The following is a 144,179-nucleotide window of genomic DNA, read 5'->3' on the forward strand; positions in this document are numbered from 1 at the left end:
ATACGAAGAAGACCATTACAGTTTTACATCAGAGACTTCGTATATCTTCGAGTATCTCCTATCCGAGGTGTTCAAAGATTCGGTGTAAAAGGGAAACTTGCTCCTCGATACATCGGACCCTTTGAAATCCTTGAAATCTGTGGACCTGTAGCTTACCGTCTCCAACTTCCACCTCAATTAGCAGCCATTCATAACATCTTTCATGTATCCCAGCTCAGAAAGTGTATTAAGATCCCCACCGAGATCATCGATTCTCAAGCTATCGAAATCGAACCAGATCTGACCTATACGGAACATCCCATCAGAATCCTTGACACTAAAGAGAGAAGTACCAGGAGAGAGACCACCAAAATGTACAAGATTCAATGGAACCATCACACAGAGGAAGAAGCAACATGGGAAACCGAATCTTATCTCCAATACAACTTTCCCAAATTCTTCCAAACCAATCTTCAAGCTTGATCTTTCTGCTCCATTCTGCTTCGGAATCTCGGGACGAGATTCTTTTTAGGGGGGAAGGCTGTGACACTCAGGTAATTAGCTAGGTCATACCTTAGAATTTAAGTAAGCTTGTATGTTCAAAGTTTAGCAAAAATGCATTTTATGTATGTAATGCTATGGAAGAAGGGATGTTTATGCAATTAATATTAACCAAAGGTCCTTTTATGCAAAATGGATGGAGTTGAGGGAAAAGTTTAAAAGTATAAGGGTTATATTACAAAAAAATAGTATCTGTGGTTAAATTGCAAAAATATATGTGAAATTACCATAGGGTGTATGTGCAAAAGCAATTTTACTTAAGGATTTACATAAAATGTGAAATTATTACTAAGTCTAGTTTATTTCCAAAACTATTGCTCAAATGTAGATGAACCTTAAAGAGAAGTTGTAGAGTTTGGAAAACCATGCACTTTTGCTTTTTGGACCATCTTCATTTGAGCATTGGTTTAAAAGTTACAAGCCCTTTACAGTAAGGCCCCTGCCTTTCTCTGAAATTACAGATCAGTCCACAAATCAGTTCATCCCCTTCTTCCTCAGGCGCCTCTGTTCCCCCTGCTCTGCCTTCTCTGTTTCCTCTGTCGCCGGAGTTATGAGCCGCCCTGGCTCACCGCCGGCCATCTCCCCTGCCCTCCCCCATCCACGCGTTGCCTGCTGCTTGGCCACCGCTCTACCCCCCCCTTGCTGGCGCCCCGCCCGTGTGCCACGGGCCTGCATTGCTCGCCGGCGCCGCTTCTGCCGCCGCCGCAAATCCCGCGAGCAAGCCTTATCCCCTCCCCTCTCTTCTGCCCTACGGCACCAGTGGGCCGCCATCACCCCGTTTGACTATAAAAGAACCGCCCGGGGCACCTCGCGCGCGTACAGAACCTGCCGCTCCACCATTGTCGCCGCCGTGAGCTCGGGTTACCGTGGGATTCCCTCCTCCGTTCCTTTCCTCCCCAAATTGACCGCACTGTGAGCTTCCCCGAGCCTTACAGAACCTCCCCAGCCAGCCCTCTCCCTCCTTCGTTCGCCGGAATTACCCCGCCGCCGTGCGCCTCCGGCCGCCGGTCCTGTTCTCCGCGGGCAGCCCTCCTCCGACCGCCTTGACCCCCTCCAAGACCACCACTAGGTAGCCCGAAGTCCCCTCATGCTCCCCCTCTCTTTTCCCCTCACCGCCGGCGACATCCCCGGCCGGAATTTGGCCGGACATGTGCCTCCTCCCCGCCGGCCAAAGCCCCTGGACTTGATTGCTTGCTGCGTTTTCTTTTCAGGGGGTTAACTGTAAAATGCAGGGACTAGTTTGTAAGGAGTACTTGTTATTTCATGTGAGGGTCTTTTCTGTCTTGTAAAATTCATAACAATTCGCAGAAAAATCCTAAAATGGCAAAACTAGTTTTGTTAGAAACTAGATTTTAAACTCTATGACTTTTGTTAATAGAGTTTAGTTTGAAATAAAATATTTCTACCTGTGTTTCGAGTCTAAAGTTAAGGGGTAAAGATACATTCAACCTTGTTATTTCATGTTCCTTTGTTTTTCTAAAATGTAGTATGAATGTTCTATGATCTCTAACTAACCTTGTGTTCAGTTGCAAACTTAAACTTGATTTAAATTTAACTTCTTTTATTTGAACTCTCAAATTGGAAATATTAAATAAACCTATTATATAACCTTTTCTAAATTAACACCATTATTAGTCTCTAATGCGATATTTTATAATCAAAATTCTATAATCTTTTATTTAAAAGTTTTTAATTCAAATTTTGGTTCATTTCAAATTTAACGTAAATGTTTTAGTTCGTAGTACAATAAATTCTACCATCTCTTTATAAATAGTGTTTCAAATCTAAACCCTCTTTATTTTATGTATGTTTGTGTGAGTTATAATATTTGCAATGTGGATTTCCAAATTTAAATTTCACCTTATTAACTTATTGCATTTCATGTAGAATCAACGACACTCGACGATGGAGACTACGAACTGGTCCTAGGACAAGACCAAGGCTTTCCAGAAGATCCAGCACAAGTCGTCGAAGGACTAACTGAAGTTCCGAACCCGAGTTCGGAAATTTCTGACTCTCCTGCCCCTACCCCCACTCCAGAAGGCAAGCCCCGGACATGTTCCCCTACTTTATTTACACTGCAATCTATATCTATCTATATTGTATCTTGCATTAGGTCTAGGAATTGAGATGAAACCCTAGATGCATAAATTTTAGGAATCCAATGTAATGCTCCCAAGTCCTTATCGGATAGATGCTCCGCTAATAGGACCGGTAGAAGTCGAGTGATTTCCTGTCACTCGCGCGATATAGGAGTTGCATGTTTACATTTCTGCAGTCACTATAAGGATGACGGACAGGGTCATGTCTGTATCATAACCTGAAAGTTTACCCTGTCTGTTTCGTTAAAAGTTGATAAGGTCGATCTATGTGGTAGTGGTGGCTAAGTTTTTGAAAGTACTAGCCACATGCCGTGAAATATGGTAAGCGGTAAACCTAGTAACCAATCGGCCCGGTGAGTGGACATACCTCCCACCACTCGATCTTTATGTTATGTTCACACGCACCGACCTGTGGGAGTACGTTCTGCAAGGCAGACAGGAATACGGGTTTAGTAGTCGCGCTACAGACGTATGTCCTGCACACATAGGGTGTGCGTACGGTCCTGCAAGTCGCTTGTGGTGGCCTGTCCACGAGTCGGAAAGAAAGGCAAACGGTTGCTTCGGAACGATCATTGGATATTCCAAGCGTGTGTGTTAGGTTTACCTTGCAAGGTTAAATTCGATTCGAATCGTCCGCCTCTCACGAAGCTTGAGATTGCTTATCCCTTCTGCCACATTGAGTAAAAAGTGTAATTGTTGATGAGATAACCCTGATGGATGATAATCACTACCTTGCTTGCTTAATGTAGGTGCTAACCTAGAATAAATATTCAACTAGAATCTGAAAGCTAAAACCTGAAAGTAGTTATACTCTTTGTTGCTTTTCAGCTGAAAATAAACCCAGAGCCTTACAATTCCTTCATGAGTCTAGCTATGGGCTAAAGTATACCCAATCCCGGGTAAGCCTTGCTGAGTATTAGAATACTCAGCCTTGCCATTGTCTATTTCAGGTATATCCTACGAGAACCCCACGGACAACCTTGGGTGGCCAACGTCCGTTCCGTTTGGCTGGTCCGTGGAATGGGACCCGTCCCCGGCCGGCACTGACCCTCCGGAGTGACACCAGGCCCTGGGCTAGGCATGGTGTTTGCCGTCACGACGTTTGTAGCCGCGTAAAACTTTTTCTTCCGCTGTGAGTTGGACAAGCTGTTATGCTTGTCAGTTGAACTTGGTTATGTATAAGTTTACTCATCTTTGAAACTCGGTTGTAATAATGTATATATATATATGTTGTAAATTAAAAGTTGATGAGCTATTCTGTGATGTGAACTCGCCTTCGTGCGAGGTAAACCTGCTTCGATCCTGCTGAACCGTGGTTGTATCGGGCGGAGACCCGACAGACCAAAGGATTGTTCCGTTTGAAGTGCGTTAAGCTGACTGCAGTTGGTACGGCGGTCAATAGCGCACTTGAGCCGGAATAATTCGACCGGTTCTGCCACAGTTGTGCCAAATCATTAGCCTCCGAATTCCAAGCCCTAGGTATCCAGTAGAAATTTATGTACCTGAATTGGGCTATCAGCTCTTGGCATTGCACCCACAATGGAAAGAGTAGTTCACTTTCACACCTGTATTCCTCCGTGAGTTGAGATATCACCAATTTCAAATCCCGGAAAGAGTAGCTTCAGCTCCAGCCTCAAGAAGCAATTCCATACCTTTATGCACTGCCTCATACTCTGCAAGATTATTGGTGCAAGTGGTAGGCAATCTGATTGAGAAAGAATACATTGCCCCCCAAGGCGATACTAGCAGGATACCTATGCCACATCCATCTCCGCAAACTGATCCGTCGAAGTACGTAGCCCAAGCTTGTACAGCAAGCGCTGCTATGTTGGTATTGACCCGCTCAGCAATAAGATCCGCTAACGCTTGCCCTTTGACCGCCTTCGTGGGTTGATATCGGATATCGAACTCTAATAATGCAAACATCCATTTTCCCATTGGCCTTTCAACACAGGAGCCGATAGCATATGTTTTATAACATCCGATTTGTAGATAATAATTACCTCAGCCGATAATAGGATGTGACGAAGCTTGGTGCATGTAAAGAATAGGCAAAGGCACAATTTTTCGATATCTGGGTACCTTGTCTCTACGTCCAGCATCCTTCTGCTGAGGTAAAATACAACCCTCTCTTTGTTGTCATGCACTTGTATTATTACCGATGCGATGGAGGTGTCACCAACTGATAAGTACACATAAAATGGCCTATCTTGTTGGGGTGGAACCAGCACAGGCGGTTTTGATAAATACTCCTTAATCTCTTCAAATGCCTATTGCTGTTCTGCCCCCCAGCGAAATTCTTCATTGGTTTTGATTTTCACCAACTCCATAAAAGGCTCGATCCGCCCAGAAAGATTAGAAATAAACCTCCTGACAAAGTTGATCTTGCCGATAAGTTGCTGGAGCTCTTTCTTCGTAGTAGGTGGCACCATGGTGCGTGCGGCTTCCTGACTTTTTAGGCCAATCTCGATCCCTCTTTCATGAACCAAAAAACCCAAAAATTGTCCAGCCGACACGCCAAAAGCGCACTTCTTCGGGTTCATCCTAAGCCCGAACCTTCTAGTTCATTCCAGAACCTGCCGTAAGTCCTCCAGGTGCCCTTCAATCGACACGGACTTCACCACAACATCATCAATGTAAACTTCCACCAATTTACTGATCAAGTCATGGAAAATGTAATTCATGGCACACTGATACGTAGCGCCAACATTCTTCAAACCAAAGGTCATAACCACATACTCGAAGCTCCAGGTACTCTGAATGCAGTTTTGTGTATATCTTCAGTGGCCATAAAAATCTGATTATAACCAGCGTTACCATCCAGGAAACTCAAGATTTTGTGACCAGCAGCCGCATTGATCAACGTTTCTGCAACAGGCATTGGATACTCATCCTTCAGAGTAGCTCTGTTGAGGTCTCTGAAATCCACGCAGATCCATCATCGGCCATCCTTCTTCTGTACAGGTACAACACTTGAAATCCACTCGGCGTACCTGCACGGCCTGATGAATCCTACTTCTAACATTTTCTCCACCTCCTTTTTCACTTCGACCAGGACCTCGGCCTTCATCTGTCGTGCTCGCTGCTGGAATGGTCGAAAACCACTTTTGAGAGGGAGCCGATGCTCAACTATGCGCCTGTCCAACCCAGGCATCTCTGTATAATCCCAGGCGAAGCAATCGGCATATTCTGTTAATAAAGCTATCATCGGCTCTTGCAAACACGAGTGTAATTTCTTACTGACGAACGTTGGCCATGGCTTATCCCCAGGACCAATATCTATTTCTTCAAGCTCGTCAGCCGATGTGAACCCATATCCTAGTTTCCCATCATCTGTTAAGTCGACACTGTAGATGGAAAAAGAAGGTAAAAAGAATTTTGGCCGATCGTCGAGATCGGCCGCTCCATGTATTTCATTATCTTTCAAGTTTTTATAAAAAGAATAAGGCCGGCTGTCAAAGCGGGCCTTTCTGTAATGGCTATGACTATGTAAAGTACTTGACATCAAAAGTTTATACTTCATTTTTTGGGGCCGATTGCGGGAATCGGCCTCCACAAGTGCGTCAAAACAACTTGTTCCTTGTGACTCTTCTATTCTGTAAGGCCAATGGATAAGACCAGCCTCACCCCATTTTTTGTAGCTTCAATACGATCATAGCCTTCTAGACTCATCCCTGAGATCGGCTCTTGGTCTTCCGCATCCCAGATGCTTATAGCAGCATGTGAAATCTCAAGTGAATCATCTGCACGAACCACTTCTACCTCATCTCCATCCCACTGGATCAGATGCTGATGCATTGTGGAGGGAATGCAACAGTTGGTATGAATCCAATCCCTGCCAAGTAGGACGTTATATGTGCTCTTGCTGTTAACGATGAAGAAAGAGGTCGGGACGGTCTTATTTCTGATGGTTAGATCCACACCGAGGACGCCTTGAGCTTCTGAAGTCTGCCCGTTAAAGTCACTTAGTGTGACATTAGTCTTGATCAAATCTCCGGTGGACCGCCCCTTGCGGCGCAGAATTGAGTACGGCAAAATATTAACTACTGCTCCTGTATCCACCAGCATCTTATTAACGGGATGGCCGTTTATGTACCCCTTAAGATACAAAGCCTTCAAATGCTTGTAACTCTTAGCTTGCGGCTTTTCAAATATCACTGGCCGGGGTCCCAAATCAAGCTGGGCAACTGATGTTTCTTCATGGATTCGAGCGTGGAATTCTGTAGGGAGCACAAATACCATATGCGTATTAGCCGGTATCTTCACATCAGCTTTTGTCAACTTCAGCCACCATTCCTTTCTGAGAGGACGCGATTCCTTTTTCTGCACATGATGGACTTGTTCTGCTAGATCCGGGCGCGCTTTCCTTAATGACTCAAGATATCTAGCTTTGGCTTCTTCCAAGCTTCGCAACCGCTGAACTCTACGCTTCTGAGAACGATTGAGTCCATCAAGGCACCATCACGGTCGATGATACTTGTCTCCTTCTTCATCAAAGTCCATCCTTCTTTGTAGCGATCGAACTCGCTCTTGCTGAGTTGGAACACGTCCCAAACGCTGAAAAACTGAAATCCCCTCTACATCTGGTTTCCTGGATCCACATTCTGGGCAGTCTCTAATAGTAGGTAGTCGACTCATACCAGAATCCCAACAATACCTGAAAAACGGGCAATGCCAGTGATCGCGCGCATCTTCATGCTTCTTCAAATGTTTCCCAGTACGACGCTCATACTCTTCTTCCTCTGACTCTCGCCGGAGACGTTGCTGGTACTGGTACTCGTACTTCCTGAGAAAATCAGAAGAGGTCGGCCGCTGATTCCTGACGTGACTCACTTGTTCTTCTGTGACATGTCCCTTTTCTTATTTTTGGGGCCGATCGCTAGGATCAGACTCTTTCTTCTTTGCCTGGTGGCGTGACACTAACCCCGCCATGTTGATGCCGAGCGCAAAATCCAGCTACAGTCTTGCAGATCGGTCGTAACCCTCCACCATGTTTACACCAGGGAAGGGCTAGGTATCGACCTTCATAGCGGTTTGGCCCAAGATCAATCGGCCTTGCTCGATAGCCGATTGAATTTACCGATGGAGCTCCTTGCAGTCGCTTGTGCTGTGGGTGAAAGAGTCGTGCCACTTGCAATATGATCTTCCCTTCAACTCCTGCACCGTAGGAGGTTTATATCCTTCCAGGAACTTCAACTATTTCTCTTTTAACAACAGATCAACGATCTGTTCAACTTTGCCCACGTCGAAGTCAAATCCTTTCGCAGGCCCTGTTTGCTTCACCCATTTGTAGGACACGGAGTTTGCCCCCCGAGTCCATTCCGCGACTGCCACCTCTTGTTCCTCCCCGAAGTCTTCAGCTTCCTCTGCATCAACCACCGCCACTTGACGCTTGAACTTATCTTGATATAGCTCGGGATGGCGCTGCTTGTGCATTTTCACACTCGATTTATGTTCTTATAAATCGGGTGTGATAGACCCGATTTATAAGAACATAAATCGAGTGTGACATGCGTTGTCAGCTTCTCTGATGCGCCAAAGAGGTAAACTCCAACTGGAAAGCTAGATCTCTGATTGGCTTCAATAACCCCAAAGACGCCAACTCGACTGCCTCCTTTTCTGAAATCCGTGTTGAGTAGCATCAGTTCTTTACTTCCCTGAAGCGTCAGATAAATTCCGCCATGGTTTCCCCACGCTTCTGCCGCACTTGCGCTAAATCGGCAATTCCTGCTTCTGCAGCTTCCGAATGATACTGAATGTGGAACTGCTCCTCCAGCTGCTTCCAAGTATGGATAGAATCAGGGCCTAATGATGTGTACCACCCAAAGGCTGGCCCTGTAAGCGATTGCGAGAAAAATCTTACTCGCAAAGGATCCGATATCGAGATCATCCCTAGTTGCACCAAGTATCGGCTCACGTGCTCGATAGAGCTAGAGCCTTCCGCTCCACTGAACTTGGTGAACTCAGGAAGCCGATACTTAGGCGGAAAAGGAATTAGATCGTAATCACTTGGATACGGCTTAGTATAGCCGATCGCTCTCCTCTTTGGTACGATGCCAAACTGATCTTTTAGGATGGCACTGATCTGCTCCACCGTCTGTGATCCTAGGGCCGAGTGCACACTATCGTGACTCGGCCCGGTGGCATAGGCTGCCAGCCACGCTTGCTTGTTTGCATCTACTCCAGAAACCCCTCCAATTACCTTCTGTGCTGAATGTACCGGATTACTGCTATCCGGTATATAAGCACACATATAGCCATGCGGGATCTCCTTGGGTAGCTCACTGAAGAACTGGTGATCCATGGGATCACCTCCCACCTTATAAACCACATAAGCCGGAGAACCATGTGACTCCGCAGCCGCGAGCGCATAAGGCAGTGGTGGCCTAGTTTGAAATGGTGGTTCCCCTTTATGACTCCCCAACGTAGGTCCTGTTGGGGAGTGCTGATGCTTCATAATTTCTTGGACCACACGCAGGGCAACACGCTTGAAAGCATTAACCAAGCTCTCAGAATGTCGGTGCAACGAGTGGGCCACCGCATAGTTCACCTCTTGTCGTAGAGCTCTGGTACGGTCCTCCGATGGGGTGGACAGATCCACGCCATCCAAAGCGCCTTCGGGTCAAAACCCCTTCCACCTGACGCCGTGGTGACGGGTCCTTTCGAAATAGCTGATGAGGTCGGCTTCGAATTGAGTCTTATTCACATCATATCTCTGGTTATGTTCAACGGAGAGTTCCTCGTAGGTGATCGGTTCATCCCTTGCCATCTTGTCAACAGCAGCTGACGGAGTTGGAAAAGATGACGAAGTCGATGAGGATGATGAAGATGATGATGATGGTCCCACCGGGCGTGCCAGAATGTGTTGTCGGTCAAAACCCGCCAGCGAGCAGTGACAGGCAACACGAGGAGCCGGGAGGCTTCCGGGACTGCTGGTGGGCCCCGGTCCCTCGGTCAACAGCCCGAGATCCGGCACACACCCTGGCTTGGAGTCGGTAGGCGTTCCACCTGACCCTGTACCTGATCAGGAAGGTGTTATTTATTAGTTTTCTGCATGCACAGACACATGTAAACATTAGTCCGAGCCGTAATCGGCTCATTGGATGCTTCCTGGTATCAGCTGTAAGGAGCCGATTGTGTTCAATATCGGATTGGATCTATGAATAAAGCAAGTACTGACGATAACAGTACAAACTTCACTCTATAAGCATTAAGTTAATCCAATCTATTACAGTTAAAGCTATCACCACGTAATCGGAACATCCTACACATAATCGAGCCTAACAGGTACAAAAGAGCAATAAAACAACAACCTAGACAGAGGCCTAACAATCAACCCGAAAGCAGATTCCCGGAACAATCCCTCTCTAAGCTATTGCAAGATACCAATCATACTGCCGGAACTTTCAACTCGTTCGTAGGGCCTAACTACGCAGATATTAAACTAAATCTCTGATAATCAAAGACTAAACATGATAGATTGGATCTACTAAATGAAAACAGAGCAGGACGCTGCCCTCGCACTCGAATTCGGATACAAAAATAGCTGAACGCCTATAGATAACGAACAAGACATAATTAAAGCTTAGAAAGACTAATCGTTACTCTATATGCATTGAGATAACTAGTGCTACCCGCCATCAACTAAGCTTCAGAACGAGAAACACCAAAGTAAACAAGCAAGGGCGATACCGCCCTGATCACGCAAAGTGTGATCGGGGTTGCATGGCACTTACCTAAGAATACCCTTGAACAGGGGAGGCGATGCGCCGAGAGTTGTTGATGAATGATTCTGTCTTTATTGTTTACCCATGATACATATTTATAGTCCGTAGACTTTCTTTTCTTAACCAACCCTAACCAAACACGACACGAATCGTAACTATCTCTATCTAAACTATTTAACATACCTATCTAGATATACGGCCTTCCTGGGCTCAAAGCATCTGCACAAGGTCCGATTCGCAAGCCCATTATAGTTATCCTTCTATCTTGCTCCACGGCCCACTTCCAGCCTGTCTAAATTATGGCGATAACAGCACCTCACGGCCCGAACCTGTCTAAATCTTGTGTTCCTTGCACCTTCGAGTTCCTGATCTCAGCGTCTCCTCACCTAAACTTACCACCTCGGATATACCCCTCGGTGGGCAGCCGGTAAAAAACCGACACAGGCCGTCCCCAACTAGTGGCCAGGCCCGATGGCGGCCCAGTTTCCTAGCCTGCTATAGCTGCTGGCCCATTGCCCCCTCGGCCTATGAGCCATTGGCCCAGCCCACTAGCAGTTGGGGGGGGGCATATATACCTCACCGGCTCACCCTTCCTCAGCACTCGAAACCCTAGCCTCTGCTCTGGCTCCCTCCACTCACCTCCCCGACGCTTCGCCTTCTCGTCTCTCTCTCTCCGCTCTCCGCTCCCGTCCTGAAACCCTAGCTCTCTGGTGGCCGGCCGTGGCCACCGCCGGCCTCTCCTCCGCACCCTAACCGACTCCTCACCTCCAGTTCTCACCTCACTCTCTCCATTCCACTACTGCCACTAGATCTCAAGCGCACTCGTGTTCTAGATCTGGAGCTCTCATCCTCTCATCGACTTAGCAGGCGCCATGGTGCTCCATTGATCTGGTCTCGCAGATCTATTGCCGATCTATGAAGCCGTGTTGAACCATGGTGTGACATCTCAGGTATATGGGAGCCAGACATAGTGCATTGAGTGTAGGATGTGCTCTTGTATGCTATTTAAGGGCAAGAATTTTAGGGTGTTTTCTGTAATTTTAGAAAAATATAGGGCTGATTGTGCAAAATGTGTGTGAGGGTGGATAATTTTGAAATATAGGAAGGGCTGTTTTGCAATGATGCTTTTACTTTTAAACCACTGTAAAAAGTGAAAACAAACCAGGGAGCTTTTTGAAATGTAAAATTCAAATAGGTTTCAAAAGAAATTTGACTAGTTGTATGGTTTTTAAAATAACTTTGAAAACTCAACTCTCCTGAAGTTCAACCCTAAAGAAAAGTTGTAGAACTTTTTATTCTCTACACTTTTTGTTTTGGGAGCATTTTCGTTTGAGCTCTGGTTTAAAAGTTACTCAAGCTTTACAGTGGAGCCCCTGGTTTTTCAGTATTTGCAACCGGGTCCTGTCTTCCACCTCCAGCCTGCTCTGCTCTGCCCGTGAGCTGCTGCCGCCGCTTTAACTCCGGCGAGCTGCCCCGGCCGCCACCTGCCCCCGCGCCGCTCGCCAGTGCCACCTCCACCTCCAGCGCATCGCCCCCGCCGCTTGCCAGGCCCTGGTGGCCTTTTTCCCGAGCCGACACGCCATTCCCGAGCTTCCCGCGGCCGCCACGACGTCGCCGGCATCCAGCACTTGTTCGCCGCCCTCCAAAGCTTCCCCAGGTGCATAAATAGCTCCATGGCATCCTGCTCGATCTCCTTTACCACCTCCCTGAGCTCAATTCCACCCCGTCCCCCTTCTCCCGCGTGTCGCCGCCATCCGCCATTGCGCCGCCGTTCGGCCTCGCCGTCGGCAGCTCGATCCCGAGCCTCCCCTCCCCGACTTCTTGCTCCACCAGCACCACATCACCCTCCTAAAGCTCATAGTGCCGGCCATTTTCCATTTTCCCCACCAAAACGCCCTGCCCATGAGCACGCCGCCGTTCCTCCGCCGTCGCAGCTCGGCCTCGTCGCCGTCCCACTGTTCCGCCGTTCCCCAGCCCCTGCCAAGTAGAGCAACATCACCACATCAACCTCACGAAGCTCTCGAGGCACTTGTCGTCCACTCTCCGGCCCTCCGGCCACCGGAACGCCGCCACCGAGCTTCCAAGCTCCGCCGCCGCCTCTGTCACCGCCGTTCTGCCGCTACAGCTCCTCCCCAGCCCAACTTCGGCCACCCACGTGACCGCCGTAAGCCCCTGAGCATTTCCCCTCACTTTGCCCTCACCGCCGACGAGCTATCTCGCCGGAATTGGTCGCCGGTGATCTACCCCGAGAGGAAAACCGGCCAGGGACCTGATTGCTTTGGTTTAAAACTTTCCAGGGGCCTTTTTGTGAAGAATCAATACCTTTTTCCAATTCCATTTCAGCCAGCTTTGAAAATTCATAGGGAATTGTAGAAAAATCCAAAAATGGCAAAACCAGTTCTGTTGTGTTCATAAAAATGAGGTCTCCAACTTTTGTTACCAAAGTATAGTTTGAAATCAATTATTTTTGAAGTTATTTAAATGTTTTCAAAAAGGGATCTTTTATGTATAACTTGTGTAATTTAATTTATTTCCTGTAATTCTTGGCTACTAGTTAGCTTAAGGAGTGTTTAGTTTTGTGTGAAAAATTCAAAACCAGTACAATTTTGTAATTTGAGTAATTTCATTTTTGGTCAAATTAAGTTCAAATCAAGATAGGTTTAATTAAGTAAGTTTTTGATAAAATCATGCTTATATATCTTTATGTTAGAATCTTATGAACTTAATATGACTGCTAAAAATATTTGAAGAATTTTTATTCATATTTGAATTAAGTTTTAAATTTAAACTTTAAATTTGAATGTAATTCAAATTGCTTTAGGAAATATTAGCAAAAAATTAGGAAAAATTTATGGTAGGCCTATTTATTATTAATAAACCCACTTAGATAAAATTTGAGGTTACTTTCTATATAAGTTCAAATAACTAAGCTTTGGGTATAATTAATGCTAAATGTGTTTAAACCTATGATTAGGAATAACTTGCCTTAGTTTTGTGATACTTACTTAAGGACAAATACTTAGCTGCTTAATGAGTTTGTCAATTTGTTGCTGATACTGTGTGTGTGTTGATTTGTTGAATTACAACTTTATCGTGAAGGAAAGGCTTAACATGTTTGTCACTAAGCATCAATCCTTGCATATCATGTAGACTCGCCGATACTTGAAGACGGAAACTACGAGTTGATCTTGGAACCCGAACCCGGGACTGAGGAAGTGACTGAAGCCCCGAACCAAGGTTCGGAAGTTTTTAACTCGTCTGACCCTAGCTTTGCTTCCGAAGGCAAGCCCTGTGGCATAACCCAGTTTTCAAATTACGCACTTACTTATTATTTCAGTATTGTGCATTTAAGTTCTAGGAATTGCAATGAAACCCTAGATGCATGTATCCTAGGAACCTTTGTAATGCTTATCCCAAGTCCTATCGCATAGATGCCTTGCTAATAGGACTGGTAGAAGTCGAGTGATTTCCTGTCGCTCGCGCGATATAGGAGTTGATTGTTTATCAATTCTGTCAATCATTATAAGGATGACGGACGGGGTTATGGTTATGGTAGGAATGGTAACAGCATACCCCGTCTGTGTTGATGAAATTTGTTAAGGTCGGAAAGTGTGGTAGTGGTAGTCAAGTGTTTGAAAGTACTAGCCACATGCCGCAAAATATGGTACACGGTAAGCCTATTACCTGATTGGCCCGGCAAGTGGACTTACCCCACCACTCGACTTTGACTTTTGTTGCACGCACCGACGTGCGGGAATACGTTCTGCATAGCAAACGGGAGTATGGTCATACAGTCGCGCTGTAAGAATACGTCCCGCACAGTGATGTGCGTATGGTCCTGCAGTCGCTTGTGGTGGCCCTGTTCCACGATCCGGAATATGATGGGAACGGTTGCCCAGAAAATTGAAGTTTCCGAGCGTGTGAGTTAGGATCCCTTGCAAGGTATTGAAATTCGATTCAGAATCATCCGTTTCTCGCGGAGATTGAGACTACTTGACACTTTTGCCACACGGAGTAACAAGTGTAACATAAGGGATACAACTTGTTGTTTGATGAAGATCTACCTTGCTTGATTAGAAGTAATGCTCACCTAGAATGGATAAAACTACTAGAATTTGATGGCTAAAATATGAAAAGTTAGTTCATACTCTTTGTTGCTTTTCAGCAAAAGAAACTTAGAGCTTCCAACCAAGCATGGTCTAGTTTCTGGGACTTTTCCTAGAACCCGGTTAAGTCTTGCTGAGTATTATCATACTCAGTCTTGCTAGAACTGCTTTCAGGTATGCCGGTTGAGAACCAGGCTGATAGTGCGTCCTGCCCCTTTGCTGTTCCGCCTGGTTGGTCCGTGGAATGGGATCCGTCCCCGGCCGGCATTAACCCCTCAGAGTGACACCATCGACTGGGCTACGCATGGTGCTGCTGATGGCGACGTTGTTGGTCGCGTTGTCTTTCCGCTGTGACTTTGGTCAACGGGTGTTTACCCGTTGCTTTTAAACAACCCTTTGTTAATTTGCTCCAGTCAGGGCTGGAGAAAACTAGTTTGTAATAATGCTACTTACTCTATGGTAAAGGCTTGCACTGTTATGTACCTGGAGCTCATCTTGTATGAGTATAACCTACTTTGATCCTGTGTAACCGTGGTTGCATCGGGCGGTGACCCGACAGACCCATGGGTTGTTCCGTTTGAAGTGCATTTGAGATCATCTTGCCTTTGTAGCGATGATTAGTGCGCTTGAACCGGAATAATTCAGGCGGTTCTGCCACAGCTGGTATCAGAGCTGTAGGTTTACCTACACTCTATACAAGATGTAGGAAAAGATCCAGGAATATTACAGTGCTTAAAAATGATTTCAGAATAAAAGATGGCATAACAATGGAATTTACAAAAGGCGTTGGATTTGCTAAGGTTGTGTGTCTAGTTCGTAGAGCCCTAAGGGTTTATTGGGAACTACCAGGTGACTGTTAGTTACTATACTAGGTTTCTAACTTCCAGCACTACTTTCTGCAAAAACTTACTTTCAAGTACAACCAACCTTAGAACTGTATAAGTCATCATCGTCCGCCGCCAAGGTAAGATGGTAAGGATCCTCAGCCAACTGAGAGAGCTTGGCCTTCCCGTCGGTGATGCGAACCGAACGCTGTTTCTCAAGCAGTGGCCTACATGAGATGCTGCCAATGTACCCACTTCGGTTGACTACATTGGGAGTATATGGTTCGGCGTAGGGTATGGCGATCGCTGTTCATACCTCCGCATTTTGCGGTACCCCCGTGAATACGTTATTTCAATAACGTATGTTAACGTTGTCTGTACGGCGGTAATTGTACAGATGCTATTTCTATAGTGAACAGTAATATTTGGGGACGCTTTCATGACGTGCTGGCATGAAAGGTTCACTATTCAACTGTGGTTTTCTACAGATGGCTGAGACTCCAAATATTCGTTGGGATCGCGAAGGACACGCTCATACCAATGCCTTGCATTGGGAGGGTTTTTCCCGTCTTTTGTGGGAGTCACTTCAGATTTTCGGCTATAACGCACCCCCACTTTACGACGGACATGAGTTTGTTGAAGCGGGTGTTCCTCGGTGTAGGGTGAAGATGACCATTCCACAGCATCCCTCTCGCTACTTGTGGCAACCTGTCACAATTAGAACGATTGGTCACCGCCTTGTGGATACCTTTGAGTCTGCAGCACTTGAAGCTATTCACGTCTTCTGTGACAAGCACCCCGAGGAAGTGGCTGCCTATCCGATCGGTTTGTTCCCAGCCACAGACTCTCGTGACCCCGAGTGGACCTTCAAGATCTCCTGCTACAGCCATCTATTGGGAGATCTGTCTCTTGAGACACTGCAGGCTCTTATCCGGTTCATGAACGTGCAGCATCATTATCAGTTGCTGCAACGTCGGAGCATGAACCAGTTGTCCACCTTAGCTCAAGCTCACCATGGAACTATCACCCAGCAGCTTGATGAGCTGGATGAGCTTCACACTATCACGAATGCCCAAGCCAACCTGTTGGCCCAGCGTGATGTGATCATCAAGAACCAGGAGAACCAGATCCACGAGAGGGAGACAGTTATTGCACAGCGCAATACTATTATTGAGTTCCTCCAGGATCAGGTTCAAGATCTCACCATTGAGCTTGATGATGCTGTCAACCATATCAACGACCTCCATGAGCAGCCCGTACCACCTGTAGTGCCAGAAGAAAATGAGAGTGAGGAAGAAGAAGAAGAGCCAGAAGAAATAGAAGGAAAATCGAGTCTTGACTCCGAACACGTTGACCCCGCCCCAAATCCCCAATCCAATCACTCTTCTTCCAGAAGTCTGTCGTCGGTGGGAAACCTCGACGACTATTAGCCCGTCGCTCTGCTCGCTGTACTGGATGTACCTAGTGTAGAGTAGGATGATCTCGTGGGTAGAACGAGCAGTTGTACAGACTAAGGACCACTTGGGTGTAATATAAGTGGTGTGCCTTGTACTGTGAATTGTGGAAGTTGTGTTGTATTATATGTTGTACCATATGTTCAGTTATGGAGTTTAAGTTTAGCATCCAATTGCTGCATATTTTGTCCCCATACCTATGTGTGATGGATCAACTGAACGTATGATACACATGCCTGCTAACAAAAGGAAACAAGCATGAGTGAACATAATGGACTTTTCCTTTTGTTTCAGATGGTTGGAGCAACACGTGGAACCCCTGAAGGTTTCCAGCCCGACCAGGCCAGCGGTTCGCAACAACCGCTACCTCCGCCACCCAATCTAGCGGAGGTAATGACCCAGCAGACTGAATTACTGAACCAGCTAGTGAGGGCACAGCTTGGGCACTTCCGTCACCAGTCTAGAAGCCGCGAGGAGTATGCCTCAGCCGGGTATCAGGATTTCTTCAGTACCCAGCCCCCGCTATTTCACAAGACAGAGGAACCTTTAGACGCTGACGCATGGCTCCGCACTGTGGAGTCCAAGTTTGCCCTACTGTCGGCACCATGCTCGGAGGCGAACAAGGCCCTCTTTGCAGCACAACAACTCCATGGTACTGCCCGTATATGGTGGGACCACTATTTCGCGATGCAACCAGATGGTCATGTGGTATCCTGGGAAGAGTTCAAGGCCGCATTCCGCGCCCATCACATTCCCGAAGGCTTGATTGAGCGCAAGCTCAATGAATTCTTGGCGTTAACCCAGGGCACTCGCACTGTTATGCAGTATGCACAGGCGTTTAATCACCTGTGCCAATATGCGAACCATCATGCAGACACCGACGCCAAGAAGAGAGACCGTTTTCGTCGTGGTCTCAACACCAAGCTCCGGGAACGACTGAAGTTAGCCCGGGCCGACACTTTCAACGAATTGGTCAACATGGCCATCACCCAAGAGGACTGTATCTCAGCTCATCGGGCTGAGAAGAAGAGAAGGATCACCCCTGGTCCCTCCGGCGCCCAACAGTCGAGGTTTAGGTCGGTGCCGCAGTCAGCGACGAGACCTCCACCTCGCGCCAATTTACCAGGGAGATGGGTGGCCAGGCCCCCACAGCAGTCCCAGTTTAACCGACAGTCGGCTCCTCCTCAACAGCAGCAACAGCAGCAAGGCCTCAGGCCCACTTCCCATTCTTTTGGTCAAGGAAACAACGGCAACCGTTGTTTCAATTGCGGCAGCCCCTCGCACTTCATCAAGAACTGTCCGCAACCTAGGAGATCGTCCCAAGGGCAGCCCTCCAACACAAACCATAAGGGCAAAGGGAAGAAACAGATGGTACAAGTTCGCCAAGGCAGGGTGAACTTCACCACTATCTCCGAACTCCCTGAGGGCGCTCCCATAATGACGGGTACTTTCACTATCCACCATCAACCCGCCATTATACTTTTTTATTCCGGTGCAACTCACAGTTTTATCAGTTCAAAGTTTGGAACCAAACTAGGCTTGGAATTATATCCGGTTAGGGGAAGTTATTTGATTGCAACCCCGGGTGGTAGAGTTGCATCCAGTCAAATATGTAGAAATGTGCCAATCCAGTTGGGCAGCAATCTGGTGAAGACAGATTTGCTTTTGCTAGATCTAGAAGGGATGGATGTTTTGTTAGGTATGGATTGGATGTCTAGACACCATGTCTCACTAGATATCCCGTCCAGAGCTGTGGAGATAGACTCACCCTATCAAGGAACCACCACTCTTTATCTATCACAAAGAGGGTGTATCAACTCTTGTGCCTATGCGGCAGAAGGGATTGAACTCGAGGCCATCCCTATTGTGTGTGAATATCCGGATGTTTTTCCAGACGATCTGCCAAGGATGCCTCCGGATAGGGATGTTGAGTTCATTATCGAGTTACAGCCAGGCACGGCACCTATCTCCAAAAGGCCCTACCGTATGCCACCCAATGAACTGGCAGAACTGAAAACCCAACTTCAAGATCTTCTTGATAAGGGTTACATCCGTCCAAGTGCTTCACCATGGGGATGCCCAGCTCTATTCGTGAAAAAGAAGGACAATAGCCTACGAATGTGCGTAGACTATCGCCCTCTCAATACGGTGACAATCAAAAACAAATATCCTCTACCCCGCATTGACATTCTTTTCGATCAGTTAGCGGGAGCCAAGGTGTTTTCAAAAATTGACCTTCGCTCTGGATATCATCAGATCAAGATAAGACCTTGTGACATTCCAAAAACAGCCTTCTCTACCAGATATGGACTTTACGAATATCTGGTTATGTCCTTTGGTCTTACCAATGCTCCAGCTTATTTCATGTATCTCATGAATTCAGTTTTCATGACGGAGCTAGATAAATTCATCGTGGTATTCATCGACGATATTCTTATCTATTCTAAAAACCCTGAAGATCATGCCAAACACCTCCGAATAGTTCTTCAGAAGTTAAGAGATCACCATCTGTATGCCAAATTCTCCAAGTGTGAATTTTGGATTGACACAGTAAAATTCCTAGGCCACACTGTTTCTAGTGATGGCATATCTGTGGACCCCAGCAAGGTTCAGGAGGTAATGGATTGGAAGCCTCCTACTTCTGTTCATTAGATCCTTAGCTTTCTGGGTTTGGCTGGCTATTATCGCCGATTCATCCCTGATTTCTCCAGAATAGCCAAACCTATGACCGAACTACTGAAAAAGGGAATTAAGTTTGTCTGGAGTGAGAAATGCGAAGAAGCATTTCACACCCTAAGAGCCCACCTCACTACTGCCCCAGTGTTGGCTCAACCGGACAACTCTAAACCCTTCGATGTCTATTGCGATGCTTCGGGCATCGGACTCGGTTGTGTACTTATGCAAAACAACCGAGTCATCGCTTATGCTTCTCGAGCACTCCGGCCCCATGAGCAAAACTATCCTACCCATGATCTTGAGCTGGCAGCTGTAATTCATGCACTCAAGATTTGGAGACACCATCTCATGGGAACCAAGTGTAACATCTACACTGATCACAAAAGCCTCAAGTACATATTCACCCAAGAGGATTTGAATATGAGACAACGCCGTTGGCTGGAACTAATCAAAGATTATGACCTGGAAGTCCATTATCATCCAGGCAAGGCCAACGTGGTTGCAGACGCCTTGAGCCAAAAGGCGCATTGCTCTTGTTTGTCAGTAGAGGCTCTGAATGAAACCCTCTGTTGGGAGATGAGAAAGCTTAACCTTGAGATTATATCCCAAGGTAGTTTAAATCAGCTTTCAGAGGAAGTTCCATTAAAGGATAGTATCATCATGGCTCAACGACATGATGATGGGATAAAGATCATCAAGTAGAATCTTATCAGAGGAGAAGAGAAATATAAGTGCTTTCGGATAGATTCTCTGGGGGTACTCTGGTTCAAGAAGCGGATCGTTGTACCTAAGGATCAGCAGCTCCGAAAGCAAATTCTAGATGAAGCACATCTGTCCAAGTTCTCTATGCACCCTGGTTGTACTAAAATGTACCAGGACTTGAGACAGAACTTCTAGTGGACTCGCATGAAAAGAGAAATAGCAAGGTATGTTGCTAGATGCGATATCTGCCAGAGGATCAAAGCCAGTCATCTCAAGACTGCTGGTGTCTTGCAACCATTGCCTATTCCCTCTTGGAAATGGGAAGACATCAGTATGGATTTCATCGTTGGCTTGCCCAACACTTCCCAGAAACATGACTCCATTTGGGTAATCGTAGATCGATTAACCAAAACTGCTCACTTTCTTCCTGTGCATACTACCTTCATTGCCAAGAAGTATGCCGAAATCTACATAGAGCAGATTATTCGACTCCATGGAGTGCCTAAGACGATCATTTCTGATCGTGGTGCTCAATTCATCGCTCATTTCTGGGAACAACTTCAAACATCTTTAGGGACTAGACTTATTCGAAGCTCAGCATATCATCCTCAAACGGACGGACAAACCAAAAGAGTCAACCAAATCTTAGAAGATATGCTAAGAGCTTGCGTCATTCAGTATGGCAAAAGTTGGGACCAGTGCTTACCATTGGCAGAATTCTCGTACAACAACAGCTTCCAGTCAAGTCTTCAAATGGCTCCATTCGAAGCTCTATACGGTCGCCGGTGTCGAACTCCTTTGAGTTGGTCACAAGTCAGCGAACGTAAGATCTTTGGACCCGACTTGGTCACGGAGGCTAAAGCCAAGGTAAAGCACATTCAAAACAATCTTAAAGCAGCCCAATCAAGATAGAAAAGCTACGCAGACAAACGTAGGAAGCCCTTACAGTTTTCTGTAGGAGAGTTTGTGTATCTTCGGGTGTCTCCTACTCGAGGTGTTCAACGTTTCGGCATCAAAGGAAAACTTGCTCCTCGATACGTTGGACCCTTCGAAATCCTTGAGATCTGCGGACCCGTAGCTTATCGTCTTCAACTTCCACCTCAGCTAGCGGCTGTCCACAATGTTTTCCACATCTCCCAACTCAAGAAATGCCTCCAAGTCCCCACAGAGATCGTAGATCTACAAGCCGTCGCTATAGAACCCGATCTTTCTTACACCGAGCATCCCATCAAGATCCTAGATACCAAAGAAAGAAATACCAGAAGAGCAACGATCACGATGTATAAACTTCAGTGGAATCATCACACTGAAGAAGAAGCAACTTGGGAAACCGAAGCTTACCTCCAAAAACATTTTTCCGGGTTTCCTGAACGACAACCTTTATCTTTGAATCTCTAACTCCATCTTGTTCCGAAATCTCGGGACGAGATTCTTTTTAGGAGGGAGGGTTGTGACATCTCAGGTATATGGGAGCCAGACATAGTGCATTGAGTGTAGGATGTGCTCTTGTATGCTATTTAAGGGCAAGAATTTTAGGGTGTTTTCTGTAATTTTAGAAAAATATAGGGCTGATTGTGCAAAATGTGTGTGAGGGTGGATAATTTTGAAATATAGGAAGGGCTGTTTTGCAATGATGCTTTTACTTTTAAACCACTGTAAAAAGTGAAAACAAACCAGGGAGCTTTTTGAAATGTAAAATTCAAATAGGTTTTAAAAGAAATTTGACTAGTTGTATGGTTTTTAAAATAACTTTGAAACCTCAACTCTCCTAAAGTTGAACCCTAAAGCAAAGTTGTAGAACTTTTTATTCTCTACACTTTTGTTTTGGGAGCATTTTCTTTTGAGCTCTGGTTTAAAAGTTACTCAAGCTTTACAATGGAGCCCCTGGTTTTTCAGTATTTGCAACTGGGTCCTGTCTTCCACCTCCAGCCTGCTCTGCTCTGCCCGTGAGCTGCTGCCGCCGCTTTAACTCCGGCGAGCTGCCCCGGCCGCCACCTACCCCCGCGCCGCTCGCCAGTGCCACCTCCACCTCCAGCGCATCGCCCCCGCCGCTTGCCAGGCCCTGGTGGCCTTTTTCCCGAGCCGACACACCATTCCCGAGCTTCCCGCGGCCGCCACGACGTCGCCGGCGTCCAACACCTGTTCGCCGCCCTCCAAAGCTTCCCCAGGTGCATAAATAGCTCCGTGGCATCCTGCTCGAGCTCCTTTACCACCTCCCTGAGCTCAATTCCACCCCGGCCCCCTTCTCCCGCGCGTCGCCACCATCCGCCATTGCACCGCTGTTCGGCCTCGCCGTCGGCAGCTCGATCCCCAGCCTCCCCTCCCTGACTTCTTGCTCCACCAGCACCACATCACCCTCCTAAAGCTCATAGTGCCGGCCATTTTCCATTTCCCCCACTGAAACGCCCTGCCCACGAGCATGCCGCCGTTCCTCCGCCGCCGCAGCTCGGCCTCGTCGCCGTCCCACTGTTCCGCCATTCCCCAGCCCCTGCCAAGTAGAGCAACATCAGCACATCAACCTCACGAAGCTCTCCAGGCACTTTTCGTCCACTCTCCGGCCCTCCGGCCACCGGAACGCCGCCACCGAGCTTCCAAGCTCCGCCGCCGCCTCTGTCACCGCTGTTCTGCCGCTACAGCTCCTCCCCAGCCCAACTTCGGCCACCCACGTGACCGCCGTAAGCCCCTGAGCATTTCCCCTCACTTTGCCCTCACCGCCAACGAGCTATCTCACCGGAATTGGTCGCCGGTGATCTACCCCGAGAGGAAAACCGGCCAGGGACCTGATTGCTTTGTTTTAAAACTTTCCAGGGGCCTTTTGTGAAGAATCAGTACCTTTTTCCAATTCCATTTCAGCCAGCTTTGAAAATTGATAGGGAATTGTAGAAAAATCAAAAAATGGCAAAACTAGTTCTGTTGTGTTCATAAAAATGAGATCTGCAACTTTTGTTACCAAAGTATAGTTTGAAATCAATTATTTTTGAAGTTATTTAAATGTTTTCAAAAAGGGATCTTTTATGTATAACTTGTGTGATTTAATTTTATTTCCTGTAATTCTTGGCTACTAGTTAGCTTAAGGAGTGTTTAGTTTTGTGTGAAAAATTCAAAACTAGTACAATTTTGTAATTTGAGTAATTTCATTTTTGGTCAAATTAAGTTCAAATCAAGATAGGTTTAATTAAGTAAGTTTTTGATAAAGTCATGCTTATATATCTTTATGTTAGAATCTTATGAACTTAATATGACTGCTAAAAATATTTGAAAAATTTTTATTCATATTTGAATTAAGTTTTAAATTTAAACTTTAAATTTGAATGTAATTCAAATTGCTTTAGGAAATATTAGCCAAAAATTAGGAAAAATTTATGGTAGGCTTATTTATTATTAATAAACCCACTTAGATAAAATTTGAGGTTACTTTCTGTGGCAGAACCGCCTGAATTATTCCGGCTCAAGTGCGCTAATGATCATCGTACAACTGCAATTAGCTTAACGCACTTCAAACGGAACAATCCATTGGTCTGTCGGGTCTCTGCCCGATACAACCACGGTTCAACAGGATCGAAGCAGGTTTACCTCGCACGAAGGCGAGTTTACAATCACAGAATAGCTCATCAACTTTTAATTTACAGTCATACATACATTATTACAAACCGAGTTCAAATTTAAGTAAACTTATACAAACAGTGTTCAAAATGACAAGCGTAACAGCTTGACCAAAATTCACAGCAGAAAGAAAGGTTTACGCGACTACACACGTCGCAAAGGCGGACACCATGCTTAGCCCAGGGCCTGGTGTCACTCCGGAGGGTCATTGCCGGCCGGGGACGGGTCCCACTCCACGGACCAGCCAAAAGGAATGGACGTTGGCCACACAGGGTTGTCCGTGGGATTCTCGAAGGTCATACCTGAAACAGATATTGGCAAGGCTGAGTATTCTAATACTCAGCAAGGCTTACCCGAGTTTGGGTATACTCTAACCCGTAACTAGACTCATGAAGGCATTGTAAAGGTTCTGGGTTTATTTTCAGCTCAAAAGCAGCAAAGAGTATAACCTACTTTCAAGTTTTAGCTTTCAGATTCTAACTTGATTAGCCATTCTAGGTAAGCACCTATACTAAACAAGCAAGATAGAGATTATCATCCATCAAGATTATTCCATCAACAATTACACTTTTTACTCGATGTGGCAAAAGGAATAAGCAGTCTCAATCCTCGTGAGAGGCGGACGATCCGAATCGAATTTAACCTTGCAAGGTAAACCTAACACACACGCTTGGAATACCAACAGGGCGTTCCGAAGCAACCGTTTCCCTCATATTCCGGGTTATGGATCGGGGCCACCACAAGCCACTGCAGGACCGTACGCACACCAATTGTGCAGGACATACGTCTGTAGCGCGACTACAAAACCCGTATTCCTGTCTGCCATGCAGAACGTACTCCCACACGTCGGTGCGTGTAAACATAAAATAAAAATCGAGTGGTGGAGACGCGTCCATTTGCCGGGCCAATCGGGTACTAGGCTTACCGCTTACCATATTTCGCGGCATGTGGCTAGTACTTTCAAAAGCTTAGCCACCACTACCACATATTTCGACCTTAAAGTTTTTATCAAAACAGACAGGGTAATCTTCAGGTCATGATACAGTACATGACCCTGTCCATCATCCTTATAATGGTTGCCGAATTGTAAACATGCAACTCCTATATCGCGCGAGTGATAGGAAATCACCCGACTTTTACCGGTCCTATTTAGCAGAGCATCTAAGCGATAAGGACTCGGGAGCAATACGTTGGATTCCTAAGATCTTATGCATCTAGGGTTTCATTTCAACTCTTAGACGTAATGCAAGATATGTAATATATAAGTGAAATGGTAATAACTTGAAATATTGGGATATACATCGGGGCTTGCCTTCTTGAGTGGGGTTGGGGGTAGGGGTGTCAGAGACTTCCGAACTTTGGTTCGGGGCTTCAGTTAGTCCCTCGATGACTTGCGTTGGGTCTTCTGGAAACCCTTGGTCTTGTCCTAAGACCAACTCGTAATCTCTGTCGTCGAGCGTCGTTGATTCTATATGAGATGCAATAAATTAAATAAGGTAAGATTTAAATTTAAGATCTTATATTTCAAATGTTATAACCCACCAAGTTAACACACAAGAGCTCATAAAATAAAAAGGGTTTAGGTTTAAAACACTATTTACAAAGGAATCATAAGGATATTGCTGAATTTGTTGCAAACAAGACTAAAATATTTGAATATGAATTTAAACTCAAATTTAATTTCAAACTTTAAGTAACAAGGATTATAAAGTTTTGGAAATTTAATGATACACTAAACATTAACACATTAGAGAATGACAAGAGATCTTAATTAGAAAGGGTTACACAACATGTTTAGCTAACATTTCAAATTGAAAAGCTCAAATCAAAGAGATCAAGCTACCAAGCAAAGCTAGGTTTAAAAATTTAACCCAAGGTTACACATAGTTCATAGAAGCTACATGCCAAAAATTTATAAGCAACAAAGCAAGAAATGTAGAGGTTAAGTACAAACTACTCTTTAATCTTAGATTTAAAATAGGGTAAAAGTATTTTGTTTCAAACTAAACTTCATTAGCAAAAGTTATAGGGTTTGAAATCTAGTTTCTAACAAAACTAATTTTGCCATTTTTGGATTTTTTCTATATTTTTCTATGAATTTTGCAAGACAGGATACACACACACATGAAATAACAACACCCTTTCTATAAACCAGTCTCTAGGTTTTACAGAAAACCCCCTAGATAGAAAGCAATCCACGCAATTGGGTCCAAGGACCATGGCCGGCCGTGGGAGCTCGGTTCCGGCCAAATTCCAGCCACGAGGTCCACCGGCGGTGTGGGGCAAGGGGAGGGAGAGCACGAGGGAAGCTCGGGCCACCCACTGGTGGTCTTGGGCGAGCTTGAGGTGACCGGAGATGGGCTGCCGACGTGAGCTCGAGACGGCGGCCGGGGGTGAACTGCGGCGGTGGCGCTCCGGCGTCCAGGGGAAGGAGGGGCCGAGCTGGGGAGGTGCGGTGGAGGTCGTGGAAGGTAGGGGTGCTACTAATTTGGGGAGGGAGAGGGCGGAGGAGGGACTCCCGCGGCGGGCAGAGGCTCATCAGCGCAAGAGAGGGGGCGGCGGTACTGGGCGCGCGAGCAGGACCGAGGCAGTGCTTTATATGCAAATGGGAAGAGAGGAGGGAAGCAAGGGCGAGCAAGGCCTCGGCTTTGAGCTGCTACGGGGGGGGGGGGGGGGGGGGGCGACCAGATGATCACGGCGGGCGGCAGAGGTACCGGCGGGCGGCGCTTGTAGTGTTCAGGCGCCAGCAGAGGAGGCTAGGGCGGTGGAGGAGCGGTGGGGAGACACGTGGGCAGAGGAGTAGCAGGAGGTGGATGGCGGCGGCCAGGGGTGGCGTACTGCGCCGGCGACAGGGGAGCTAGAAGAGCAGAGCAGAGGAGCAGGGATTCAGGGAGGAAGAAGAGGGAAGAAAGGGGCCGAGGACTGATTTGCAAAACAAAAGAAATACAGGGACTTCACTGCAAAGAGCTTATAACTTTTAAACCAGTGCTCAAATGGAGATGGTCCCAAAAGCAAAAGTGCATAGTTTTTCAAGCTCCACAATTTTGCTTTAAGGTTCATCTGCAGTAGAGCAACAGTTTTGAAGATACTATACACTTAGTAACATTTTCAAACTTTATGTAAATCCTATAGATAAAACTACTCTACACATATATCCAAGGGTAGTTTTACATATTTTTGCGATTTAAACGCAAGTTTCCATCTTTTGCAAAACAACCCTCATGCTTTTGAACTTTTCCCTCCATATCTACCCATTTAGCACAAAAGGACCTCTAGTTAAATATAATTATATAACAACCCTTTTCCTTAGCATTGCACATATTAAACACACCTTTGCCATATTTTACACAAAAAAACATACCAAAACTCTAGGGTGTGACCATGCTATTTACCTGAGTGCCACACTTTCTATATAAGTTCAAATAACTAAGCTTTGGGTGAATAACTTGCCTTAGTTTTGTGATACTTACTTAAGGACAAATACTTTGCTGCTTAATGAGTTTGTCAATTTGTTGCTGATACTGTGTGTGTGTTGATTTGTTGAATTACAACTTTATCATGAAGGAAAGGCTTAACATGTTTGTCACTAAGCATCAATCCTTGCATATCATGTAGACTCGCCGATACTTGAAGACGGAAACTAAGAGTTGATCTTGGAACCCAAACCCGGGCTATCTGAAGACTCCGTCCAAGTTACTAAGGAAGTGACTGAAGCCCCGAACCAAGGTTCGGAAGTTTTTGACTCGTCTGACCCTAGCTTTGCTTCCGAAGGCAAGCCCTGTGGCATAACCCAGTTTTCAAATTACGCACTTACTTATTATTTCAGTATTGTGCATTTAAGTTCTAGGAATTGCAATGAAACCCTAGATGCATGTATCCTAGGAACCTTTGTAATGCTTATCCCAAGTCCTATCGCATAGATGCCTTGCTAATAGGACTGGTAGAAGTCGAGTGATTTCCTGTCGCTCGCGCGATATAGGAGTTGATTGTTTATCAATTCTGTCAATCATTATAAGGATGACGGACGGGGTTATGGTTATGGTAGGAATGGTAACAGCATACCCCGTCTGTGTTGATGAAATTTGTTAAGGTCGGAAAGTGTGGTAGTGGTAGTCAAGTGTTTGAAAGTACTAGCCACATGCCGCAAAATATGGTACACGGTAAGCCTATTACCTGATTGGCCCGGCAAGTGGACTTACCCCACCACTCGACTTTGACTTTTGTTGCACGCACCGACGTGCGGGAATATGTTCTGCATGGCAAACGGGAGTATGGTCATACAGTCGCGCTGTAAGAATACGTCCCGCACAGTGATGTGCGTATGGTCCTGCAGTCGCTTGTGGTGGCCCTGTTCCACGACCCGAAATATGATGGGAACGGTTGCCCGGAAAATTGAAGTTTCCAAGCGTGTGAGTTAGGATCCCTTGCAAGGTATTGAAATTCGATTCAGAATCATCCGTTTCTCGCGGAGATTGAGACTACTTGACACTTTTGCCACGCGGAGTAACAAGTGTAACATAAGGGATACAACTTGTTGTTTGATGAAGATCTACCTTGCTTGATTAGAAGTAATGCTCACCTAGAATGGATAAAACTACTAGAATTTGATGGGTAAAATATGAAAAGTTAGTTCATACTCTTTGTTGCTTTTCAGCAAAAGAAACTTAGAGCTTCCAACCAAGCATGGTCTAGTTTCTGGGACTTTTCCTAGAACCCGGTTAAGTCTTGCTGAGTATTATCATACTCAGTCTTGCTAGAACTGCTTTCAGGTATGCCGGTTGAGAACCAGGCTGATAGTGCATCCTGCCCCTTTGCTGTTCCGCCTGGTTGGTCCGTGGAATGGGATCCGTCCCCGGCCGGTATTAACCCCTCGGAGTGACACCATCGACTGGGCTACGCATGGTGCTGCTGATGGCGACGTTGTTGGTCGCGTTGTCTTTCCGCTGTGACTTTGGTCAACGGGTGTTTACCCGTTGCTTTTAAACAACCCTTTGTTAATTTGCTCCAGTCAGGGCTGGAGAAAACTGGTTTGTAATAATGCTACTTACTCTATGGTAAAGGCTTGCACTGTTATGTACCTGGAGCTCATCTTGTATGAGTATAACCTACTTTGATCCTGTGTAACCGTGGTTGCATCGGGCGGTGACCCGACAACCCATGGGTTGTTCCGTTTGAAGTGCATTTGAGATCATCTTGCCTTTGTAGCGATGATTAGTGCGCTTGAACCGGAATAATTAAGGTGGTTCTGCCACACATGGTGCTCCAGTGATCCAGTCTCGCAGATCCTTGGTCTTGTTCTTGTGTTCTTGCTCTAGTGCTCCTTCTCGTGGTCTCATAGATCCTGGTGCCCTGGTCTTGGTGCTCCATCTAGCGGCCACTATGGTGCTCCGGCTTTGCAGATCGGTTGCAGACATGTGAAATCGTGAGGAACCAGTGGGCCGTTTGGTCGTTGACCTCGTCGACTGCTCTGGTGCTCCGGTCTCGCAGCAGGTAAACCCCATTTCCTTCATCTTGTTCTTCTATTCTTGTTCTTTTGCAGGCCGTTGAGGGACTAGAGCAGCCGATATGGCTGATGATGACGAAGGGCACTCCATCAATGATGATCTTCGTATGATGGAGTTCCCTGGAGATGATGAAGAGAACCTTGTGGCGGACCAGGAAGCCCTGTTTAGCTGTAGCGGCGCCTCGCCAATCAATCTTGCTGCTGACGAAGGTGACGGTGATGGCGCGGGTGATGCGGCTGGTGCTGAGCCCGACACTGTGACCATCAGCGCCAAGAGGAGGCGTCCGTGCACCTCTGATGTTTGGAATGATTTTGACAAGGTCTACAAAATTGTGGATGGTAAGAACATTCGCTTCCAAGCTGTGTGCAAGCATTGCAAAACTATCTACTCTGGTTTGTCTTCCAATGTTACTAGTCATCTGCAACGGCATAGAGAGAGATGTGAAGTTAGAAATGCTAAGTCTCGTGAGTCTTGTATGTCGCAAACCATGATCTAGTTTAACCCTCATGGTAGTGTGCGTCATTGGGAGTAAATGCCAAGGTTGCTCGTACCCAGCTCTGTCTTTTGATTGCTAGACTTGATCTTCCTGTCTGTTTTGGTGAGACTAATGCTTTTGAGGAGTACATTAAGATTGCCCACAACCCTAGGTTTGCTTCTGTGTCTAGGCAGACCACGACTAGAGATATTGTGAAGTATTATGCTGATTGTCGTGCTAAGCTTATTGCAACATTAGGTGATGGGGTTTCTTCTGTTACTCTTACATCTGATATATGGTCTGGAAATGCTAAACAGGACTACCTTAGTGTAGTTGACCATTTTGTTAACTTTGATTGGCAATTAGAAAAAAGAATAATTGGTCTTAGGCTCCGATGTGTCTCACTCTGGTGAGAACATTGCTGAGCGTTTGCTTCATGTGCTTAAGGAGTATGCTCTGGCTGATAAGGTGTTTGCTGTTACTTTGGATAATGCCTGTGCTAATTCTATGCGGTGGAAAGATTGACCCCTAAATTGTCTGATTATGTCGTTGTGCCTATTACATAATTAATCTGATTGTTAAGTGTGGCTTGAAGAGGCTTAGGCCTTACCTTGAGGCATTCAGAACTGGAATTTCATTCTTGAACTATTCTAACCAGCGCATTGCTGCATACAAAAGCTATTGCATTGCTAATGGTGCACGAGCTAGAAAGTTTGGCTTGGACATGAAGGTGAGCTGGAACTCTACCTACCTCATGCTTAAGCATGTCATCCCTTATAAGAGCACATTCAGTGTGTTCCTCTAAACTCACTATCCCAGGGGATAAGGTGATTCTATGCTCTTGACTGAAGCACATTAGTATGTTGGTGAGAAGATCTTAGAATTTCTTGAACTTTTTTATGATTCAACTGTTACACTCTCTGGCATTTATTATCCTACATCTTCACTAATACTGCATCATATAATTGAGATTGCTGGCCACCTAAATTCTTATGAGAACGATAGTTTGCTTAGAAATGTTGTAGTCCCTATGAAAGATAAATACTTGAAGTACTGGAGAGATGTTCTTATACTTTATTATGTTGCATTCATCTTGGATCCTAGAGCTAAGGGGGTTTCAACAATGTATTACTGCTGTTAGCTAAACTTACTGGTACTGATTATTCTGCTTACTTCACTAAGGTAAGAGTTGAGCTTGCAACTATGTTTAACAAGTATGATAGTAAGTTTGGTGCAGTGAGATTGCAGAAGCCTGCATAATAACCCTCTACTGGTAGGAAGAAAACAGTCTAGGGTAAGATTTTTGCATCTGATGGTGCTGGTGCTTCAAGTTCAAGTTCATCTGGTATGGGTTCTTGTATTCCCTCCACCCCCCACCCTCTCTATCTGGAAGGACCTCAGCAAGTGCCTTGCTGCATGCAGCAAGCACTACTGTTGGCCTTGGTATTGGATCTGAATTGTCTTCATATTTAGATAGTGATACTGTGGACCAATATAATATGATGATTTCAACATCTTAACCTGGTGGCATGAGCACAAACTAACCTATCCAGTTCTTTCAATCTTAGCTAAGAATATTTTTCCTGTTTCTACCATCTCTTCAGAATATGCATTTAGTCTTTCTGGCAGGATCATTGAAGAAAGACGGCATCGACTGAACCCAGAGATGGTGGAGATGCTCACCTGCACCAAGGATTGGAAGCTGGTCAAGCAAGGGCCCAACACTCTGTGGAGGATAAAGATCTTGAAGCTTCTTTTAGTGAACTTTTTCTTGATGGTCCAAATTTGTAATTATAATATTAGGGTGTAACTGTACTGTAATGTGGTTGAACTTGAACTATTTGACTTGAGCTGGGCTGTACTTTTTTTCTATCTAGGGTTTTCTCACGAGGTGTGAGTTTTTATCTAGATAAATTTTTAATGACGCAGTCATTGCACTAAAGATCAATAATATTCAATATTTGGATCATCTCTTGTCTCTATGCTTGTCTTTGTTTATTTTTCTTTGAATTATAAGTTTTCTTGATCTGATACTGTGAAACTGCTTGAACGATTCATGTTTTCAACTTAGTATAAAGAGCATGAGTTGAATGAGTGGTGATTTGTGGCATAGTGTCTGGGCCGGCACGGGCACGCAGGGCCCGTCGTGCCGAGCGACCAGCCCGACCCTGTTATGAGGGTTTAGGGTCATGCCTGAGCCACTGAGTCGGCACGCCGGGCAGCCCAGCCCAGCTCGATTAACTGATCGGGCCAGATAGAGCCGGGCTGAATCGTACCTGGACCAAGCCATGCTAGGGCCAGATTTGCCGGGCGGTCCATTTGGCCAACTATAACCCCCACCACTGGCCGCCACTTCTATATAGCAGAGCGATCGAAACCCACCGCGAATGAATCGAGCCAATCCCCCTCAGATTTCTCTGTGACATCCTAGGTGTTAACTATAGCAAGCCAATAGGAAGAATGTTTTGCATGTTTTGAATGGTGTGAAATTTGGGCAAAATCATGAAAATAAGGGTATTTATGTAATTATACAAAAGTACAAGTCCTTTTATGCAAGTAGTTGAATTATAAAAGTAAGTTTCAAAGTTACTAAGGGCTAAAATATAAAAATGCAAGTCATCATGACCAGTCATAAATATTTGCAGTTAAGTCCAAAACTACATAAAATTCACCTTACTAAGGACAAAAACTTTATTAATTTTGAATTGAGTGCAAAGTTATAAAATAAAGCTGTGTACTTTAGGTTTCTAAACTTGAGCCCTAAAGCAAAGTTGTAGGATTTGAAAAACTCTACAACTTCTATTTTGGTCATTTCTTCATTAGAGCTTTGGATCATTGGGAAAATTTAGTTTATAGTGAGGTCCCTGAGATTTTTGAAAATTCTAAAGAGACCCCTCGGACCCCCTCCCCTCTTCTTCTTCCTCTGGCGACCCTCTGCTCCCCTGCTCTGTCCTCTGCTCCTCTGCCGCCGGTCATCAGCGCCGCTCACCGCCGCGCCAGATCCTCCCCGGCACCACCTCCTGCTGCCTTCGCCTCCACGCGTCACCCCCAGCCCAAGCACTGCCCTAGCTCCTCCTCCCTGGCCCTCTCGCGCGCGTGCCACGCCGCCCCGCGGCTCTGCCGTCCGCCACCTCGCCGCCGTAGCAGCCACTCGTGCACGCCCCCTCGCCCCCTCTTTTCTGGCTCAAGAGCTTCACCAGCTCCTTCTCTTCCCATTCCACTCTCTCTTTTGCTCTCCACACGCCCAGAGCCCCGAACACCACTGCCGCCTCCTTCTTCTTCGACGGCGAACCCCTGGTCGCCGCGGAGCTCCCACCTCGAACCCACCATTATCCCGGACGACCACCTAGGAGGCTTCACCGCTCCACGCTAAAGCTCTGCGACCCCACCTTGACGCCAATCCGTCACCGGAGCCCGGTTGCCGTCGTTCCCCTCATCTCCGGTGAGCTTCTATCGCCATCGAACCCCTCCCTCCGCTCCTTCTCCATTCAATTCAACCGCACCAATAGCTTCCTCTCCTCTTGTTGCAGCTTCTGGACCGGAGCATTGCCCCGCTTCCTCGCCGGAACCCTCTCACCGACGAGCTTCCCTCTACCGCCGCCTCAGCCGCCGTGGGAACCCCACCTCCGGTCATCCCCTCCCCTTCCGAAGACCCCCAGAAGGTGCGCCTTGAGCTCCTAATGCTCGCCAACCACACCTTCTCCACCCCCGATGCCGACCCTCACCGGAATTTGGCCAGCGACATCCCTGCTTTTCTTCCCCGACGAGCCAAGGGTTCATTTGAAAGGATTTAAAAACTTCTAAGGGCTTTCCTGCAAGATTCCAGAGCCCCCCCTCCCAATTCAAAAGCTGTGAACTTCAAAAATGTGTAGAAAATTGTAGAAAATTCAGAAAAATGTCAAACCAGTTGGGTTTGAATTCTTGTGTGAAATACTACAACTATTGTAGATGAATATGTGTAGTTTGAGCTGTGTTTAAATTAGTAGATAATGGGTACTTTAATTAGATCTTTTGATCCATAGTAGTGCTGAGGCTCAAATTTGAAACATAAAATGTGTGTGCCATAAGTAGAGTTGTGTAAAATTTGGAAGCCCAGAACGGCCCTCTAGTTAGGATGTTTAGATAACTTTGCTTTATGTCAATAAAAGTTTCATGATTTAATTCCAGATGCATTTCTTCATGTTTACAGCGGAAATTTCACCTTAGCTTAGTTTTAGTATATATGACCCAAGATAAAAGTTTAGGAGTCACAACCCTAGTGTAACTTCAATAATTAATTTAAGCTTAGGTTCAAAAGAAATTCATGAACAATAGCTCTAGTTCATGAAAAATTTTGAAAATATTTTGACGTGTTGCTCTTGAGTAGTGTGACATGTCCACAAATTTTCAACTTATGATCAGGTGTAGAACAACCAAAATAAATTGAACTTGTATGATAATGCTATATTCTTAACTTAGGGTTCATTTAATTAGTCAAAATAAGTTCATAATTAAATAATAACCTAGGGTTATTAGAGATAATTAGCTAGTCAAATAAATAAAGTTATTAAATTTAATTAGTTTAATAAAGATAACCAAACATGCTATCTAATGTAATTAGTTTAAATGTTTAAGGTAAACAACTATGTTACTTAATGTAACTAGGTAATTTAGTTTATACTCGATAAATGACTGCCCAGTAGAAGAGTGAATGTTATGTTTGATGAGTGCACTATGTCTTCGTTGGATTGCAACTTTATTGTGAAATAGAATAAAAGTCTATGCATCTTCTAAACTGCATCGTTTACATCACATGTAGACTCGACGCTTCTCGCCGACGGAGATTATCATATTCTCCCGGAACCCGAAGTAGAAGTCTCGGAAGACACCGGAAATGTCGCCGAAGATTTAACTGAAGCTCCGAACCCAAGTTTGGAAGAATTTATTAACGTCCCTGACCCCAGCCTCTCCAGTGAAGGCAAACCCCGGACAAAAACCCACTACATTATAACAATGCAATTTATATATATCGTTATTTATGTCTATTTGCGCATTTAAGTTCATAGGAGTTATAATGAAACCCTAGTTGCACATTGTTAGGAACCGATGTACTGAATATTAGAACCTGAGTCCAACTAGTGCTATGCTAATAGGACCGGTAGAAGTCGAGTGATTTCCTGTCACTCGCGCGATATAGGAATTGGTTGCTTACAATCCTGCAATCACTATAAGGATGACGGACGGGGTTATGTGCAGTATCATGGAAAGGAAGGATACCCTGTCTATGTTGATGAAATTGGTTAAGGTCGCAGTGTGTGGTAGTAGCAGTTAAGCGTTTGAAAGTACTAGCCACATGCCGTGAAATATGGTAAGCAGTAAGCCTAGTAACCAATTTGACAGGGAAGTGGACTCCTCCCCCACCACTCGACTTTTATTTTATGTTTACAGGCACCGATGTGTGGGAGTACATTCTGCAGAGCAGACCACGGGAATATAGTCATACAGTCGCGCTGTAGACGTATGTCCTGCATATTGGATGTGCGTATGGTCCTGGAGTCGCTTGTGGTGGCATTGTTCCACGACTCGGAATGAAAGGCAAACGGTTGCTTCGGAATGACCTGTCGGTGTTCCAAGCGTGTGAGTTAGGTTTACCTTGCAAGGATTGAAATTCAATTCAGAATCATCCATTTCTCGCGGAGATTGAGACTGCTTAATACTTCTGCTACATAGAGTAATAAGAGCAACTTGATGATGATGAAAGATGATGTTTGTTGAGAAAGTTTTACCATGTTTGAGTAGCTATAGTTGCTTACTTAGAATGGATAATCAACTAGAACCTGAAAGCTAAAATTTGAAACTAAGGATCTACACTTTGTTGCTTTTCAGCTGAACCTAAACCAGAACCATTATAAGCCTTCATAAGTCTAGGTACATGGCTAAGTATACCATGAAACGGGTAAGCCTTGCTGAATATTAGAGTACTCAGCCTTGCAATATGACTTTATTTCAGGTAATGTCTCTGAAGACCCTACCCTTCCCATGCCTTGCCCTATGCTCTGCCTGATGGTTGGTCCGTGGAATGGGACCCGTCCCCGGCCAACACTGATCATACCGAGTGATGTCATGCTAGGGCTTAGCATGATGTACGTGCTGGCGACCTGTATAGTTGTCGTATTTTAAATTCTGCTGCCGTGAACTTGAATCTTTAAATTGGTTTGTAATAATTTCTATCAGTTTGGAACGTATGCTACTTTTGAAAACTCTTGTAATATAAACGCCTGTGATGTAAAATATGATGGCAATTGTATCTCTGAACTCGCCTTCGTGTGAGGTACCTTGTTTGATCCTGCTTTCTGTGGTTTATCGAGACGTTACCCGACAGGCCAAGGAGTTACACTGTTTGAAGTACGATTGGAGCCCTTGAAATAGGACTTGCGTACTTGAGCCAGTGTAATTCAGATTGGTTCTGCCACAGCTGGTATCAGAGCTAACAAGTGTACCTTGGAGGTATGATTGGCCTTAAAAATATTTTTAGTATAAAATTTGACCAACAAAGTATTTTACAAAGCTACGTTGGTGTCGTTAAGGATGGTGCTTAGTACGTAAAGCCCTAGGGTAATGTTTAATATGGGAATTAGAGGTGGCAATTGTATATGTATATAACTCTAACTTCCAGCACTACTTTTCTGTTAAACCTTAAATTTGTGCACAATCAACCTTACGTTTTGTAACTACGCCTTCGACGATGAGGTAAGAAGGTAAGGATCCTCAGCTAACTGGGGAGTTAGCCTTCCCGTCGGTGATGCGAACCGAACGCTGTTTCTCAAGCAGTGGCCTACTTGAGATGCTGCCAATGTACCAACTTCGGTTGACTATATTGGGAGTACATGGTTAGTCGTAGGGTATGAACAACAATCCCTCGCATTTTGCGGTATTCCGTGAATATGTTGTTTCGATAACGTTTGTAAACGTTGTCTGTACTGCAGTAATTGTACAGATACTGTTTCTATAGTGAACAGTAATGTTCGAGGACGCTTTCATGAGTGCTGGCATGGAAGGTTCATATATATTGTGGTTTTCTGCAGGTACGCTAACCACGATTAAATAGGTTAAGATGAATAAGAAATTTTCAACTAGCCATTATAGGGAGAGACGAACATATTGTGCCACCGTAACTAATCATGTAAGTCCAAACATATTTGGCAATGATTTTGAGTTGTGAGGACGCGTAGCAAGTGCATGCATGTTCCTTGATTTGATTGAATGAGTGGCATGGTTTGTTGTTTTAAGGATGTCTAGAGTATTGTTAGTCACTAGTACAGACTTGAAATGGTCATACCGACAGCCTTAGGGTTTAATCTTTCGGCCTTTATCATTTCATTCTCAAGATCTATAATAGCCCTCCGATTTTTAGACTTTGCTGTTATCAGAATAAGCCCTCTTGTTTCTTCTACCTTGTGAGTTTTTAGCCGGATAGCTGCATTCCAGTCATTCCATAAGTCTAACTCACATTTTTCCACAGTTTTCTCAAGGTGTATGGTTGAAAACTTGTAATCTCACCATTTGAATCCTTGTTTCAGATGGCAGAGCTTCCAAGATTCTTTTGGGATTCCGCAGGACACGCACATACCAATGCCTTTCATTAGGAGGGTTTTCCTCGTCTTTTGTGGGAGTCCCTTCAGATATTTGGTTACATCGAGCCTCCACCTTATGATGGAATAGAGTATGATGAAGAAGGCGTTCCTCGTTGCAGGGTGAAGATGACTGTTCCTCCGCACCCTACTTTATCTCTGTGGCAACCCATTGAAGTTAATGTGATTGGATATCACCTTGCTGATACTTTTGAAGCGGCAACTATGGAAGCTATCCACATCTTCTACGATCAACATCCTGAGGAAGTTGCAGGACATCCTATCGGCTTATTCCCTGCAATGGATTCTCGTGACCCAGAATGGACTTTCAGGGTAACATACTGTGATCACTTATTGGGAAGTCTGGCCGGAGAGACTCTATGCACTGCAGTCAGATTTATGAATGCACAGTACCGCTACCAGACACTTCAGCAGCACGGTATATATTGACTGACCAACATAGCTCAAGGGTATCGTAATCAGGTTGGCTGGCAGAATACACAGATTGAGGAACTCCAAGCCACTATCACTGCCAAGGAAGAAATTATTACCCAGCGGGAAGAAATTATTCAGCATCGAGAGGATCAAATTGTTGAGAGTGATGCTCTCATTGTCCAGCGCGACACTGTCATTGACTTTCTCCAGGAACAAGTACACGAGCTCAACCTTAATCTTGGCCAAGCTATTGACCATATCAACATGCTTCCTGAGCAACCAGTGCAGCCTGTTGTTGATGAGTTTGAAAGTGAAGAAGAAGAAGAACCTGAAGAAGTCGAAGGAGTCTCCGAGATTGACTTTGAGCATGGAGATCCTGTTCTTAGTCCCCATCATTCCTCTTCCGGCAGCCAGTCATCCATGGGCAACCTCGATGACTTCTAGTCTCGTTTGGGTTGACGACATCCTAGGTGTAACATAGGAGTGAGTAGTTAGATGACCTACGAGCCACTTGTTGTAGTATATGTGGCAAACCTGTGTACGGTTTGGTTTGTAGTAAGGAACAACATGATGTAAGATCGAATAAGTTTCAGTTGGTAATGTAAATCTGAGTTGCTGTTTGGATTGTTGAGCTGACACTTTGTGACTTGGATTTATTACCCTGCACTGTTTCAGTATATGTTATATTGGCACCATATGATTTCTGGAAATAGAAGCAAGTATTGGTGAATGCTAATTGACAACTTCTATATTTCAGATGGTAGGCGCTACACGCGGAACCCCGGAGGGATTCAGACCAGACCAGGCTAGTGGTTCACAACAACCACCTCCGCCACCACCAAATCTAGCGGAAGTGATGGCCCGTCAGACCGAACTCTTGAACATGTTAGTGCAGACCCAGCAATATCAGTTCCGTTCTCCTCAACATGGACGTGAAGAACATCCATCAGCTGGTTATCAGGATTTCTTCAGTATGCAGCCCCCGCTCTTCCATAAGACTGAAGAACCCCTTGATGCAGATGCATGGCTCCGTACCATCAAGTCCAAGTTTGCATTACTCTCCATCCCATGTTTCGAGGCAAACAAAACTCTCTTCGCAGCCCAATAGCTTCATGGTACTGCTCGCATTTGGTGGGACAACTACTATGCTATGCAACCGGAGGGACATGCTGTCACTTGGGAAGAATTCAAAGCCGCCTTTAGAGCGCACCATATCCCAGAAAGGACTCATTGAGCGAAAGCTCAAAGAATTTCTGGCACTGACCCAAGAAAACCGCATTGTACTTCAATACGCACAGGCTTTCAATCACCTGTGCCAGTACGCGGGCTATCATGCTGACATGGATGCCAAGAAAAGAGATCGATTCGGTCGCGAACTAAGCACCAAGCTGAAGGAACGCTTGAATCTGGTCAGGGCTGACAACTTCAACGAATTGGTCAACATGGCCATTACCCAAGAAGATTGTATTTCAGCCCATCGTGCTGAGAAAAGGCAGAAAGTGTTGCCTGGACCCTTGAAATCACAACCTTCGAGGTATCGGTTGATCCAGAACCTAGTTCCCCGAGCTCCACCCAGAAATGTTCAAGCAGGCAGATGGGTAGCTAGACCTCCTCAGCAGCCCCAATTCAACAGGCCACCAGTGCCTCAACCTTTGCAACAGCAACGACAATTCGGTCCAAGGTCGAACCCCCCGCAGGTTAATCAAGCGAATAACGTTAATCGATGTTTCAACTGTGGTAGTCCAACGCATTTTATTAAATACTGCCCACAACCAAGGAAAACATTCCCTGGACAAGCCTCCAACTCCAACTCTAACTCCAACTCCAGGAACAAAGGCAAGAGTTAGGTTATGCAAGTCCGTCAAGGAAGAGTAACTTTCACTACTCTATCGGAACTTCCGGAAGGTGCACCAGTGATGACGGGTACATTCACTCTACACCATCACCCTGCTATTATACTTTTTGATTCTGGTGCAACCCATAGCTTCATCAGTACAAGGTTTGGGACCAAAATAGGTTTGGATTTCTACCCTACTAATGGAACATATATGATAACAACCCCTGGAGGTAGAATTGCATCAAATCAAATTTGTAGAGGTGTACCAATCCAGTTGGGTAGCACTCTAATAAAAACAGCCTTAATTTCATTAAACCTAGAAGGAATGGATATTCTCCTAGGTATGGATTGGATGACCAGACATCGGGTATCTCTAGATATCTTTTCTTGAATAGTTGAGATTAACTCCCTGGAATATGGACATACCATCCTTCATCTTCTACAGCAGGAATATGTCAGCTCTGGTGTATATGCCATAATAGGGATCAAGTTAGAAGACATCTCTGTTGTGTGTGAGTATCCCGATGTGTTTCCGGACGATTTGCCCGGAATGCCTCCAGATAGAGATGTTGAATTTGTTATAGAGTTACAATCTGGCACAGCCCCCATTTCTAAGAGACCCTATCGTATGCCGCCCAATGAACTGGCAGAGTTAAAACTTCAACTTCAGGAATTCCTTGATAAGGGTTATATTCCCCCAAGTGCTTCACCTTGGGGATGCCCTGCTTTGTTTGTTAAGAAAAAGGATAACAGTCTTAGACTATGTGTTGACTATCGCCCCCTCAATGCGGTTACTATTAAAAATAAGTACCCTCTTCCCCGCATAGATATCCTATTTGATCAGTTAGCTGGAGACAAGATATTCTCCAAAATTGACCTTCGCTCTGGGTATCATCAGATAAAGATTAGGCCAAGTGATATTTCAAAAATAGCTTTCTCTACCAGATATGGACTCTATGAATACCTGGTTATATCCTTTGGTCTTACCAATGCACCGGCATATTTCATGTATGTCATGAACTCTATCTTCATGCCAGAACCCGATAAATTTGTCGTGGTTTTTATCGACGATATTATGATCTATTCTAAAAATCTTGAAGATCATGCTCAACATCTTCATATTGTTCTTCAGCGTTTACGAGATCACCATCTGTATGCCAAATTCTCTAAATGTGAATTCTGGCTTGATACCGTTAAATTTTTGGGTCATACCATCTCTAAGGACGGTATATCTATTGATCCGAGTAAAGTCCAGGAAGTGATGGATTGGAAACCCCCTACTTCGGTCCATCAAGTTTGCAGTTTTCTTGATCTTGCTGGTTACTACCGTCGTTTCATTCCAGATTTCTCCCGAATAGCTAAGCCCATGATAGAACTATTGAAGAAAGAAATTAAATTCTCCTAGAATGATAAATGTGAAGAAGCTTTCCATACTTTAAGAGCACATCTTACTACTGCTCCAGTTTTGGCTCAGCCAGATACATCCAGACCTTTTGATGTCTATTGTGATGCATCAGGCATCGGACTTGGGTGTGTACTTATGCAAGATAACAGCGTGATTGCCTATGCCTCTAGAGCACTTCGGACACATGAGCAGAATTATCCTACTCATGATCTTGAGCTTGCAGCCGTTATACATGCACTTAAACTTTGGAGACACCATCTTATGGGTACCAAGTGCAACATTTACATGCAAGCAGACTTGAATATGAGGCAAAGACGTTGGTTAGAGCTTATAAAGGATTATGATCTTGAAGTACACTACCATCCAGGCAAAGCCAATATGGTTGCGGATGCACTTAGCTGCAAGTCACATTATCATTGCTTATCAGTAGAAATTTTCAACAACACTCTCTGCTAGGAAATGAGAAAGCTTAATCTAGAGATCGTTCCTCAAGCCAGTCTGAATCATATAGCAGTTGAGCCTATACTTCAGGATAGTATCGTTATGGCACAACTACATGATAAGGGAGTCAAAATTATCAAACAACAATTAGCCCAAGGAGAACAAAAGTATAAATGTTTCCAAGAAGATCCTAAGGGGATCCTATGGTTTAAGGGACGTATGGTTGTACCCAAAAACCATCAGCTTCGCAAGCAGATAATGGATGAAGCACATTTATCTAAGTTTGCTATGCATCCTGGCAGTACAAAGATGTACTAGGATTTAAAACAGAATTTCTGGTGGACTCGTATGAAAAGAGAAATAGCGAAGTACGTCTCTGAATGTGATGTTTGCCAGAGAGTTAAGGCCAGTCATTTCAGGATTTCTGGTATGCTGCAGCCTCTACCTATTCCTTCCTGGAAATGGGAAGATATCAATATGGATTTTATCGTAGGTTTACCCAACACTTCCCAGAGGCATGATTCCATTTGGGTGATTGTGGATAGATTAAACAAGACCGCTCATTTTCTTCCAGTACATACCACTTACAATGCTAAGAAGTATGCTGAAATCTATCTAGATCAGATTGTGCGTCTCCATGGGATACCTAAAACAATCATCTCTGATCGTGGAGCACAGTTTGCTGCTCGTTTCTGGGAGCAGCTTCAACAAGCTCTTGGAACCAAGTTAATTCGAAGCTCCGCATATCATCCGCAAACAGATGGGAAAACAGAAAGGATAAATCAAATCCTAGAAGATATGCTTTGTGGCAGAACCAACCTGAATTACACCGGCTCAAGTACGCGAGTCCTCTCTGGAGGGCTACCTCGTGCTTCAAACGGTATAATACTATTGGTCTGTCGGGTAACGTCCCGATAAACCACCGAATGCAGGATCCAACAAGGTACCTCACACGAAGGTGAGTCCAGAGATATAAATGCCATTACATTTTACACCACAGGCAGATATATTACAAAAGTACACAAAGCATCATCAGTTCCCAGTGAAAGGAGATTATTACAAAACGGTTTTAGTTTTAAGTCAAAGTAGCGGAGTTTAAAAGCGTAAATATTGTACACGTCGTTATTACCAATATCATGCTAGCCCTGGCATGATATCACTCGGCGGAATCTGTGTTGGCCGGGGACGGATCCCACTCCACGGACCAACCATCAGGCAAGGGGTAGGGCCACGGTGTAATGAAAGCTGGCTCATCAGGGAGATTACCTGAAGTAAATCAACAAAAGCAAGGCTGAGTATACTAATACTCAGCAAGACTTATCCGTCTCATGGTATACTTAGCCATATATCTAGACTTATGCAGGCTTTTCAGGTTTTGGGTAAAGTTTTCAGCTGAAAAGCAACAAAGAGTAGATCCTTATTTCCAACTTTTAGCTTTCAGATTCTAGTTGATTAACCATTCTAGGTAAGCACCTATAACTACTCACACATGGTAGAATCTTTAATCAAACATCATCTTTGATAGTCACAAAGTTCCTCTTGTTACTCTATGTGGCAAAGGGATTAAGCAGTCTCAATCTCCGCGAGAAACGGACGATTCCTGAATCGAATTTCAAAATCTTGCAAGGGTAAACCTAACTCACACGCTTGGAACACCAAAGGGTCGTTCCGAAGCAACCGTTTGCCTTTCATTCCGACTCGTGGATCAGGGCCACCACAAGCGACTGCAGGACCATACGCACTTCCAAAGTGCAGGACGTACGTCTGTAGCGCGACTACAAAACCCGTACTCCTGGTTGCCCAGCAACACGTATTCCTACACGTCGAACAAAGTAACCAAAAGAAGCAAATACATGTGGTGGGGGGTATGTCCACTCCTCGGGCCGATTGGTTACTAGGCTTACCGCTTACCATATTTCACAGTATGTGGCTAGTATTTTCAAACGCTTAACCACCGCTACCACACACTGCGGCCTTATCCAATTCAACAATACAGACGGGGTATCATCGCAACCATGATACCTCATAAAACTCCCGTACGTCATCCTTATAATGATAACAGGAATGTAAACATCACAATGCCTATATCGCGCGAGTGACAGGAAATCACTCGACTTCTACCGGTCCTATAAGCAGAGCAGCTATTCGGACTCAAGTACTAATGTTCAATACATCGGTTCCTGGAATTATGCAGCTAAGGTTTCCAAACAACTCCTAAGAACTTAATGCATAAAGACATATATAAATAGTATAGTTTGCAGTGTAATAAAGTAGGGGTTATGTCCGGGGCTTGCCTTCGCTGGTGGGGTTGGGGTTAGTCAAATTAATATCTTCCGAACCTTGGTTCGGGGCTTCAGAGAACTCCGCGACAAAATTCCCGGGGTATTCAGAATAAACTCCTTCTGGTTCCGGAATCAGCTGATAATCTCCGTCAGCGAGAGTGGTCGAGTCTATATGAGATGCAGAGTTTACAAGTTATGGAATGCATATACTTTTATGTTATTTCACAATAAAGTTGCAATCCAAACAGAAGAACATTATATTTTAACAAACAACCTAACTACCCTGCACTGGGCAGTCATTTATCGAGTATCAACTAAACTAACTAGTCACGTTAAGCAACAGGGTGGGTTACCCTAAGCACCCAACTAACTAAATTAGGTAGCATATCTGGTTACCATAAGCAACAACTAAACACACTTAGCAATCTCTATTTATTTTATTAACTAAACATTGTAATTAACCTTAGGTTATTATTTAATTATTGTTAACTTTGGATTAATTAAGCAAATCTTAAATTATGAAAAATAAATTAATACTTATGAAAATTATCCTAAATGGGTTTAATTGAAATAACATTACTCTAAATATTTATGCAACAGATAATTAGAACAATTCACTTAATTAAACAATATGTTTAACTTGAAAATAATTTTTACAGAGCAAGATATTTCAAAACAGGAGCTACAAAAATTACTGAACATAGATTGGTATTATATCTAATTACTGGAGTTTTATTGGAATTTTATTCTAAAAGGAACTAATCCACAAAATTAAATAATATCGAAATTGAGATTTCAAGATGCAATTATAACTGGAGTTTTACACTAAAACTAGGGTTTCAAATTTAAGGACATCATACACTACTGAAGACTAGTATTACAGAAAAGTTTCATAATTTTTCATGCATAACAATTATTATTTATGAATTACCTTTGAATTTAAGTTTGAAACTTATAACTCAAGTTATATTAGGGTTCTGATTCTTAAATTTTTAGGATGGATCATACTTATAAAGATCAAGTTATGGTAGAAATTTCATCCATAAATATGCACAGATGCTTTTGAAATTAATTTGTGAAAGTTTCTTTAACATATAACAAAGGTAGCAAAATACTCTAGCAAGAGGGCTGATCTGTGCCTCAAAAATTTACACAAGGCTACTCAAATCATATGTAACATATGCTCCAAAAATCAACATCAGCAAAGCTATGGATCACAAGATTTAATTAAAGTATCACTCTACTTGTATTTAAAATACAGAACAAACTATGCATTTTCATAGCATGATCATGAAATAAAAGTTGTAGATTTCATCACACGGATTCTAACCCAACAAGTTTGGTATTTTTATGATTTTTTTGTGATTTCCTACACATTTTTGAACTTCACTGATTTGAAATAGAGGAAGGGACTGAAACTTTGCATAAAGGACCCTAGAAGAATTTGAATGCTTGCAATGTAGCCCCTGGCCGGAGTCAGAGCGGGGGACACAACTTTGACCGTCGATTCCGGCGAGGCTCATCGCCGGCGGCGGGGGAGAAGAGGGGGAAAAGCATGAGGGAGTCGAGGGCAACCTTCTGGGAGTTTTGGATGGGGTCGGGGAGGTCTGTACGGGCCCGCCCACGGCGAGGCAGAGGCGGCGGCCGGGGAAGAACGGCGCGGCGGCGCTCCGGCGTCCGAGCGGGGAAGAAGAATGGCCGGAAAGCTGCGCGAGGATGAGGTGGAGCTAAAGATGGGGTCAGCACAGTCGGAGCAGCGGTGGAGGGGTGGGACGACGGTGAGCTCGAGCTCGCCGGCGTTCGGGCGGCAATGGCGGCGGCGTTCCGAGGCGTGGGAGTGGAGAAGGAAGGAAAGAATGCGCCCATTAGCTCCGCGGGGTAGTTGTAGTGCTCAAACGCGCGCAAGCACGAGGATTGGGCGCTCGGTTTGGGGCTTGCCACGGCGGCGGCTCGGTGGCGGCCGAGCGGCGGTGGCGCGCGCGTGGCGAGCGCAGGAGACGCCAGGGAGGGAGAGGAGCAGAGGTGGGAGAGGTAGGAGGCGACGCGTGGACATGTGTAGCAGCTGGAGGTGGAGCTCGGGGTCCTGCGCTGATGGTGAGCGGCGGTGGCAGAGCAGATCAGAGGGGGAAGCGGCGGTGGCAGAGGAAGAAGAAGCAGGCAATGTCAGAAGGGCTTGTTTGCAATTCCAAAAAAGTTCAGGGACCTCTCTGTAAACTAAGATTTCCCACTGCTACAAAGGTCAAATGAGAAAATGGTCAACATGAAAGTTGTAGAGTTTTTCAAACTCTACAACATTGTTTTAGGGCTTAGGTTCAGTAACTCAAAGTTTACTACTCTTTAAGTTAAGTTTATGAATAAAGGTAGAATTTGAATTACTTTTGTCTTTATTCAAATAATTTGATCAAACCTTGGGTATGTTTACAAATTTTCCTGAAATGTAATGATTACTTGTATTTTTACATATTGGTCCTCAAATAAACCTGATTTTGACTTTTATATTTCAACCATTTCACATGTAAACCCTTATATTTTTATGTTAATCACATATAGGTCCTTAGTTTTATACATAGTCTATTTCTCTTAGGTTTTAACTTAACTTTTGTATCTTTCATCTCTATGGTCATTTGAATTTGACATTTAATAGCATTTTTACCCAACTGCACACAAGTACCTATTCAATTCAATAATTACAATTATACCCCTAGTTCTCTCTTTACAACTAAGATACACCATAACATGCATACATATATCACACTATTACCTAGTGTCTATATCTTTAATTACCTGAATGTTACATGCTTCGAGTCTGTGTGATCCAGTACGACAAGCATTGGGACAAATGCTTAGCTCTGGCGGAATTCTCCTACAATAACAGTTATCAGTCGAGTCTCAAAATGGCTCCTTTTGAAGCATTATATGGTCGCCAATGCAGAACTCCTTTAAATTGGTCTTAGACTGGTGAACGCGAAATCTTTAGGCCTGATCTCGAGGCAGAAGAAAAGGTAAAGATCATTCGGAACAATCTAAAAGCAGCTCAATCAAGACAAAAGAGCTACGCAGACAAAAGGAGGAAACCAATACAGTTTGGAGTAGGTGATTTTGTATACCTGCGAGTATCTCCTACTTGAGGTGTTCAACGATTTGGTATCAAAGGCAAACTCGCTCCTCGCTACGTTGGTCCTTTTGAAATCCTTGAAATTTGTGGACCCGTAGCCTATCGACTTCAACTTCCTCCTCAGCTAGCAGCCATTCATAATGTCTTCCATATATCTCAGCTCAAGAAGTGTATCCGTGTTCCTACCGAAATCATTGATACACAAAGCATCAACATCAAACCCGATCTTTCCTATAAGGAGCATCCAATCAAATTATTAGATACCAAGAAAAGAAGTACCAGAAGAGCAACAGTCAAGATGTTTAAGATCCAGTGGAATCATCATACGAAAGAAGAAGCTACCTGGGAAACCAAAGACTATCTTCAGAAGAATTTCCCAGACTTCCTCAAGAATTCTTAGGTATCTATCATCTTATTATATCATTCCTGTAATCTCGGGACGAGATTCCTTTTAGGGGGGAAGGTTGTGACATCCTAGGTGTTAACTATAGCAAGCCAATTGGCAGAATGTTTTGCATGTTTTGAATGGTGTGAAATTTGGGCAAAATCATGAAAATAAGGGTATTTATGTAATTTTACAAAAGTACAAGGTCTTTTATGCAAGTAGTTGAATTATAAAAGTAACTTTCAAAGATACTGAGGGATAAAATGTAAAAATGCAAGTCATCATGACCAGTCATAAATATTTGCAGTTAAGTCCAAAACTACATAAAATCACCTTACTAAGGACAAAAACTTTATTAAGTTTGAATTGGGTGCAAAGTTGTAAAATAAAGCTATGTACTTTAGGTTTCTGAACTTGAGCCCTAAAGCAAAGTTGTAGGATTTGAAAAACTCTACAACTTCTATTTTGGTCATTTCTTCATTAGAGCTTTGGATCAGTGGGAAAATTTAGTTTATAGTGAGATCCCTAAGATTTTTGAAAATTCTAAAGAGACCCCTCGGACCCCCTCCCCTCTTCTTCTTCCTCTGGTGTCCCTCTGCTCCCCTACTCTGTCCTCTGCTACTCTGCCGCCGGTCATCAGCGCCGCTCACCCCCGCGCCAGATCCTCCCCTGCGCCACCTCCTGCTGCCTTCGCCTCCACGCGTCGCCCCCAGCCCAAGCACCGCCCTAGCTCCTCCTCCCTGGCCCTCTCGCGCGCATGCCACGCTGCCCCACGGCTCTGCCGTCCGCCACCTCGCCGCCGCAGCAGCTGCCCGTGCATGCCCCCTCGCCCCCTCTTTTCTGGCTTAAGAGCTTCACCAGCTCCTTCTCTTCCCATTCCACTCTCTCTTTTGTTCTCCACTCGCCCAGAGCCCCGAACACCACTACTGCCTCCTTCTTCTTCGCCGGTGAGCCCCTGGTCGCCGCGGAGCTCCCACCTCGAACCCCCCATTGTCCCGGACGACCACCTAGGAAGCTTCACCGCTCCACGCCGAAGCTCTACGACCCGACCTTGATGCCAATCTGTCACCGGAGCCCGGTCACCGTCGTTCCCCTCATCTCCGGTGAGCTCCTGTCGCCGTCGAACCCCTCCCTCCGCTCCTCTCCTCTTGTTGCAGCTTCTGGACCGGAGCATTGCCCCGCTTCCTCGCCGGAACCCTCTCGCCGACGAGCTTCCCTCTGCCGCCGCCTCAGCCGCCGTGGGAACCCCACCTCCGGTCATCCCCTCCCCTTCCAAAGACCCCCAGAAGGTGCGCCTTGAGCTCCTAATGCTCGCCGACCACACCTTCTCCACCCCCGATGCCGACCCTCGCCGGAATTTGGCCAGCGACATCCCTGCTCTTCTTGCCCGACGAGCCAAGGGTTCATTTGTAAGGATTTAAAAACTTCTAAGGGCTTTCCTGCAAGATTCCAGAGCCCCCCCCAATTCAAAAGCTGTGAACTTCAAAAATATGTAGAAAATTGTAGAAAATTCAGAAAAATGTCAAACCAGTTGGGTTTGAATTCTTGTGTGAAATACTACAACTATTGTATTATGATCATGAGATGAATATATGTAGTTTGTGCTGTGTTTAAATTAGTAGATAATGGGTACTTTAATTAGATCTTTTGATCCATAGCAGTGCTGAGGCTCAAATTTGAAACATAAAATGTGCGTGCCATAAGTAGAGTTGTGTAAAATTTGGAAGCCCAGAACAGCCCTCTAGCTAGGATGTTTAGATAACTTTGCTTTATATTAATAAAAGTTTCATGATTTAATTCCAGATGCATTTCTTCATGTTTACAGCTGAAAATTTCACCTTTAGCTTAGTTTTAGTATATATGATGCAAGATAAAAGTTTAGGAGTCACAACCTGAAGCGTCCCCTCATAAGAGAAGACTTAAAAGTGATGCTTTATCAGTCCCAGGATGCTGATAACACTTTTATTACATCAGATGGTACATCACCGTACAACTCTACGCGGTAATGGGCAGTGAAGCGCCACTATCGCGAGGATTACAACTAAAACCCACACTACTACACTAGCTACGAAAAGAGGGTCATCAGAGTATTGCGCCATGCAGAACTCCAGCGGTGGCCCTAACCACAGGCAAGACTGGGTGCAGGACGAAACCCTACTCGACGTCTTCGGGGAGGTAGTCTGGATCTTCTGCTGTAAGGAGTAAGAATGGGGTGAGTACAAACATACTCAGCAAGTCCAATCACACCCAGGGGGGGTTATAACAGAAATCAATGCCCAAAACAGTCCAAGGATAAGGTCAGGGTTCATTTACGGAAACTCGGTTATATGCAAAGGTTCGTTTAAAACAATTTTCAAAACAAGTTTTTAAGTATCAAGGAGCACATGGTGTTGATCCACACAGGATCCAAGTTTTAAGCTGCTACCGGACTCCCCGTCCGCCGTAGCACAAGGCACGACTGCCGGACACTTTCCAAACAACCCACACCAGTCCAACCATGCCCAGAGAGAAACACTAGTTATGTGACCACACCATAACTTGCCCAATACCGTGGGCACGGCTATTCGAATAGATTTTAACTCTGCAGAGGTGTGCAACTTTACCCACAGGTGGGGTATCGCAGCACGGACACCTTATTGTCGGTGCAGATCCCAACAAAGCCATTACCCACCTTAGCTAGACCTGACTAGCCACCACTGGATCCATCAAGGGGTCATTCGACCTATCTCCGAGGTTTAACCGGGGCATAAGTCACACAGAGCTTATCCCTTCTCCTTGATCACCCATTGCTCTCAGCTCTCCTGATGGCTATCAGACTAACTAGTGGGATTTATCCCAAGCTGTTGCCCATACAACGGTCAAGTGATTTGCACGACAGGAAGCTAGGTGAGATGACACATCAACTCGGTCCTTAGGGGTGACAAGATGGATATCTCCCTTCCTTGCTCTACCACACAGGTATGAGCACACCCACGGCAATTCACACAGAAATGCCATCCATCCCGTCTGACTCGTCTTTCAAAACCACATTTTATCCCTTCCCACACACACACACTTTCTTTATAAAACCAGGTGGTCAAGCTATGGTTATCACAAATGAGGGTGGCTATCCTACCATGTTTTCAGCAAGCAAAACCATGCAATTTTATAAAACAGCCACTGGGTTGTGTTTATAAAAACTAGAACAGAAACATGCATCAAAGGGCGGGATTGAACTTGCCATCATCAAACCCTTGCGGGAGGTCCTGATCAAAGCACTGTCCCTCGGGTTTGGGGTCGCAGAACTGGTCCTCATTCGCTTGATCACAGTCGGGACCTTCCTCGTTCACTCCGTGTCCTACGACGCAAACAAACAGGCACACAATCAAGCGAGAGAACTAAAAGTTTTTATCGTTGAGCTTGAATCGGAAATAAGTTAGTTATGGAGATAGGGGTAATATTTTTGGGTGGTTTCTTAATGGCATGGTTAGAACTATACTAGAAATGGCGTGGTAAAGTTTCAGGTCGATCGGAGGTCGTTTGGCGCATAAAATGATAGGTTCAATAAAGGTTTAAGGGTTAAACAAGGAGTCAGGGACCTGTTCGTAAATGTTTTAGAGGAGGCGGGGCTTGGTTATAACTCCAGAAAGTACTTGGGGTATACTAGAAAGGTGTAGGGACCTAATTAAAATGAAGTTTATGAGACGGGGGTCTTAGCTTCCTGAATAGCTACAAACAGAAGGGCCTATAAGCAAAAATGGCACAAGGGGGGTCCTTTTTAGGGAAAAAGGGGAAAGGCCAGGGGGTTTTGGCAACCGGCCTCCTTCTTCCTCCTCTCCCCACGGGAAACAGAGGAGAGGTGGTGGGGGCGCCGGCGGTGGCAAATCCGGCCGGCCCGAGGCCCGGCGTCGGCCGTGGAGGGAGGGAAAAGGAGGAGGGAGGCGAGGGGGTCGGATTCCCCTACTCACTTTAGCTTGGGACGCGGCGAGGAGGCAGGGCCGCGGTGGGGGGTGGCGGCCGGTGGTGGCGTGCGTGGCGGCGGTGCTAGGGGTAGGGAGGCGAGGGGCTAGGTGGTGCTGCGGGTTGTGGGGGCGCCGGGGTGCTCCTCGGTCCCATTTATAGGCGGCTAAGGCGGTGGAGCGGGCGGGCAGGTAGCCGGTAGAGGCAAGCTCCGGGGGCGGCCATTAATGGCGCTCGGTGTTGTGACGCGGCGTGCGGCACAGGCGCGGGCACCGAGGGCGACGTCAATCACGTGAGGGAGGAGGGGGGCCGGGCGCGGTGCGGCACAGGGGCGACGGCGCGAGCGGCGAGGGCGGGGCGCCAGCGGCGGGCGGCACGGCACGCGTGGGGAAGGACGCGTGCGTGCGCGCACGGCGCGGCGAGGCGTGGGCCAGGGCGGGGGTGCGAGTGGCGGCCGGCATGGCGCGGCGCACGGTCACGCGATGCACGCGCGGGGCGCGCGTGGCCGCGGGCGGCCGAGCACAGGGGCTCGTGTGCACGCGAGGGGAGGGAGACGGCCGGTTCCTGGCGCGGCAGGGTGCGGCCAGGGGCGCGCGTGCGGGAGCCAAGCAGGAGGAAGGAGGGGGAAAGAAGAAAGAAAAAGGAAGAAAGAAAAAGAAAGAGAAAAAGGAAAGAGGGAAAAGAAAAGAAATGGGAGAGAAAGAAAAAGAGAAAGGAGAGAGCAAGAAAGGAAAGGGAAGGGGGGATTGCGTCGGCACCGATCGCGGCGGGTGGTCACGCGTGGGCAACAGGCCACCGACCGGTGCGGGATGGGACGGCGGTCAAGTTCGTGTCGGTTGTCAGGATGGCGGGGGAAACGGAGAGGGTTAGGGTTGGGGTTCGGACGGGCTTTGATGACAAATAGTTTTCGATCGAAACACTCTAGCGAATAGTTTAATTTGGTAAATTTTCAGGGCGTTACAAACCTACCCCTCTTAAAATGAATCTTGTCCTCGAGATTTGGCTGGCTCCTAAACAGATGGGGAAATTTCTTCTTTAGGGCATCTTCACGTTCCCATGTCGCTTCTTCTATTCCATGTTTGCTCCACTGAACCCTACATATCCGCACTTCGGAGTTCCTTGTCCTCCTAGCGACAGTGTCCAGAATTTTGACCGGTACTTCCTGGTATCGCAGATCCAGCTGCAGATCTATTGTTTCCACCGGCACGTGTTCTTCCTCGGGTACTCTCAAACACCTTCTTAATTGCGAGACATGAAACACTGGGTGTATATCCGACATTTCTTCTGGTAACTCCAGTCGGTATGCCACTGCTCCGACTCTCTTCAGAACCCGATACGGTCCAACGTATCGAGGGGCCAATTTTCCTTGTACTTGAAATCTTCGCGTCCCTCGAATGGGTGAGACCTTGAGATAAACAAAATTTCCTGGGTTGAAAGTTATCTCCCGCCTCTTCTTGTCGGCGTAGCTCTTTTGTCGGGACTGAGCTGCTTTCAATTTCTCGCGGATCTCCGCTACTTTTTCTTCTGCTTCTTTTATAAGTGCGGGTCCTACCAGGGCACGTTCTCCAACCTCCGACCACATTAGGGGAGTTTTGCACTTTCTTCCATAGAGGGCTTCGAATGGTGACATGCTTAAGTTGGCTTGGTAACTATTGTTGTATGAGAATTCTGCATAAGGCAGACTCCACTCCCAATCCTTTCCGTAGGTCAGGACGCATGCTCTCAGCATATCTTCCATGATCTGATTTACCCTTTCGGTCTGACCATCCGTCTATGGGTGATATGCGGAGCTGAAATCTAACTTGGTGCCCATGGCCTGATGCAAGCTTTTCCAAAACCTAGAGGTGAATTGGGTTCCTCTATCTGAGACAATTCTGCTAGGCACTCCATGTAACTTTACTATGTTTTTCACATAAAGCTTTGCCAGCTTTTCTCCACCGTAATTAGTTCGTACGGGTATGAAATGAGTCGATTTAGTGAGTCAGTCTACTATTACCCATATAGAATCGTGTCCCTCCTGTGTTCTAGGTAGGCCCACTACAAAGTCCATTCCTATCTCATCTCATTTCCAAACCGGAATGGGTAGGGGTTGCAATAATCCTGCTGGCTTTTGATGTTCGGCCTTGATCCTTTGACAAATATCACAATGGGCCACAAATCGTGCGATATCCGCCTTCATTCCATTCCACCAATATTTTTGCCTTATGTCCATATACATTTTGGTGGATCCTGGGTGGATGGAGTAGGCCGAGTTATGGGCTTCGTCCATGATCATCCGCCGGAAGTCTCCATTCTGGGGTACACAAATCCTATCCTCGTACCACAGCGTTCCCTTATCGTCCACTCTAAAACCCGGTGCTTTGTTTTCTCCAGTTTGTTTGCAGATCTTTATTAACTCCTGGTCCGAGCATTGAGCTTCTCTAATTTCATTCTCTAGGGTTGATTGGATGTTCAGAACATGGCTGGAACCTCGAGGAACAATGTGCACATTTAATCGTGCCATTTCCTCGCGCAGATGGTCATCTTTGGGTCCATAGGATTTCCGGCTTAAGGCATCGGCTACCACGTTCGCTTTTCCGGGGTGATAATGGATTTCCAAATTATAGTCCTTAACCAACTCCAACCATCTTCTCTGCCTTAAGTTCAAATCCGGCTAGGTGAAGATATACTTCAGACTCTTATGGTCGGTGTAAATCTTACACTTATTTCCAATCAAGTAGCATCTCCAAATCTTAAGGGCATGTACTACAGTAACACCCTAAGGTAATTTTCCCTAATTTTAATGAATTTATTTGGGCTTAAATAAAATTTCCAGGGTTTCCCCTAATTTATCCTGCATTTAAAGTAATTTTATAAAACAAGGAAATAAAATTTAGTATAGGATCAACTTGCTTGTGCATTCATGCTGGCGCATTATTTTGTTTGTGTTGAGTTTATAGGGTTTGAATTCAAATTATTTGAATTCATATAGATTTGTTTGAATGGTTTGCGGGTAGAAAAGAAAAAGAAAAGAAGAAAAGGAAAGAAAGAAGAGAAGGCAGTCCAACCCAGCAGCCCGGCCTGCTCTCTTTCCCCTCCTTCCCTTGGGCCAACCTTTCTTTCACCTGGCAGCCCATTCCCCTCTCCACTTCCTTCTCTCCACGCGGCCCAGCTCGCTGGCCCAACTTCTCCCCGTTTCCCCAGCCCGAGCGCCCTCTTTTCTTTTCTCCCTCTGCCAGGCCGGTCCCACGCGTCAGCTCCCTCCTTCCTTTCTTCCCCGACGCGTACCGGCCACCCGAGTTCTCCGGTGAGGCTTCCGCGCTGGGCCCGCACGCCAAGGGTGTTCCGCCTCCCTACAAGTAGGATCCACAACCCTCTCTGCCTCCTACCCTCGCTGCTACAGCCGCCACCGAAGCCCTAGCGCCGCCGCCCACTTGCTCCGCCGCCCGGCGCCCCCCCTGCTCCACCGGGGATCCACCGCTCCAGTGCCTTTCAGCTCCAGCCAAGGGCTGCAGTAGCTCCACCTCGCCATCAGGAAGCTGTCCAGGGCTTCTGCATCAACCCCCGAGCCCTGTCCGCGCCGGAATTGGAACCGAAGCCGACGCCGGTGAGATGCTCCGGCCCCGCAATTCTTTGTCGCCGGCGATCCTCGGACTTCCCTAATCCCCCTGGAACTTCCACAAGACCTTCACGCGTCGATCCCCGGTGCCTAGGAGCCCGGAGAGCCTCGGCAACACCCCTCCCCGCGAACACCGAACCGTCTCCGCCGCAGGACCTCGTCGCCGGCCACCTTCCGCGGCAGCTCCGGCCACCCCGAGCCCTTGGTGAGCCTCAACACCTTTCCTTGGTGCTCTTGCGCCGGATATCATAGTCTTGGGCAGCTCATAGCCTCTGGAACGCCGCTCGCCGGCGATGTCCTCCGCCCCGAGCCGTGGATCGCGAAGCCCGAGCTCCTCTAGGCCCAGCCGTAGCTCTAGATCAATTCCCCGTGTCGCGGTGGTGCTCCCCGGCTTGAAGTCGTGAAGATTTGACCCCCGGAGCGGCGGGAACGCCGAGCTCCGGCGAATCTCGAGCCGCGCTGCCGCGGGTTTTGGCCGCTGGCGTCGCGGCGCCGCCCCCTCCTTCCCCCTCTGCCCTGGGCCGTCCGATCGGCAATCAGCGCCCTTGATTAGATCCCGCGTACCGCTTCGCTTCGAGCCGCCAGATCCAGATCCGAGCATCCAGAATAGAAGATACCGGTTCGGTCAGCCAGATTTGCTAAAGAGTCCCTGCGCTTTTCAAGAATCAACCCGCGGTACCCTCTAGTTCAAAAGTAATTACGGTTAAGTCCTGTTTTATGCTTTTAAGCCCCTGAGCTTCCTGGATTTAGTAACCGCCATCCAGCCTAGGGTTTTTTGCCAGCTAGCCCCTGTGTCTATGGTTTAATTATGATTAGGCCCCTGGTTTTTACGCAGAACCCCTTAGAACTTCCTGTTTTCTTATAGAAAGGTCCCTAGACCTTGTTTTAGCCCTAGAGTTCGCGTTTTAGCTCCGTTTTAGTTGATTCTTGCGCTCACACGATCGTTGTAACGTGCAGAATAGTTCTAGTTCTATGTAATGATGTACTATTTCTTATATTTTGTCCTCGTTTGCATGTGTGTGTATGTGTTGGACCATGTGTTGGCGTTGCGATCGTGAGTAGACGCGGAGCCTTTGGACGAGTACCAGGAGCAGCCATCTTCCGAGCAGTTCGAGCAGCAGCCGGGAGAGTACGAGGAAGGCAAGTATAACATGAACCTCCTATCACTTTTTAATACAAATTTCATATTGCATTTTAATTCTGTATGCCAATCAGGATTTTCTAGCCACCTTTATCCTTATATGTATATCCTTGGGTTGCATTGTGGTTAGTTTTGCTAGGTGCTGCGCTCTCACATATGTTGGTCCTTTTTAATTAAATTTGATTAATGGTTATATGCAACTTAACTCTGAGAGTGGCCCTCTGTGTTGTGTGCTTGAGTGGCTCACGTCTCCTTAAAAGATGTTTTTGATAGAAACATGGTTTAGGGGGCCAGCACGGTGCTTAGTGCTTGGTTGGCCACTCTCCATAAGGACCGGTTCATAGAGCGACAACCTGGGACAACCGCGCAACCACAAGACTGGAATGGGACGGTCTTGACTTACTAATTAGGTCGTGTTGGTTCGGGAGTAACTTACCTACGTGGGCAAGAGGGGTGGTAAGCTTCAATGGTCCCTGCTCCTCCGGCTTGGTCTGTGCTGTGTGTCTTGTACCCCCGGAGGTGGGCCCCATCGTCGCTGATCCAGAATCCTTAGCGGTTACACCTTACCAACGTGATCCTTTGTAACGGTCTCGTAGTGTGCTTGCTAGCCATCTCACCTAAGGAAGTGTGATGAACAACTAGCGTAGCTCACGACTTGTGGGTAAAGTTGTGCAACCTCTCGAGAGTGTAAAACTGATATATCAGCTGTGCTCACAGTCATGAGCGGCCCAGATCCTCCGTCTGATTAGTGGGTTGTATCGTTGGTGGTTTTGGCTTGGTTTCTCAGTAGTCTTATGCTTAATCTTGATTAATTAGTATGTAACTTGGGTTATGGTAATTCATCCACTTGTAGTAATTAGCTTTAATAAAATTTGCCAAGATTAAAAGCTAATGCAGTTGAGTCAGCTAACCCTAGAGCCTCATAACTCGTGTTATACTTGTTGAGTACAAGTTGTGTACTCACACTTGCCTCTTCCTCTCTTCTGTTCTCTTTGGGACATCTTCGACTGCTGCTCAGTACCAGGCGACGTGGAGGACTACATCAGCGGACTCGACGATTTCTAGGCGTTGTCTCCCAGTTGACGTCCCTATGGCGCCCTGCTCTTCATGTATTTATTTCACGCTTCCTCATACCTTGAACTGATTCTTGATTCATTTGTAATAAAGATATTTATTTCATAATTTATACACTTTTATTCGTGACATGTATTGTGATATCTTGATAATCTGTTGTATATATACGTGACTTGATCCTGGCGCATATATGATTGCTCGATTTATGTTCTTATAAATCGGGTGTGACAGATTGGTATCAGAGCCTGGTTGACTGTAGGACGAACCCTAGATAGAAATGGTCGAGTTTAGGACTTCTTTTCTCTTGCCTTGCTTCCGCAAATCTTCTAACATCATTTCCTACTTCTATTCCTTGAGTCTTAAGTCCTTGATTTGCTATCTCTCTCCTGTCTTTTCTGAGAAATAGCTTGAGTTTTCCGTAGACGTTGGCCTGAGTGTCTAACCCTATAAGCTATAAGTTTAAGCTATCCCAATGAAGGTACGCTAGAACGAGTGTGTTAGTCGAGTAGTGTGATAAACTCGACTAATTTGTGAATATTGAATGTTTGTTATTGTGCAAACGTTTGATCTGGATTTTTGGTTGATTGCATAGTCTAGTAGTTACACTTGTTCATGCAAAACGACTTTAATACAAACCTGAATTAAATAAAAAAAATTGAGTTAGAACGTTGGGGGTAAAACCGTACACCCTTTTATCTCTATTTTATCCTGTCAGAGTTTTCTTTCCGGAAGTTGTACAATATCTATCTCTTATGAATTTCGTTCTGCTGCAAACAGATGGTGAACACCAGGAGCACCGGCACCGGTTCTGGCCAGCAGGGGCAGAACAACCAGAGCACTGACCAGCCGTTGCCGATGCCTCCACCTCTGACTCCGGAGCAGTTCTTCCAGCTCCAGATGCAGATGATGGCCACCCTGAACAACACTGTTCAGACGCTGCAGCAGATCCACGCTTAGCCGCCACCTCCTCCACCGCAGCAGCCCCGCGACAGACGCACGGATTTTCTGAGGGGTCACCCGCCGACGTTCGCCCATGCAGCCGATCCACTTCAGGCTGACGACTGGCTTCGTCAGGTGGAGCGCCAGTTGGATGTCGCTCAGTGCGACGACAGGGAGCGAGTCCTGTACGCAGCAGGGCAGCTGCGAGGCTTAGCCCTTGACTGGTGGGAGTCCTACCCAGCTCGGGACCGCGACACTCTCACTTGGGTCCAGTTCCGGGAGCGGTTTAGGCACCATCACATCCCTGCTGGAGTGATGAAGATGAAGCACAAGGAGTTCCTTGCGCTTAAGCAGGTAAATTCGAGTAAAATCTTTCCGCAATTTCTTTTGAGCTCAAAGCCACCCTTGTTATAAGAAATGCTGAGTAAATTTCCATGTTCCTTCCGGTGATTATCATTTTCAGGGAGCTATGACGGTGACTGAGTACCGTGACCGCTTCCTCCAGCTCGCTTGCTACACCCCCGCTGAGGTCGCCCATGATGGCGATAAGCAGGAGCGCTTCAGGGAGGGACTCGATGACCACCTGGAGTACACGCTCATGAACCACCGCTTCGACAACTTCAACCAGCTGGTTGATGCTGCCCTCAACACCGAGCGCAAGCACCGGGAGATTGAGGACAAGAAGAGGAAGATGACTCCTGCTGCGTCGGGTAGCAACACCCGGCCTCGATACCAGTACCCGCAGCAGCAACAGCAGCAGTGTGGCAGAACCAACCTGAATTACACCGGCTCAAGTACGCGAGTCCTCTCTGGAGGGCTACCTCGTGCTTCAAACGGTATAATACTATTGGTCTGTTGGGTAACGTCCCGATAAACCACCGAACGCAGGATCCAACAAGGTACCTCACACGAAGGTGAGTCCAGAGATATAAATGCCATTACATTTTACACCACAGGCAGATATATTACAAAAGTACACAAAGCATCATCAGTTCCCAGTGAAAGGAGATTATTACAAAACGGTTTTAGTTTTAAGTCAAAGCAGCGGAGTTTAAAAGCGTAAATATTGTACACGTCGTTATTACCAATATCATGCTAGCCCTGGCATGATATCACTCGGCGGAATCTGTGTTGGCCGGGGACGGATCCCACTCCACGGACCAACCATCAGGCAAGGGGTAGGACCACGGTGTAATGAAAGCTGGCTCATCAGGGAGATTACCTGAAGTAAATCAATAAAAGCAAGGTTGAGTATACTAATACTCAGCAAGACTTACCCGTCTCATGGTATACTTAGCCATGTATCTAGACTTATGCAGGCTTTTCAGGTTTTGGGTAAAGTTTTCAGCTGAAAAGCAACAAAGAGTAGATCCTTATTTCCAACTTTTAGCTTTCAGATTCTAGTTGATTAACCATTCTAGGTAAGCACCTATAACTACTCACACATGGTAGAATCTTTAATCAAACATCATCTTTGATAGTCACAAAGTTCCTCTTGTTACTCTATGTGGCAAAGGGATTAAGCAGTCTCAATCTCCGCGAGAAACGGACGATTCCTGAATCGAATTTCAAAATCTTGCAAGGGTAAACCTAACTCACACGCTTGGAACACCAAAGGGTCGTTCCGAAGCAACCGTTTGCCTTTCATTCCGACTCGTGGATCAGGGCCACCACAAGCGACTGCAGGACCATACGCACTTCCAAAGTGCAGGACGTACGTCTGTAGCGCGACTACAAAACCCGTACTCCTGGTTGCCCAGCAACACGTATTCCTACACGTCGAACAAAGTAACCAAAAGAAGCAAATACATGTGGTGGGGGGTATGTCCACTCCTCGGGCCGATTGGTTACTAGGCTTACCGCTTACCATATTTCACGGTATGTGGCTAGTACTTTCAAACGCTTAACCACCGCTACCACACACTGCGGCCTTATCCAATTCAACAATACAGACGGGGTATCATCGCAACCATGATACCTCATAAAACTCCCGTCCGTCATCCTTATAATGATAACAGGAATGTAAACATCACAATGCCTATATCGCGCGAGTGACAGGAAATCACTCGACTTCTACCGGTCCTATAAGCAGAGCAGCTATTCAGACTCAAGTACTAATGTTCAATACATCAGTTCCTGGAATTATGCAGCTAAGGTTTCCAAACAACTCCTAAGAACTTAATGCATAAAGACATATATAAATAGTATAGTTTGCAGTGTAATAAAGTAGGGGTTATGTCCGGGGCTTGCCTTCGCTGGTGGGGTTGGGGTTAGTCAAATTAATATCTTCCGAACCTTGGTTCGGGGCTTCAGAGAACTCCGCGACAAAATTCCCGGGGTATTCAGAATAAACTCCTTCTGGTTCCGGAATCAGTTGATAATCTCCGTCAGCGAGAGTGGTCGAGTCTATATGAGATGCAGAGTTTACAAGTTATGGAATGCATATACTTTTATGTTATTTCACAATAAAGTTGCAATCCAAACAGAAGAACATTATATTTTAACAAACAACCTAACTACCCTGCACTGGGCAGTCATTTATCGAGTATCAACTAAACTAACTAGTCACGTTAAGCAACAGGGTGGGTTACCCTAAGCACCCAACTAACTAAATTAGGTAGCATATCTGGTTACCATAAGCAACAACTAAACACACTTAGCAATCTCTATTTATTTTATTAACTAAACATTGTAATTAACCTTAGGTTATTATTTAATTATTGTTAACTTTGGATTAATTAAGCAAATCTTAAATTATGAAAAATAAATTAATACTTATGAAAATTATCCTAAATGGGTTTAATTGAAATAACATTACTCTAAATATTTATGCAACAGATAATTAGAACAATTCACTTAATTAAACAATATGTTTAACTTGAAAATAATTTTTACAGAGCAAGATATTTCAAAACAGGAGCTACAAAAATTACTGAACATAGATTGGTATTATATCTAATTACTGGAGTTTTATTGGAATTTTATTCTAAAAGGAACTAATCCACAAAATTAAATAATATCAAAATTGAGATTTCAAGATGCAATTATAACTGGAGTTTTACACTAAAACTAGGGTTTCAAATGTAAGGACATCATACACTACTGAAGACTAGTATTCCAGAAAAGTTTCATAATTTTTCATGCATAACAATTATTATTTATGAATTACCTTTGAATTTAAGTTTGAAACTTATAACTCAAGTTATATTAGGGTTCTAATTCTTAAATTTTTAGGATGGATCATACTTATAAAGATCAAGTTATGGTAGAAATTTCATCCATAAATATGCACAGATGCTTTTGAAATTAATTTGTGAAGGTTTCTTTAACATATAACAAAGGTAGCAAAATACTCTAGCTAGAGGGCTGATCTGTGCCTCAAAAATTTACACAAGGCTACTCAAATCATATGTAACATATGCTCCAAAAATCAACAGCAGCAAAGCTATGGATCACAAGATTTAATTAAAGTATCCCTCTACTTGTATTTAAAATACAGAACAAACTATGCATTTTCATAGCATGATCATGAAATAAAAGTTGTAGATTTCATCACACGGATTCTAACCCAACAAGTTTGGTATTTTTCTGATTTTTTTGTGATTTCCTACACATTTTTGAACTTCACTGATTTGAAATAGAGGAAGGGACTGAAACTTTGCATAAAGGACCCTAGAAGAATTTGAATGCTTGCAATGTAGCCACTGGCCGGAGTCAGAGCGGGGGACACAACTTTGACCGTCGATTCCGGCGAGGCTCATCGCCGGCGGCGGGGGAGAAGAGGGGGAAAAGCATGAGGGAGTCGAGGGCAACCTTCTGGGAGTTTTGGATGGGGTCGGGGAGGTCTGTACGGGCCCGCCCACGGCGAGGCAGAGGCGGCGGCCGGGGAAGAACGGCGCGGCGGCGCTCCGGCGTCCGAGCGGGGAAGAAGAATGGCCGGAAAGCTGCGCGAGGATGAGGTGGAGGTAAAGATGGGGTCAGCACAGTCGGAGCAGCGGTGGAGGGGTGGGACGACGGTGAGCTCGAGCTTGCCGGCGTTCGGGCGGCAATGGCGGCGGCGTTCCGAGGCGTGGGAGTGGAGAAGGAAGGAAAGAATGCGCCCATTAGCTCCGCGGGGTAGTTTTAGTGCTCAAACGCGCGCAAGCACGAGGACTGGGCGCTCGGTTTGGGGCTTGCCACGGCGGCGGCTCGGTGGCGGCCGAGCGGCGGTGGCGCGCGCGTGGCGAGCGCAGGAGACGCCAGGGAGGGAGAGGAGCAGAGGTGGGAGAGGTAGGAGGCGACGCGTAGACATGTGTAGCAGCTGGAGGTGGAGCTCGGGGTCCTGCGCCGACGGTGAGCGGCGGTGGCAGAGGAAGAAGAAGCAGGCAATGTCAGAAGGGCTTGTTTGCAATTCCCAAAAAGTTCAAGGACCTCTCTGTAAACTAAGATTTCCCACTGCTACAAAGGTCAAATGAGAAAATGGTCAACATGAAAGTTGTAGAGTTTTTCAAACTCTACAACATTGTTTTAGGGCTTGGGTTCAGAAACTCAAAGTTTACTACTCTTTAAGTTAAGTTTATGAATAAAGGTAGAATTTGAATTACTTTTGTCTTTATTCAAATAATTTGATCAAACCTTGGGTATGTTTACAAATTTTCCCGAAATGTAATGATTACTTGTATTTTTACATATTGGTCCTCAAATAAACCTGATTTTGACTTTTATATTTCAACCATTTCACATGTAAACCCTTATATTTTTATGTTAATCACATATAGGTCCTTAGTTTTATACATAGTCTATTTCTCTTAGGTTTTAACTTAACTTTTGTATCTTTCATCTCTATGGTCATTTGAATTTGACATTTAATAGCATTTTTACCCAATTGCACACAAGTACCTATTCAATTCAATAATTACAATTATACCCCTAGTTCTCTCTTTACAACTAAGATACACCATAACATGCATACATATATCACACTATTACCTAGTGTCTATATCTCTAATTACCTGAATGTTACAAGCAGCAGCACCAGAGGCAGGTCCAGCAGTAGCAGCAGCGCCAGCAGCAGTACCCGCCTCGTCCTCAGCAGCAACAGTAGGCGGGACCGGGCCAGAGGCTTCCAGCGCCTCCGGCACGCTCTGCTCCACCGGCTCCACCAGCTCCGCTGTAGGGAGTGCCTACTCCTCCTGCCAGGCAGCAGGCTCCAGCATTCCCACGAGTGTGCTATCACTGCGGCGAGCCAGGGCACTACGCCAACGCCTGTCCTGGGAAGGCGCAGGCAGGACAGCAGGGGTGTGCAGCACCACCCAAGGCCCCAGCTCAGGGCAGGGTGAACCACGTGACGGCCGAGTCAGCGGCCGAGGCTCCTAACGTGGTGATTGGTACGTTCATGGTCAACACCCATCCTGCTACAGTGCTTTTTGATACTGGTGCTACGCATTCTTTCATCACCCGGTCTTTTGTTGAGCATCATGGTATTCATACTAGCACATTAAAGAGGGGCATGTTAGTATCTTCACCGGGAGGGCGTTGAGGTCTCATATCTTCTGTCCCAGAGTCAGTATTGTCATAAGGGGGGTAGAGTTCAGTGCTAATCTGATGGTGCTAGACACCAAGGGTATTGATGTGATCCTCAGGATGGAGACTCTTGCTAAGTGGGGAGTCCGGATAGATTGTGCTCAGAGGACGGTTCTTCTGTCAGCACCAGATTGTTAGGAGGTTACTGTTGGTGCCACAGAGCCTTCTGGATTTCTTCATCAGATGGAGGCTAGACCCATGGATGGTATTCGCGTGGTGTCTGAATTCCCGGATGTCTTTCCAGATGATTTGCCAGGTATGCCGCCTGATCGCGACATTGAGTTTTCTATTGATCTCTTGCCTGGCACAGCTCCTATTGCTAAGCGGCCCTATCGTATGGCTCCCGTCGAGCATGAGGAAGTTAAGAAGACTGTCGACGAGCTGCTAGCCAAGGGTTATATCCGTCGCAGTTTCTCTCCTTGGGCTTTCCCTGTATTGCTTGTAGAGAAGAAGGATGGCGCGAAGAGAATGTGCGTCGATTATCGGGATCTGAATGCAGTCACTATCAAGAACAAGCATCCATTGCCTCGCATCGAGGATCTTTTTGATCAGCTTTAGGGTGCTTGTGTATTCTCGAAGATTGATCTGCGTTCGGGTTATCACCAGCTGAAGATTCGTCCCGAGGATATCCAGAAGACGGCATTCACCTGCAAGTATGGGCTATATGAGTATACGGTCATGTCCTTTGGCTTGACCAATGCTCCGGCTTTCTTCATGCATCTGATGAACAAGGTTTTCATGGATTATCTAGACACCTTTGTGGTGATATTCATTGATGATATCCTGATATATTCCAAGTCAGAAGTAGAGCATGAGAAGCATCTAAGGCTTGTGTTGCAGAGGCTCAGAGAGCACAAGCTGTATGCCAAGCTCAGCAAGTGCGAATTCTGGATTGACGAGGTTCCATTCCTCGGTCATGTCATCTCCAAGGGAGGTATTGCTGTGGACCCTGGAAAGGTGAAGGACGTGCTTGACTGGGTAGTACCGCAGACGGTGAAGGAAGTCCGCTCTTTTCGGGGCTTAGCAGGATATTATCGGAGGTTCATTGAGAATTTCTCCAAGATTGCGAAGCCTTTGACTTCCTTGCTGGAGAAGGGTGTGGATTTCTCGTAGACTGATGCCAATGTTGTAGCAGATGCTCTGAGCAGGAAGAGCTATGTTAACATGGCCGTGGCTTTTCAGATGCCTCAGGAGTTATGCGAGGAGTTTGAGCAGTTGAGTCTGGGTTTCTTGCATCACACCTCGGGTACATCATTCGAGGCAGAACCCACTCTAGAGGCAGAAATCCGGCAGCATCAGAAAGAAGATAAGAAGCTGCAGGAGATCCGTGAACTACTCAAGATTGGCAAGGCACCTCATTTCAGAGAAGATGATCAAGGTACCCTGTGGTACAAGGGTCGTATATGTGTGCCGGATGTGAATGACCTCAGGAAGCTGATCTTGAGCGAGGCTCATGATATGGCATATTCCATTCATCCGGGCAGCACAAAGATGTATTATGATCTCAAGGAACGATTCTGGTGGTATGGAATGAAGCGTTCCGTTGCGGAGTACGTGGCTATCTGCGACACTTGTCAGCGTGTCAAGGCAGAGCATCAGAGGCCAGCAGGGTAATTGCAGCCGTTGAAGATTCCAGAGTGGAAATGGGAGGAAATCACTATGGACTTCATTGTTGGCTTGCCTCGTACTCAGAAAGGGTACAACTCCATATGGGTAGTAGTGGACCGGTTGACGAAGGTTGCCCACTTTATTCCGATGAACACTACTTACTCCGGCGCGAGACTCGCAGAGTTGTACATCTCCAGGATCGTCTGTCTGCATGGTGTTCCAAAGAAGATCATATCTGACCGAGGATCTCAGTTCACTTCACGGTTCTAGGAGCAGCTGCATGATTCGTTGGACACGAAGCTGCGCTTCAGTACTGCTTATCATCCTCAGACAGATGGGCAGACAGAGAGAACCAACCAAGTGTTGGAGGATATGCTTCGAGCCTGCGCTATTCAGTATGGTACCAGCTGGGATAAATGCCTGCCGTATGCAGAGTTTTCATATAACAACAGCTATCAGGCCAGTCTGAAGAAATCTCCTTTCGAGGCCCTGTATGGTCGGAAGTGCAGGACTCCATTATATTGGGATCAGATTGGCGAGAGGCAGGTATTTGGTCCGGATATTGTTGAGGAGGCAGAACAGCTGGTATAGCAGGTGCGAGAGAACCTGAGGGTCGCTCAGACTCGTCAGAAGAGCTACGAGGATGTTCGTCGTCGAGATCGGACCTTTGCAGTGGGTGATCATGTATACCTGAAGGTCTCGCCGATGAGAGGAATCCGCAGGTTTAATGTGAGAGGGAAGCTAGCCCCTCGATACATTGGTCCGTTCAAGGTGTTGGAACTGAAAGGTGAAGTGGCGTATCGTTTGGAGTTGCCTCCCAACCTCTCAGGGGTGCACGATGTGTTTCACGTGTCTCAGCTAAAGAAGTGCTTGAGGGTGCCAGAGGAGCAAGCCCCGATAGAAGGGCTAGACGTGCAGGAGGATCTGACCTACATCGAGCATCCGGTGAAGATTCTGGAGACGTCTGAGAGAGTTACCAAAAACAAGAAGATCAAGATGTGCCGTGTTCAGTGGAGTCATCACACGGAGGAAGAGGCTACCTGGGAGTGAGAAGATGAGCTGAGGAAGACATATCCCGATCTCTTTGCTAGCTAGCCTATTCGAATCTCGGGACGAGATTCCTGTAAGGGGGGTAGGTTTGTAACACCCTAAGGTAATTTTCCCTAATTTTAATGAATTTATTTGGGCTTAAATAAAATTTCCAGGGTTTTCCCTAATTTATCCTGCATTTAAAGTAATTTTATAAAACAAGGAAATAAAATTTATTATAGGATCAACTTGCTTGTGCATTCATGCTGGCGCATTATTTTGTTTGTGTTGAGTTTATAGGGTTTGAATTCAAATTATTTTAATTCATATAGATTTGTTTAAATGGTTTGAGGGTAGAAAAGAAAAAGCAAAGAAGAAAAGGAAAGAAAGAAGAGAAGGCAGTCCAACCCAGCAGCCCGACCTGCTCTCTTTCCCCTCCTTCCCTTGGGCCAGCCTTTCTTTCACCTGGCAGCCCATTCCCCTCTCCACTTCCTTCTCTCCACGCGGCCCAGCTCGCCGGCCCAACTTCTCCCCGTTTCCCTAGCCCGAGCGCCCTCTTTTCTTTTCTCCCTCTGCCAGGCCGGTCCCACGCGTCAGCACCCTCCCTTCTCTCTCCCTCCTTCCTTTCTTCCCCAACGCGTACCAGGCACCCGAGTTCTCCGGTGAGGCTTCCGCGCTGGGCCCGCACGCCAAGGGTGCTCCGCCTCCCTACAAGTAGGATCAACAACCCTCTCTGCCTCCTACCCTCGCTGCTACAGCCGCCACTGAAGCCCTAGCGCCGCCGCCCGCTTGCTCCGCCGCCCGGCGCCCCCCTGCTCCGCCGCGGATCCACCGCTCCAGTGCCTTTCAGCTCCAGCCAAGGGCTGTAGTAGCTCCACCTCGCCATCAGGAAGCTGTCCAGGGCTTCTGCATCAACCCCGAGCCCTGTCCGCGCCGGAATTGGAACTGAAGCCGACGCCGGTGAGACGCTCCGCCCCCGCAATTCTTTGTCGCCGGCGATCCCCGAACTTCCCTAATCCCCCTGGAACTTCCACAGGACCTTCACGCATCGATCCCCGATGCCTAGGAGCCCGGAGAGGCTCGGCAACACCCCTCCCCGTGAACACCGAACCGTCTCCGCCGCAGGACCTCGTCGCCGGCCACCTTCCGCGGCAGCTCCGGCCACCCTGAGCCCTTGGTGAGCCTCCCCTCCTTTCCTTGGTGCTTTTGCGCCGGATATCATAGTCTTGGGCAGCCCGTAGCCTCTGGAACGCCGCTCGCCGGCGATGTCCTCCGCCCCGAGCCGTGGATCGCGGAGCCCGAGCTCCTCTAGGCCCAGCCGTAGCTCTAGATCGATTCCCCGTGTCGCGGTGGTGCTCCCCGGCTTGAAGTTGTGAAGATTTGACCCCCGGAGCAGTGGGAACGCCGAGCTCCAGCGAATCCCGAGCCGCGCCGCCGCGGGTTTTGGCCGCCGGCGTCGCAGCGCCGCCCCCTCCTTCCCCCTCTGCCCTGGGCCGTCCGATCGGCAATCAGCGCCCTTGATTAGATCCCGCGTACCGCTTCGCTCCGAGCCGCCAGATCCAGATCCGAGCGTCCAGAATAGAAGATACCGGTTCGGTCTGCCAGATTTGCTAAAGAGTCCCTGCGCTTTTCAAGAATCAACCCGCAGTACCCTCTAGTTCAAAAGTAATTACGGTTAAGTCCTGTTTTATGCTTTTAAGCCCCTGCGCTTCCTGGATTTAGTAACCGCCATCCAGCCTAGGGTTTTTTTGCCAGCTAGCCCCTGTGTCTAGGGTTTAATTATGTTTAGGCCCCTGGTTTTTGCGCAGAACCCCTTAGAACTTCCTGTTTTCTTACAGAAAGGTCCCTAGACCTTGTTTTAGCCCTAGAGTTCACGTTTTAGCTCTGTTTTAGTTGATTCTTGCGCTCACACGATTGTTGTAACGCGTAGAATAGTTCTAGCATGGTTTTGTGTGCTGTTTCTATGTAATGATGCACTGTTTCTTATATTTTGTCCTCATTTGCATGTGTGTGTATGTGTTGGACCATGTGTTGGCATTGCGATCGTGAGTAGACGCGGAGCCTTTGGACGAGTACCAGGAGCAGCCATCTTCCGAGCAGTTCGAGCAGCAGTCGGGAGAGTACGAGGAAGGCAAGTATAACATGAACCTCCTATCACTTTTTAATACAAATTTCATATTGCATTTTAATTCTGTATGCCTATAAGGATTTCCTAGCCACCTTTATCCTTATATGTATATCCTTGGGTTGCATTGTGGTTAGTTTTGCTAGGTGCTGCGCTCTCACATATGTTGGTCCTTTTTAATTAAATTTGATTAATGGTTATATGCAACTTAACTCTGAGAGTGGCCCTCTGTGCTGTGTGCTTGAGTGGCTCACGTCTCCTTAAAAGATGTTTTTGATAGAAACATGGTTTAGGGGGGCCAGCACGGTGCTTAGTGCTTGGTTGGCCACTCTCCATAAGGACCGGTTCATAGAACAACAACCTGGGACAACCGCGCAACCACAAGACTGGAATGGGACGATCTTGACTTACTAATTAGGTCGTGTTGGTTCGGGAGTAACTTACCTGCGTGGGCAAGAGGGGTGGTAAGCTTCAATGGTCCCTGCTCCTCCCGCTTGGTCTGTGCTGTGTGTCTTGTACCCCCGGAGGTGGGCCCCATTGTCGCTGATCCAGAATCCTTAGCGGATACACCTTACCAACGTGATCCTTTGTAACGGTCTCGTAGTGTGCTTGCTAGCCATCTCACCTAAGGAAGTGTGATGAACAACTAGCGTAGCTCACGACTTGTGGGTAAAGTTGTGCAACCTCTCGAGAGTGTAAAACTGATATATCAGCTGTGCTCACAGTCATGAGTGGCCAAGATCCTCCATCTGATTAGTGGGTTGTATAGTTGGTGGTTTTGACTTGGTTTCTCAGTAGTCTTATGCTTAATCTTGATTAATTAGTATGTAACTTGGGTTATGGTAATTCATCCACTTGTAGTAATTAGCTTTAATAAAATTTGCCAAGATTAAAAGCTAATGCAGTTGAGTCAGCTAACCCTAGAGCCTCATAACTCGTGTTATACTTGTTGAGTACAAGTTGTGTACTCACACTTGCCTCTTCCTCTCTTCTATTCTCTTTGGGACATCTTCGACTGCTGCTCAGTACCAGGCGACGTTCTATTTGGGACATCTTCGACTGCTGCTCAGTACCAGGCGACGTGGAGGACTACATCAGCGGACTCGACGATTTCTAGGCGTTGTCTCCCAGTTGACGTCCCTGTGGCACCCTACTCTTCATGTATTTATTTCATGCTTCTGCATACCTTGAACTGATTCTTGATTCAGTTGTAATAAAAATATTTATTTTATAATTTATATGCTTTTATTCGTGACATGTGTTGTGATATCTTGATAATCTGTTGTATATATGCGTGACTTGATCCTGGCGCATATATGATTGCTCAATTTATGTTCTTATAAATCGGGTGTGACAACTACGGCTGCAAATTTCAAATCATGGGTCAGATAGTTCTGCTCATGAGTCCTGAGTTGGCGGGAAGCATATGCAACGACTTTCCCGTCTTGCATCAGCACACATCCTAATCCTCGTCAAGATGCGTCACAATAAACGACAAAATCCCGATGAATGTCCAGCAGGGTCAGCACTGGGGCGGTTGTCAACCTTTGCTTCAATTCTTGAAAACTTCTTTCACAAGATTCCGTCCAGGCGAACTTCTTCTCCTTCTTAAGAAGTTCCGTCATGGGCCGGGCTATCTTGGAGAATCCCTCAATAAATCTCCGATAGTACCCAGCTAATCCAAGAAAACTCCTGATTTCACTAACATTAGTCGGTCGCTGCCAGTTGAAAACTGCTTCGACCTTCTCTGGGTCCACTGCTACACCTTCCGCGGTCAGAATGTGACCAAGGAAAGCTACTCTCTCCAGCCAGAATTCACACTTGCTAAACTTGGCATATAGCCTATGTATTCTCAGCTTTTCCAACACTACCCGCAGGTGTTGCTCATGTTCCTGAATACTCTTGGAGTAGACAAGTATGTCGTCGATAAAGACTACGACAAACTTATCTAGCTCGTCCATGAATATTTTATTCATGAGGTTCATAAAATAGGCAGGGGCATTGGTTAGTCCGAAGGACATTACGGTAAACTCGAACTGCCCGTAACGGGTGACAAAGGCTGTCTCAGGGATGTCACTTTCTCTAATCTTGAGCTGAAAATATCCTGACCTTAGGTCGATCTTGGAAAAGTACTTCGCTCCCTTTAGCTGATCGAAAAGGTCATCAATCCTGGGGAGGGGGTACTTATTCTTAATGGTAACCTCGTTCAGTGCTCGGTAATCTACACACAACCTCATATTCCCATCTTTCTTCTTGACAAACAGAACTGGGGCTCCCCATGGCGATGAGCTTGGTCTGATGAAGCCAATTCGTTGCAGTTCTTCTAGTTGCTTCTTTAATTCTGTCAACTCAGAGGCCGCCATCCTATAGGGTCTCTTGGCTATAGGGGAAGTTCCAGGGATAAGGTCTATGACGAATTCTATATCCCTATCCGGGGGCATACCGGGAAGTTCTTTGGGGAAGACATCTGGGTATTCATTTACTACCAGGACTCCTTCTAAGGGCATGGCTTCCATGCTAAACACCATTGGGTTAAACTCACTTTCCCGGGTATGGCAGATTACTTGTACTCCTTCGGGGTTTGTTAGACGTACCACTCTGGCAATACAGCCGATGAGGCCATTGTGTTGGCTTAACCAATCCATTCCAAGGATCACGTCTATCCCTCTAGCCTTAAGTACTACCAAGTCTGCTAGAAATTCTACCCCACTTAAATTGATCCTTACCCGTGGACAACCTAGTTGACATTTGATGTCGCCTCCAGGCGTCCGGGTTAATAGGGGTGTTTTTAGTAGTACTGTAGGTATTCTGTGTTGTTCCACAAAACTTGAGGATATGAACGAGTGCGATGCTCCAGAATCAAATAGTACCGTTGCCAGAGCTGAGTTGACTAGGTACTCACCGAGCACTACGCCCTGAGCTCCTTGAGCCTCCTGCGCGTCGATGTGATTGACGCGGGCTCGTCCAAATGACTGCTGGGGTTGCTTCATCTGTTGACTGTTGTCGTTGTTGCGGATGGGCACTCGGTTGGCACCGGTCAGGGCTGGCCTGGGTCCATTCACCGTGTTGGAGAAGGCTGATGTAGCCGGCTTATTCTTGGCATAAGGGCAATTGGCGATGAAATGCCCTGTCTCACGGCAGTTGAAACATGCCTTAACATTGTTGTTGTCGGAGGCGACCAGGCTTGTATTGCTCTGCGGGGCTCTCATGGTACTCTGGCTCCTAGGCTGTGTGTCAGTGGCCCGTGGTCCTGTCACTTGAGACTGAGTCCTATACTGCATTGGGGCCTGAGATCTTGGTGCAGTGTAGCTGGAGTTCCTCGGCCTTTGGAAACGGTCCTGTTGGCGGGCCTTACTTTCTAGGAATTTGCGTTTGTTATCCTTCCTCTCTTCGGTCTTGGCCCTTTCCGTAAGGATAGCCTTGTTCATTAGGGTATTGAAGTCAGGGTAGATATGAGGGGTAAGCAAGGTCCGGAGTTCTGGGTTTAGTCCCTTCTTGAACATGTCTTGTTTCTTTTCATCGTCGTTCACTTCCTCCGGCGCATATCGGGCTAACTCCATGAACCGGTGGGTGTACTCTTCCACCGTCATGCTTCCTTGCTGCAATGCGCGGAACTCATCCGCCTTGCGCTTCATAGTGGCCGAAGAGATGTGATAACGGCGGAACTCCCTCACAAATTCCTCCCAAGTGATGGTAGAGGCATCCTCGGCTGCGGCACAATAATTCTCCCACCAGGCTAATGCGGTTCCGGTGAGTTGGTGGGCTGCCAGAAGGACTTTATCTCGGTCCTGGCATTCAAACGGTTCGAGTTTCCTCTGAATTACTCGTAACCAGTCATCTGCATCCAAGGGGTTGCAGGATCCGGCAAAGGTGGGCGGCTTGGTCCTTAGGAAGGCTGTCAGCTTGTCGTTCATGTTCTGCCCTCGTGGTTGCCGGTTAATGAGGGCATTAGCCAGTGTTTCCAGTATAAGGGTCTAGTTGTGGATTATCTGCGCCAGGTCTCCGAGGGGTGGGGGTGGTGGTAGTTGCTCTCCTCCTTGATTTTCTCCTCGGTTCTGGCTTACTTCCTATTCTCCCTGAGGAAGATCTTGTTCAACAGGCTGTGCTTCGGCACCAGCGGCTACGGGGTTCCGGCTGCGGGAGGCCCTCGCGATGTTTCGGGGAGTCACCTGTTGATCGGGTAGATTGGGGTTACGATTATGTGATGTTTAAGTTGTTTAATTCATATATAAGGTAGAATTTACCTCCTGCCGGTAGTCACACAAACAAACAGCACACAACCACCAGCACACAACATCACACAACAAGCACAAACAACTTTATTACTGCAAGGGGGGTACAGCTTGGGGGTAAAACCAGGTCTCGTACTACTCGCCGGGGCCATGCTTAAGGGCACGACTTAAGCAAAAGGGGCTGGGGGGTACATCACTAGGGCGTCGTCGGTTATTTTACTCACGAGGCGTGCCTTCATCCGGGGCGGGGAGTGTGAGTAATCCTTGCTCGCCGTCCTCTGGATTCCCATCTGCCAAGGGTTGCGCCGCAGCATCCCTTTCAACAGCGGCAGCAGGACTTTCAGGGTTCTCGGGTGGAGCTTGTGTGTTTCCAAAGAGGGGTCCCCATCCTATGACGGGTGTCCCGAGTAAAACATGGTCCTCTCCGATTGCCGGGACCGGTGTTCCACTTTGGGTCCATTCTTGCATACGCCGGTCTCGGGCCTACCTGAGGCTCTCTTGGGCGACTGCTTTGCTGCTGACCGTGGCTGCGGCCCTTGCCTCGGCTTGGGCAGCTCGGATCTGCTGCAGTCTTACTGCGAGCTCTACTTGCTCAGCTCGATGGGTCTGCTCTCTCAGAAGTTGGCTTGCTCATCAAAGAGTTGGTCCAAGGCGGCTAGATAAGTAGCCACTTGGTACAGAGGGCCTTCTTCATGGCGGCATCGTTCCAGACTTCTCATGCGTGCTTCCCAAACTGGGGTTCTGATGGCCAGCGGGAAGAACCTTACTGGTGTGGCGGTGAGGTGTCTTTCAAAAATCCAGCATAAATAACAGAGTGCTTTTCTGACGGTCAAGGGGTAGGTGTCTTGGTGCCTAAACCCCGTGGCAGTCACTCGCCAAGGCTGGATGTCGGGGTAGCGGTTGCTCTTGGCGATGACCAGGATCACCCTACAGCGGAGGGTACCATGGTGTTCGTACTCTCTGCTGTAGTACCTTGGGCGTTCCGTAACGCCAAGGCTTTCCAGGGCGTCGATAAAAAGGCTGGGAAAGCCAGGTGCAGCTTGGCAATTGCCCTAGGTCCATTCTTCCTCAGTCATCTGAAACAAGGACAGGGTAAACAATCTTGCACAGGTACAAAAGGGGGTAGGTAACATTTATTATTGCAACATGGAGGGGGGTACAGTTCCCATAGGTACGTGGTTACTAGGGTAGGGTAATAGCTTGGAGTGCTACTCCTATCATGGGGATTCTTCCCCGATTCTGATAGGGCGCTTCTTTATTGGGAGGCACCGATCCATCACCTCGTCTTCGGTCTGAGTACCTTTATCCCAATGGGTTTCCTCGGGTTCCTCGGGTTCCTCTTCTTCCTCTATCCATCCACCTATTTCTCCGCGGTTTTCATATTCCTGTATCTGGGTTTGGAGGGCGGCTAAGGAATACTCGGCGCGTGCGGCTCTTATCCGTTGTTCTTCCAGTTCCTGGGTTGCTTTTTCTGCCCTATGGATTAGCTGTTTCAGCTGTGCCGCCTGTTCGCGGTAGAGTGCGTCCAAGCCAGTAAGGTAGATGGATAGGTGGGAGATCGTATCTTCTAGGTCTTCTTCTTCTCTTCCGAGTCCTCTCATCCAGGCAATCCAAGTGTGTCATCTTCCTTCAGTAGGTGGGAAAAATCCCATAGGAGTCTGCTGAAGGTGGTGCTTGTAGATCACACGCAGTCATCGCAGGGCTTTACGGGCGGCCTTTCGGTAGGTGTCAGGGAAGCGAAAGCCAGAGGTGGAGATGAACCAGGGGTCCACATCAGGGTAGCGGGTGCTTTTTCCCACAAAGACCATCATGTCGCACCGAAGGGTGCCCTTGGAGGTGTATTCTCGGTAGGCATATTCTGGTGGTTCCATAACTCCGATGCGTTCCAGGCTGAGTATTAATAGCTTAGGAAGGCCGGGCTCTGCGTGGCAGATTCCGTCAACCCATCCATTGACAGCCATCTGGAACAGGGCAAGAACCAGTGGTGAGTGTTTGTGCAGGAAAAGAACTAAGTCAGAACATATCCTAGGGCCTGGAAAAAGGGTCTCGTGTCTAGGGTCACGTCCTACGGCCAGCCTACGGCTCTGATACCACCTGAAGCATCCCCTCATAAGAGAAGACTTAAAAGTGATGCTTTATCAGTCCCAGGAGGCTGATAACACTCTTATTACATCAGATGGTACATCACCGTACAACTCTACGCGGTTATGGGCAGTGAAGCACCACTATCGCGAGGATTACAACTAAAACCCACACTACTACACTGGCTACGAAAAGAGGGTCATCAGAGTCTTGCTCCATACGGAATTCCAGCGGTGGCCCTAAGCACAGGCAAGACTGGGTGCAGGACGAAACCCTACTCGACGTCTTCGGGGAGGTAGTCTGGATCTTCTGCTGTAAGGAGTAAGAATGGGGTGAGTACAAATGTACTCAGCAAGTCCAATCATACCCACGGGGGGGGGGGGGGGGGTTATAACAGAAATCAATGCACAGAACAGTCCAAGGATAAGATCAGGGTTCATTTACGGAAACTCGGTTATATGCAAAGGTTCATTTAAAACAATTTTCAAAACAAGTTTTTAAGTATCAAGGAGCACATGGTGTTGATCCACACAGGATCCAAGTTTTAAGCTGCTACCGGACTCCCCGTCCGCCGTAGCACAAGGCACGACTACCGGACACTTTCCAAACAACCCACACCAGTCCAACCATTCCCAGAGAGAAACACTAGTTATGTGACCACACCATAACTTGCCCAATACCGTGGGCACGGCTATTCGAATAGATTTTAACTCTGCAGAGGTGTACAACTTTACCCACAGGTGGGGTACCATAGCACGGACACCTTAGTGTCGGTGCAGACCCACCTTAGCTAGACCTGACTAGCCACCACTGAATCCATCAAGGGGTCATTCGACCTATCTCCGAGGTTTAACCGGGGCATAAGTCACACAGAGCTTATCCCTTCTCCTTGATCACCCATTGCTCTCAGCTCTCCTGATGGCTATCAGACTAACTAGTGGGATTTATGCCAAGCTGTTGCCCATACAACGGTCAAGTGGTTTGCACGACAGGAAGCTAGGTGAGATGACACATCAACTCGGTCCTTAGGGGTGACAAGATGGATATCTCCCTTCCTCGCTCTACCACACAGGTACGAGCACACCCACGGCAATTCACATAGAAATGCCATCCATCCCGTCTGACTCATCTTTCAAAACCACATTTTATCCCTTCCCACACACACACACTTTCTTTATAAAACCAGGTGGTCAAGGTATGGTTATCACAAATGAGGGTGGCTATCCTACCATGTTTTCAGCAAGCAAAACCATGCAATTTTATAAAATGGCCACTGGGTTGTGTTTATAAAAACTAGGACAGAAACATGCATCAAAGGGCGGGATTGAACTTGCCATCATCAAACCCTTGCGGGAGGTCCTGATCGAAGCACTGTCCCTCGGGTTCGGGGTCGTAGAACTGGTCCTCGTTCGCTTGATCACAGTCGGGACCTTACTCGTTCACTCTGTGTCCTACGACGCAAACAAACAGGTACACAATCAAGCGAGAGAACTAAAAGTTTTTATCGTTGAGCTTGAATCAGAAATAATTTAGTTATGGAGATAGGGGTAATATTTTTGGGTGGTTTCTTAATGGCATGGTTAGAACTATACTAGAAATGGTGTGGTAAAGTTTCAGGTCGATCGGAGGTCGTTTGGCGCATAAAATGATAGGTTCTATAAAGGTTTAAGGGTTAAACAAGGAGTCAGGGACCTGTTCGTAAATGTTTTAGAGGAGGCGGGGCTTGGTTATAACTCCAGAAAGTACTTGAGGTATACTATAAAGGTGTAGGGACCTAATTAAAATGAAGTTTATGAGACGGGGGTCTTAGCTTCCTGAATAGCTACAAATAGAAGGGCCTATAAGCAAAAATGGTACAAGGGGGGTCCTTTTTAGGGAAGAAGGGGAAAGGCCAGGGGGTTTTGTGGCAACCGGCCACCTTCTTCCTCCTCTCCCCACGGGAAACAGAGGAGAGGTGGTGGGGGCGCCGGCGGTGGCAAATCCGGCCGGCCCGAAGCCCAGCGTCAGCCGTGGAGGGAGGGAAAAGGAGGAGGGAGGCGAGGGGGTCAGATTCCCCTACTCACTTTGGCTTGGGACGCGGCGAGGAGATGGGGCCGTGGTGGGGGGCGGCGGCCGGTGATGGCGTGCGTGGCGGCGGTGCTAGGGGTAGGGAGGCGAGGGGCTAGGTGGTGCTGTGGGTTGTGGGGGCGCCGGGGGTGCTCCTCGGTCCCATTTATAGGCGGCTAAGGCGGTGGAGCGGGCGGGCAGGTGGCCGGCAGAGGCAAGCTCCGGGGGCAGCCATTTATGGCGCTCGGTGTCATGACGCGGCGTGCGGCACAGGCGCGGGCGCCGAGGGCGACGTCAATCACGTGGGGGAGGAGGGGGGCCGGGCACGATGCGGCACAGGGGCGACGACGCGAGCGGCGAGGGCGGGGAAGGGCGCGCGCGTGCGCGCACGACCCGGTGAGGCGCAAGCCAGGGCGGGGGTGCGAGCGGCGGCTGGCACGGCGCGGCGCGCGGTCACGCGATGCACGCGCGGGGCGCGCGTGGGCACGGGCGGCCGAGCACAGGGGCTCGTGTGCGCGCGAGGGGAGGGAGACGGCCGGTTCCTGGCGCGGCAGGGTGTGGCCAGGGGCGCGCATGCGGGAGCCAAGCAGGAGGAAGGAGGGGGAAAGAAGAAAGAAAAAGGAAGAAAGAAAAAGAAAGAGAAAAAGGAAAGAGGGAAAAGAAAAGAAATGGGAGAGAGAGAAAGAAAAAGAGAAAGGAGAGAGCAAGAAAGGAAAGGGAAGGGGGATTGCGTCGGCGCCGATCGCGGCGGGTGGTCACGCGTGGGCGACAGGCCACCGAGCGGTGCGGGATGGGACGGCGGTCAAGTTCGTGTCGGTTGTCAGGATGGCGGGGGAAACGGAGAGGGTTAGGGTTAGGGTTCGGACGGGCTTTGACGACAAATAGTTTTCGATCGAAACACTCTAGCGAATAGTTTAATTTGGTAAATTTTCAGGGCGTTACACAACCCTAGTGTAACTTCAGTAATGAATTTAAGCTTAGGTTCAAAAAAAATTCATGAACAATAGCTCTAGTTCATGAAAAATTTTGAAAATATTTTGACGTGTCGCTCTTGAGTAGTGTGAGATGTCCACAAATTTTTAACTTATGATCAGGTGTAGAACAACCAGAATAAATAGAACTTGTATGATAATGCCATATTCTTAACTTAGGGTTCATTTAATTAGTCAAAATAAGTTCATAATTAAATAATAACCTAGGGTTATTAGAGATAATTAGCTAGTCAAATAAATAAAGTTATTAAATGTAATTAGTTTAATAAAGATAACCAAACATGCTATCTAATGCAATTAGTTTAAATGTTTAAGGTAAACACCTATGTTACTTAATGTGACTAGGTAATTTAGTTTATACTCAATAAATGACTGCCCAGTAGAAGAGTGAATGTTATGTTTGATTAGTGCACTATGTCTTCGTTGGATTGCAATTTTATTGTGAAATAGAATAAAAGTCTATGCATCTTCTAAACTGCATCATTTACATCACATGTAGACTCGACGCTTCTCGCCGACGGAGATTATCAGATTCTCCCGGAACCCGAAGTAGAAGTCTCGGAAGACACCGGAAACGTCGCCGAAGATTTAACTGAAGCTCCGAACCTGAGTTCGGAAGAATTTATTAACATCCCTGACCCTAGCCTCTCCAGTGAAGGCAAGCCCGGGACATAAACCCACTATATTATAACAATGCAATTTATATATATCGTTATTTATGTCTACTTGTGCATTTAAGTTCATAGGAGTTATAATGAAACCCTAGTTGCACATTGTTAGGAACCGATGTACTGAATATTAGAACCTGAGTCCGACTAGTGCTATGCTAATAGGACCGGTAGAAGTCGAGTGATTTCCTGTCACTCGTGCGATATAGGAATTGGTTGCTTACAATTCTGCAATCACTATAAGGATGACGGACGGGGTTACGTACAGTATCATGGAAAGGAAGGATACCCCATCTATGTTGATGAAATTGGTTAAGGCCGCAGTGTGTGGTAGTAGCAGTTAAGCGTTTGAAAGTACTAGCCACATGCCGTGAAATATGGTAAGCGGTAAGCCTAGTAACCAATCGGCCCGGAAAGTGGACTCGTCCCCCACCACTCGACTTTTATTTTATGTTTACATGCACCGACGTGTGGGAGTACGTTCTACAGAGCAAACGGGAATACGGTCATACAATCGCGCTGTAGACGTATATCCTGCACATTGGATGTGCGTATGGTCCTGCAGTCGTTTGTGGTGGCATTGTTCCACGACTCGGAATGAAAGGCAAACGGTTGCTTCGGAACGACCTGTGGGTGTTCCAAGCGTGTGAGTTAGGTTTACCTTGTAAGGGTTGAAATTCGATTCAGAATCGTCCATTTCTCGCGGAGATTGAGACTGCTTAATACTTCTGCCACATAGAGTAATAAGAGCAACTTGATGATGATGAAATATGATGTTTGTTGAGAAAGTTTTACCATGTTTGAGTAGATATAGTTGCTTACTTAGAATGGATAATCAACTAGAACCTGAAAGCTAAAATTTGAAACTAAGGATCTACTATTTGTTGCTTTTCAGCTGAACCTGTAGCCTTCATAAATCTAGTTACATGACTAAGTATACCATGAAACGGGTAAGCCTTGCTGAGTATTAGAGAACTCAGCCTTGTAATATGACTTTATTTTAGATAATGTCCGTGAAGACCCAACCCTTCCCATGCCTTGGCCCTATGCTCTGCCTGATGGTTGGTCCGTGGAATGGGACCCGTCCCCGGCCAACACTGATCATACCGAGTGATGTTATGCTAGGGCTTAGCATGATGTCCGTGCTGGCGACGTGTATAGTTGTCGTATTTTAAATTCCGCTGCCGTGAACTTGAATTTCTAAACTGGTTTGTAATAATTTCTATCAGTTTGGAACCTATGCTACTTTTGAAAACTCTTGTAATATAAACGCCTCTGATGTAAAATATGATGGTAATTATATCTCTGAACTCGCCTTCGTGCGAGGTACCTTGTTTGATCCTGCTTTCGGTGGTTTATCGAGATGTTACCCGACAGACCAAGGAGTTACACTGTTTGAAGTACGATTGGAGCTCTTGAGAGAGGACTTGCGTACTTGAGCTAGTGTAATTCAGATTGGTTGTGCCACGTTCTCGCCGTCGTTTCTCGCCAGCACCCACCTAAACTCTACGTGAAACCGATCTGATCCCGTCCCATCGGATCGACCTTGCCATGGCCCCGTCCTCCTCAGCCCTCCCATCATCTGCGGGGCTCGCCCGCCACCGAAGGCCGCCGCCGCAGCCGCGGAGGCCCCGGCCTCCCACCCCTTCCTCGACCTCCTCGACGCCTGCTTCAACAACGACGCCCCTGCCGCCGCCTCCGACAGCGCCAACGGCGGCAAGGGGCCCCGCATGATGCTGACGGAGAACAACTCCGCCACCTACGCGAGCTCCGGCAACCCTTGCCTCGACCTCTTCTTCCAGGCCGTCCCCGACACGCTGCCGCAGCGCGTGCGCGAGCTCGTCACCCTCGCGTGGGTGCACGACCCGCTCACGGCCCTCAAACTTGTCGCGAACCTCCGCGGCGTGCGCGGCACGGGCAAGTCCGAGAAGGAGGGCTTCTACACCGCCGCGCTCTGGCTGCACGAGCGCCACCCCAAGACGCTCGCCTGCAATCTGCCCGCGCTCGCCGAGTTCGGCTACCTCAAGGACTTCCCCGAGCTGCTCTACCGCCTCATCCACGGCGCTGACGTCCGCAAGCTCGCCAAGGCCAAGGTGGGCATCGAGAAGATTAGGCGCAAGGTCGCGGAGGTCCGCGCTGCCCGGCTGGCCGGCACGAAGCGCGCCCGCGGCCACACCGCCACGCCACAGCCCGCCGCCGCGCCCGTGCTTGCCGGCTTCATCAGCACCGCGCTCTCCAACCCTAAGACCAAGTCCAAGCGTAGCAGTAAGTCTGGAGCCGGGGTCTCTGCCGCGGCCATGGAGACAGAGGAGGAGGCGTCTCATCATCAGGCGACGGAGGCCGTGGTGCAAAAACCCAAGGCGATGGAGGTGGATCACAAGGAGGCGGCTGCTGCGAAGAAGGAGATCCCCATGACGAAGGAGGTGCGGAAGGCAGCGAAGCTCGCAGTGCAATCTCTGGAGACGTACTACGCCGATGGCGCCTACCGCTTCCTGTTGGACTGCGTCGCGCAGTTCTTCGCCGACCTCCTCGCCTCCGACGTCGAGCAGCTCGCCCCCGGCGGCAAGAAGAGGAAGATCGGGCTCGCCGCCAAGTGGTGCCCAACTCCGGGCTCGTCGTTCGATCGGACGATGCTGCTCTGCGAGGCTATCGCCCGCCGCCTCATCCTGCGCGACTCCAGCCCCGACTACGCCGACCTGTCGGAGGAGCACTACGCGTACCGCGTGCTCCACCATCTCCGCCGCGAGGTGCTGGTGCCGCTGCGGAAGGTCCTGGAGCTTCCGGAGTTGTACATGAGCGCCCAGCGGTGGTCCGAGCTTCCCTACACCTGCGTGGCGTCGGTGGCCATGAGGCGCTACAAGGACCTGTTCAAGAAGCACGACGAGGCTCGCTTCGACAAGTACCTCGAGGACGTCGAGGCTGGTAAGGCCAAGATCGCGGCCGGCGCGCTCCTGCCCCACGAGATCGTGGCCGCCGCCTTCAGTGGCGAGGCAGACGATGTGTCGGAGCTGCAGTGGCGCCGCATGGTGGAGGACCTCCGCAAGAAGGGGTCGCTGAGCAACTGCATCGCCGTCTGCGACGTGTCCGGGAGCATGACCGGCACGCCAATGGAGGTCTGCGTGGCGCTGGGCCTTCTCATCTCGGAGCTCAGCGAGAAGCCGTGGGGCGGCAGAGTTATCACGTTTAGCGAGACCCCCCAGATCCACAAGATCGAGGGCAAGACCCTCACCCAGAAGATGAGCTTCATCAAGCGCATGCAGTGGAACATGAACACCAACTTCCAGGCAGTGTTCGACCGCATCCTCCGCACAGCTATGGACGGCCGGCTGCCCAAGGACAAGATGATCAGGACTGTCTTTGTTGGAGTAATGGGCTTGGCCCATTCATTCCATTGCATTAAAAGAATTTAAAGCCCACTATTAATGCTAGGGAATCAATGCTTAATTCCGTACCGGGAATTGAGGAGGATCTCAATCGACTTAAAAGGTGGACTTCGTGTACACCACTTGAGAAGCCGGTAAGAGGAGGACGGTGAACCACACGCGCGCGCGCTCGCTCGCCTCGCCGGGCCGTGGCGAGGCGAGGCGCGGCCGGACGTGACGTGACGAGAACATTTTTGCAGTAAAGAGCATTCAAACAGAGGGTTAATGTCGATTCTAATGACCAGACATTGAAGGCTCTTTACGACGTCCAGGTTCGTTGAACCTGAGGCACATTAACTGCCGCTCATCAAAGCCATTCATGACGTCCAGGTTCGTTGAACCTGAGGCATCTCGTGCCTATATAAGCCAGCACCCTCTCCTCCCATCCTCACTCATCTCAAGCACTCATCCAGGTACTCCTCTTCAGGAGACCTCTCCCTTCTCCCTCAGCTGCTTTCTGCCTTCCCCACCGCTAGCACTGCGCGCACAGGTCTAGCGAGAGCAGGGCCTCCGGAACCTCTGCTCGCTGAAGGTCCTGCACGGGACGCGGGCAATTAGGTTTTTGGGGAGCGTCTTGACGCGACTGCTCGCTCCCTGAACGACTCCTTCGTCTACTTCCCGGCACAACCGCTCGTGCGAACGACTACTTCATCTACTTCCCGGCGTAACCGCTCGTGCGAACGACTACTTCGTCTACTTCCCGGCGTGACCGTTCGTGGGACTGCACTGCAAACATCTTCCTGCATCGACATAGTTCGGCTACTTCGAGCAAGGCCAGTCGAATAGCATGTCTATTCCAGCTGGTAACGGCGCAACCGGTGCCTCCGGCACTGGTCCTGCCTTGGGGTACTTACTAAACCTACTCTGGTTTAATTCTTTGTTCATGCTTATTAGTGAGAATAACATGAACACTAGCACATATATTGTACACACATTATCACTCATCTATATCATGAAGTTGATATTAATATTTGGAATTAAAATATACCAAAAATTGCCTAGTTATCTAACAATCCAAAAACCTAATCTTGTTAATAGGCTTTCGGTATCTAGCTTTGCTGCATCAATCAAACCACCACCTTTTGATGGTTCAAATTACAAACGTTGGCAAGAGCGGCTTATACTGTGGTTAACACTGTCGAGAGTGATCCATGTGAAAGAGGGTAAGCCTGAACAATTCTCTCCAGAGGAAGGGAGTGCGTTCGATGAGGCTGATATCCTCTTTCGAGGCTTGATCATTAGTGTTCTCGGTGATAACCTGGTGGATTCTTATATCCGGCTGCCAACTGGCAAGGCATTGTGGGATGCTCTTGAGGCTCAATATGGAGTATCTGACGCCGGGAGTGAGTTGTATATCATGGAGCAGTTCCTTGAGTACAGGATGGTCGAAGACCGTTCTGTAGTGGAACAGGCTCATGAAATACATACTCTGGCAAAAGATCTCAAAAATTGCAGCAAAGAGTCCCCATGTGTGTTACCCAATAAGTTTGTGGCCGGAGGTATAATCTCTAAGCTGCCACCTTCTTGGAGGGACTTTGCTACTTCTCTAAAACACAAGAGACAAGAGTTCACAATAGATGGACTCATAGGGACTCTTGATGTTGAAGAGAAGGCGAGAGCAAAGGACATACGTGGGAAAGGAGTTGTTGGTGCTTCAAGTGCCAATCTTGTTCAAAAGAACAACTCCCACAAGAACAAGAAAAAGCCACCGCAGAACCAACCAAAGACTAAGAAGACAACCACTTTTAAGAAGAAGAAGAAGACGGGAGCTTGCTATGTGTGCGGTAGTACGGATCACTTTTCTGCAAAGTGTCCGAACCGCAAAGGCAACGACTCCGCCAACATGGTTATTAGCGAGCCTGGAGGAACATCGGGGTACGGTAATTTATTACCTACTGTTCTTTCAGTCTTTGGTTCACCCGAGTGGTGGGTTGACACTGGTGCTAATATTCATGTTTGTGCTGATGCTTCTTTGTTCTCTTCTTACCAGACCGGCGGGACTTCCTCCTTGCTGATGGGGAACGGATCACATGCGCGTGTTCTTGGTGTTGGTACGGTAAATCTGAAGTGTGACAGTTCATGTATTTGTAATGCTAGACATATATTTGTTAGTGTGAAATATGTGTTTGTTTGTATCAAGCTCATGTTGTTTATGTGAAGCTCTTGAAAATTTAAAGTGCAAGTAAAAAGGGTATTTTTGTAATTACAGAAAAACCTAGGGTTATTTTTGCAAAATATGTTTGGATGGGAAGTAATTTCGAAATAAGTGAAAGGTGGTTTTGTAAACATGTTTCTCTTATTTTATGTCTTGTAAAAATAAATATTATTTATCCAAAAGTTTCATTTAAAATGTGTATGTTGAAGTGGGTAAAATTTTTTGGGTAAAGTGGTAAAAATAAGGGTATTTATGTGATTTTATAAAAGTACAAGTCCTTTTATGCAAATGTTGATTTACAAAAGTAACTTTCACGTTTACTCAGGGCTAAAGTGTAAAAGTGCAAGTCATCATGACATGTCTATCCAACCATTATGACGAGTCTATCCCGTCATTATGACGTGTCATAAATTCTTGCATTTAGGTCCTGAATTTTATAAAGTTTTATTCTTTACGACAAAAGCAATACAAATCCGACTTTTGTTCAAAGATTCACGTGTAAAAATATAAGTTTTGAGTTTTTGAACTTGAGCCCTAAAGCAATGTTGTAGAGTTTGAAAAACTCTCCAACTTTCATTTTGGGCATTTCTTCATTCGGGTTTTAGATTGATGCGAAATTTATGTTTTACAAAAAGGTCCCTATAGTTTTCTAAATTCACGCAAAGGTCCTTGGGAAATCCCATTTCACTTTCTCCTCTGTTTCTTTCCCCTGGCGCCTTCCTTTTCTCCCCCACCGACGGCATCCCCTCTTTGGCCCTATCTTTATCTCCTCCATCTCTCTCTCTCCTCCACGGTGGGCGCTCGGGCGGCCCAGGCGGCGGCGCTCGGGGCTCGGCAGCAAGTCAGGCTGGAGCAGCTCGGAGCGCGCGGGCCGGCGCGGCGGCTTTGGGCGCGGCTCCTTGCGCGGGCACCGGCGCACGGCGGGAGCTGGGAGCGCGGAGGAGGCGCGCTGGGGCGGAGGGCGCAGTGGCTCGGCTCGGCGGCGGGAGCTGACGCAGGTCGGGCGGCAGCTCGATGCTAGCACGGGGACCAGAGGCGCGCGGACTGGCGGATCCAGGCGCGGCGCGCTGGGCGAGCTGGCGCGGCTGGGCGCGGCCACGGCTCGGCGCGATGGTGGGCGGCAGTGCACGCGAGCGGGAGCCCGAAGCGGCGGCGCGCAGGGGCTGCAGCAGGCAGCGGGCGTGAAGGGCCAGCAGCGCGGAGCAGGCGGCGGCTCGACGCGGATTTGGGGTAGAGGCTGGCGCAGCGCAGAGACGGGGTGTGCGTGGGCTCGGGTGACGCCGAGCGGGCAACGCGTGCAAGGCCAGAGCGCGGCGGGCGTGTGGATGCAGAGCGCTGGCGTGCGGTTCACGCGGGAGCAGGCGCTCGGGTAGGCGGCAGGCATGGAGTGGGCCCGGGTGAGCGCGCGAGGAAGCTGAGCGCGTGGGAGCGACGGCCGAGTGAGCGCCAGAGGAGGCGATGCAATGCTGATGGTGTACATTGAAGCGCGGGCGCTGGAGCAGGCCCGGCACCGGCAGACGCGCATAAGTAGGCAGCGGCGTGCGGGACGCGTGCGAGCGCAGTAGGTGCGAGACCCGGGCGGAGGCGAGCAGCCCGAAGTGAGCAGTGGCGCGCGGAGTGGCCAGGCATGCGGGTGAGGCAGCAGGCGTGGGCGGCAGCGGCACAGGAGTGGTTCGTGGGCGTTGCCGAGCGAGTGGCGCAAGCATGCTCGTGGTGGCGCGTGGGAACTGGCGGTATTGGCAGGTGTTGGGCGGCCGGAGCAGAGCGGGCCCATGGGCACGAACAGGCGATGCTGGAATACGACGTGCCGAGCAACGGCACGCGCAGGAGGAGTTGTGGTGGAGGGCTTCTGCACGAGATGCGAGAACGTGATGGCATCGACCCTAACTACGCCACGGTGAACTCTGGTGGTGCAAGAGTGGTCGTGTCGAGGACGCGAGCTCGCTCGCGCGTGAGATGCACGAGGGGCAGCAAGCTGGAAGGAGAGGAGGCAAATCGAAGGTGACGATTACGGCGAGGCGAGTCGGAAGGAGGAGTTGTGGAGCGAAGGCGGCAGTTAGGCGTGACGAGTTCGGAGGAGCCTCGATGCAACCAAGCACGGCAGTCCTGTAGGAAGCTATGCGGGTGTGCCGGCCGTGTTTCAGTGGCATGCGTGCGTAAGCAAAAGAAGACTCAGCTCGTGAGCAGGAAAACCCTAGGGTTCGCGGAAAAGTCAGTATAGCGAACCCGTTCGGCTCCATCATCTCGTTCCAGGGGTCCATGACGTCCAGCAGTCCCTACCTTCGTTGATCGCTCAACCAACCGCAAATCACCGCGGAGATTACCCCTTCGGCCATTCTCTACCCACTGCAATCCCCGGCAAGCTTCTTCGTCATCCATGGAGTCTCGTCATCGTCGAGTTTTTCTCTTCGCCGATCCTATCGCCACGGGACTTCACTTTCCATCCGTTCTTTTCCATAACCAAGGTTTGCCCCGACCTACTGAATCTTCTTAATGCCGGCGATTCCTTTACCAGGATATCGTCGTTAACTTCTTGTTATCTGTTTTCCCGGACCAGGGACTTGATTGCTATGTTTTAAAAAGTTCTAGAGTATTTTCTGTAAGATTTCCAGAACTTCCTTTATTTCAAAATCAGTGACTTTCTACATTTCATAGATTTTGTAAGAAGTTCATAAAAATGTAAAATCAGTTTTGTTTGAAAACCCTAAGTCGAAATCTACAAGTTCATGTTGTGATCTTGAATTGAAATCTTTGATTTGTAATCTAGGTTAAATATTAGGTAATGAATGCTTTATTTGTGTTTTTTGTGATATGCATGTATTGTAGCTAAGTATAGATTGTAGAATATATGCTTCAAGTAGAGTAGTGTGATAATTAGTTAACCCATCACACGAACGCTCATATCTCTACCATCAAGACATTGTTCTCGTCTTGATTGCAATCTCCTTAAAGCCCTTCTTGTATAAGAATCTTTATTAGTTCGTATATATCTGCTGCTTAGCCACTACATCTCGGCAGCTGTGTTTCAGTGTCAGGTTATCAACCCAACCACTTAGCATATGTTTTCTTTAAGTCTATGATATTTCTGCGTAACAGCTGTCAGTCGATACTTCTACCATCGGCTGATTAGCTGATACGATTGTTACCTTTCTAGTATCGGCTACTGCCGATACAATCCTTTTGTTCTGTTCTATATCGACTGCACAGAGTCGATGTATCGGAGAGACACCCACGACCTTAGGGTTCTTGCTATCGGCCGATCCAAGCCGATTCTAGTCGTTTTCCGTATCGGTCAAATATGGCCGATCGATCCTTAGTTTCCCCATCCTTATCCACACACTTCTATCAGCCGATTTATCGACTGAGAGATCGGCTATCTATATCTATCGGTCATGTATCCTCAACTACACTCCCATCGGCGGTACGTCACTCAATTGTTGTGCTGACGTAATCGAACCGATGCAACCACCCCTAGTTATCTAAGATAACACTTAAGCACATCTCCGTTAAGACAACTGCTTTAGGAATCACCCCTCTGCTAAGGTGATCGATGCTTTCATCGATCAATTAGAAAACCAATGCATCTTTCCATCGACTAAACCTCTGTTGTTTCCAATCGGCTTTGTCGTAATCTTCAACGAGTAGCCGATTCTAGTTAGTTGCCCCCTAAAGCTCTGTCTAGGTTTAGTTTAGATCTTTTTGGTTGTTATGTGAATAGTGTATTAGATAAGTGCTGGATTGTAACTTTGTTGTGAAATAAAATAGTTTTGTGTGCACGCTTGAATGTAATGTTGCATTACATGTAGATACGACTACTTCGGCAACGGTACCTACGAGATTTCCCCGGAGTCTACGAAGGATGTTCCTGAAGATCAAGTGAATGTCACCAAGGGATTAACTGAAGCCCCGAACCAAAGTTCGGAAGATGTTGACTTACTGACTTCAGACCCACCAGTAAAGGCAAGCCCCGGACATATCCCATTACTTTATTTACACTGCAATCTATGCTTATTTATATTATATCTTGCATTAAGTCTAGGAGTTGAAGTGAAACCCTAGATGCATGAATCCTAGGAATCCAATGTAATGCTTCCGAGTCCTTATCGGTTAGATGCTTCGCTAATAGGACCGGTAGAAGTCGAGTGATTTCCTGTCACTCGCGCGATATAGGAGTTGCATGTTTACATTTCTGCAACCACTATAAGGATGACGGACAGGGTCATGTGTTGTATCATGACCTGGAAGTTTACCCTGTCTGTTTTGATAAAAGCTTTAAGGTCGAAATGTGTGGTAGTGGTGGCTAAGTTTTTGAAAGTACTAGCCACATGCCGCGAAATATGGTAAGCGGTAAGCCTAGTAACCAATCGGCCCGGCAAGTGGACATACCTCCCACCACTCGATTTTATGTTATGTTTACACGCACCGACGTGTGGGAGTATGTTCTGCAAGGCAGACAGGAATATGGGTTTTGTAGTCGCGCTACAGACGTATGTCCTGCACACATTGGGTGTGCGTACGGTCCTACAGTCGCTTGTGGTGGACCTGATCCACGACCCGGAATGAAAGGCAAACGGTTGCTTCGGAACGATCGTTGGATCTTCCAAGCGTGTGTGTTAGGTTTACCTTGCAAGGTTAAATTCGATTCGAATCGTCCGCCTCTCACGAAGATTGAGATTGCTTATCCCTTTTACCACATTGAGTAAGAAATGGAACTAATGATGGATAATCTTGCTGGATGATAATCACTACCTTGCTTGCTTAGTGTAGGTGCTAATCTAGAATAAATACTCAACTAGAAGATGAAAGCTAAAACTTGAAAGTAGTTCATACTCTTTGTTGCTTTTCAGCTGGAAATAAACCCAGAACCTTTACAACGCCTTCATGAGTCTAGTTATGGGCTAAAGTATACCCAATCCCGGGTAAGCCTTGCTGAGTATTAGTATACTCAGCCTTGCTAGTTTTATGTTTTTCAGGTAAAGCCTTTGAAGACCCCACTCTCTCCTTGCCTTGGCCCTGTGCTCTCCCAGAAGGTTGGTCCGTGGAATGGGATTCGTCCCCGGCCAGCACTGGTGATATCGAGTGATGTCGTGCCCGGGCTTAGCATGGCATCCGTCTGGACGACGTGTTAGGAATCGTCGCGTATGTTTTCCGCTGCTAAGAACCTTAGCTTTAAAAGTTTGTAATGTTCTCTCTAAATTTGAAACTTCGTACTTCTTTTGGAAACTCTTGTCATGTAATCCTCTGTGATGTAAAATATGATGGTGATTGTATCTCTGGACTCACCTTCGTGTGAGGTAACCTTATTTGATCCTGTGTATCGGTGGTTTATCGGGACGTTACCCGACAGGCCAAGGGATTATACCGTTTGAAGCACGTTGGAGCCCTCAGGATTGGACTCGCGTACTTGAGCCGGTATAATTCAGGTTGGTTCTGCCACAGCTGGTATCAGAGCTATAAGGTTACCCTGGAGATACATTTTACCTTCAAAATGCTTTCAGTATAAAAGTTTGACCAACAAAATATTTGGCAAAACTGCGTTGGATTCGTTAAGGATTGAGCTTAGTACGTAAAGCCCTAGGGTAATGCTTATAAGGGAATTAAAGGTGGCTATAGTATATGTATATATAACTCTAACTACCAGCATTACCTTTCTGTCAAAACTTAAATTTATGCACAACCCAACCTTATATTCTGTAACGACACCTTCGACGATGAGGTAAGAAGGTAAGGATCCTCAGCCAACTGAGGGAGCTTGGCCTTCCCGTCGGTGATGCGAACCGAACGCTGTTTCTCAAGCAGTGGCCTACTTGAGATGCTGCCAATGTACCAACTTCGGTTGACTACATTGGGAGTATATGGTTCGGCGCAGGGTATGGCGATCGCAGATCATACCCCCGCATTTTGCGGTACCCCCGTGAATACGTTGTTTCGATAACGTATGTTAACGTTGTCTGTACGGCGGTAATTATACAGATGCTGTTTCTATAGTGAACAGTAATGATTGGGGACGCTTTCATGACATGCTGGCATGAAAGGTTCAGTATATACATATTGTGTTTTCTGCAGGAATGCTAACCACGATTCGATAGGTTCTGAACGATTAGGATTATCGACTAGATATTACAGGGAGAGACATATTTATATGATGCCACCGTACTTAACCACGTAAGACCAAGATTACTTGGCAGTTATTTTTGGTTGTGAGGACGTGTAGAACGTGCATGCATCATGTTATGATGGATTGACCTAATTGCCTTGTTTGTTACGTTGATGTACTGAAATATGTGCTTGTATCTGAATGCCTGTTTTGATTTTGTGTGGTAGGAGCCAACGTAATCTGCTAGGCTAACTTAGAGTTGAGAACGCCTTTTGTGAATCAAGTGGAGTGGGTTATGTTTGAACCCTATCACTGATCTTAGCTTGACATCTAAATCAAACCCTTGATCTTGCTTTTCCTTAAGGGTTAAATCTTGATAGTTGTCAGCAAACCCTTGGATCCATTATTTAGTGAATCATCTGTCCTCTCTCGATGTTGTACCATATCTTAATGTCTATTCTGGTTACAACATCTGAAAGTTGCACCTTCGATTTTTGCTCAGATGATTTTGGATAAATTAAAAAGATGTATGACAATAATTACTTTTTGCATACAATTCTCCCGGCAAAAAAGTCATGCATCATAACATATACCATTTTGGTCAATGCATGGTGTTGCATCATCATCAAAAGCCCGTAGACTAACTAACGAGTGTGCCTCTTGTACAGCTTTAGGTTGTCTTCGGCTTCTTAAGACCTATCTTGCTGCTGTTGGCACTATAGGGTTGCTATTCCTCTTTTGTGGTGGTGTTTAATCACATGACCATGATGCCGTGTCGGAACCTAAGGCCTCATGTGCGCTGCAGCCATATGATTGAGCCATTAGGAGCGCACTGGTGACTAGGTCCATGTGATGTAACCCCACTGCAATCTCTTCTTATGCAACCTTACTAGTGTCCTAACTTTTGATCCTCGTTTAAGGATATAGACTTACCCAGGTGTTAGTCATGAGAGAACGGTTGTAGAGTGCGAGTCACGTGCATCATCAACTCATGAGGGTATGCATCATACTTCATGCATTTCATACGTGCATACATTGCAAATATCATCATTCTTGCATCATAGTGTATGCATCATTTGGTCAGCATCATGATAATTGCATTGTGTCATATGCACCATTTCAGCCGTGCATGGAATCCTCCATCCTCGTGTTGCACCATCATAGTAATCATACATCTCAATAGTGCATCGCGTTTATAGTTGGGGCATTTTGTTGTTATTCCTTGATTGCATCAATATAATAGGCATGTTTTGCAATCAACATTATTAAAATTATTCAGATAATGAACTCTGAGCAGGAATGTTTCGAACATCATTTATCAATCTTTTGTTCTATCCTCACTTGCTATCCATAAGCTTTGTGATGAGTGTTAGTGTTGCCAACACTTATCGTTCTCATGTGATGATCTTAGCTCTACGAGAACTTGATCACCTTTTCCTCTCTTATCTTGTTATACTCATCCATGTACAATCTATCCATGCTCTCGTTATACTCATCTTGTCATACACCAATGATCTTTACCATCAACCTCAATCTTCTCTGGTGTGATTGCTTTTGCCACTTTTGATGGGTGATTCACTTCTCTTCCCCTTAGAGCCTTTCGTCTGAATCTCGGGACGAGATTCTTTTTAGGGGGGAAGGCTGTGACAGTTCATGTATTTGTAATGCTAGACATATATTTGTTAGTGTGAAATATGTGTTTGTTTGTATCAAGCTCATGTTGTTTATGTGAAGCTCTTGAAAATTTAAAGTGCAAGTAAAAAGGGTATTTTTGTAATTACAGAAAAACCTAGGGTTATTTTTGCAAAATATGTTTGGATGGGAAGTAATTTCGAAATAAGTGAAAGGTGGTTTTGTAAACATGTTTCTCTTATTTTATGTCTTGTAAAAATAAATATTATTTATCCAAAAGTTTCATTTAAAATGTGTATGTTGAAGTGGGTAAAATTTTTTGGGTAAAGTGGTAAAAATAAGGGTATTTATGTGATTTTATAAAAGTACAAGTCCTTTTATGCAAATGTTGATTTACAAAAGTAACTTTCACGTTTACTCAGGGCTAAAGTGTAAAAGTGCAAGTCATCATGACATGTCTATCCAACCATTATGACGAGTCTATCCCGTCATTATGACGTGTCATAAATTCTTGCATTTAGGTCCTGAATTTTATAAAGTTTTATTCTTTACGACAAAAGCAATACAAATCCGACTTTTGTTCAAAGATTCACGTGTAAAAATATAAGTTTTGAGTTTTTGAACTTGAGCCCTAAAGCAATGTTGTAGAGTTTGAAAAACTCTCCAACTTTCATTTTGGGCATTTCTTCATTCGGGTTTTAGATTGATGCGAAATTTATGTTTTACAAAAAGGTCCCTATAGTTTTCTAAATTCACGCAAAGGTCCTTGGGAAATCCCATTTCACTTTCTCCTCTGTTTCTTTCCCCTGGCGCCTTCCTTTTCTCCCCCACCGACGGCATCCCCTCTTTGGCCCTATCTTTATCTCCTCCATCTCTCTCTCTCCTCCACGGTGGGCGCTCGGGCGGCCCAGGCGGCGGCGCTCGGGGCTCGGCAGCAAGTCAGGCTGGAGCAGCTCGGAGCGCGCGGGCCGGCGCGGCGGCTTTGGGCGCGGCTCCTTGCGCGGGCACCGGCGCACGGCGGGAGCTGGGAGCGCGGAGGAGGCGCGCTGGGGCGGAGGGCGCAGTGGCTCGGCTCGGTGGCGGGAGCTGACGCAGGTCGGGCGGCAGCTCGATGCTAGCACGGGGACCAGAGGCGCGCGGGCTGGCGGATCCAGGCGCGGCGCGCTGGGCGAGCTGGCGCGGCTGGGCGCGGCCACGGCTCGGCGCGATGGTGGGCGGCAGTGCGCGCGAGCGGGAGCCCGAAGCGGCGGCGCGCAGGGGCTGCAGCAGGCAGCGGGCGTGAAGGGCCAGCAGCGCGGAGCAGGCGGCGGCTCGACGCGGATTTGGGGTAGAGGCTGGCGCAGCGCAGAGACGGGGTGTGCGTGGGCTCGGGTGACGCCGAGCGGGCAACGCGTGCAAGGCCAGAGCGCGGCGGGCGTGTGGATGCAGAGCGCTGGCGTGCGGTTCACGCGGGAGCAGGCGCTCGGGTAGGCGGCAGGCATGGAGTGGGCCCGGGTGAGCGCGCGAGGAAGCTGAGCGCGTGGGAGCGACGGCCGAGTGAGCGCCAGAGGAGGCGATGCAATGCTGATGGTGTACATTGAAGCGCGGGCGCTGGAGCAGGCCCGGCACCGGCAGACGCGCATAAGTAGGCAGCGGCGTGCGGGACGCGTGCGAGCGCAGTAGGTGCGAGACCCGGGCGGAGGCGAGCAGCCCGAAGTGAGCAGTGGCGCGCGGAGTGGCCAGGCATGCGGGTGAGGCAGCAGGCGTGGGCGGCAGCGGCACAGGAGTGGTTCGTGGGCGGTGCCGAGCGAGTGGCGCAAGCATGCTCGTGGTGGCGCGTGGGAATTGGCGGTATTGGCAGGTGTTGGGCGGCCGGAGCAGAGCGGGCCCATGGGCACGAACAGGCGATGCTGGAATACGACGTGCCGAGCAACGGCACGCGCAGGAGGAGTTGTGGTGGAGGGCTTCTGCACGAGATGCGAGAACGTGATGGCATCGACCCTAACTACGCCACGGTGAACTCTGGTGGTGCAAGAGTGGTCGTGTCGAGGACGCGAGCTCGCTCGCGCGTGAGATGCACGAGGGGCAGCAAGCTGGAAGGAGAGGAGGCAAATCGAAGGTGACGATTACGGCGAGGCGAGTCGGAAGGAGGAGTTGTGGAGCGAAGGCGGCAGTTAGGCGTGACGAGTTCGGAGGAGCCTCGATGCAACCAAGCACGGCAGTCCTGTAGGAAGCTATGCGGGTGTGCCGGCCGTGTTTCAGTGGCATGCGTGCGTAAGCAAAAGAAGACTCAGCTCGTGAGCAGGAAAACCCTAGGGTTCGCGGAAAAGTCAGTATAGCGAACCCGTTCGGCTCCATCATCTCGTTCCAGGGGTCCATGACGTCCAGCAGTCCCTACCTTCGTTGATCGCTCAACCAACCGCAAATCACCGCGGAGATTACCCCTTCGGCCATTCTCTACCCACTGCAATCCCCGGCAAGCTTCTTCGTCATCCATGGAGTCTCGTCATCGTCGAGTTTTTCTCTTCGCCGATCCTATCGCCACGGGACTTCACTTTCCATCCGTTCTTTTCCATAACCAAGGTTTGCCCCGACCTACTGAATCTTCTTAATGCCGGCGATTCCTTTACCAGGATATCGTCGTTAACTTCTTGTTATCTGTTTTCCCGGACCAGGGACTTGATTGCTATGTTTTAAAAAGTTCTAGAGTATTTTCTGTAAGATTTCCAGAACTTCCTTTATTTCAAAATCAGTGACTTTCTACATTTCATAGATTTTGTAAGAAGTTCATAAAAATGTAAAATCAGTTTTGTTTGAAAACCCTAAGTCGAAATCTACAAGTTCATGTTGTGATCTTGAATTGAAATCTTTGATTTGTAATCTAGGTTAAATATTAGGTAATGAATGCTTTATTTGTGTTTTTTGTGATATGCATGTATTGTAGCTAAGTATAGATTGTAGAATATATGCTTCAAGTAGAGTAGTGTGATAATTAGTTAACCCATCACACGAACGCTCATATCTCTACCATCAAGACATTGTTCTCGTCTTGATTGCAATCTCCTTAAAGCCCTTCTTGTATAAGAATCTTTATTAGTTCGTATATATCTGCTGCTTAGCCACTACATCTCGGCAGCTGTGTTTCAGTGTCAGGTTATCAACCCAACCACTTAGCATATGTTTTCTTTAAGTCTATGATATTTCTGCGTAACAGCTGTCAGTCGATACTTCTACCATCGGCTGATTAGCTGATACGATTGTTACCTTTCTAGTATCGGCTACTGCCGATACAATCCTTTTGTTCTGTTCTATATCGACTGCACAGAGTCGATGTATCGGAGAGACACCCACGACCTTAGGGTTCTTGCTATCGGCCGATCCAAGCCGATTCTAGTCGTTTTCCGTATCGGTCAAATATGGCCGATCGATCCTTAGTTTCCCCATCCTTATCCACACACTTCTATCAGCCGATTTATCGACTGAGAGATCGGCTATCTATATCTATCGGTCATGTATCCTCAACTACACTCCCATCGGCGGTACGTCACTCAATTGTTGTGCTGACGTAATCGAACCGATGCAACCACCCCTAGTTATCTAAGATAACACTTAAGCACATCTCCGTTAAGACAACTGCTTTAGGAATCACCCCTCTGCTAAGGTGATCGATGCTTTCATCGATCAATTAGAAAACCAATGCATCTTTCCATCGACTAAACCTCTGTTGTTTCCAATCGGCTTTGTCGTAATCTTCAACGAGTAGCCGATTCTAGTTAGTTGCCCCCTAAAGCTCTGTCTAGGTTTAGTTCAGATCTTTTTGGTTGTTATGTGAATAGTGTATTAGATAAGTGCTGGATTGTAACTTTGTTGTGAAATAAAATAGTTTTGTGTGCACGCTTGAATGTAATGTTGCATTACATGTAGATACGACTACTTCGGCAACGGTACCTACGAGATTTCCCCGGAGTCTACGAAGGATGTTCCTGAAGATCAAGTGAACGTCACCAAGGGATTAACTGAAGCCCCGAACCAAAGTTCGGAAGATGTTGACTTACTGACTTCAGACCCACCAGTAAAGGCAAGCCCCGGACATATCCCATTACTTTATTTACACTGCAATCTATGCTTATTTATATTATATCTTGCATTAAGTCTAGGAGTTGAAGTGAAACCCTAGATGCATGAATCCTAGGAATCCAATGTAATGCTTCCGAGTCCTTATCGGTTAGATGCTTCGCTAATAGGACCGGTAGAAGTCGAGTGATTTCCTGTCACTCGCGCGATATAGGAGTTGCATGTTTACATTTCTGCAACCACTATAAGGATGACGGACAGGGTCATGTGTTGTATCATGACCTGGAAGTTTACCCTGTCTGTTTTGATAAAAGCTTTAAGGTCGAAATGTGTGGTAGTGGTGGCTAAGTTTTTGAAAGTACTAGCCACATGCCGCGAAATATGGTAAGCGGTAAGCCTAGTAACCAATCGGCCCGGCAAGTGGACATACCTCCCACCACTCGATTTTATGTTATGTTTACACACACCGACGTGTGGGAGTATGTTCTGCAAGGCAGACAGGAATATGGGTTTTGTAGTCGCGCTACAGACGTATGTCCTGCACACATTGGGTGTGCGTACGGTCCTACAGTCGCTTGTGGTGGACCTGATCCACGACCCGGAATGAAAGGCAAACGGTTGCTTCGGAACGATCGTTGGATCTTCCAAGCGTGTGTGTTAGGTTTACCTTGCAAGGTTAAATTCGATTCGAATCGTCCGCCTCTCACGAAGATTGAGATTGCTTATCCCTTTTACCACATTGAGTAAGAAATGGAACTAATGATGGATAATCTTGCTGGATGATAATCACTACCTTGCTTGCTTAGTGTAGGTGCTAATCTAGAATAAATACTCAACTAGAAGATGAAAGCTAAAACTTGAAAGTAGTTCATACTCTTTGTTGCTTTTCAGCTGGAAATAAACCCAGAACCTTTACAACGCCTTCTTGAGTCTAGTTATGGGCTAAAGTATACCCAATCCCGGGTAAGCCTTGCTGAGTATTAGTATACTCAGCCTTGCTAGTTTTATGTTTTTCAGGTAAAGCCTTTGAAGACCCCACTCTCTCCTTGCCTTGGCCCTGTGCTCTCCCAGAAGGTTGGTCCGTGGAATGGGATTCGTCCCCGGCCAGCACTGGTGATATCGAGTGATGTCGTGCCCGGGCTTAGCATGGCATCCGTCTGGACGACGTGTTAGGAATCGTCGCGTATGTTTTCCGCTGCTAAGAACCTTAGCTTTAAAAGTTTGTAATGTTCTCTCTAAATTTGAAACTTCGTACTTCTTTTGGAAACTCTTGTCATGTAATCCTCTGTGATGTAAAATATGATGGTGATTGTATCTCTGGACTCACCTTCGTGTGAGGTAACCTTATTTGATCCTGTGTATCGGTGGTTTATCGGGACGTTACCCGACAGGCCAAGGGATTATACCGTTTGAAGCACGTTGGAGCCCTCAGGATTGGACTCGCGTACTTGAGCCGGTATAATTCAGGTTGGTTCTGCCACATGAAGTTTACTTCGGGGAAGACCGTGCAGCTGAAGAACGTGCAGCATGTCCCCACCATCAAGAAGAATTTAGTCAGCGGCTCTCTACTGTGTAGAGATGGTTTCAAATTAGTCTTTGAGTCCAATAAATGTATCTTGTCTAAGTGTGGTATTTTTGTTGGAAAAGGTTATGAAAGCGGAGGCTTGTTCCGTCTTTCTTTGTCAGATGTTTGTAATAAAGTTGCATACAATGTTATTAACGTTGATGAAACAAATGTTTGGCATTCGAGGCTTTGTCACATTAATTTTGGTTGTATGATGCGCTTAGCTAATTTGAGCTTAATTCCAAAGTTTACTTTTGTCAAAAATTCTAAGTGCCACGTATGTATTGAATCAAAACAAACTCGTAAGCCTCATAAGACCGCGGAGGCAAGGAGCTTGGCACCCTTAGAATTAATTCATTCCGATTTGTGCGAAATGAATGGAGTGTTGACAAAAGGTGGTAAGAAATATTTCATGACTTTGATTGATGATAGTACTAGATTTTGTTACATCTATTTGTTGAAGTCAAAAGATGAAGCTTTACACTACTTTAAAGTCTATAAAGCTGAAGTAGAAAACCAACTTGAGAGAAAGATCAAAAGAGTTAGGTCAGATCGTGGTGGCGAGTATTTATCAAATTTATTTACTTTATTCTGCGAGGAATATGGTATTATTCATGAGAGGACGCCTCCCTATTCACCTCAGTCAAATGGGGTTGCCGAAAGAAAGAACCGCACTCTAACGGATTTGGTTAACGCCATGTTAGATACAGCGGGACTTTCCAAGGAATGGTGGGGTGAGGCTTTATTGACTGCATGTCATGTCCTAAACCGTGTTCCTACAAAGAATAAAGAGATAACTCCATTCGAGGAATGGGAGAAGAAAAGGCCAACACTGTCATACTTACGTACATGGGGTTGTTCGGCAAAAGTGAGTGTGCCAATAACCAAGAAACGTAAGCTTGGACCTAAAACTGTGGATTGTATCTTTCTAGGTTATGCTATTCACAGCGTTGGATATAGATTTTTAATAGTGAAATCTGGAGTACCTGACATGCATGTTGGTACTATAATGGAGTCCAGAGATGCTACATTTTTTGAAAATATTTTTCCCATGAGAGATGAAACAAGTTCATCTAGGCAAGAGTTCATCGAGGATGATGGCTCTGCTGAGCCGATAGAACACAATGAACATACACTTGTAGAAAATCTTGAGGAGGAGAACAATGATGCTCCGAGAAAGAGCAAGAGACAAAGGACTGTAAAGTCTTTTGGTGATGATTTCATTGTATACCTCATAGATGATACACCCAGAACCATTGAAGAGGCATATTCATCTCCTGATGCTGACTATTGGAAGGAAGCAGTAAGGAGTGAGATGGATTCTATTATGTCTAATGGAACCTGGGAGGTCATTGAACGTCCTTATGGATGTAAACTAGTTGGATGCAAGTGGGTGTTCAAGAAAAAGCTTAGGCCAGATGGTACTATTGAAAAGTACAAGGCTAGGCTTGTGGCCAAGGGTTATACCCAAAAAGAAGGAGAAGATTTCTTTGACACTTATTCACCAGTTGCCCGATTGACCACAATTCGAGTGTTACTTTCCCTGGCAGCCTCTTATGGTCTTCTCGTTCATCAGATGGACGTTAAGACGGCTTTCCTCAATGGAGAGTTAGAAGAGGAGATCTATATGGATCAGCCGGATGGGTTTGTATCAAAGGGTCAAGAAGGAATGGTTTGTAAGTTGTTAAAATCTTTATATGGTCTCAAGCAAGCGCCTAAGCAGTGGCATGAAAAGTTTGATAGAACTTTGACCTCTGCCGGCTTTGTTGTGAACGAAGCTGACAGATGTGTGTACTATCGCTATGGTGGGGCTGAAGGAGTGATTTTGTGCTTGTATGTGGATGACATACTGATCTTTGGCACTAGCCTTAATGTGATTAAGGAAGTCAAAGAGTTTTTATCTCAAAATTTTGAGATGAAGGATCTGGGAGAAGCTGATGTTATCCTTAATATAAAACTGGTAAAAGAGATCAATGGTGGGGTGATTCTTACACAGTCTCACTATGTGGAGAAGGTGTTAAGTCGCTTTGGTTATAGCGACTATAAACCTGTCTCAACACCATATGATGCCAGTTTAATTCTTAGAAAGAACAAAAGGATAATGCGAGATCAGCTGAGATACTCTCAGATCATTGGTTCATTAATGTATTTAGCGAGCGCTACAAGACCTGACATCTCGTTTGCTGTAAGCAAACTGAGCCGGTTTGTTTCAAACCCGGGAGATGATCATTGGAAGGCTCTTGAAAGAGTAATGCGCTATCTGAAGGGGACAATGAACTATGGAATTCACTACACCGGGTACCCAAGGGTACTAGAAGGGTATAGTGATTCAAATTGGATCTCTGATGCTGATGAGATAAAGGCCACAAGTGGATATGTGTTTACACTTGGTGGTGGAGCTGTTTCCTGGAAGTCTTGCAAGCAGACCATCTTAACGAGGTCAACTATGGAAGCAGAACTCACAGCATTAGATACCGGCACTGTTGAGGCTGAGTGGCTTCGTGAGCTCCTTATGGACTTGCCGATAGTTGAAAAACCGTTACCGGCAATCCTAATGAACTGTGACAATCAAACGGTAATTGTCAAGGTGAATAGTTCAAAGGATAACATGAAGTCATCTAGACATGTGAAAAGGCGGTTGAAATCTGTCAGGAAATTGAGAAACTCCGGAGTTATAGCCCTGGACTATGTTCAGACGGCTAAAAATCTGGCAGATCAGTTTACAAAGGGTCTTTCACGAAATGTGATAGACAATGCATCTATGGAATTGGGCTTGAGACCCACGTGAGTCATTCTATAGTGGAAACCTATCCTATGTGATCGGAGATCCCGTGAATTAGGATGGTGAAACAAACTAAAGTCTGACGGTGAGAAGAGAACCTTTGTGAAAAGGGCTCATTCCGTGTATAAGGTGCATTTCTCTTCTAATCTGTATGGCAGGTTGGTCTATACCTTAATGTGTTCCAGGTGGTTTCTTTAAAACAAATGAGTTGTTTTCTTGAAACAAAGATGTTGTCCTACAGAACATCTGAAAGGAACACACCTATATGAGTTTGACCACTGGTCATGGTCTATGAGAACTGGGTATTCTCTAAAAACTCAAGAAGGGCCTGGAGTATGACTTATAAGCTCCAAACCGCGGGGATGCTCTTGCAGCCTAGTATCAGTGTAGGGCTCTGGTCAAACTTGTTTACACAAAACTGGCAATTCAAGGCATAGTCCATTGCACAGTTGTGAATAAGTGTAGCCTTTGTCCTAGATGGAAGTTCAACTTAACAGTCTCTGTCGAATACTGGTATATCAACGAGGGAATGAGGGCATTTCTAGTGCGGCTTGAATTTCTTGGTGGGGATTGTTGGAGTAATGGGCTTGGCCCATTCATTCCATTGCATTAAAAGAATTTAAAGCCCACTATTAATGCTAGGGAATCAATGCTTAATTCCGTACCGGGAATTGAGGAGGATCTCAACCGACTTAAAAGGTGGACTTCGTGTACACCATTTGAGAAGCCGGTAAGAGGAGGACGGTGAACCACACGCGCGCGCGCGCTCGCTCGCCTCGCCGAGCCGGGCCGTGGCCGTGGCCGTGGCGAGGCACGGCGCGGCCGGCCGGGCGGTGCGGTGCGGTGCGCGTGCGCGGCCGGACGCGACGCGACGCGACGCGACGCGATGTGCTGAGATGAGAACGTTTTTGCAGTAAAGAGCATTCAAACAGAGGGTTAATGTCGATTCTAATGACCAGACATTGAAGGCTCTTTACGACGTCCAGGTTCGTTGAACCTGAGGCACATTAACTGCCGCTCATCAAAGCCATTCATGACGTCCAGGTTCGTTGAACCTGAGGCATCTCGTGCCTATATAAGCCAGCACCCTCTCCTCCCATCCTCACTCATCTCAAGCACTCATCCAGGTACTCCTCTTCAGGAGACCTCTCCCTTCTCCCTCAGCTGCTTTCTGCCTTCCCCACCGCTAGCACTGCGCGCACAGGTCTAGCGAGAGCAGGGCCTCCGGAACCTCTGCTCGCTGAAGGTCCTGCACGGGACGCGGGCAATTAGGTTTTTGGGGAGCGTCTTGACGCGACTGCTCGCTCCCTGAACGACTCCTTCGTCTACTTCCCGGCGCAACCGCTCGTGCGAACGACTACTTCGTCTACTTCCCGGCGTAACCGCTCGTGCGAACGACTACTTCGTCTACTTCCCGGCGTGACCGTTCGTGGGACTGCACTGCGAACATCTTCCTGCATCGACATAGTTCGGCTACTTCGAGCAAGGCCAGTCGAATAGCATGTCTATTCCAGCTGGTAACGGCGCAACCGGTGCCTCCGGCACTGGTCCCGCCTTGGGGTACTTACTAAACCTACTCTGGTTTAATTCTTTGTTCATGCTTATTAGTGAGAATAACATGAACACTAGCACATATATTGTACACACATTATCACTCATCTATATCATGAAATTGATATTAATATTTGGAATTAAAATATACCGAAAATTGCCTAGTTATCTAACAGTCTTCGTGTTCAGCGACATGGAGTTCGACCAGGCGTCGGCAAACCCCTAGGAGACGGACTACCAGGTCATCTGCCGCAAGTTCAAGGACACCGGGTACGGCGACGCAGTGCCGCAGATAGTGTTCTGGAACCTAACGGACTCGCGGTCCACGCTTGTGACTTCGACGCAGCCCGGAGTCGCGATGGTGAGCGGCTTCTCTAAGAACCTGGTCAAGCTCTTCCTGGAGAACGATGGCGTGGTGAGCCCGGAGGCTGTCATGGCGGCGGCGATCTTAAGCGCCGAGTACCAGAAGCTTGCCGTTTTCGATTGATAGGCTAGTGGCATTAGGAGTTAGGTCGTATGTGGATGATGCATGTCTGAATTTTAGTGCTTTGGTACTGAACAGCTTTGAGAATTTCCTTATGATTTGAATTAGGTTTGGGCTTATTTTCTTAGTAATATTGGTTGTCTAATCTGTGTTTCTGTTCCATCTTATTAATATTGGTTGTCTAATCTGTGTTTCTGTTCCATCTTATTATGCATTGTGCAAACATGAGCCGATCGGGGCTGCTTGCTGGCCCCATTAAAAATGAAAGCAGAGTCTGTTCTGTTGCAAAGCAGGCAAACATTCCTTAAGTTTCTTGATCCTGAAACCCGTGCTGAGATGCCAACTGAACTAAATTGCCTTGTCTCTGGATCCTTTGACCCTTGTTTGGGCTTGATGTTTCTTTGTTTCAGATTCAGACTTACAGTATTAAGCCTGCTTGCCTAGTTTATTGCCCCCCAATTACTGTGGATAAAACAGCGTCCCTTGCTTTCTAATTCCAGATTCTTGGTAGGCAGCATCTGTTATCCGTTGTGGTGGGCACTGCTCTTATGTCAGAGCTAGATGCCCAAGAAATTGCCTTGCACTAAGTGTACGTGCAGATATCTGTATGAGCCTACAGTAATGTGCTGTAAGTTTAACATTTAATTTTGTTGGTTTGAGGGGATGATGGGGGTAATCAACATCAATACTTTCTGAAGAATATAAAGATTTGGTTTGTGTGTAGAAGAGAATTGAACAAGGCTTATGAAGAGTATAGGGATTGGTTTCTACGTACAAGAGAAGGATGCAGGCTGGGTTGAGTACGAGAACACAGGATGGATCAGACATGGGGCGAAGCACTGAAGGGACCAAACCACCGATGATTCCAAGTTAATTTGGTCTATGAAAAATAAACATATTTACTTCCTTTATCCTGAAATACAAGTCATTCTGAGTTTATCCTATGTCAAACTATCTAAATTTGACCAAATTTATATAAATTTAACCAAATTTATATCATTTGTTTCACAATGAAATATATTTTGATATTTTATTTCTTTTATGTGGTACATGTTAATAATATCTTCTATGAATTTGGTCAAATTTAAAAGAGTTTGACTTACGACAAACTTAGGATGCCTTGTATTTTAGGACAGAAGATGTACATTAACCAACATAATTAGGCATGTTAATTCAAATAGTCTTGCTTGCGCAACTAAACAAGCATTCCATTGTTCCATCCAAAAGCTAAGAATCAAACCTCATCATTCTGTTCTCACTGGCATGCTGATTTATATCTTTCGGAACGTTTGTATACCTTAAACTGTTTTGCTCACACCAATCCCGCTATACAAAGAAACTTTCATATTGGTGGTTGCAAATCCATCCGCATAGTCAGCAGCTAACTAAAACCGGCTCACCTGATATTTAGGTATAAGAGTTGTTTCAAAAAAATGTTTAGGTATAAGAGCGTAAAACTGAAGTTCAAGTAAATTCTAAAAGCGGATTTTCGTGCGTGTGGCCGCCGGTGATTGGAATTGAGAAAGGAAAGATAGCTTGAGGATGAAGCTTCCTCTTCACGTACAGGCCGGGTAAATAAAGACTTCTCCTCACGCACACCTACTGCCAGGTGTTAGCGTTTCTTAGTATCATCATCAGGATTGTTAGTCTACGGCGACGGCACCGATAAATATCATGGTGGTATGTCTTAACATTTACAGAATGGATCTGCAAGCGCACGGATATACCGTTGTAGCATTTTACCTGAGAGTATTCGGGTATTGTTATTTATATTTTCCCAAAGGATGGCGTGCTGTAAAAGGGATTACTAGGCACACAATTACCACACACGGGTAAGTCATATGGGGTAAGTCATAATAATTATATACTACATTTCATACGGGGTAAGTCATAATAATGATATGAATAAGGGTAATGCAACACACACAAGCCAATCTCAAGAATAAAGATAACGAATAAACCTAAGATTAGTGGGAGCATAGACATAGAAAGAAGGTCCTATAAGCATGTATTCATACAAGCAAGGGTTATACAAGATACATGGTTAGTGCTCAGAGTTAAGACTTCAGATACTAGGGAGAATGTCCCGACCCAGATACTGTTAGGGTGTTAGGGTCGTTACATCTTTCAGAACTCCTACACCATATCCGAACATGGGGAATTTAACAAACTAGGCCAAAGCATAGCGGATGGATAGGGATGTCACCGTCTGCCATCTACCCCTCAACATCGTGGAGCACGGTCATATCCGAGGGATCCTGCATACCGGGGTGCCACGCCCGTGTATGAGGTCACTACCCTAGCGTCTCCGGGTCTCCCACTCTTCGGATGGACCACTAAAACGCTAAGGTAAGTCCGAAGGCGCAACGAACCGACATTCTTACTTAGTTCATCTGTCCTAACCACATAAATAGCATAACTTACGAAAGAAAAGGGCATGGTATGATAAACTATCAAGATAGCATAGGAACTATGACTAAACTCTGTATTATGAATAAGATACTGACAAGTCAAATACAAAGCCATACCCAAGGCTGAAGATTGCGCTAAGACACCGAAGATGACTTGTATTCGCTAAGAGAAATACTAGCCTAGCTCCACTAGCCTAAGAATTACAATTCACAAAGCGAGTGAGGGAGAGAGGCTTCAAGTGTGGTGTGTGTGGAATGAGGGATCCTCCTTCTCCTTTTATACTCTCCAAAGGCGGTTGCTGGCGGAGTTAAGGATGGAGACACCATGCACTGACTTCAGGAGGATAAGAACAAATCTCCTGCCAAGCTGCACCTGGACGGGAGCTCGGCCTAGTTCGACCGACCCTGGGGGTCAGCCAACCCCCAGGTGGGCCCCCTAGCCACCGCCTTCGGCTAGATGGCTGACAGGTGGGTCCTTGCCTTATCCCTTGGGTGTTTTCCATCTTTGCATGTCGGTTTGCCTTGCCAAGTGGGCCCTCTTTGTAAGTTTGACGCAAGATACGATCTTCTGTTTTTTTCTGCTACGTCTCCTGAAATCACTTATTGGCCAATACATGTGGAACTAGGTTATTGTAAATAATATATGTGAGTACGGTGCATAGTTTTTCTTTATTTATGAATATGGTTGACGGTCGGATTTTGCATTTAAGGACCGTCAACACCAGGCTGGGTCCACAAGCGGTGCCCACCCCTTCCACACTCACTATCTCAAAGTAATTCAATTTCCTACCATGTTGGAGACGGCTTTAGTGGTTACAACCTTCATCCCGTCCATGTCACCATTAGTACTGAGTGTGACATCCCCCCCAACCCAAATGTCGACTGTCTCCAAGCAACCGCTGTAGGAAACCGGCCCTTGACAACATACCGGTCTTCCCATGTAGCCCAAGAAGCTGGCAGCTTGCTGTACTTGATCAATAACTGAGGGATGGCTTGATCTCCCTTCTTCAACATACGCCTATCCAAGACAACCTCTAGTTGCAGCTCATGAGCGCTCAGATTGACCGATGCAGAGAAACAGGAGTGTCGTTGGGAGTAAAAGGTTTAAGCTGAGAGATGAAAAACTGGATGCACCAAACTTCCTTCTGGCAGATTCAGGTGATAAGCTGCCTTCCCAATCTTCACCACATCATAAGGGCCAAAGAATTTGAAAACTAGTTTTGGGAAAGGACAAGTAATAACCACATATTGCTGGGCATATGGCTCCAGTTTAAGGAGCACTTGATCCCCCACCTGAAACTGACCATCCACCCTACTACAACCAGCTTGTGTTTTAATGTGGTTATGTGCCTTTGCTAAATGATCTTTGAGAGCAGTCATCTGAATCTCCCTTTCTCATACTAGATTCACTACCTCTGATGGAGTATGATCAAAAGCACACACAAACACCCCAAAGATTGCTTCATAGCCGTATAATGCTTGAAATGGTGAGCAACCTGAAGACGACTTGTATTTGCTAAGAGAAATACTAGCCTAGCTCCACTAGCCTAAGGATTACAAGTCACAAGTGAGAGAGAGAGAGAGAGAGGCGCTTCAAGTGTGGTGTGTGTGCCATGAGGGCTCCTCCTCCTTTTATACTCTCCAAGGGCGGTTGCTAGCAGAGTTAAGGATCGAAACACTGGGCATTGACTTCAGGAGGATAAGAAGCTGCACCTGGACAGGAGCTCGGCCTAGTGAGGCCGACCCCCACATGGGCCCCCTTGCCACCGCCTTCGGGTGGATGGCTGACAGGTGGGTCCTTGCCTTATCCCTTGGGTGTTGCCGCCTTTGCACGTTGGTTTGCATTGCCAAGTGGACCCTCATTGTAAGTGTGACACAGGATACGATCTTCTGTGCTTTTCTGTTGTGTCTTCTGTGTGTTTTCCTCTTATTTCATACTTGTGTACCTGAAATCACTTATTGGCCAATACATGTGGAACTAGGTTATTATAAATAAAATATATGAGTATGGTGCATAGTTTTCCTTTATTTATGAGTAGGGTTGACAGTCGAATTTTGCATTTAAGGATCATCAACAACACCCCCAAGCTAACCCTTTGCTCGTCCCGAGCAAAATTTTAGACTTAGGTTGTTGATTAGGAGTTGATGCAATGTTGCATTTCCAACTTATACCATAGGCACGACTAGGTGTTCTTACCATGATTTTGGATAAGTTGGCATTGATCTTACGCTTCACCTTACTCATGTGGGGTGTATAGCTTTACCTTATCTTTGGCAATTGAGAGCTAGAACGGTTTTGTAGAGTATCATTTTTCTCACTCCTTTTATTCACCTGTCAATCCAGAGGTTTTGTAAGGTTTTCCAAAAGAAATTTTAAAGTTCCTCAAATGATCTCTCAAATCACTCAATGTGTTTCATCCTCACCAAGACTTTTTTATTTTGCCTTTCTTTCTCATCCTACTCAAAAGGTTTATTTTGTGGAGCTGTAGGTATGGAGAAAATTTGAAGGCATACTTGCTTCTCATTTTTGCTAAGTCAAAAATGGGACCCAAAGGAGAAATAAGTCATAATCCTTGACCAAGATGTGCATGTGTGTGGATATTTTTGGTGGATAGTGTATGGACTCCTTTTTCATGAACCATCTCTCCTTTATTCTTTTTCTTGGATATGGGCTATCTTTCTTTCTTCTCCTCCTCTTCTTCTTCTTTTTTAAAACTTCGACCTTCATGTGCCCAATTCTTTTTCTTTTTCATGATTTTCTTGAGCATGTCTTTTATTTCTTTTTGCATAGTCCACATCTTTTTTCTCATAATGATAACTTTGGACGGAGAGGTCATGAAACAACATGGAGTTTTATTTCGTGCATGGATGGATGAGGTGCTTGCTATCTTCTAGTGTAGAAGGTTAGCATGTGGTGTGGACGTGTACGTGATCTTGATCATGGGAGTATGAAACGTATCTCACAAAGGGTCACAACGATTTCACAAAGCTCAATAAAATAATAAGTTGCATATGTGGAAGGTTTTCAAATTGAATCAACATATGGCTTTGGATGGGAATTTCTAATCATTGAGGAACTTTATTATATTTTTGTATTTTCAAAAATCAAATACTCTGGATATCAAGCATCACATAGGAGTAAGTCATAGCGACTCTATTCAACCATGTCATAGCTCACAACAACCTAGACTCGGATCATACTTTTTGCTACCTACAAGTTTCAAGTTTATGGTTTGATCATTTAGCCAACAAACTGAAAACTAGGTAGAGCACTAAGTTGTAACTAGGCGTATAAAGGAAATTAACAGAGCAACTATTCCTCATCTCAACAAGGAAAAACTACGCATGCTTACTACACATAGGGAAGCAAGTAAATATTTTTGGTCTCTTCTTAGTTTTGCAAATTTTTATTTTGTTTCATGCATAAGTTTGAAAGTGGTAAATATACAAGAACAAGGTACCTCTCGTGGGGGGTTTTCCCCCAAGCAGCTTCAAGCTCAGTGCTGCTGGTTGGGGCTGTACCTTGCCCAACGGAAGTAAGACCTCCACTCCTCCATGGTGTGGATCCTCTCACCGGTGTGTCACTGCCATTCTTGGTTCGTCTAGATGTGCTAGTTCAGCAACTCCTCAATGTCGTTGGCCTGGATCCTGAGCTCGCTTATCTGTTGGGTGAGGGAGCTAAATCCTCGGCTCGAGGCCGTTTGTCGTGCGAGGTGTGGGACCCCACTGGAGCTGGAGCTAGTGGACTAGCATGTTGGGGCTTGCCATGCCCACTCATCGGTGTTTGCGCTCTGCCATGATGATCCTCCTGCCTCATGTTGATAGGGTGGCTGAGGTTGAGAAGGTGGTGGTGTTGGCGTGGCTTCCCCTCTAGCCCTTCTTCGCGTCACCCTGCCAGGTAAACCTGGAATACTATGCCTGCGGGCATCATCTTGTGGGACAAGAGGAGTGGTTAGCGAAGAGCAGTTATACAAATGAAACCCTCATTAGGCAACAAGATCTCATTTGCATAGCCGAGGGAAAAGAAAATCAAAGAGTCATTCGGGCCTTTCTTGAGTATGTGACCATAAATCAGATAGGACTGGTCAATAAGAACACGGGGATCCTCAATGAAAGGAATGACATTCGTGTCTAAGATTCACATGCTTGAAGTGATGCCAGTAATCAAAGAAGTGCACTCAATAGGACCCATCATCTTGAAATTCGTAAGCCATTGCTTGATCATAGCCTTTATGGGGGAGATTCGGATCTTGATGACCATGGCGTAAAGAATCATCAACTCATCGTTGCGCACTGTCCGAGCATCATCACTTGGAAAGAGACTGATGGCCAACCATTTGTGCATCAAATGAAAAGTTGGGTTTTGAATTCATTGCACCGAGGTGCAAACTTGCCATGGACAACTTGACCCAAAATCAAGCCCCAAAAATCATGGCGATTAAAACCGTGGCAAGCTTGTTCAAGAGAAATCGGCAGGCGTGCACTAAAACTAAGGTGGTGACTCAAAATTTTCCAAGTAAGATAAAATTCATTTCGAAAGAGTTGGAAAGAAACACCATCATCCACCTCCCGAAGAGTGCAAAGAAACTGGATGGTGAGGAGACGAGAACCATTCTCCTCAATGGGCACAAAACTATCCCATCCATCCCATGATGAGGACAGGCGATGATGTACTCTTGTAGCCTCTCCCAAGCTTCAGGGATCGACTCCATCCCTATCTGCTGGAAACTTGAAATCTTCCCGCGCAGGGCGTTAGTTTTGCCCAGCGGGAAGAATTTCGCGAGGAATGACATGGAATATTTGTTCCATGTTCTGACGGCTTCCTTGTCCTTGTAAATCCACTATTTCGCCTTTCCCAGGAGGGAAAAGGAAAACAGATAGAGTTTGATGGCGTCAGCTGTGACTCCTCTGATGATGATGGTCTCACATAGCTCAAGGAAGTTATGTAGATGGGCATTGGCATCCTCTTTCGTCTTGCCGCATAATGAGCTAGCTTGCACCATGTTAATGAGACTTGATTTGAGCTCAAAATTCACGTCCCCGATAAAGATGTTGGGTCCGGTTGCCACGTTGGCAGTGCAAGGGATAGAGAAGTCAGAAAGAGTCTTTTTGGCTATGACGGTTGATGGTGCATGAATGACGGGTTCTTCTTATGAGAGAACAACTTGAGGAGGGACGACGTGAGGTCGGACCCTTCTCACGAGTTTCTCTGGGTTTTCAACAAAGTTTGTCAGCAACGAGAAACCAGTCATACACTATCCTATTTTCATCCATAAGGAGAAAACAAAAGTAACATTAGCCTGTATAAGCAGTAGCTACCTCTTAAACACATGACCATGAATATAAGCTAGTAAATCTTTTACACTGTGCCATCCCCGGCAATGGCACCAGAAATGTTTGTTGGCATTTCTTAGAATCATCACCAGGATTGTCTGTCCGTGGTGACAGCACCAAGAAATGTCATGGTGGTATGTCTTAACATTTACAGAATGGATCTGCAAGCCCATGGATATACCATTGTAGCATTTCACTCGGAGAGTATTCGGGTATCGTTATTTATATTTTTCCAGAGGCACACAATCAGAACGATATGATTAAGATATAGACTACATTTCATACAGGGGTAAGTCATGATAATGTCCCGACCCAGGTACTGTTAGGGTCGTGACATCTTCCAGAACTCCTACACCATATTCGAACGTGGGGGATTTCACAAACTAGGCCGAACCGTAGCGGACGAACAGGGCTGTCACCACATGCCGCCTATCCCTCAATACCTTGGAGCATAATCATATCTGAGGGATGCGCATACACAGGCACTAGGCCTATATATGAGGTCACTACCCTAGCATCCCCTGGTCTCCCACCCTTCGGATGGACTAGTAAAACGCTAAGGTAACCCCGAAGGCACAACAAACCGATATCCTTACTTAGTTCATTTGGCCTAACCACATAAATAGCATAACTTATGGAAGAACAAGGCATGGTATGATAAACTATCAAGCTAGCATAGCAACCATGACTGAACTTTGTATTATGAATAAGATACTAACAGGTCAAATACAAAGCCATACCCAAGGCTGAAGATTGCGCTAAGACCCGGAAGATGACTTGTATTCCCTAAGAGAAATACTAACCTAGCTCCACTAGATAGCCTAAGGATTACAAGTCACAAAGTGAGAGAAGGAGTGAGGCTTCAAGTGTGGTGTGTGTGGAATGAGGGCTCCTCCTCCTCCTTTCATACTTCCAAGGGCGGTTGCTGGTGGAGTTAAGGATAGAAACACTGGGCACCAACTTCAGGAGCATAAGAATGAATCTCCCGCCAAGCTGCACCTGGATGGGAGCTCAGCCTGGTTCGGCCAACCCTAGGGGTCGGTGACCCCCAGGTAGGCCCCCTAGCCACCGCCTTTGGACGGATGGCTGATAGATGGGTTCTTGCCTTATCCCTTGAGTGTTTGCCACCTTTGCACGTCGGTTTGCCCTACCAAGTGGGCCCTCTTTGTAAGTGTGATGCACGATATGATCTTCTATTCTTTTCTGCTACGTCTTCTGTGTTGTTTCCTCTTATTCCAAACTTGTGTACCTGAAATCACTTATTGGCCGATACATGTGGAACTAGGTTATTGTAAATAATATATGTGAGTAAGGTGCATAGTTTTCCTTTATTTATGAATATGGTTGATGGTTGGATTTTGCATTTAAGGACCGTCAACACCAGGCTGGCTCCACAAGCGGGCCCACCCCTTTCACACTCACTATCTCAGAGTAGTTCAATTTCCTACCATGTCGGAGATGGCTTTAGTGGTTCCCACCTTCATCCTGTCCATGTCACCATTAGTGCTGAATGTGACATCCCCGCCCCAAACCCAAGACGTCGACTGTCTCCAAGCAACCGGTCTTCCCATGTAGCCGAAGAACTGGCAGCTTGCTGTACTTGATCAATAACTAAGGGATGGCTTGATCTCCCTTCAACATGCGCCGATCCATGACAGCCTCTGGTTGCAGCTACAAGCACTCAGATCAACCGATGCTGTCAAATCAGAGAAAACAGGAGTGTCCTTGGGAGTAAAAGGTTTAAGCTGAGACATATGAAAAACTGGATGTACCAAACTTACTTCTGGCAGATTCAGGTGATAAGCTGCCTTCCCAATCTTCACCACTTCATAAGGGCCAAAGAATTTGAAAACCAGTTTTAGGAAAGGATAAGTAATAATCACAGATTGCAGGGCATATGAGTGCAGTTTTAGGAGCAATTGATCCCCCACCTGAAACTAACCATCCACCCTACTACAATCAGCTTGTGTTTCATGTGGTTATGTGCCTTTGCTAAATGATCTTTGAGAGGAGTCATCTGAATCTTCCTTTCTCATACTAGATTCACTACCTCTGATGGAGTATGATCAAAAGTACACACAAACACCCCAAAGATTGCTTCATAGCCATATAACACTTTAAATGGTGAGCAACCTGAAGACAACTTGTATTCGCTAAGAGAAATACTAGCCTAGCTCCACTAGCCTAAGGATTACAAGTCACAAAGTGAGAGAGAGAGAGAGAGGCTTCAAGTGTGGTGTGTGTGGAATGAGGGCTCCTCCTCCTCCTTTTATACTCTCCAAGGGCGGTTGCTGGCTGAGTTAAGGATGAAAACATTGGGCACCCACTTCAGGAGGATAAGAACGAATCTCCCGCCAAGCTGCACCTAGATGGGAGCTTGACCTGGTTCAGCCGACCCCCAGGTGGGCCCCCTAGCCACCGCCTTCGGGTGGATGGCTGACAAGTGAGTCCTTGCCTTATGCCTTGGGTGTTTGCCGCCTTTGCACGTCGGTTTGTCCTGCCAAGTGGGTCCTCTTTTGAAGTGTGACGCAGGATACGATCTTCTGTGCTTTTCTACTATGTCTTCTGTGTATTTTCCTCTTATTTCATACTTGTGTACCTGAAATCACTTATTGGCCAATACATGTGGAACTAGGTTATTATAAATAAAATATGTGAGTAAGATGCATAGGTGCATAGTTTTCCTTTATTTATGAGTATGGTTGATAGTTGGATTTTGCATTTAAGGACCGTCAATACCAGGCTAGGTCCACAAGTGGTGCCCGCCCCTTTCACAGTCACTATCTTAGAGTAGTTCAATTTCCTGCCACGTCGGAGACGGCTTTAGTGGTTCCCACCTTCATCCCCTCCATGTCACCTTTAGTGCTGATTGCGACATCCCTGCCCCCCCCCAACCCAAGATGTCGATTGTCCCTAAGCAACCGCTGTAGTAAACCGAGCCTTGACAACATACCCGTCTTCCCATGTAGCTGAAGAAGCTGTCAACCTGCTCTACTTCATCAATAATTGAGGGACGGCATGATCTCCCTTCTTCAATATATGCCTGTCCAGGACAGCCTCTGGTTGCAGCTCATGAGCACTTAGATCGACCGATGCTGTTAGATTAGAGAAAACAGGAGTGTCATTGAGAGTAAAAGGTTTAAGTTGAGAGATATAAAAAACTAGATGTACCAAACTTCCTTCTGGCAGATTCAGGTGATAAGCTGCCTTCCCAATCTTCACCATAGATTGCTGGCATATGGCTGTAGTTTAAGGAGCACTTGATCCCCCACCTGAAACTGACCATCTGCCCTACTACAATCAGCTTGTGTTTTCATGTTGTTGTTGATGGTCCTTAAATGCCAAATCTGACCGTCAACTATACTCATGAATAAAGGAAAATTGTACACCTTACTCGCATATTTTATTTATAATAACCTAGTTCCATATGTACTTGCAAGTATTTGATTTCAGGAACACAAATCCACAACAGGAGGGAACCATACACAAAACGTAGGAAAAATGCACAGAAGATCCAATCTTGCAATTACCCAAAGATAGGAGGGCCCACCTGGCAGAATAAACGAGCGCATCAAGGCACAAATCACCAAGGATCATCAGCAGGGCCCACATGCCAGCCAGCCAAAGGAAGGTGGAGTTGGGGAGGCTCCACCTATGGTCGGCCGAACCCCAGATTCAGCCGAACATGGACGCCTTCCCGGCACCCAGATCTTTGGCGGGAGGATCATCCTTATCTTCTCAAAGGCGGTGGCTGATGTTTCCATACTTAGAGATGGCAGGAACCGACCTTCCAAGCTATAAAACGAGGCCTCCCCTCATTCGCACAAACCCAACTTGGAGCCTCTCTCCCTCTCTCATTTTGTGACTTGTAATCCTTAGGCTAGTGGAGCTAGGCTAGAACTTCCCTTAGTGAGTGCTAGTCGTCCTCGAGGTCTTTGAGCAATCCTTGACCTCTGGTATGGCTTTGTGTTCAACTTGTCAGTATCTTATTCATAATTTAGAGTTCAGTCATGGTTGTTTTGCTATCTTGATAGTTTATCATACCATGCCTTGCTTTATCACAAGTGATCCAATGTATGCGGTTAGGCCAGATGAACTAGGTAAGGATATCTGTTCGTTGTGCCTTTGGGCTTGCCTTAGCGCCTTACTTGTCCATTTGAAGGGTGGAAGACCAAGGTGCGCTAGGGTAGTGACCTCATACATGGACGTGGTGCCCGGGTATGCGGGATCTTTCGGATATGACCATGCTCCATGGTGTTGTAGGGGTAGACGGCAGGTGGTGACAGCCCTGTCCGTCCGCTACATCGGAATTGCTGTGGTTAGTGCAGTCCCCCATGTTTGGGTATGGTGTAGGAGTTCTGAAAGATGTAACAGGACTGGTTGTACACCGGTGTGGGACATTCTCCCTAACATCTAGAGTCTTAGCTTTGAGCCCTAACCTTGTGCCTTGTGTAACCCTTACTTGTATGAATAGATGCTCTAGGACTCTATTTGTATGCCTATGCTCCTGCTAACCTTTGGTTTATTCATTATTCTTTATTCTTCAGATTGCTTTGAGTGTGTGTGTCACATTACCCGTATCTATCATTTATCATGAATTACCCCTCTATGAAATATAGTCTATAGCTTAACCATTTTATCCTGATTATGTACCTAGTAAACTCTTTTACGCAATGTCATCCTACAGGAAAATATAAACAACGATACCCAAATACTCTCCGGGTGAAATGCTACAATGGTATATCCATGCGCTTGCGGATTCATTCTATAATCGTTAAGACATACCACCACAGTGTTTCTGGCTCCGTTGCTTGGGTCTGAAATCCTTGGTGGTGATGTTAAGAAATACGAACAAACATTTCTGGCTCCGATGCCGGGGATGGCGTCCTGATTGTGTGCCTAGTAATCCCTTTTACACCACGCCATCCTTTGGAAAAATATAAATAACGATACCCGAATACTCTCCGGGTGAAATGCTACAACGGTATATCCATGCGCTTGCGGATCCATTGTGTAAATGTTAAGACATACCACCACGATGTTTCTTGGTGCTATCACCATAGACTGACAATCCTGGTGATGATGCTAAGAAATGCCAACAAACATTTCTGGCGCTGTTGCCGGGGATGGCATAGTGTAAAAGATTTACTAGCATATATTCATGGTCATGTGTTTAAGAGGTAGCTACTGCTTATACAGGCTAATGTTGCTTTTGTTTTCTCCTTCTGGATGAAAATAGGGTAGTGTATGACTAGTTTCTCCTTCCCGACAAACATCATTGAAAATCTAGAGAAGCTCGTGAGAAGGGTCCGATCTCGCGTCGTCCCTCCTCAAATCATTCTCTCGGCAACCAAACCAGTCATTCAAGCACCAACGTGGCCACCGGACCCAACGTCAAAGTCGGGGACTTGAATTTTGAGCTCAAATCGAGTCTCATTAACATGGTGCAGGCTAGCCCATTCTGCGGCAAGCCAAACGAGGACGCCAACGCACATCTCCTGAACTTCCTTGAGCTGTGCGAAACTGTAGTGTTACGGGAGATCGCAGCTGATGTCACCAGGCACTGTCTGTTTCCTTTCTACCTCTTGGGGAAGGCGAAACAATGGTTCTATAAGGACAAGAAAGCTGTGAACACGTGGAACAAATGTTCCACGGTGTTCCTTGTGAAGTTCTTTCCGCTAGGATAAACCAATGTCTTGCGCGGGGAAATCTCAAGTTTCCACCAGATAGGGATGGAGTCAATCCCTGAAGCTTGGGAAAGGGTGCAAGAGTACATCCTAGCCTATCCTCATCATGGGATAGATGAATGGTTTGTCCTCCAAAGCTTCTACAACAGCCTGACTCCTACGTGAAGAGCCCACATCGATGCTGCTGCTGGAGGAGCCTTCCTCGACCTCACCATTGCCAAAGCTACAACACTAGTCGAGAAGATGGTCTCCAATCAAGGGTGGAGTGAACAATGCCTCCAACCCCGAACCAAGGGCATGCACACCATCAAGGAGACGGACATGCTCGCCGCAAAGATGGACCTCCTTCTAAAAACACCTGGACGAGAGGGCGAAATTTGTGATACCTAGGGCCACGGGACTGTGCACATGGCATACATCTTACATGATAAGGGGTGGGACATGACCCATGCTCTAGAATAGTTGTAACTACTCTTAACATAGTAAAACTACTCATACCGTAGTAAAACTAATCGGAGAGATTAAGGAACTACCCGAAAAGTACTCGGGTAGGACTCCTGGGCTTATATCCGACTAGGACTTCCATGTAACCCTGTCCCCCAGACTATATAAGGGCGGGGAGGGAGCCTCCTTGAATAGGAGTGTGAGGGACAACTCATGCCTCATGCAGGAGATTACCTTGATCAACACCTAAAAGGCAATACAAACAACACAGGACGTAAGGTATTACGCCCTCGGCGGCCCGAACCTGTCTAAACTTTGTGTTCCTTGCATATTCGAGTTCATGATCTCGGCGACACCCTACCTACAAACTCACCACCTCGTGGGTATCTTTCGGTGGGCGTGGCAGTAAAACACCGACAGCTAACTTCACTCCCATACTTCCAGTACTACTCTATTCTACTGGTTCACGACTGATACTACATGCAAGTTTACTGAAGGGGCCTCGCCCCCATACTTCCAGTAATGCTCAGATTACTAGTTTTTGACCAGTATTCTATGTTACTGAAGGGGCCTCGCTCCCATACTTCCATTAACACCCAGACTACTAGTTTCCGACTAATATTCTATGTTACTGAAGGGGCCTCGCTCCCATAATTCTCAGTAACACTCCGTTTACCAGTGCACGACTGGTACTCCGTGTAAGTTTACTGAAGGGGCCTCGCTCCCATACTTCTAGTAACGCTCAGACTACTAGTTTGCGACTAGTATTCTATGTTACTAAAGGGGTCTCGCTCCCATACTTCCAGTAACGCCCAGACTACTAGGTTCCAACTAGTATTCTATGTTATTGAAGGGGCATCACTCCCATACTTCCAGTAACGCTCAGACTACTAGTTTCCGACTAGTTTATGTTACTGAAGGGGCCTCGCTCCCATACTTCGAGTACTACTCCGTTTACTGGTTCACGACTGGTAGCACGTGCAAGTTTACTGAAGGAGCCTCACTCCCATACTTCCAGTAATGCTCAGCTACTAGTTTCCAACTAGTATTCTATGTTACCGAAGGGGCCTCGCTCCTATACTTCCAGTAACGCTCAGACTACTAGTTTCCGACTTGTATTCTATGTTACTGAAGGGGCCTCGCTCCCATACTTCCGGTACTACTCCATTTACTAGTTCTCGACTAGTTATACATGGAGTTTTCTGCAAGAGCTTTGCTCCCATACACTGCATTTACTAGTTCCTGACTAGTTTTATGCGTTGTCGGCTACTTCCACTACAAGAAAATCGCAAAGATTCGTCGGCCCAGTTAAATTCGTCGGGCCCCGACGAATTTAACGTCTTATATTCGTCGGTCCCGTCGAATACATGGTCACCGACGAATATAAATTAAATTCGTCGGTACCTGACGGAAGCCGACGAATTTATATTTGTATTCGTCGGTGACCGACGTATAATGGCCGACGAACATTGTTTGTAGGGTTACCTCCGCCCGCCCGGTTGGACTTCGCACATCTCGCAGCGCTCACCCCGCCCGCTCCCACCTGGTTCCACCGGAGCCGCCGCGCGCTGCCCCTCGCCATTGCCGAGGTCTCCAGATTCCCGCGTCCCCCAGATCCGCGCGCTCACCCCGCCCGCTCCCACCTGGTTCCCACATCTCGCGCCCGCCGGCTGCTGCGCCATCCTCTGCGCGCGTCGGCCCCTCGCCATCGCCGGCGGCCTCCGGATCCGCGCCGCCCCTCGCCATTGCCGGGGTCCCCCAGATCCGCGCGGCCCCTCGTCATCGCCGGTGACGCCCCCGCCGGTCTGCGGGCGTGTGCGTCTCCCCGGCGCCCTCTGCCTCCAGCTCGTCGTTCCCTCGGGGGTCTGCGCGCTCGGCCTGTCGCCGGCGCCACCCGGGGCGCCCTCCTTGGCCTCCTCTGCATCTGTCGCCGGCGCCGGCCTCCTCCGCGCCTTCCCCGGCCTCTATCTCCCCGCGAGCCGTTCTCCGTCGAGTTCTTACAGTAAGTGCCCGGTACTCCTTGTTGTTAGTATGAATTAATGTCTGCACTTGTTGATACCTACAATTAAAAGGATTTCATATCATGCCTGCACTATTTAGCTGAATTGCCTAGCTGAATTAATGTCTAGAAGACCTAGTAATATGAATCAGATCCTTATTTAGTTGCTTAGTACTGAATCCTCCAACTTCTAATCCAATTAATTGATGTGTGTATGCTAATTTAGTATATTGTAAATGGCCGCAGATTTCACCGTTGTTGCTACGGATCGTCGGCAAGACCCTCCGTCGCCGTGCTCACGGCAGCGCGCCCTCAACAATTGGGCCGCACTACTTGGCAAGGTGAGCACGAGCACACTCCTTTTAAGTCACAGATCAGATGTCCTTTTAAGTCAAGTGTTCCGTGTGCCTATTAGAGCATCACACCTAGTTGCTCATAATCTCGGTTTAGGCCTGGTACTAATTTTCCTGGAGTATGAGTAGTGCTGTATGTTTACATGTCGGTTACCTTGCAAGATTGCTGCACTCAGGTTGCTGCTACTTTTTTTAAGCATTATTCTAATATAGTTTCTGCCACTACTTGGAATTTGTGCATTCTATTTAAGCTGCCCACTGTCATTTGGATAAGCAGCCAATTTTATTCATACACCGAACCTGGTGATCCAGAGGTGGCAGAAAATGATTGAAACCAGAGAACTAAACTTGGTTGTACTGCCATCTCTTACTAACCTTGGCACTTGTTTTTCTTTATTTCTTTAGCTTTGAAAATGGTTGACGACAGAAGGAAGGCGATGTACGATGGTTTTGATAGTGTCAATTTTAGTCATTCTAGAGAATGGGGCGAGGTGGCTAAAGATTTTGTGTCTCGTGCATTTGCCAATAACCCTTCTACGGTGAAGTGTCCATGTAGTATCTGTCGGAATTGTTGGCGGCAAAATCTACACAATCTTCAGCTGCACCTCTTGAAGAATGGGTTTATGCCCAACTACTTGGTGTGGTATGAGCTAGGAGAGGTGGAGGATCCAGTGCCGGATGCTGCTGTGGTGGATGAGGAGGAGGATGTGGACCGCATGGATGAGATGTTGGCGGATCTTAGGAATGAGTATCTAGAAGGGGAGTCGTTAGAGCCACCGGAGGAAATCCAACAATTCTATAAGCTTCTAGAGGCTGTAGAGCGCAAAGTGCACGAGGGAACTCATGTGACCGTACTAGAGGCGGTAACACGGCTTATGGCGATGAAGTCCAAGTATAACATATCAAATAACTGCTTCAATGATTTCCTGAAGTTCGTTATGGATCTTATCCCTCAAAACCATGAGTTGCCGAAAGACTTGTACCACTGCAAAAAGGTTGTGGCTGGTCTCGGTATGGATTACAAGAAGATCGATGCATGCGAAAATAATTGCATGTTGTTTTGGAATCGTGGTGAAGGCCTGGTTAATGATGAAGGCCTCACCCATTGTAAGGTCTGCAAGAAGTCCAGATATATTGAGGTGGTAGACGAGGATGGATGTTCTGTCACTACAAATGTGCCGATCAAGCAGCTCCGGTACATGCCGATCGGTCCACGACTTAAACGTCTATTCCTGAATCCAGAGGTGGCAGAGCAAATGAGGTGGCACAAAGTCAGGGATCGTAGTGAGCAAGATCCGGATATCATGATCCATCCATCCGATGGTGAGGCTTGGGAAGCACTGGATAGTTTTGATCCAGGATTTGCGAGTGATCCTAGGAGTGTTCGTCTCGGTATGTCGACAGACGGATTCACTCCATACAGCACAAGCTCCACCTCATATTCATGTTGGCCAGTTTTCATGATGCCATACAATCTTCCTCCTACCAAATGCATGAAGGAAGGGTTCATGTTCCTTGCCCTTATTATTCCGGGCCCTAAGCATCCTGGAACGAAAATCAACGTATTCATGGAGGCATTGATGAAAGAGTTGGAAGATTTGTGGAAAGGGCAGGATGCTTATGATGCTTTTTCGAAGCGTCCGTTCAAGTTACGTGCTGCATATCTTTGGTCAATTCATGATCTGCCGGCATATGGTATTTGGTCCGGTTGGTGTACCCATGGAAAATTGATGTGTCCTATATGTAAGAGTGATACAAAAGCATATAGGTTGGATCACGGGAAAAAGGTCACCTTCTTTGATAGTCATCGGCGGTTCCTCCCACGGAATCACCCTTTTAGAAATGACACAAAGTCATTTCGAAAAGGCATAAAAGTTACAGAGGGCCCTCCAAAGCGATTAACAGGAAAAGATATCATTCATCAACTTGAAGATCTAAAGTTGGCCGCTGATGGAGTTAGTTTTGAAGGGTACGGTAAACAACACAATTGGAGTCATAAATCTTTCCTTTGGAACTTACCATATGCGGAGGCATTGATTCTACCGCACAATGTGGATTTGATGCACCAGGAACGCAATGTTGCAGAAAGCATCATAAGCATGTGTTTTGACTTCACAGGTCAAACAAAAGATAACCTCAATGCAAGGAAAGATTTAGCCATGCTTTGTGATCGTCCTTTCCTTGAGGTGCAACGAAGTGCTAATGGCAATGAGAGTAGACCCCGAGCTCCGTACTGTTTAAAGCCGGAAGATCGAAAAAAGATACTTCGATGGGTGAAATCATTGAAGTTCCCAGATCGGTATGCGGCTAACTTAAAGCGAGCAGTTAATCTTGGTACCGGTAAACTCAATGGGTTGAAGAGTCATGATTACCATATTTTGATGGAAAGACTTTTGCCGGTAATGTTTCGTGGCTTTTTGAGTCACGATTTATGGAAGATGTTGGCTGAACTGAGTTACTTCTATAGTCAGCTATGTGCTAAAGAAATCTCAAAGAAATTGATGCTAAAGTTTGAGAAGGAAGTAGTTGTCCTTTTATGCAAGATGGAGAAAGTGTTCCCGCCTGGATTTATGAATTGTATGCAACATTTGATGGTGCATTTACCTTGGGAAGCGCGTGTAGGAGGACCTGTGCAGTTCAGGTGGATGTATAGTCAGGAAAGAGAACTGAAAAAACTCAGAGCTATGGTGCGGAATAAGGCAAGGGTTGAGGGGTGTATTGCCGAGGCATTCGCAGCGAAAGAGATTACCAACTTCTCAAACTTGTATCTATCAAGCGCGAACAATGTCAATGCTCATTCGACACGGTACCATATCGTGAATGAAGCTCCATTGTCCGACCTCAGTGTGTTCCAATGGAAGGGTATAGGGGTCGGAGCTAGTACTGCACATAATGTGGAATTACCAGAGCGTAACCGGATTCTGTTGTACATGTACTGCAACATGCCAGAACTTACTCCTTTCTTTAACATGTTTGAGGAAGCATATAAGCCACGTGGTCAACAGCTTACACAAAAGCAATGGGATGATATTTTAGTAAAAGGGGGATCTGGTGGCAACAGTTTTATTACATGGTTCCACGAGCATGTAATCATCTTTCTTGAGAGCTAGTTCTTCCTTTCAGTAGTATTTACTTCAACTATATTAACTCTTAACTCTTGATGTAGTGCAAGAAACCTGATGTTGAAGTCCCCGAAGACTTGCAACAGATATCACATGGCCAACTAACCGCAAGGAAATTTAGTCGTTATGATATTCAAGGATATCGATTTCGAACAGCAAGATTAGAAGCGAACCGTCCTCTTGCATCTACAAGGAACAGCGGAGTAGTAGCATCAACAGTCAATAATGATGGAGACACAGATGACTACTACGGCGTTCTCCAAGATATAACGGAGTATACTTTTGGAGGTCGCAAACCACTTAAGATTGTGACCTTTGACTGTATATGGTTTGATCCAATAGCTGGCACGCGTGTGATTGGTCATGACACGGTGGAGGTGAAGCATGCATCGCGATACAAAGGCAATGAGTACAATAATATAGTACTTGCTCATCAAGTGAAGCAAGTGTATTATATGAGTCACCCTCACCCTAGTTTCAAGAATTGGTGGGTTGTGTCCAGAGTTACTCCTGAAATTAACCCTCACCAATATGATAACTATAATATCGGTATTCAAGATGACGAAAATGTTGATGTGTACCAAGAAGATGGTGAAGGAGAAAGCGAAGAAGAGTTTAGAGTATCCGATGGGATCGGACTCGAAAATGAGTTGGCTTCTCTTGTTGTAGAATTAATTAGTGAGGAACCTGGTACATCAAACAACAAAACTGTTCGAAAGTCACAGAGACTTATTGAGAGGGAAAGGCTTAACACACGTGTCGCTCAAGAAGAATCTGATGCTGATGACTTTTGAAATGTACACTCAATAAATTTAGTACTCACTCTTATTTGTGTTTGCTTATACGTATTGCTTTGTGAATAAAAATGTTAATTACTCTTTTTGTGTGTGTGCAGATGTGGAGGCATCCGATGGGGGGTAATAAGGACAAGAGGAAAAAGAGGTGCAGCAAATCTCTACCGGAGACATCAACTGACTTGTTTTCGGTAAGGATATGGCACTACAAAGCATATCTTGAATTTTTGAAAATGATGATCATATACACAACCATCTTGGATGAATCAACCAGAAACCAAATTTATGAAAGCAAGAAACCAGTTGATCCTCTAACACTCTTATGGAAAGCAGAATCTGAGCTTGAAACTTGAGGGTTACATACTAAAGGTTGCTTTGTACGCTTCTTTGATAATTCACCTAATACCAGTTAATCCTTGATTCTTACAATTATTCATAGAATCTGTACTGGTATACGTCCTCTGCGTTTGGCATTCATGAAACTTTAGGTATTCAATCTGAATACCATCAATATATTGTGTAGGCAGGAAACTTTAGGAAATTCATCAAAATACTTATTTGTTCTGAAACTGAGTCAACCAGTTGATAGAAACTCTAGCATACATAAACTATTTGTTCTGTAGGCATGTATTTGTCATTTCTATAAGTGGCATTCACATATCACATATCACTTGTTTCCTGCCTACACAGGGCTAGTGTATACTTATCTAAAATTTGACTAGTCTTGAACTGTATTTCTTTGCGCTTGAAACTTAGGCCTTTTAAATGGAATGCCTTATGGAGTAACTCTGGATTTAGAACTGAGAATGACCTGTAGCCTCAACAGGGCTAGTTAGCATATACCAATCGGGAACTATGACCTTTTCATTTTGGAACATTTACTGGATGCTTGTGTATGCTGAAATGATGGTGTAGTCCCATGTTCCTTTTGTAATTCATACATCTTTGCTTGAGCTACCAAATTGACAGTAGATTATTCTTGATAGTACTAATACAAGTTCTCTTATCTCCTTTGTAGAGAGTGAAAAGAGCTCTCCTTTTGTTAAGGTGGAATCTGTTCAGTACCTATTACATGTCAATTACTGTACTGTATGCTTCATATGGTTGGTGTGTATAGGTTGTTCCGACACATTTTCTTTCTAGAATTGGTGCTGAGATACTGGTATTCCCCTCGCTGGTGTACTTTTAGACTACTTTATCTTGTTGATATTTATTTACACATGTTGAGACTTGCTACTTGTAGGATAAGAAATTTTTGCTTTGGGCTTCATACCTGACTAAAAATGTTTACCCAATGTAGTCACATATGGTTCTGTCAAGTTACACAGCCAATGCCTTTTCCTGCACATGTGTGGTAGACTAATTCTTGATCACAGCCTCAAAGGTTGGGATCACTATAGTTATTTGTAGAACATATTTCATCTCACTGTGCTAAATTCGTATGTGACTATTGTAATGTTAACTTCTTTCTTATATCATTTAAGTGTGTTGAGTTTTGATTGAACCTCTGCATGCCGCCTTCACTGAGTTGTAGATGTTTCATAAGTATAACTTATATATGTGAAATTCTCTTTCATGTGCTCGTGTCCAGGATCTGTGCTAATGTCTTGACAGGGATCCGAAAGACCGAAAGTATTGCACTTGATGATTGGCAGTACTCATTATACGTTGGTTTGTTGTACTTTACGACCTGTATGGTTGGAGTGCATATATACTGCGCATTTACGACCTGTATATTTGCTAATACATGTACACGTATATGAAATTAACAAATATGAAATTAAGTTGCTGCTCATTTTTGCACCTGATGGATCTGAAGCCACAATATCACCAGTTCGCGTGGGTAGCATGTGGTCTATTGTATGGGAAGCCACCGCCTAGCAGATTATTGGGCCAACCTTCACCCTCTTCTTCAATTATAAAAGACCAGCATTTTTGAAAATTGCCATGACGCAAAGTTATGTCTGCAACATACTTCACGCTGCATACATGGAGTTGCTGGAGAAACACTGGTTATTGCATCACAAAACATTGTTCACTGGTACAAATCGGACACAGTTACAGGCTCCAATGAATGTCACAAATCGACACAGTTCCAAAGGGTAACAGAACCATCACAAAATTGTGGTACAATTGATTCTCAAAGGTTTTGTGTATATTTGCTAATACAGCAAGAAACTTTTGATCCTCTAACAAATATGAAATTAAGTTGCTGCTCATTTTTTTCCCCTGGTTGCAGCATCATCTAAAGCTATTTATATCTGCAGGGCACTGAGTCCAACAGGAGGAGGAGGCAGCAGATCCTTTCTTCCATCTCGCAACCAGAGCCTAGGCAAACTGGAGTTGATCAGGATGTTGAGGGGGAGCGGGTTGAGCCTGAGCAGGCTGCAGTTGGTCAGGATGTTGAGGGGGAGCGGGTTGAGCCTGAGGGGGAGCAGGATGCAGGGGAGCAAGTGCATGGTCCAGCGGCAAATGCGGTGGACCAAGGGCATGCTGAAGATGCAGACGCAGGGACACAACAGCCACAGGGGGAAGGAGAAAATTTCAGGTTTATTTGCAGTTCCCTTCTAAACAAAGTATATGCACTTGAGATTTAGTTGCATTTATATGTTTTATTGTCAATTAACAGTTAGTTAGCTTTTTCAGGTTTCGTGGATCTCTTATGTTGCCACCAGCTAAACCTTTGGCGCAGCGACAGGTTATTCGGCCTAGCGGTAAAACAGGGTGGCTGGAGATTGGTTGGAATGGCCAAGGGCATCGGACAAAGGTGAACAGTGTGCTTGGGAGAGCCTGTCGCTACTTCTACCCTGGATTGGTTCAAATTAATGGTGAGCTTGTCCCTGCAACCAAATGGGATCATTGGAAATTGAAGAATTATCGAGCTGATAAATCCCACAGTGACGTGGTGTGGGATACGTTTTGGGTGAGCTTGCTACGACTTTTTTGCTGCATGAATAAATGATTTTTTTGTTGCAGAACATAACGACTACTCATGTTTTACATGTGCAGGAGCAATACAAGTTGGAGGAGGGAAAGAGCTACGAAGACCCGCATCTCATTTATGTCTTCAATTCGTCGGCCAACAAAGTTGTGAAGGATACCATGTCTGATGCACGCGTCAAAGCTGTTACTATATATTACAAGAAGGTGGAGAAGACTCATATGACTAACGAAGATGCGGCGAGGATTCACCTAACAGCTGAGCAGTATCTCCAGAGTGAAGTGGATTGGCTCACGCAGCGTGAAGATGTTTGGCCAAGACTATGCGAGTTTTGGGCTTCAGACAGGTTCAAAGCAATTTCGGATAGAAATCGGGCCAATCGAAAGAGCAAGCCGGGCCTCCACCGGTATGGAGCAGATGGACACATCGGGAAAACCCAACGAATGGTATGAATTTAAATTATAATTTTTTAAGTATATGCTACTTAAACATGAACTATTTTCTCTTGTATTGTAGGAGGGAGTTAGTGGGGTTACCCCTTCTATGATTGAGGTTTTCATGGAGGGTCACAAAGGCTCCGATCCGGATCACCCGGAAATTCTATGTGATGACAATGCGACGGAGAAGTTGGTAAGCAAGAATAAGCATAATACCACATCATTTAATATCTTTAACTCGAATTCAACATGTTGCAGACTCGTTATGCTAACGAGATGCAGAAGAGGCACGGGCCTGAGGTGGACTGGAAGAAGGCGCCGGTCGATGTGGACGCAGTGTACGTTGCTGGAGGAGGTACACCACATGGGAGGTAGGTTGACATATTGTACTACAAAGATAAATGCTTTTGGAAAGTAACTATTTTTACTTTTTGTAGGCTAGCGATCGGTGACGGGGTTTTGGACCCCAGGAGTCTCAGTACTAGTAGGCGATCCTTTGCCTCAGTTGGGACCGAGCAAACTCGGCGATCCACTCGAGAGGATGAGTTAGCCGAGCAGCTTAGTTCTATGAGGCAAGAAATGACTGAGCTGAAAACGCAACAAATGACACAACAAATGTGGATGCAACAAGTATGTATTTGATAATTGATCATTTTCCATCAATTTCTTATTTATCACTAACAAAAGAAATCATTAATCTTTTTTGCAGATGTTCAGTGCAGCTATGCAATTTCAGGGCGGTAGACCTCCCTTTGAGTCGCCGCCCTTTGTCCCACGCCGGACACAGTCTGGACCTCCAGGAGATGTTGCACAGGTATATATATGACTACTTTTATGAAGATAAAGATGAAAGTCGTAACTTCAATTCTGTGTTGCTATAGGGCGGCACAGGTGCGGGAGTGCAACAGCCACCATCGCAGGTCATGCCGTGGAGTTTTCCTCAGGGTTCTCAGCCACCTGATCCTCTTCAGCAAGGAATGATGGGGTTCTTTCCATTCGGGTTCCCGCCGTGGGGTTTCGGACCACAAGGGATGCCATATGGTCGCCCTCCATTTGCAGGATCATCACACCCTTCTCCAATGGAGGTATGCTACTTTAAATTTAGTGCACAAAACGATTGATCCGCCAATAATAATATGTGTGTCAATGTGTATTGCTACCGAGGTGAAATAATTTTTTTACTACGGCAGGGAATTATCACAGTTTGTAGCTCCAAATCTTGTTTGAACACACATTATTTCCAAATTCTTGGAGTAGCTGGGAGGCCACTTTTGCACCCGGAGGGCCTGGCCCTGGCCGTGGCGCAGGCATCCAAACGCGCGTGCCTTGCATCGCTGGAGCCTGGATGGAGGGCGTGCGGGCAACAAATCAGCTCCTTACTGTTTTATTGTTTGACACTGCTGTTTTATTGTTTCACAGTGAATCAAATGGATTGACATTACTAGATAGTGAATCATTTAATTTTTCTTTGATCTGAAGTGAAAATAACTAGTGAATGCTCTCTCCATTTGCCAAACTAACGTTTTAATTCTTCTATAGGGTTCAACTTCGCATCATGAGGCGCCTCATACTCCAAACAATGCGACTCAAGAAGTCACCAACCAGAATGTCAATCCGGGCGGCAGCTGACGTTGTATGTTATTAGTATTGAACTTGGGTTGCACATGTTATGTCAAGATACCGGTATTATTAGTAGTATTGAACTTGTTTGTTATCTTGTTGTTGCACTTTGAATAAACATGTTATCTTGTGATGGAATTTATTTGAGATTTGTGATGTTATGTGAAACATGTTATCTGGTCGTATTTTTGGTAGTGTTGAACCTGTTTTGAAGGCTCCCAAAGTGGGAGGAACACATGACAGAACAATAGCCAAAAAAAAACGAAAGGTCGTCGGTGACCGACGAATTTAGGTGACAACGTGTCCTAAATTCGTCGGTCACCGACGTATATAAATGACACGTGGCACCGAGTTGGCCGTCGAGGGAACGAGCTAGGTGGGCAGAAAATACGTCGGTCACCGACGAATTTAGTCCACGCTGGCCATAAATTCGTCGGTGACCGACGAACTCAGTGTACAAGTGGCGTTTTGTAGCCGGACATGGAAAGTTGCCACGTGGACAAAATATTCGTCGGCCGCCGACGATAAACCGACGAATTTAATAGAAATTCGTCGGGGCCGACGAATACAAGGTTTTAAATTCGTCGACACTTAGGCGACGGCCTATATTCGTCGGTAACCGACGAATTTAGTGTAAATTCGTCGGTTACCGTTGTAAATTCGTCGGTTCTTGGCCGACGAATTTTACCCGTTTTCTTGTAGTGTTCGGCTACTCGTCTCGCGTTGTCTGGGACTGACAATCCTGGTGATGACGTTAAGAAATACCAACCGTGGTTATGTGTGCTAACTGATCTTTAAGAGCAGTCATCTGAATCTCCCTTTCCCATACTGGATTCACCACCTCTGATGGAGTATGATCAGAAGCAAACAAAAACACCCCAAAGTTTGCTTCATAGCCATATAATACTTTAAATGGTGAGCAACCCAAAGCAGTATGTAAAGAGGAATTGTACCACAGTTCGTCTAGAGATAACCAGGAGTTCCAGTACTTTGGAGAATCATCCACAGCACAGCGCAAGCACATTTCCCAGCACCAGTTCACTCGCTCTGATTGCCCATCAGTTCGAGGATGATATGCCTAGCTTTCCAAGAGTTTGGTGTCAAACAGATGGAAGAGTTCATGCCGAAACGTGATGAGAAACACTCTTTGTCTGACACCATGGACTGAGGGAGACCATGCAGCCGAACCACACTGTCCATGATACCCATAGCCACCACCTGTGTTGTAAATGGATGTTTCAGGGTTGTAAAATGAGCATATTTGGTGTATCTACTTCCTCTGTCCTGTAATATAAAGCATTCTAGCAATTATAAGATAGATTAAGGGAGAGAACAGAAGATGCATGTACCTTGTGAGAGCTTTTTGTTTACCAGCCATAATTAAAGTTGCTCCTAAGATTAAGCAGGGAAGGAAGGAATAAAAAAGGTAGGTATATAACTAATAGCCAAGGATAATTAAATGATTTTCTTTATACTTATCCAAAAGTTCTAGAATAGCTTAGGAGGATAAATTTTGAACCCTATTATATCCCTAAGATACTGCCAACCCTTCTATGCAAATCCACTGTGAGATCTTGCCAAGCACCATGAGGAATGGGGAGAGGTTTTCGGATCTTGTATACTGGTCCCCAAAGAAGAAGTCCTTCTGAGCAGTACTGTTTTTCTAGTATCTGAATTTACCCCTCATTTAGTTGCTGCTGGATTTTAGCCAACATCACAGCCTGCTCCATGGTGGCAGGAGCTTGAGATTGGACCACAGAACTGATCTCTGGTTGGAGCCCCCTCACAAAATGTGAAATTTAAAACATGACAGCATAACCAGAGCTGCATCTCAACCTGGAATTGTAATGCTTCAAACTCATTTGCATACTCCTCAACAATACCCAATTGTTTCAATACCAGAAGATCTCCTAAGGCATGCATATAGTCATAACTCCAAATTTAGCCTGCACTAACTCCATGAAATTCTCCCAATTACCCAATTCCCCTCTTCTTTTCTGCACTTGGCCCCATTTAGCTGAATTACCATCATGTTCCTCGTAGCAGTAGTAACCTACATTGATTCAGGTCATTGAAGATGCGAAAATAATCCTCACACTTATCTCTCCAGATTTTAGGATCATCCCCAACAAATTTGGAGGTAACTCGCTGTGGAAAAAACTGATGTGGAGGATGGAGGCACTGGTGTCGCAACGGTGGCATGCGTAACGACTCCGAATCAGAGAGACAGCATCCCTATCGTCCTCCTCCATACAGCGCTGGTCATCAGCTTGGGGACGGCTTGTGCAGTCGCAATCACCCGACAAGATAGGAACTCTTGCTCGGCGATGATCTGCTCCAACGCCTTGGTGGTGATGTCCTGGTTCATCTGGAACTGCTGCTGCGTGCGATCGATGTGGCCCACGTGCGCGAACAGCAGATCGAGGCTCTCCATGATCCGATCTCAGCGCTCCTCATTCCTCTGACCAGCATCCTCCATCGCGTCGAGGACGAACGTGGTCTGCACAGATGGCTTTGGGGGCGCCGTAGTGGAATACGCCGCAAATCCAGCCGACGGTGGGAGTGGAATTACAGGATCCGGAAATCGCCCAGGTGCTGCGCTGGAACGAGACCAAGATCAACCGACCAGCCCCGTTTGTCTGCGCTAGATCGATGGAATGTGTACCCAATCCACTGGCCCGCGGAAGGTGACCAGTCTCTTATACCGCTTGTCGTGCCCGTGGCTGACGACGATCGCCGGCGACGTGAGAACTCCGATAGAATCAAGAAAAGGAAGATAGCTTGAGGAGGCAAGCTTCCTCATCACGTTTGTTGGATAATTTTGTAAATAAGTTTGTTACTCAGTATAGGCCGGGTAAATAAACACCTCTCCTCACGCACACCTACTGACAATAATATATTTATTTCGGTGCAAAGATGGCCGCAACCTATATGTTTATGTTGAGGAAGAAATGGTCGAAGTAAACCATGTGTCCCTTATTTACTCGTGACACTGCCAAAAGTTGTGGGGGTCCATGGAGCAACCATTCTGTGCATATGTCCTGCACGATCAGGTGCAAGAGATGATGAAGCGGCTGTCAAGTTAAGATAATAGAAGAAGGGGACCAGTATTTAAGCCGCGATCTCTAGTATAATTTCATGATATGGTTTATTTCATTAGCTTGTTCAATAAAAAAGGCCAAAAGTTACTTCTAAAATGAAGGAGCACGCACGAACTGAACCTGACTAGTTAGTTCTAGGAGAGCAAGGGATGAAGGCATAGGCGATCACCAGCAGGGCGCACCCCCAGAGTAGGATGAATTAGCCTTGTATTCCTGCAAAGCCACTGACTTCCTCAGGCCGCCTAGCATCTCTGAATTGACGCAATTTTGCTCGAATGTTCTTGAAGAGTGCAGAATCAAAGCTATGTTCGGTTATAGCAGTCCTAATACGTATTAGTGATTTCCAATGCCTCCCTACTCCTGAATTCTCTACAAGATGACTTCCTCTCTCTGCATGCACAACTAAAGCATGAGTAATTCCACCATGGGCCATGGTCATCAGTGTTTCTTTAGGTGCAAGATGCCACCCTTGCACGTAGTTTTTCATTCATCAGATTTATCGGGGTATTTCTTTATTTATAGTAATGACACCGCCAAAGTTATGGTATCCATAGAGCAACAAATCTATATTTTTGTGTCCTGCACGCACTACGCATGGGCAAGTAGCACAGCATCAGTGATTGATGAGGCATATAGAGTAATGAGAATAAAAGGAAGGGGGCCAGCAGATAAGAAAATCTTTATATGGTTAATTTCAATGCCAGTCCAGTATGTGCTAGTTATTTATATGGGATCTTAAGAACAGCTGAGCCTAAATTTAAGCCCACTAGATAGGCTTCAAAAAGAATTTTAAAGTACAACTGCACACTTCTTGAAACATTATTCTGTAAAACTTTGGAAATTGATATATATATTTAAGGGAATGTGAAAAATCAATAATATCCTTTTAGACTAAAATTCTGGTTACAGTAAAGCAAAAAAGTTTCACCGTACTCTACTTATTAAGAGGTTGAAAGATGAATGTGAATTTGCAATGAAGAAACTACGTTACCAGCAAAATCTGGAAGTTTCACTCCATGCACAAATCTTTTAGAACCATTTTCTAATAGTATAACAGCATCTTTGGTCCAAATCACCGTTCCTTCTGAATAATATCTTGAGTCGACCTTTCTATGCTATATAGGTTTTTAAATGCAAAATGTGTGGTTTGAAAAGTAGCTTTGAAACCCCAAAGGAAATATATTATTAGGTGCTAAAAGGAAAATAAACCCTTAAATATGAGTAGGAACCTACTTGTAAATAAACATAAACCCTAAGGTCCTTTATGCAAAGTAGTTGTGAAATAAAAGTAACTTCCATATTTACCTGAGGACCTATTTGTAAAAGTTTTTCTCATCATTACATTCTATGAATGTTTGCAAATATGTCAAAAATTTAATTAAAACCTTGCTTGGTAAGGACAGGGGTAATTTAAATTTTACCTTGTTCAAAATTTAACAAGTTAAGCTGCAAACTTTGAGTTTTTGAATTTAAGTCCTAAAGCAAGTTTGTAGAGCTTGAAAAACTCTACAACTTTCATTTTGGGACCTTTCTCATTTGGTCCTTAGATCAGTGAGAATTTTTAGTTTACAAATAGTCCCCTGAGCTTTCAAAGTTTTGCAAAATAGTCCCTGGTTTCTTTTCCCCTTCTTCTTCCTTTGCACCCCCTCTGCTCCCCTCCCCGCTTCACCTCTGTCGCCGGTACAGACCATCTCCCCTGCCCTGCCCGGCCCTGCCTCACCGCCGTTCAGCTCCTGCTGCTCTCCCCCACGTGCCACCCTACCTCTGGCCGCCGTCGTAGTCCCTCCCCGGTGTCCCCTCCCGCGAGCGCCACGGTTGCCCCGAGAGCTCTTCGGCTGCCACCTCGCCGCTCGCCACCGTGGGCTCAACCCGTGACCACCCTCTCCTCCCTTCCCTCTCTCTTCCATCAGTGGAGTTGCGCTTGCCCTGTAAGATCAAGCTGAGCTCCTTCTTCCTGTGATTTTCTCCCCCTTCCTTCTTCCCTGCGACTACCAGCACCGAACCGCCGCCGCACCTTTCCCACCGGAATTCCTCCCAACCACGCCGCCCCGCTCAAATTCATTTGACCGGTAGCTTCCCCATTCCCTTCTCTAGCTCCTCGACCCGACCCAACCCAGCTTCCAACTCCCCTCCGCCGGAATTTCCCTCACACCGAGCCGCCGCTCACCGGAGCCGCCCGAGCTCGATCCTGTCGTCGACAGCTCTCTCCACCCGATCTCCGGCTCCTCCAGGTATACAAACTGCTTCCCGGTGATCCACTGATTCTCATGCGCGTTTTATGTGTGCGTGTTCACCGGCCCTCCGCCAGGAACGCCGGAGCTTCGCCACGGCCGCCGCCCCCTCCCGTCGTCCGCTCTGTTCTACTGCTGCACGTCCAGCACTCCTTCTTCCTATGCACTCCCTAGGTTCTGTGGATGGTGTTTTGCCCGTCCTCTTGGCCGGGATGCTCGCCGTCGGCGAGAACGCCGTCGAAGCCGACCAGCCGGCCGTCGCCATGGCCGGACAAGGACCCTTTCGCGATTAAATTCTTTGTTCCAGGGGTCCTAGTGCAAAGTTACGAAGACCCCCCTAAGTGCCTATTATTTCATGTGATACTTTAACTGTCTTGTAAAATGCATAACAAATCGTAGAAAATTCCAAAATTGGCAAAACCTGTTTTGTTGGAAACTAGATTATAAACTCTATAACTTTTGTTAAAAGAGTTTGATATGAAACCAAATATTTTTGAATCCATTTCAAATTTGAAACAAGGGAGTATAATGTCCTAATTTCCTACATGTTAACCTTGTTGTTTGTGATTTTGATATGCAATTTTATAGATGATGTATGAAGTAATGAAAAATTTCCAAATCTAAATTTATGTTATAATTTAACCATTCCAAATTATTTTGAGATAAAATTAGCTAAGTATACCCTTTGAAACTTAACTAATTAGATCTTTTAGTCATGAATTATTAAGTATGCAAATGATCTATACTTAGGTGTTCAAAACCATATGACATTCTTTACTCGAAGTTTAAATTCAAACTTAAATTTAAAATTTAACCCTAAACTATATTTTAATGCTTGATTTTAGTTAATTCAATAATGTAGTCAAAGGTTAGGCATAAAGTATAAGTTTGGACTAAACTTTTTCTTTGTTTGGCAATTCTCGAATGTTACCCTCTTTGAAGTATAGTTTTTGATATGAACTAAATAAAAGAGTGTGCATTCCCTAATATAATATTTTTGCATATCATGTAGAACCGTTTACTCTCGTCGACGGTGACTACGAGCTGATCGCGGATCAAGCCGAGGAAACTCCTGTAGATCCCGGAGACACCGTCGAGAATCTAACTGAAGCTCCGAACCAAGGCTCGGAAGACCTCGGTCCTACTACCCCCAACCCTACACAAGAAGGCAAGCCCCGGACATAAACCCTACTTCATTACACTGCAACCTATGTTATTTATATCTATATCTGCATTAAGTTCTTAGGAATTGTATGAAAAACCGTAGTTGCATTTTCCTACGAACCAATGTATTGAATATTAGCACCTGAGTCCGACTAGCTGCTATGCTAATAGGACCGGTAGAAGTCGGGTGATTTCCTGTCACTCGCGCGATATAGGAGTTGTAATGTTTACATTCCTGTTATCACTATAAGAATGACGGACGGGAGTTTTATGAGGTATCATGGTTGAGGTGATACCCCGTCTGTGTTGTTGAATTTGATAAGGTCACAGCTTGTGGTGATCGGGGTTAAGCGTTTGAAATTACTAACCACATGCCGCGAAATATGGTAAGCGGTAAGCCTAGTAGCCAATCGGCCCGAGGAGTGGACATACCTCCCACCACTCGTCTTGCTTCTTATGGTTATTTCTGTTCGACGTGTGGGAATACGTGTTGCAAGAGCAACCAGGAGTACGGGTTTTGTAGTCGCGCTACAGACGTACGTCCTGCACTTTGGAAGTGCGTATGATCCTGCAGTCGCTTGTGGTGGATCTGATCCACAAGTCGGAATGAAAGGTAAACGGTTGCTTCGGAATGACCCTTTGGTGTTCCAAGCGTGTGAGTTAGGTTTACCTTGCAAGGTTAAATTCGATTCAGAATCGTCCGCTTCTCACGATGGTTGAGACTGCTTGATCCCTTTGTCACATTGAGTAACAAGAGCAATCATATTGTTATTATTAAAATGATGGTTGATCAAAGATTATACCATGCTTGTATAGATTAGGTGCTCACCTAGAAAGTATATTCAATTAGAACTTCAAAGCTAAGAATTGAAAATAAGGATCCACTCTTAGTTGCTTTTCTGCTGAGAAATGAACCCATGTCTAGTACAAGTCTTCATGAGTCTAGTTATATGGCTATGTATACCATCACCGGGTAAGCCTTGCTGAGTATTAGAATACTCAGCCTTGCCTTGTAACTTTTGTCCAGGTAATCCTCCTGCTGACCCAGTTCTGCCTGTACCGTGGCCCTATTCTCTGCCTGATGGTTGGTCCGTGGAGTGGGACCCGTCCCCGGCCAACGCAGACTCTTCCGAGTAATGTCATGCAAGGGCGAGCATGGCATCTGCACTAACGACGTGTGTAATACCGTACTTTAAATTCCGCTGTTTGACCTAAAACTTATGTCAGTTTGTAATAATTTCCCGGTCGGGAAGATTATGTTACTTTTAAACACTCATGTAATATATCTACCTGTGGTGTAAAATGTGACGGCCTTTGTATCTCTGAACTCGCCTTCGTGCGGGGTACCTTGTTTGATCCTGCTTTCGGTGGTTTATCGAGACGTTACCCGACAGGCCAAAGGATTATACCGTTTGAAGCACGCCGAAGCCTGCAAATGGGGACTCACGTACTTTAGCCGGTGTAATTCAAGTTGGTTCTGCCACATACGTCATGCTATACTGACACCTCCGCCTTTGCGAGGACCGTGGTCTGCCTGTATCAGGGCCGTGCCTTCCGCTGCCTTTTCCTCGACGGCCTCTAATGTCCATCACGCGCGACCCTCCTGCACACCAACTCGGTCGCGGCCTGAGCTCGCCCAGCGGGAACATCGTCATGCGCTGCACGCCGCCGCTCTGCACGTCGTTGCCCTGCATAGCTCCTCCTTTTCCTGTTGCCGGACCCGCACTTCGAACCGGCCTTGCCGCGTCGCAGGTCCCTCTGCGGCCGTCCTCGCCAAGCTACCGCCGTGCGCGGCCTCGCTGCCCTCCATGCGGGTCTACTTCGAGCCGCCACGCTTCAGCTCCATCCGCGCATCTCCGCGCCACCAGCGCCGTGCGCTGCCACGCCTCCACGCGCGCCGATCCGTCACTCCAACGCTTGATGCCGCACCGCTCGCTTGCCCAAGTCCAGCCCCCACGCTCCAGCGCTTGCACTCCAGTGCACTGCGTGCCGTCCGCTCCCGCACGCGCCGCCACATCACGCCAGCACCCGCCTCCGTGCCCATTCCGGCACTGCCGCGCGTCTGCGCCGAGCCGAACCACCTCTGCTCGCGCCGCCCTGCACTGCGCCCAGCACTTCAGCTTCCGCGCGCGCCACGCCTGGGCTGGTGCCTCTCCTCCTGCGCACGCCTGCTCCTGGGCCGAGCCGCCTGCGGCGCCAGCAACTGCCGCCCGCGCACCTGGCCGCCAGCCCGCCTGCCTCTGCGCTGCGCCAGCCTTCGCCTGAACCCGCGCCGAGCCGCCGCCGCTCGCCCGCCGCCGCGCCGGCCCGCGCGCCGCGCCCGCACTGCAGGCGAGCCGAGCCGTCCCACACGTGCTGCGCCACCGCTCCTCGCACTGGCGCCCGCTGCTGCCTGGGCCGGCCTCCGCCCGAGCCCGAGCGCTCGCTCGCCCCAGCGCCGCTGCCGCTAGCCGCCCGCTCGCACTATGGCTCGCGCCTGCGCCAGCGCACGCCCGCCCCCGCCTGGCTGCGCCGCTGCCGCCAGCCGCCGGCCGAGCCGCGCGCTCCGTCCTGCGCGCCCGTGAGCCAGCGCCCACGAGCTCCTGCCGTCGCCTGGGGCTCACCCGAGCGCCCTGTACCAGTGGAAGGAAGAGAGAGGGAGGGGAAAAGAGGATTTGCTAGAGCTGCTGCCGGTGGAGGAAAGAAAAAGAAGGGAAACGTCAGGATAAGGAAGAGGAGAGAAGAAGAACAGATGGACTTTCCCCAAGGACCTAAATGTAATTTTAGAAAACTGCAGGGACTTGTTTGTAAAGCAAAATTTCCCATCAATCTAAAACCCTAATGAAGAAATGCCCAAAACGAAAGTTGGAGAGTTTTTCAAACTCTACAACATTGCTTTAGGGCTCAAGTTGAAAAACTCAAAACTTATATTTTTACACGTGAATCTTTGAACAAAAGTCGGATTTGAATTGGTTTTGTCCTAAAGAATGAAATAAAATTCAGGACCTAAATGCAAGCATTTATGACACGTCATGATGACGGGATAGACTCGTCATAATGGTTGGATAGACATGTCATGATGACTTGCACTTTTACACTTTAGTCCTGAGTAAAATTGAAAGTTACTTTTGTAAATCAAATATTTGCATAAAAGGACTTGTACTTTTATAAAATTACATAAATACCCTTATTTTTACCACTTTACCCAAAATTTTTACACACTTCAACACACACATTTCAAATGAAACTTTTGGATAAATATATATATATTTTTACAAGACATAAAATAAGAAAAACATATTTGCAAAACTACCCCTCACTTATTTTGAAGTTAACTCCTATCCAATTACATTTTGCAAAAGCAACCCTAGGTTTTTCTGTAATTACAAAAATACCCTTCTACTGGCACTTTAAATTTTCAAAAGCTTCACATAAACACACATGAGCTTTATACAAACAAACACATACTTCACACTAACAAATAATGTGCCTAACTTTCAAGTACATGAACTGTCACACTTGTGTCGCCTCGGGGGGCAACGTATTCTTTTTCAATAAGATTACCTACCTCTTGCACCAATAATCTCGTAGAATATGAAGCAGTGCGTAAAGGTATGGAGTTGCTTCTTGAGGCCGGAGCTGAAGCAGTGGAAATTTTCAAGGATTCAAAATTGGTGATCTCTCAGCTCACAGAGGAATACGGGTGTGAGAGCGAGTCCCTCTTCCCGGTATGGGTACAATGTCAAGAGTTGATGGCCCAATTTAAATACATAAATTTCTATTGGATATCTAGGGCTCATAATTCAAAGGCCAATGATTTGGCACAAATGGCTTCGGGATACAAGGCTGTGGCAGACAGAGCTGATCTTCAGGTGCACCTACTGGACCAAGGAGATTGGAGAGCCGATATCTTCAATTATTTGAAGGATTCAGCTCGGGGTTATCTGGGGCTCTTGGGATGGGATCCTGAAGGTTGACTAAGGTGTTGACCATTGTCAAAGGATCTTCTGGAGCCTCTGGAGTTGGGTCTTTTTGGCATGTAGGCTCTTCCCCACTAGAAATGTCTACAACATCAGACTACAAGAAAGAAAAGAGCAATCAAGTCAAAGTATACATGTTTAGAGGATCAAATTAAAAGAGGGCGACCCAAACCTGGCTAGCAGTCGGAGCTTTTGATTGGTGGATGATGGCCCAGCTTCCTTCCGAATTTTTCTGGCGATCACCTTCCTCACCTTAATTTGGGCCCGGGGGGCAGCAACATCAGAGGATCGTTTCCGCTTGGGGGTCAGCTTCGCGGTGCCAGGCTGGATCCGCATGATACCTTTCAATGGGGGAGGTGCATTTTTGCCAAAAAGGACCACAGGGGCACCGGCGAAAACACGAAGGTGGAGCCCATCATCGTTCCTGGGCTCCAGACCATCTTCCTGCTGCAGAAAGAGAAAATGGAATCAGAAAAGGAATTGAGCGGAGTCAGGAGGAAAACATTAGATTGATGGTAATACCTCTTCCTCAGGGGCTTCATATTCAGCGTGAATCTGCTGCAGCAGCGGCTCCAACGCTTTCCGGAAGACATGAGTCTTCCACATTGACCACCAGTTCTTAAAGTCGATGGTCGACAAAGTGAATGATAGGTCAATAGGGATTAGGATGAGAAGGTCTAAAAAAAGCTGTAACATCATTGGGTGGTGACGGCGTAAGGCAGATCGGTTCTATTGGTTGTTAAATAATGAAGGAAGAAGTGAGGAGGAACTTGCCCAAGGCCAAACTGCCGAGCTGCTACGACCGGCTGATAGAATTCATATCCTGGCTTGATGATCCGGTTGGAGGTGCTCATGCTGGCTGGAAGGAGGCTAGGGCGGATCATGATAGAATATAGATGCCGAGTGCCATCATCATGGGCAAAATCAGTCAATCTGAAGGTGACCGGGTTCTCAAAAATTTCGGAATCAGTGTAGGGAAGGAAGATAGGGTTGTTCAAGCCCCTATAGAAAATTCTAAACCAGCTTGAAGCTTCTGAGGGATTCAACTTGCTGCCAGGAAGGCTATATAAAGCCTGGCCGAAGCTGGTACATCTGATCCACCTCCCACTCTGATGTGGGAAAGAACTATAGGCCAAAACAGGGAAGTCTGGGATGAAGTCCTGAAAGTATAGGTGAGCCCACAGTTGGATAAACCACCAGGGACCACCGGTCCTAAGTTTCTTCTGGGTAAGTAGGCTCAAGGACGTCAGGTGGAGGTATCTGTAGACTTCCCCAAGGAACAACATGCCAAGCCAACAGTGTTACCTTTGGCTAGTTCATATGCAAGGGGGAGATAATTCTTGGTTGGGGCAAGGGAAGGACCGCAAAATAAGAAGTGTTCCAACCAAAGATTTAAGAAGGCTGTATGTTCCTTTTCAGTCACAGGGCCTTTGGTTTTAAGGTGCTGATTCAGGTATGCACCCCAGTTTATGCACTCTGTCTTGGAAGACAACTTGAAGGGGACTTCGGATAGTCTGTAGGCAGAGGGGCAGGATGAAGAGATGTTTAGACCAGTGATCATCACTACGTCTAGGAGGGTTGGAGTCATTGGGCCATGGCTGAATAGGAAGCATTTCAAGGCATCGGACCAGAAGCAGCCGATGGTTTTCAGGAGATTCTCATTTTTCTCAAGAAGGGATAGAGACAAAGATAGACAATCGGCTATCCCTATGGTCTCCCATGTGGGCTGGTAGGTCTTTGCTACTCTGTTATACCAGGTCACCCAGCCCTTAGGAGGATTTGGCCAGGCACGTAGGCTGTTGGCCCAAGAATCTAAATCTATGTTTTGGCTCACAAATGGAATCCGATTGGCCTCACAAGAAATTAGATCTACGGGTTTCTCGTAAGAACAAGGCCCAAGACAAAAGGAATTGGGGGAAGAAGGATGCGGCAAGAGAATGTCTGAAACCTGAAGAATCCATAAAAACCAAACAACCGGAAGAGGATCATTTAATGGTGCAAGGGATCTAGTAATTGCTGCATTAAATTAGCAAAGGTCGGAGTTTTACCTTCAGGCCAAAGACACCCGCATCGGCATTCGAAGATCCTACCATCGGAAACCCCAAAGATCAAGAACCTGAGAATTGGATCTAGGGTTGGCAGCGCAAGTATGATTTTGTGCTCTAAAGGCTTTGGTTCGGGTCTTTGAGGTTAGGGTTTATGAGAAAAAGGTTTTGGAGAATAACTTGGATTCGGGGAGTATTCGGAGTTCTGTTTTGGGAAGGTTCCGGATTTAAGCGGAAAAATGAAATGGATTGGAGAATCGACTTAGATCCGAATCAGCATTTTTATGGAAAGGAACCGATGCATTGCCATCAGCTCTCAAGAGATCGGTTTCTTAACGAATTGTGGTTGAAATAAAAGATTTTATTTATAATGGGGAGTGAGTACAAAAAGGGAGCTGATTGCTCCTAGAGCCGATCTATCGGCTTAATCCTACAGTCTACCACCAGTAGGCGCCGGAGGTTCTGCGGCGTTTGATTGGTGGAGCCATGCTGACGTCGCTGTTGCTACTGCTGCCATCGCCGTTGCCGCTATCATCTCCGCCGCTGTCACTACTGAAGCTGCTGCTGTCTTCGGCTTCTTCATCATCGTCATCGTCCTCATCATCCTCCGATGATCCGCCAAGGAGGAAGCCTCCTAACACCGAGTCCTCCTCGGTTGATGAGGAATCGGCTTCTTCTTTCGAGGAGAAGAAGAAGTCTTCTTCCTAGAATGTTTCATCCTCGTCGTCTTCCTCCAGCTCACCACCAAGGAGGAGGTGGAGATCCTCGCCATCGATCAGGGACTCGTCATCCTCTGACCAGGTCTGGAAGTCTCATTCCTCTGCATCCCAATGCAGAGGGGCGCGGACCTCGTAGGCAGCTATTCGGTTGTACTCTGGAGTGGGTTCCCGAGTAGACTCAGAATCAGATGGCGGAGGAAGCAGAGGAAGAAGAAGAAGCCATTACAAGAAAAGGAAAGTAGAATTAGGTACGGTTGCTAATGGCTGAAGGAAGGGGATGAGAAAAAGAAAGCTACCGGGGGCAGGTTTGTAAAGATGGAGTGGAAGATGAATCGGCACCGTAGCAGTTTCCAAGGAGTTTGATGCAGAGTAGTCACATCCCCTAGAAGTTGAAGAGGCATACCTATACGGATTTCAGAAGTTGAAGAGGTGGGGCGATTAAAAGAAAAATGGTTTTGGAATAATTATTGCCGAAACCAGGGGGCATGTGTTATCGCTATAATTTAGGCAGGCCAAAAAGATGGGCCGCGAAGCAAGATGGGCTCGAAAGGTAATCATAATGGGCTTGCGAACCGGCCCCTGTGTGGGTGTTTGAGGCCAGGGTTGGCCATGTATCTAGATAGGCATATGTGTTTAAATAGTTTAGATATAGATAGCCAAGATTCTTGTCGTGTTTAGTTAGGACTGGTTAGGGAAGGTAAGTCTCCAAACTATAAATATGTACCCTGGATTATGGATAAGGGAATCAGTCAATCAATCATTCACCAACAATTCTCGGTGCATCAGCACCCCTATTCTAGGGTTTCTCATGTAAGTGCCGTGCAGCCCCGATCACGCCCTGAAGCGTTCTAGGGTTTCTCGTTCTGAAGCGTTGTTGATGGTGAGTAACTGTGGCAGAACCAACCTGAATTATGCCAGCTCAAGTACGTGAGTCCATTCCTGAGGGCTCCAACGTGCTTCAAACGGTATAATCCCTTGGCCTGTCGGGTAACGTCCCGATAAACCACCGAACACAGGATCAATAAGGTTACCTCACACAAAGGTGAGTCCAGAGATACAATCACTATCATATTTTACATCACAAGGAATTACATTATAAGAGTTTTCAAAAGCAGTACATTACAAACTGCTAAAGTCATGGTTTTTGGCAGCGGAAAACATACGCGATGATTTACAGCACGTCGTCAAGACGGATGTCATGCTAAGCCCAGGCACGACATCACTTGGTATCACCAATGTTGGTCGGGGACGGATCCCATTTCATGGACCAACCTTCTGGAAAAGCACAGGGCCAAGGCAGGGGAAGAGTAGGGTCTTCAAGACATTACCTGCAAAACATATAGCTAGCAAGGCTGAGTATACTAATACTCAGCAAGGCTTACCCGGGATTGGGTATACTTTAGCCCATAACTAGACTTATGAAGGCTTATAATAGTTCTGGGTTTAGTTTTAGCTGAAAAGCAACTAAGAGTAGATCCTTATTTTCAACTTTTAGCTTTCACGTTCTATGTGATTATCCATTCTAGATAAGTACTTAGAACTAAGCAAGCAAGGTAGAGCTCTTTATATCAACCATCAGCATTACTCATCGAATAGTTGCTCTTGTTACTCTGTGTGATAAAGGGATTAAGCAGTCTCAATCATCGTGAGAAGCGGATGATTCTGAATCGAATTTAACCTTGCAAGGTAAACCTAACACACACGCTTGGAACATCCAACTATAGTTCCGAAGCAACCGTTTGCCTTTCATTCCGACTTGTGGACAGGTCCACCACAAGCGACTGCAGGACCATACGCACTTCCAAAGTGCAGGACATACGTCTATAGCGCGACTACAAAACCCATATTCCTGGTTGCCCTTGCAACACGTATTCCCCAGCCGAATCAAGTAACAAGAAGAACCAAATACATGTGGTGGGAGGTATGTCCACTCCTCGGGCCGATTGGTTACTAGGCTTACCGCTTACCATATTTCGCGGCATGTGGTTAGTACTTTCAAATGCTTAACCCCGATCGGCACACACCGTGATCTTATCAATTTCAACAACACAGACGGGGTATCACCTCAACCATGATACCTCACAAAACTCCCGTCCGTCATCCTTATAGTGATAACAGGAATGTAAACATTACAATTCCTATATCGCGCGAGTGACAGGAAATCACCCGACTTCTACCGGTCCTATTAGCATAGTAGCTATTCGGACTCAAGTGCTACTATTCAATACATTGGTTCCTGGGGAAAATGCAACTAGGGTTTCAAGCAATTCCTAAGAACTTAATGCATAATACGTAAATAGATATAGATTGCAGTGTAATAAAATAGTAGGTTATGTCCGGGGCTTGCCTTTACTGGTGGGGCTGAAGTCAGAAATGTCAATATCTTCCGAACTTTGGTTCGAAGCTTCAGTTAATTCCTTGGTGACGTTCACTTGGTCTTCAGAAACATCCTCCGTAGACTCCGGGGAGATCTCGTAGGTACCGTTGTCGAAGTAATCGTATCTACATGCAATGCAACATTTCATTCAAAGAGTGCACATAAAACTACCTTACTTTACAATACAATTGCAATCCAGCACTTATATAACATACTACTTACATATTAACCAGAAAGATCTGAACTAAACTTAGATAGAGTTTTAAGAGGACAACTAATTAGGATCAGCTGCTTGCTGAGGGTTACAACAGAGCCGATTGGAAACAACAGAGGTTTAGCCGATGGAAAGGTGCATCGGTTCCCTAAGTGATCGATGAAACCATCGATTATATTAGTAGAGGGATGATTCCTAAAGCAGCTGTGTCTTAACTGAGATGTGCTTAAGTGTTATTCTAGGTAACTAAGTGTGGTTGTATTGATTCGATTACGTCAGCACAACTATTGAGTGATGTACAGCCGATTGGAGTGTGGTTAAGGGTAGGTGACTGATAAGTATAAAGCCGACCTCTTAGTCGATAAATCGACTGATAGAAATGGGTGGATAAGGATAGGGAAATTAAGGATCGATCGGCTATAACTGATATGGAAAGCAACTAAAATCGGCTTGGTTCGGCCGATGGCAAGAACCCTAAGACTGTGTGTGCATCTCTGATACATCGACTCTGTGCAGTCAATGTAGGACAGGACAACAGAATTGTATCTGCAGTAGCTGATGCTAGAAAGGTAACAACCGTATCAGCTAACAAGCCGATGGTAGAAGTATCGACTGATAGCTGTTACACAGGAATATCATAGACTCAAGGAAAACGGATGCTTAGCGGCTGAACCAAAAGCTGATGTTGAAACGCAGCTGCAGAGATGTATAAGCTAAGCAATAGATACATACGGATTAACATAGATTTTTATACAAAGAGAATCTTAAGGAAACGGCAATCAAGACAAGGATAACGTCTTGACGGCAAGAATATGAGCACTAGGGTGATAGGATTAACTAACTGTCACACTTCTCCACTTAAAACATACACCCTATAATTTATATTTCAGCTATAACACATGCATACAATATAAGGTACAAACAAAGCATTCATTCCCTAACATTTAACCTAGACCACAAATCAAGACTTTCAATTCAAGAGCATAACATAAAACTTGTAAACGTTTACTGGTTTGAAATAAAGAAAGCTTTGGAAAACTTACAGAAAACACCCTAGAACTTCCTAAACCAAAGCAATCAAGTCCCTGGTCGGGGAAAAACATATAACAGGAAGTTAACAACGATATCCCGGCAAAGGAATCGCCGGCATTAAGAAGATTCAGTGAATCAGGGCAAACCTTGGGGTAGCCTTGGTTATGGAGGAGAACACGCGGAAAGTAAATTCCCAC

At 46.4% G+C, this 144,179-nt stretch overlaps 1 protein-coding gene, 1 long non-coding RNA gene and 1 other non-coding gene across 3 annotated transcripts; 2 read left to right on the forward strand and 1 right to left on the reverse strand.

Annotated features, from left to right (window-relative positions):
• Positions 1-29,299: 29,299 nt before the first annotated feature.
• Positions 29,300-102,001, forward strand: LOC112898148. Its single transcript, XM_025966533.1, has 4 exons — positions 29,300-29,576; positions 29,972-30,071; positions 79,829-81,623; positions 101,741-102,001. The coding sequence occupies exons 1-4, from the start codon at positions 29,300-29,302 to the stop codon at positions 101,999-102,001; spliced, it is 2,433 nt and encodes an 810-aa protein (XP_025822318.1).
• A 7,052-nt stretch (positions 102,002-109,053) lies between these two features.
• LOC112898628 lies at positions 109,054-109,160 on the forward strand. The gene has a single exon (XR_003229890.1). It is a non-coding gene; the product is annotated as a small nucleolar RNA R71 (small nucleolar RNA).
• A 1,309-nt stretch (positions 109,161-110,469) lies between these two features.
• Positions 110,470-111,969, reverse strand: LOC112897628. Its single transcript, XR_003229693.1, has 3 exons — positions 111,675-111,969; positions 111,525-111,568; positions 110,470-111,414 (listed from the first exon to the last, which is right to left on the reverse strand). It is a non-coding gene; the product is annotated as an uncharacterized LOC112897628 (long non-coding RNA).
• Positions 111,970-144,179: the final 32,210 nt, after the last annotated feature.

This window comes from Panicum hallii, chromosome 6 (assembly GCF_002211085.1).
Source record: "Panicum hallii strain FIL2 chromosome 6, PHallii_v3.1, whole genome shotgun sequence".
NCBI lineage: Eukaryota > Viridiplantae > Streptophyta > Magnoliopsida > Poales > Poaceae > Panicum > Panicum hallii.

What these genes read in the sequence shown, in the direction of transcription:
- LOC112898148 (XM_025966533.1), top strand. Translation starts at nt 29,300, where the DNA reads ATGGCTGATGATGACGAAGGGCACTCCATCAATGATGATCTTCGTATG. An exon ending in GGTCTACAAAATTGTGGATG is followed by an intron (nt 29,577 to 29,971) that starts GTAAGAACATTC and finishes TTGCAACATTAG; the next exon opens with GTGATGGGGTTTCTTCTGTT. An exon ending in TCAGGACTGTCTTTGTTGGA is followed by an intron (nt 81,624 to 101,740) that starts GTAATGGGCTTG and finishes GCAAACCCCTAG; the next exon opens with GAGACGGACTACCAGGTCAT.